The following is a 132069-nucleotide window of genomic DNA, read 5'->3' on the forward strand; positions in this document are numbered from 1 at the left end:
AGCAGGGGAGAGGGGATCTGGCTGGGGGGGGAGCAGAGCAGAGGGGGAGGGGATCTGGCTGAGGGGGGAGCAGAGCAGAGGGGAGGGGATCTGGCTGAGGGGGGAGCAGAGCAGGGGGGGAGGGGATCTGGCTGAGGGGGAGCAGAGCAGAGGGGAGGGGATCTGGCTGAGGGGGGAGCAGGGGAAAGGGGGAGGGGATCTGGCTGAGGGGGGAGCAGGGGAGAGGGGGAGGGGATCTGGCTGGGGGGGAGCAGAGCAGAGGGGAAGGGGATTTGGCTGAGGGGGGAGCAGAGCAGGGGGAGGGGATTTGGCTGAGGGGGGAGCAGAGCAGAGGGGGAGGGGATCTAACTGAGGGGAGCACAGCAGAGGGGGAGGGGATCTGGCTGGGGGGGAGCAGAGCAGAGGGGGAGGGGATCTGGCTGAGGGGGGAGCAGGGGAAAGGGGGAGGGGATCTGGCTGAGGGGGGAGCAGCGCAGTGGGGGAGGGGATCTGGCTGAGGGGGAGCAGAGAAGGGGGGAGGGGATCTGGCTGGGAGGGGAGCAGAGCAGAGGGGGAGGGGATCTGGCTGGGGGGGGAGCAGAGCAGGGGAGAGGGGATCTGGCTGGGGGGGGAGCAGAGCAGAGGGGGAGGGGATCTGGCTGGGGGGGAGCAGAGCAGGGGGGAGGGGATCCGGCTGGGGGGGAGCAGGGGAGCGGGGGAGGGGATCTGGTGGGGGAGGAGCAGAGCAGAGGGAGAGGGGATCTGGTGGGGGGGAGCAGAGCAGGGGGGAGGGAATCTGGCTGGGGGGGAGCAGGGGAGAGGGGGAGGGGATCTGGTGGGGGGGAGCAGAGCAGGGGGGAGGGGATCTGGCTGGGGGGGAGCAGGGGAGAGGGGGAGGGGATCTGGCTGGGGGGGAGCAGAGCAGGGGGGAGGGGATCTGGCTGAGGGGGGAGCAGAGCAGGGGGGAGGGGATCTGGCTGAGGGGGGAGCAGGGGAGCGGGGGAGGGGATCTGGTGGGGGGGAGCAGAGCAGAGGGGGAGGGGATCCGGCTGGGAGGCAGAGGACCGGCTCGGGGGAAGGGGATTACCATGACAGGGATGGACCCTGGCTGGGGGCCCCCTCTGTGCTGACCTTCCCCCTCCCCCCCACCCAGCCCCATGGAGCGCCGCCGCCAGCTGATCTCCAACACCCTGAAGGCCAAGAAGCGGCGCCTGCAGCCGGGACCCGACCCTGGGGATGCGGGAGAGCCGGAGAGACAGGGTAACCGGGGCGGGGGCGGGGCCCCAGGACTCCTGGGTTCTCTCCTGCCTCTGGGAGGGGAGTGGGGGCTGGGGGGTCAGAGCAGGAGGGGCTGGGAGCCAGGACTCCTGGGTTCTCTCCCGGCTCTGGGAGGGGAGTGGGGGCTGGTGGTTAGAGCAGTGTGGGGCTGGGCCCCAGGACGGCTGGGTTCTCTCCCGGGTGACCCTGTGCTGTTGGTCGGCAGAGGGCCCTGGGACGGTGGAGTCGGCTCTCCGGTATCTCGCCTCCCTCTTCCCTCGTCAGCTGTTTGAGGATGCGCTGCCCCCCCTCGTCCTGAAGCACCAGCTCTACAGCCTGGTGAGGGATCGCACAGCTGTGGACAGGCAGCTGGTAAGAGCTTCCCCCCACACCCCGGTTTCCAGCCCCCCCCCCCCCCCCCGGTCAGACTCAGGGGTTGCTCCAGCTTGGGATCTCCTTCCCCAGGCTGCCCCCCATGCCAGGTTTGGTCAGAGAAACCCCCTTGGGAGAGTCACGCGATGTTCTGGGACTACCTCTGAGCCTGTTTTCCCTGCCAGCCTGGGACTCCAGAACCCTGCCTTGCTGAGCCCGACACGCCAGCCTGCTGCAGACCAGACCCAGGTCTGGGCCATGTCCCACAAAGCTGCAGACTTAACTGAAACAGCTTCAGAAGTGCTCCTGTCTCGAGCACCCAGCGGGGTGCAAACCCCAAATCAATCCATTTTACCCTGTATAAAGCGTATACAGGCTAAACCGTAAACTGTCCTTCCTCTGGAACGCTGACGGAGAGAGATGCACAGCTGTTGTCTCCCCCTGGAATTAATACTTACTCTGAGTTAATTAATAAGTAAAAAGTGATTTTATGAAATACAAGAAGTAGGATTTCAGTGGTTCCAGGTAATAGCAGCCAGAACAAAGTAAATTACCAAGTGAAATAAAATAAAACAAGCAAGTCTGAGCCTAATACAGTAGGAAACTACAGGCAGGTAAATCTGACCCCCTGAAATGCTCCAATCAGCTTCTTTCACAGACTAGACACCTACCTAGTCTGGGCTCATCCTTTCCCCTGGGACAGCCCTTGTTCCAGCTCGGGGTAACCGCAGCCCCCTTTGTCCTGCCCCCCCTTTTTATAGCTTCGGCCCAAGGCGGGAACCTTTGTCTCCGGGCCCCACCCCTCTGTCTAAGTGCCAAGCCCCAGGTGCAAGATGGATTCCAGAACCAGGTGACATGGTCCCATGTCCTGGGAGACCCCAGGCCTTCATTCCTCCTGGCCTGACTCACAGGAGGGTCTGCGAGTAAACAGCCATCTACAGTTAATTGTCCTCGTTAATGGGAGCCATCAAGATTCCAAACCACCATTAATGGCCCCCACTTTGCATAACTACAATAGGCCCTCAGAGTTATCGCTCATATTCCTAGTGTCAGATACAAGACTGATCCATGCATACAAATGGGGTGAACACTCGCAGCAGAACGTAACCTTTGCACAGATGTTACATGGCAGATCTAGCATAAAACATATCCCAGTTACGTCATATTCGCACTCCTCAGCATCTCTGTATAAAGCAACACCCCCCCCATTAACCTTCTCCCCCCACAGTGCCGGCTGAAGGACGAGGGGCTGATCCGGCTCTTCCAGCTTGGATTCGACTCAGACGTCTTTGGGGTGGTGTTCACCCAGGACTACACAGCCAAGGTGCATCTCTGACCCCCCAGTAGGGCTGCCGAGGCCCCCGGCAGTGGGAGGAGGGTTCCCGCGGTCCCGGGGGGGGCTGGCTGGTGGTGACAGGCCCCCATCTCTGCCCAGGTGCTGCAGGCCGTGGCGGGGAAGGAGCACGCCGGGATGGTGCGCAGGTTCCTGGAGACGGCGTTCGCCTCCTGTCCTGAACTCAGCTACGACAACGGCCGCATGCTGAGGGACTTCGGCTTCCGGGACCCGGACATCACGTGTGTGGCCGGGAGCGCGGGGGAGGCAGGGGCCACGCAGGCTTCCTGGGCCCCGTGGCAGCCACGTTTCCCTTCCCCTCCTCAGCCCTGTGCCCGCTTGGTGCTCTGTGCAGCTGCTCCCCACCCGAGGGGCCGCATCTCCGTGCCAGGGGAGGGGTTCCCACATCCCATCCCAGGGAAGCAGAGCCCGAAGCCAAGCGAGGGGTCCCTGGGTAACCAGCCCCTTGCCCCACCCCAGAGGGGCCGGACGAGGAGTCTCTGGAGCAAAGGACACTGAGGTGACGGGGTCTCTTCTCCTGTCCCCCGTCCCAGGCAGCTGGTAAATGCCGGAGTCCTGACCGTCCGTGATGCTGGCAGCTGGTGGCTAGCCGTGCCTGGAGCTGGGCGCTTCGTTAAATGCTTCATCAAAGGTTTGTGTGGGACCCACCAGCCCCCGCCCTGGGGCCGGGTCAGAGCCAGCGCCCCCTAGAGGGAGAAGGCTGACTGAGTCTGCTCTCTCCCTGGCCCAGGGCGTAAGGCCGTGCTGGGGATGATCCAGAAGGCCAAGTACAAGGAGATTTTGCTGTCGGATCTTCAGAGCCGCCGGGCTCCCACCGCTGTGAAACTGGGGCTCCCCTACCACATCCATGACCTCATCGGGGCCCAGCTGGTTGACTGGTATGTACCCCCCCAAACCAGGGAGAGAACCCAGGAGTCCTGGCTCCTACCACTAGGCCCCATTCCACTCCCAGAGCTGGGGAGAGAATCCAGGAGTCCTGGCACCCAGCCCCCCCAGCTCTCACCCACCAGCTGCCACTCCCCTCCCAGAACCAGGGAGAGAACCCTCCTCTTTCCCCCCCCAAGCTGGGAGGGAACTCAGGAGTCCTGACTCCCAGAACTCCCTGCTCTAACCCATAGCCCCCCCTCCCCTCCCAGAACCAGGGAGAGAACCAACCCCCCACCCCCAGCTCTGACACACACACACACCAGAGCTGGGAGAGAACCCAGGAGTCCTGCCCCGTCCCATTGTCCCATGGAGGGAGCTAAGCTAACAGCCTCTCTCTGATTCTCCCAGCATCCCCAGCACTTCCGGGACCCTGCTGCGATTGGCCGACTCCTGACCCCACGACCCGAGGAGCCATCCGGGATCTGTGCCAAGCACTGACTGAGGCTGGGGGGCAGAGGGGGCTCACCGTGGCTCCCTGCTGTGGGGACTGGGGTTTCCCATCATGCAGTGGGGCTCAGCCCCTGCGGAGTGACGGGGGATCTAGGGGAATAATTTATTTTGTGGATCAATGTTTGCACATGAGAGGGGTGGGGTGGTGAAGGATCGGGGCCCAGCCCTGTGGGAGCTGGGGGGAGACAGCGAGTTTTGAGCTGCGGCTCAGCGGCAGGGCCGTGGAGGGCAATAAATGGGCGTTTCTCTGCTCCCTGGCCTCCTGGGGTCCCTGTTTCCCCACGGCGCAGCCCTGCCTGTCCTGGGCTGGGCGGGGGCCAGAAATCAATGGTTTGTGAAGGGGGGAGCCAGGGCCAGGTGGGGAGTACGGTGCCCACTAGTCTTGGGGTAGGGAATTGCAGCAGCAGAGACCCCTAAATGGAATCAACCCACTCCCCTCCCAGAGGCAGGGAGAGAACCCAGGAGTCCTCGCTCCAAGCTCCCCCTGCTCTAACCACTGGCCCCCACTCCCCTCCCAGAGCCAGGAGAGAACCCAGGAGTCCTGCCTCCCCCTCCGCTCTAACCACCAGCCCCCACTCCCCTCCCAGAGCCCGGGAGAGAACCCAGGCGTCCTGGCTCCCACCAGCCCTCACTCCCCTCCCAGAGCTGGGAGAGAACCCAGGAGTCCTGGCTCCCACCAGCCCCCACTCCCCTCCCAGAGCCGGGAGAGAACCCAGGAGTCCGGACTAACTACTACACCTCATGCCCACATTCCCTATCACCCCATGGGCGTCTCCAGGTTGTTTTTCTACCTGTTGTTTTAGCTCCAGGGCCCTGAGTCAGCTGGGCTGGGGCCGCTGAAATCCACCCTCTGCTCCAGTTAGTAGGAGAACATCTGCCCCTGTCCCGCCCACAGCTGGAAGAGAACCCTGGCGTCCTGGTACCCAGCCCCCCCTGCTCTAACCACCAGCCTCCACTCTCCTCCCAGAGCCAGGAGAGAACCCAGGAGTCCTGGCTCCCAGCCCCCCCCTGCTCTAACGCACCAGCCTCCACTCTCCTCCCAGAGCCAGGAGAGAACCCAGGAGTCCTGGCTCCCCGCCCCCACTCTCCTCCCAGAGCTGGGAGAGAACCCAGGAGTCCTGGCTCCCAGCCCTCACTCCCCTCCCAGAGCTGGGAGAGAATCCAGGAGTCCGGACTGTCTGGTCTAACTACTACACCTCATGCCCACATTCCTTGTCACCCCATGGGCGTCTCCAGGTTGTTTTTCTACCTGTTGTTTTAGCTCCAGGGCCCTGAGTCAGCTGGACTGGGGCCGGTGAAATCCACCCTCTGCTCCAGTTAGTAGAACATCTGCCCCTGTCCCGCCCACAGCTGGAAGGGAACCCTGGCGTCCTGGTACCCAGCCCCCCCTGCTCTAACCACCAGCCCCCACTCCTCTCCCAGAGCCAGGGAGAGAACCCAGGAGTCCTGGCTCCCAGCCCCCGCCCTGCTCTAACCCACCAGCCCCCACTCCCCTCTCAGAGCTGGGGAGAGAGCCCAGGAGTCCTGGCTCCCAGCCCCCCCTGCTCTAACCCACCAGCCCACACTCCCCTCCCAGAGCCAGGGAGAGAACCCAGGAGTCCTGGCTCCCAGCCCCCCCTGCTCTAACCACCACCCCCACTCCCCTCCCAGCGCAGGGCACTTGTATGGGGTCGCTGTCCCTTTAAGGGAGGGGAGATGGGCGGGGCCAAGAGGTCAGTCACATGACTGTATCCAGGGTGGTTTCCCCCCCACACCTAATCACGGGCGAGGCTTTGAGTGATGTGACCGCGGGCGCTACATTGTAACCAGCGGCGGGTTAAAGGGGCCGCGACCCAGAGTCCATGGGGCGCCCGCGGGCCCTGCCCCTGGCGGAGCTGCTGCTGCTGGGGCTGTGCGGGGCCTGGGCCTGGACGGGACCCCCGGAGCAGGTCCGTGCTGCCCCCCCCGATCCCCCCTCTGCCCCCCTGGCTCCCCCCAGATCCCCCCCGGGATCGGCCCTCCTGGGTCCCCCTGTTCTCCCCACCGGGGTCCGGGCCTCCAGCCCGCCTCTGCCCCCCCGGGATCGGCCCCCCTCTGCCCTCCTGGGTCCCCCCGTTCTACCCACCCGGGTCCGGGCCCCCAGTCCTCCTCTGCTCCCCCGGGATCGGCCCCCCCAGATCCCCTCCCCCGGGATCGGCCCCCCTCTGCCCTCCTGGGTCCACTCGTTCTACCCACCCGGGTCCGGGCCCCCAGTCCTCCTCTGCCCCCCCGGGATCGGCCCCTGCAGCCTCCCTGGGTCCCGACCGCCAGGTCGCGTCCCAGGATTGGGTCCCCCCCGGATCCCCCTACCTGAGTCCCAACCCCCTGGAATCGCCCTCCCCCATGCCACCAACAGGGGCCGGACCCCCAGCCCCACTCTGCCCCCCCGGGATCGGCCCCCCCAGATTCCCCCACCCGGGTCCTGACCCCCAGCCCCACTCTGCCCCCTGGGTCCCCCCATTCTCCCCACCCGGGTCCTGAACCCCAGCTACCTGTACGGCCCCTCTGGTCCTCCAGAGATCGGCCCCTGCGGCGCCCCCCCATCCTCCTACCCGGGTCCTGACCCCCAGCCCCCCGTATGGCCCCTCTGCTGCCCCCGGATCTGCCCCCCAGCACCTGGGCACAGCCCCCCCACCTGGGTAGGACCCCCTGGGACCTTGTTACCCCCCACACAGGTACAGCCCCTCGGTACCCCTGCCCCCCCTCCAAGGGCCTCGGTACCCTCCACCCAGGTCCAGCCCGTGTGCCCCACCACGTAGGTTCTTCCCCTCCCAGGTACCTGCCCCCGCCCCCGCGTACTGCCACCAGGTGCCACCCGCCTGACCCCCCCCAGCCGGGTCCAGCCCCCAGCTCCCCCCACCCCGGTATCAGGTGACCAGACAGCGAGTGTGAAACATCGTGGGGCGGGGGGGGAGTAATAGGAGCCGATATAAGAAAAACCCCAGAAATCGGGACATCTGGTCCCCCCGGCGGGGTGGGGGGTCATCTGTGTCAGTGAAAACAGCCAGGCGGCCGGGGGCACCTTCCAGACGATTTGCCCACGAACGCTGGTGCCCAGATCAATTCTTAGTCTCCACCGAGCCACAGGGATCCTCGTCCCAGCCCCCCCCAGGCCCCCCCCGACCCCCCACTCCCACCCCGTCTTTGGGGGCAGGAAGCTGAGTCTTCCCCATTCCCTGTAATGGGGGTCTCGCTTCTGCCAGGGAGAGCCCCCTGCTGCCCCCACAGCCCAGCCCCCCAGCACAGCACTGGGGCAATGGGGAGCCCTGACTGCCCGGGCAGAGCCCCCTCCTGCCCCCCACCCCCTGCTGCCCAGCCCCTAGCGCCGCCCTGGGGCAATGGGGAGCCCTGACTCCCCGGGGACAGCGCCCTCTGCTGCCCCCCCCACCCCCTGCAGCCCAGCCCCTAGCGCCGCCTTGGGGCAATGGGGAGCCCTGACTGTCCGGGCAGAGCCCCCTGCTGCCCCCCCCTGCAGCCCAGCCCCTAGCGCCGCCCTGGGGCAATGGGGAGCCCTGACTGTCCGGGCAGAGCCCCCTGCTGCCCCCCGCCCCACCCCCCGAGCCCCCTGCTGCCCCCCGCCCCACCTCCTGCAGCCCCTAGCGCCGCCCTGGGGCAATGGGGAGCCCTGACTGCCCGGGCAGAGCCCCCTGCTGCCCCCCCCCCCCGCTCCCTGCAGCCCAGCCCCTAGCGCCGCCCTGGGGCAATGGGGAGCCCTGACTGTCCGGGCAGAGCCCCCTGCTGCCCCCCGCCCCACCCCCCGAGCCCCCTGCTGCCCCCCGCCCCACCTCCTGCAGCCCCTAGCGCCGCCCTGGGGCAATGGGGAGCCCTGACTGCCCGGGCAGAGCCCCCTGCTGCCCCCCCCCCGCTCCCTGCAGCCCAGCCCCTAGCGCCGCCCTGGGGCAATGGGGAGCCCTTAACCCTTTGGCCCCTGGTATCTTTGGGCAGGTCACTCCCCTGATCACCCTGGAGCAGCTGCTGTGGGTGAGCGGGCGAGAGATGGGGGAGGTGGATACGTACAGGGTCCCCCTCATCGCGGCGACGCCCCGCGGCTCCCTCCTGGCCTTCGCTGAAGCCCGGAAATTCTCCCCCTCGGACTCAGGGGCCAAATTCATCGCCCTGCGGCGCTCCACTGACCGAGGTGTGTGGGGAGAGCGCGCGGGGCTGCGGGTCAGGAGTGAGGGGCACTGGCAGGGCTGGGGGCTGCGGGTCGGGAGTGAGGGGCACCGGCAGGGCGGGGGGGCTGTGGGTCGGGAGTGAGGGGCACCGGCAGGGCTGGGGGCTGCGGGTCGGGAGTGAGGGGCACCGGCAGGGAAGGGGGGCTGTGGGTCGGGAGTGAGGGGCACCGGCAGGGCTGGGGGCTGCGGGTCGGGAGTGAGGGGCAGCGGGGGGGAAGGGGCTGTGGGTCGGGAGTGAGGGGCACCGGCAGGGCTGGGGGCTGCGGGTCGGGAGTGAGGGGCACTGGCAGAGCGAGGGGGCTGTGGGTCGGGAGTGAGGGGCACCGGCAGAGCAAGGGGCTGCGGGTCGAGAGTGAGTGGCACCAGCAAGGCTGGGGGGGCTGCAGGTCGGGAGTGAGGGGCGCCGGCAGAGCGGGGGGGCTGCAGGTCGGGAGTGAGGGGCGCCGGCAGAGCGGGGGGGCTGCAGGTCGGGAGTGAGGGGCACCGGCAGAGCGGGGGGGCTGTGGGTCGGGAGTGAGGGGCACCGGCAGAGCACGGGGCTGCGGGTCGAGAGTGAGGGGCACCGGCAGGGCTGGGGGCTGCAGGTCGGGAGTGAGGGGCACCAGCAGAGCGGGGGAGCGGTGGGTTGGGAGTGAGGGGCACCGGCAGAGCGGGGGGGCTGCAGGTCAGGAGTGAGGGGCACCAGCAGAGTGGGGGAGCTGTGGGTCGGGAGTGAGGGGCACCGGCAGAGCACGGGGCTGCGGGTCGAGAGTGAGGGGCACCAGCAAGGCTGGTGGGGCTGCAGGTCGGGAGTGAGGGGCACCGGCAGAGCGGGGGGGCTGCGGGTCGGGAGTGAGGGGCACCAGCAAGGCTGGGGGGGCTGCAGGTCGGGAGTGAGGGGCACCGACAGAGCGGGGGAGCTGTGGGTCAGGAGTGAAGGGCACCAGCAGGGCTGGGGGCTGCGGGTCGGGAGTGAGGGGCACCAGCAGAGCATGGGGCTGCGGGTCGAGAGTGAAGGGCACCGGCAGGGCTGGGGGCTGCAGGTCGGGAGTGAGGGGCACCAGCAGAGCACGGGGCTGCGGGTCGGGAGTGAGTGGCACCAGCAAGGCTGGGGGCTGCAGGTCGGGAGTGAGGAGCACCGCTGGCAGGGCTGGGGGGGCTGCGGGTCGGGAGTGAGGGGCACCGGCAGAGCGGGGGGGCTGCGGGTCGGGAGTGAGGGGCACCAGCAAGGCTGGGGGGGCTGCAGGTCGGGAGTGAGGGGCACCGACAGAGCGGGGGAGCTGTGGGTCGGGAGTGAGGGGCACCGGCAGAGCACGGGGCTGCGGGTCGAGAGTGAGGGGCACCAGCAAGGCTGGTGGGGCTGCGGGTCGAGAGTGAGGGGCACCGGCAGAGCACGGGGCTGCGGGTCGGGAGTGAGTGGCACCAGCAAGGCTGGGGGCTGCAGGTCGGGAGTGAGGAGCACCGCTGGCAGGGCTGGGGGGGCTGCGGGTCGGGAGTGAGGGGACCGGCAGAGCGGGGGGGCTGCGGGTCGGGAGTGAGGGGCACCAGCAAGGCTGGGGGCTGCAGGTCGGGAGTGAGGAGCACCGCTGGCAGGGCTGGGGGGGCTGCGGGTCGGGAGTGAGGGGCACCGGCAGAGCGGGGGGGCTGCGGGTCGGGAGTGAGGGGCACCAGCAAGGCTGGGGGGGCTGCAGGTCGGGAGTGAGGGGCACCGACAGAGCGGGGGAGCTGTGGGTCAGGAGTGAGGGGCACCAGCAGAGCACGGGGCTGCGGGTCGAGAGTGAGGGGCACCGTCAGGGCTGGGGGCTGCAGGTCGGGAGTGAGGGGCACCAGCAGAGCACGGGGCTGCGGGTCGGGAGTGAGGGGCACCGGCAGAGCACGGGGCTGTGGGTCGGGAGTGAGTGGCACCAGCAAGGCTGGGGGCTGCGGGTCGGGAGTGAGGGGCACCAGCAGAGCACGGGGCTGCGGGTCGGGAGTGAGTGGCACCAGCAGAGCACGGGGCTGCGGGTCGAGAGTGAGGGGCACCGTCAGGGCTGGGGGCTGCAGGTCGGGAGTGAGGGGCACCGTCAGGGCTGAGGGCTGCAGGTCGGGAGTGAGGGGCACCGCTGGCAGGGCTGGGGGGGCTGCGGGTCGGGAGTGAGGGGCACCAGCAGAGCACGGGGCTGCGGGTCGGGAGTGAGTGGCACCAGCAAGGCTGGGGGCTGCGGGTCGGGAGTGAGGAGCACCGCTGGCAGGGCTGGGGGGGCTGCGGGTCGGGAGTGAGGGGCACCAGCAGAGCCGTCTCTCTCGCCCAGGCGCGACGTGGTCCCCCAGCTCGTTCATCGTGAACGACGGGTCGCGGGTGGACGGGCTGAACCTGGGGGCCGTGGTCGTGGACCGGGCGAACGGCTCCGTGTTCCTGTTCTACGCGCTCTGCATCCACCAGCCGCAGCCCTGTGTCTCCAGCACGATGCTCATTCGCAGCCGGGACGACGGCCTGTCCTGGAGCCGCCCCCGCAACCTCTCCCAGGAGATCAGCCTGGACAGGTTTGCCCCGGGGCCCGGGCTCGGCATCCAGGTGGGCACTCGGGGAGCTGCCCCAATTCTGTCATGGTGTTCCACTTGGCCGTGTCCCCGCCCAGAGCCAGTCGCATCTCCCCGCTGGTGTTATCCGGGCTGGTGATCTGCTCGGTCACTCTAGTCCTCGTCTCTGGGAGCCAGCCTGACCCTGCTCTGCTGTGAGAAGCCCCCTCCCGGGCTGGGCACGCACAGCCTGTGCCATGGAAGCTGCTCCTTGGCTTGTGCAACCAAATGACCCTAGCCAGTGTCTCCGGTCCCAGACACAACCTGGGAACCTCCGTCTTGCAGTGCCCAGTTAGCTGAGTCTGTCAGTTTAACGGAGAAGTGGATAAGCCCCAGGCTTGTTCTCCAAGCGAGGCCTGCCACGCCCAGCGCGCGGCTGCAGGTAGAACAGACATTTAACAACGCTAATGGCAGGTTAAGTGATTAGAAGTCACAGCGCACGTCCAGTCTGAGCGGAGCTGAGCACTTCCGGGGCCCTCACAAACGTGGCTGCTTCTCGCCCCAGGCTGGCAGGTCCCTTGTCAGCCCGGCTCCCCCCTTCGAGCAGGGCCTCAGGCGCTTGGTGGGGGCGGCTGCAGATGGAGGTGGAAGAGCCAGCAAATGTCTCCCCCTTTTATCCTGTTCCTTCCTCCCTCCTGGCTTTGCCCCCCCCCCGGGGTCAGGTGAGCGTTACCCCATCGCAGCCCCTGTCATAACCTTAGTCCCAGATTTGGACCTTAGCGTCCAAAATATGGGGGTTAGCATGAAAACCTCCAAGCTTAGTTACCAGCTTGGACCTGGTACTTGCTGCCACCACCCAAAAAATTAGAGTGTTTTGGGGCACTCTGGTCCCCCTGAAAAACCTTCCCTGGGGACCCCAAGACCCAAATCCCTTGAGTCTCAAAACAGAGGGAAATAATCCTTTTTTCCCTTCCCCCCTCCAGGTGCTCCTGGAGAGATACACAGACACAAGCTCTGTGAATCCAAACAGAGTGACTCCCCCTCTCTGTTCCCAATCCTGGAAACCAAAAGCACTTTCCTATTCCCCCAGAGGGAATGCAAAATCAGGCTAGCAAATCCAACACACAGATCTCCCCTGATTTCTTCCTCCCACCAATTCCCTGGTGAGTACAGACTCAATTTCCCTGAAGTAAAGAAAAACTCCAACCGGTCTTAAAAGAAAGCTTTATATAAAAAGAAAGAAAAATACATACAAATGGTCTCTCTGTATTAAGATGATACAATACAGGGTCAATTGCTTAAAAGAATATTGAATAAACAGCCTTATTCAAAAAGAATACAAATCAAAGCACTCCAGCACTTATTCATGCAAATACCAAAGAAAAGAAACCATATAACTTACTATCTGATCTCTTTGTCCTTACACTTAGAAACAGAAGACTAGAAAGTAGAAAGTACTTCTCCAAAGCTCAGAGAAAGCAGGCAGGCAGACAAAAGACTCAGACACTAACTTCCCTCCACCCAAAGTTGAAAAAATCCGGTTCTCTGATTGGTCCTCTGGTCAGGTGCTTCAGGTGAAAGAGACATTAACCCTTAGCTATCTGTTTATGACACGCCCCCCAAATTGCAGACAGTGGGGAAGCTCACTGGCGGCGATTTCCTTCTAGAACTTTAAAATAAACAGATTAATACAACACATACACCGTTACATATACCCCTAAGTATATAACTAACAGACTTCTACATTTTAAGAACACTTTTTAACTACTGAATTCTGGGAAACTCTCACGGGAGAGTGCATCAGCTACTTTGTTAGAAGCTCCTGTGATGTGTTGAATTTCAAAATCAAAATCTTGGAGAGCTAAACTCCAACGAAGAAGTTTCTTGTTCCCCTTGGCAGTATGAAGCCACTTTAGTGCAGCATGGTCAGTTTGTAGTTAGAACCGCCGTCCCCAAACATATGGGCGTAGCTTTTCCAGGGCGTACACAATGGCATAGCATTCCTTTTCACTGACTGACCAGTGACTTTCCCTCTCAGACAGTTTCTTGCTGAGAAACACGACAGGATGGAAGTTGTGATCTGTTGCTTCCTGCATGAGCACTGCTCCTATACCACGCTCAGATGCATCTGTGGTTACTAGGAATGGCTTGTCAAAGTCCGGGGCCCTGAGCACAGGGTCAGACATGAGCATTGCCTTAAGCTGGGTAAAGGCCTTTTGACACTCATCAGTCCACTTAACTGCATTTGGCTGGGTCTTTTTGGTCAGGTCGGTCAGTGGGGCAGCGATTTGGCTGTAGTGTGGTACAAATCGCCTGTAGTATCCGGCCAAGCCTAAGAAGGATTGGACCTGCTTCTTGGACCGTGGGACAGGCCACTTTTGGATAGCATCCACCTTGGCCTGTAGGGGGTTTATGGTTCCTCGACCCACCTGGTGCCCCAGGTAAGTCACTCTGTTTTGGCCTATTTGACACTTTTTGGCCTTAACAGTTAGTCCTGCCTGCCTGATGCGCTCAAAGACCTTTTCCAGGTGTAGTAGGTGTTCGGGCCAGGAGTCTGAAAAAATGGCCACATCATCGAGATAGGCAACTGCAAATTCTCCCAGTCCAGCTAGTAGACCATCTACCAGCCTCTGGAAGGTGGCGGGTGCATTTCGAAGGCCGAAAGGAAGGACATTGAATTCATACACCCCCGCATGGGTGACGAATGCTGACCTCTCCTTGGCAGGTTCATCTAGCGGTACTTGCCAGTACCCCTTGGTTAAGTCTATTGTAGAGATGAACTGGGCACGTCCCAACTTCTCCAATAGCTCATCGGTACGTGGCATTGGATGGTTGTCCGGACGAGTTACAGCATTTAGCTTACGGTAGTCCACGCAAAAGCGTATTTCCCCATCTGGTTTGGGTACCAGAACCACTGGAGATGCCCATGCACTGGTAGATGAGCGGATTATACCCATCTGTAGCATGTTCTGGATCTCCCGTTCTATAGCAGCTTGGGCATGAGGAGACACCCGGTAGGGTGGGGTTCTGATTGGGTGAGCATTACCTGTATCAATGGAGTGGTATGCCCGTTCAGTCCGTCCTGGGGTGGCTGAGAACAATGGGGCGAAGCTAGTGCACAGCTCCTTGATTTGTTGCCGCTGCAGACATTCCAGGGTGGTTGAGAGGTTCACCTCTTCCACGCCACCGTCTTTTTTTCCGTCGTAGTAGACACCGTCAGGCCACTCAGCATCATCTCCCTGGACTGTAAACTGACAAACCTGTAAGTCTCTGGAATAAAAAGGCTTGAGAGAATTAACATGGTACACTTTAGGCTTTAGTGAGGAATTGGGAAATGCTATGAGGTAGTTTACAGTTCCCAGGCGCTCTTGGACCGTGAATGGCCCTTCCCATGATGCTTCCATCTTATGGGCCTGTTGCGCCTTCAAGACCATAACCTGGTCTCCTACCTTGAAGGAACGTTCTCTGGCATGTCTGTCATACCAGGCCTTTTGCTCTTCTTGAGCATCCTTTAGGTTCTCTCTAGCAAGGGCTAAAGAGTGTCGGAGGGTGCTTTGTAGGTTGCTTACAAAGTCCAGAATGTTAGTTCCTGGAGAAGGCGTAAACCCCTCCCATTGCTGCTTCACCAACTGTAATGGCCCCTTAACCTCGTGACCATACACAAGTTCAAATGGTGAAAACCCTAAACTGGGATGTGGTACAGCCCTGTAGGCAAACAGCAACTGCTGCAACACTAGGTCCCAATTATTGGAGAATTCGTTGATGAATTTTCGTATCATGGCCCCCAAAGTTCCATTGAACCTTTCCACCAGGCCATTGGTTTGATGGTGGTACGGGGTGGCAACCAAGTGATTCACCCCATGAGTTTCCCACAGTTTTTCCATGGTCCCTGCCAGGAAATTAGACCCTGAATCTGTAAGGATGTCAGAGGGCCAACCTACCCTGGCAAAGATGTCTGTTAGGGCCAGGCACACAGTGTTAGCCCTGGTGTTGCCTAGAGCGACTGCTTCTGGCCATCGGGTAGCAAAGTCCACTAAAGTCAGTACGTACTGCTTTCCTCTGGGCGTCTTTTTTGGGAAAGGGCCCAGAATATCCACAGCTACTCGCTGAAATGGGACCTCAATTATGGGGAGTGGCTGGAGAGGGGCCTTGACCTGGTCTTGAGGCTTTCCCACTCTTTGGCATACCTCACAAGACCGGACATACTTGGCAACGTCCTTGCCCATCCCCTCCCAGTGGAAGGACATCCCCAACCGGTCCTTGGTTCTGTTCACCCCAGCATGGCCACTGGGATGATCATGGGCTAAGCTTAAGAGCTTCCCCCGGTACTTAGTTGGAACCACCAACTGTTTTTGCGGCTGCCATTCTTCCCGGTGTCCACCAGAAAGAATTTCCTTGTATAAAAGTCCTTGGTCTATAACAAACCGGGATCGATTAGAAGAGCTGAGAGGCGGTGGGGTGCTCCGTGCCGCCGCCCAAGCTTTCTGAAGGCTGTCATCTGCTTCCTGCTCAGTCTGGAACTGTTCCCTTGAGGCTGGGGTCACCAGTTCTTCCTCAGACTGTGGACTTGGTCCCTCTGGAAGCGATGTAGGTGATGCGTTTGTTTTCGTTGCTGGTGAACCGCTCTCCGCTGGTGCACCTGAGGGTATTTCAGGCTCTGGCTGAGCCTTTTGGGTATGGCTGTCTTTGGCTTCTGCCAGTTCTGGCTCGCTGGCGCCCACTGGCGTTGAGTTTGAAGATGGGGTTGCAATCGCTGGTGCTGGTTGCTGTTCCAGTTCCGGGCCTGGGACTGGAGGTGCTGTGGCTGTTTCAGTGGTTGGCATGGAATCTGGATCCACTACCTCTGTCTGGGTCTCTGGTAACACAGACGGGGCCTCTGTGGACGGCTCAGGAACAGGAATGGGTCTGGAAGCTTGCCTGATTTGGCTACGTGTAACCATTCCCACTCTCTTGGCCCGCCTCACCTGGTTGGCCAAGTCTTCCCCCAGTAGCATGGGGATAGGATAATTGTCATAGACTGCAAAAGTCCACATTCCTGACCAGCCTTTGTACTGGACAGGCAGTTGAGCTGTAGGCAAGTCTACAGCTTGTGACATGAAGGGGTAAATTGTAACTTTGGCCTTTGGGTTGATGAATTTGGGGTCAACGAAGGATTGGTGGATAGCTGACACTTGTGCCCCCGTGTCTCTCCACGCAGTAACCTTCTTTCCGCCCACTCTCAAATTTTCCCTTCGCTCCAAGGGTATTTGAGAGGCATCCGGGCCTGGGGATCTTTGGTGTGATGGTGGTGTAATGAATTGCACTCGCATGGTGTTCTTGGGACAGTTGGCCTTGATATGTCCCAGTTCATTACACTTAAAGCATCTTCCATCTGATGGGTCACTGGGCCGAGGTGAGTTACTGGAGACTGGTGAGGTGGAAGGGTAGGGTGTCTGTGGCTTTACTTGGGTGGTATGTGGGGTCTTTGGCTGTCCTCGGTTGTAGGGTTTATGGTCTGTGTGCCCCCTGGGGTAATCGTTCCCCTTGACAGTAGCTTTCTTGCTTTCTGCCAGTTCCATCCATTTGGCTCCAATCTCCCCCGCCTCAGCGAGATCTTTGGGTTTTCCATCTTGTATGTACCGTGTGATGTCTTCAGGAACACCATCCAAGAACTGCTCCATTTGTATGAGGAGGTGCAGTTCTTCCAAGGTTTGAATGTTGTTTCCTGTTATCCAGGCCTCATAGTTTTTTGCAATGTAGTAGGCGTGTTTGGGAAATGACACCTCTGGTTTCCACTTTTGGGTTCTGAAGTGCCGACGGTCATGATCTGGGGTTATCCCCATTCGGTATCTGGCCTTGGTTTGAAAAAGTTTATAGTCATTCATTTGCTGCTTAGGCATTTCAGCTGCCACCTCTGCTAAAGGTCCACTGAGCTGTGACCTCAATTCTACCATGTACTGGTCTTCGGGGATGTTGTACCCAAGACAGGCTCTTTCAAAATTTTCCAAGAAGGCCTCGGTGTCATCCCCTGCCTTGTAGGTGGGAAATTTCCTGTGCTGTGGAGCAATAATTGGCGCCGGGTTGTTAGGGTTGGCTGGCACAGGCAGCCCAGCTTTTGCCAACTCCAGTTCATGTTTTCTCTGTTTTTCCTTCTCTTCATTCTCTTTTTGTTGTTTTTCCATTTCTCGGCGGTGGTCCGCCTCTTTGGCTGCCTGTTCTCTTTGGTAGGCTGCCTCTCTTTCTCTCTCTCTTATTTCCATCTCTGTTTGTTTTATTTCCAGTTGTCGCCTGTGTTCAGCTTCTTTGAATTGCTCTTCGGCCTCAATTTTTGCCTTAGAAGTCATGATTCCTGTTTTCTTGTGTTGGGGTGCCCTCCGGTGTTTATCTTCTGAACTGCAGGTTCTCTGTTGCCTCCTGAAGTCTGCCTAGCAACAGTGCCTTTAGCTAATCTTCAATGTTAAGTAAACCTGAAAAACCACTTTTTTTGCATTTATATAGTGCTGGTAATGACTCTCAATGGGAGTGCTATTGTGTGACAAAAGACTCGTAATAGCACCTTAATGGCTTCTTGCTTAACATGCAAGCCACAAACTGCCAGAGAGAGCAGAAAAAAAAATTCTCTCTGGTTCCCTTTTAAAACCAAACTGTTTCTCTCTGCTAAAAAGCCCTTAGCAGAGAAGAGAAAAATATAATATTCCTACTGGCTTCTGGATTCTGTCTAAATCCCACCCCTCCCACCATGTCATAACCTTAGTCCCAGATTTGGACCTTAGCGTCCAAAATATGGGGGTTAGCATGAAAACCTCCAAGCTTAGTTACCAGCTTGGACCTGGTACTTGCTGCCACCACCCAAAAAATTAGAGTGTTTTGGGGCACTCTGGTCCCCCTGAAAAACCTTCCCTGGGGACCCCAAGACCCAAATCCCTTGAATCTCAAAACAGAGGGAAATAATCCTTTTTCCCTTCCCCCCTCCAGGTGCTCCTGGAGAGATACACAGACACAAGCTCTGTGAATCCAAACAGAGTGACTCCCCCTCTCTGTTCCCAATCCTGGAAACAAAAAGTACTTTCCTATTCCCCCAGAGGGAATGCAAAATCAGGCTAGCAAATCCAACACACAGATCTCCCCTGATTTCTTCCTCCCACCAATTCCCTGGTGAGTACAGACTCAATTTCCCTGAAGTAAAGAAAAACTCCAACAGGTCTTAAAAGGAAGCTTTATATAAAAAGAAAGAAAAATACATACAAATGGTCTCTCTGTATTAAGATGATACAATACAGGGTCAATTGCTTAAAAGAATATTGAATAAACAGCCTTATTCAAAAAGAATACAAATCAAAGCACTCCAGCACTTATATTCATGCAAATACCAAAGAAAAGAAACCATAGAACTTACTATCTGATCTCTTTGTCCTTACACTTAGAAACAGAAGACTAGAAAGTAGAAACTACTTCTCCAAAGCTCAGAGAAAGCAGGCAGACAGACAAAAGACTCAGACACAAAATTCCCTCCACCCAAAGTTGAAAAAATCCGGTTCTCTGATTGGTCCTCTGGTCAGGTGCTTCAGGTGAAAGAGACATTAACCCTTAGCTATCTGTTTATGACAGCCCCAAACTGCCCAAGGGAAGGGGGGGTGACTCTCACTCCAGAGCCCACCAGATCCTTTGCTGCTGCCTAGGCCAGTGCCCCTTGTTCCTGAGCTGGGCTGGGTCTGTCCCATCCACGCCCTGATGAGGTGTGAACTGCCCCTCTGCTCCTGGAGAGTTTTGCCTGGGCTTGTTTTAAGCCACAAGGAGCCGTTCTCAGCCTCATAAGGATATACCTGAAATTACAGCCCGTCACACCCGTGACCAGTGTCGGGGGCCAGGTTAGTCTGGAGCCACAGAAACGAGGAGCCCGGGGGCACCTTAGGGACTAAGGCTCATTTGGGCAGAAGCTTCCGTGGGTAAAACCCACTTCTCCAGCGGCCTGGAGTGAAGTCCCAGCTGCAGGCGTCGTGCTGCCCTGCCAGTGGGGAGCAGGTGCCGGCACGGCCCCTTCGATTGGGGGGGGGGTGTGCCCCCCTCCCAATGCAGGTGAGGAGGGGTCAGTTCCCGATGAGCCAGCCGCTCCCAGGCCCTGTCCGAGCCCAGATTAAGGGGTCATTACAGGCCTGTCCGGGAACTGACCCCTCCTCACCTGCATTGGGAGGGGGGGCACATCCCCCCCCGATCGAAGGGGCCCTGCAGCACGACCCGTGCAGCTGGGACTTCACTCCAGGCCGCTGGGGAAGTGGGTTTTACCCACGAAAGCTTCTGCCCAAATGAACCTGTTAGTCCTTGGGTGCCCCGGGCCCCTGTTCTTAGCGTCGCAACGACGGTAACAGCCGAGCTCAGCACCACGCGCCTTTCGGAGACACTCCACCTGACAACCTTTGCGTTGGGTCCCACACAATCATTTTATAAAGATGAACGTGGGGTGCAGGGTGTTCCCCCGAGGTACAGAGCGTCACAAGGGGTCCCTGGGTAATCTGCCCGACCCCAGAGCCAGCCGCATGTCAGCGCAGCGGAGGTGTCCCTGGATAACCAGCCCCCCATGCCCCACCCCAGAGTGGCCGCATCTTGGCTGATGGATGGTGACTCAACCCCCTCTCTCCTGACCCGGCCTCAGAAACACTACGAGCCCCGCACGGGGCGACTGATTGTCTGTGGCCACAGGACGCTGGACGTGGACGGGATTTACTGCCTGCTCAGCGATGACCATGGCGAGAACTGGCGCCTGGGGGGGACCCTGCGGGGGATCCCCTACGGGCATTCCAAGTTAGCCCACGACTTCAACCCCGACGAGTGCCAGGTGAGCAGGATGGGACCCAGGCATCCAGGACAGGACCCCCCCAGCTCTCAGTGCCCAGACAGAGAGGATGGGACCCAGGCATCCGGGACAGGACCCCCCCAGCTCCCAGTGCCCAGACAGGGAGGGGATGGGACCCAGGTGTCCAGGACAGGACCCCCTCCCGAGTGCCCAAATGGGGAGGGGATGAAACCCCCTCCTCAGACAGGGAGGGGATGGGACACTGCATCTGGGACAGGCCCCCCCCCCGGTGCCCAGATGGGGAGGGTATGGGACCCCTCCTCAGACAGGGAGGGGATGGGACCCAGGCATTCGGGACAGGACCCCCCCCTCAGTGCCCAGATGGGGAGGGGATGGGACCCAGGCGTCCAGGAGAGGCCCCCTCCTCAGACAGGGAGGGGATGGGACCCTGCATCCGGGACGGGCCCCCTCCTTAGGGAGAGGATGGGACCCAGGCATCTGGGATGGGCTCCCTCCTCAGACAGGGAGGGGATGGGACCCAGGCGTCCATGGCGAGGGGGTGGCAGGGCGGAAGGGACCCAGGCGTCCGGGTTAACGCCCCTCCCCCTCCCCAGCCCTACGAGCTGCCGGACGGGTTGCTGGTGATCAACGCCCGGAACCAGAACTTCTACCACTGCCCCTGCCGCATCCTGGCCCGGAGCTGGGACGCCGGCGAGACCCTCCCCCCCGAGGCCGTGACCTTTGACCCCACCCTGGTGGACCCTGCGGTGGCGGCCGGAGCTGTGGTCACCAGGGGCCTGGTCTTCTTCAGCAACCCGGCCAACGACACCCACCGTGCGTGGGGGGGGCAGCGCTGGGGGGTTGTGGGGAGACCCAGCTGGGGGGGAGGGGGCAGAGCTGTGGGGGGGCTGCAGGGGGTTCGCTGTAGGGGGCAGATGGGGCATGTGGGGGGTGCAGGACGAGGGAGGGCAGGGGCCTGTCCCTGGGGGGTGGGGGCTCCGTGTGTGTCACCCCTTTTTCTTCCCCCTCCCAGGCATGAACCTGACCCTGCGCTGGAGTTCGGCCAAGGACCCCTCCTGGTGGCAGCGCCCCCTGCAGGTCTGGGCAGGACCCAGCGGCTACTCCTCCCTGGACGTCCTGGAGCCCCCCGGGGAGCCCCCCACCCTCTACCTCATCTACGAGAAGGGGCGGAGCCAGTCCATCGAGAGCATCTCATTGGTCAAGATCAGCCTCTCCGGGAGCCTCTGACCCCCAGAGCCCCGGGGGCGCTGGAGGGGGAGGGAATCGGCCCCTAACCCTGGAATCAAAGGGGAAGGAACTGCACTACCGGAGCAATAAAGGAAACGAAACTTGGCCGCCGGCCTGAAATCATTTACAAGTGGGCTGCGGGTCGGGAGTGAGGGGCACCCGCAGGGCTGGGCTGGCAGGGGCTGCGGGTCGGGAGTGAGGGGCACCCACAGGGCTGGGCTGGCAGGGGCTGCGGGTCGGGAGTGAGGGGCACCCACAGGGCTGGGCTGGCAGGGGCTGCGGGTCGGGAGTGACGGGCACCGGCAGGGCTGGGCTGGCAGGGGCTGCGGGTCGGGAGTGAGGGGCACCCGCAGGGCTGGGCTGGCAGGGGCTGCGGGTCGGGAGTGAGGGACACCGGCAGGGCTGGGCTGGAAGGGGCTGCGGGTCGGGAGTGAGGGGCACCGGCAGGGCTAGGGGGGGCAGGGGCTGCGGGTCGGGAGTGAGGGGCACCCGCAGGGCTGGGCTGGCAGGGGCTGCGGGTCGGGAGTGAGGGGCACCGGCAGGGCTGGGCTGGCAGGGGCTGCGGGTCGGGAGTGAGGGGCACCGGCAGGGCTGGGCTGGCAGGGGCTGCGGGTCGGGAGTGAGGGGCACCGGCAGGGCTGGGCTGGCAGGGGCTGCGGGTCGGGAGTGAGGGGCACCGGCAGGGCTAGGGGGGGCAGGGGCTGCGGGTCGGGAGTGAGAAGCCCTGGGGGGGGGACACGGGGGGCCGGCAGAGGCTGGGGGGGATGGGGGGGCGCTGGCACAGGGGGGGCGCTACGACCCCGCCCCCCAGCGCAGGGCCCGGCCATGGCGAGCCAGTTGTAGGGGATCCAGCAGCTGCTGCAGGCGGAGAAGCGGGCGGCCGAGAAGGTGGCAGAAGCCCGAAAACGTGAGAGGGGCCGCGGGGGGTGGGTCTGTGGGGTGCAGGGGGAGGGGATGGGATGGGGGCTGGGGAGGGGATGGGGCTGTGGGGTGCAGGGGGAGGGATCGAGGCTGTGGGGTGCAGGGGGAGGGGATGGGATGGGGTGATGGGGTGTGGAGGGGGAGGGGAGGAATGGGGGCTGGGGAGGGGATGGGGCTGTGGGGTGCAGGGGGAGGGGAAGAATGGGGGTTGTAGGGGGCTGTGATGGGAGGGATCGAGGCTGTGGGGTGCAGGGGGAGGGGATGGGATGGGGTGATGGGGTTTGGAGGGGGAGGGGAGGAATGGGGCTGGGAGGGCTGGGGAGGGGATGGGGCTGTGGGGTGCGGTGGGAGGGATCGAGGCTGTGGGGTGCGGGGGGAGAGGAGGGGATGGGGTGTTCGGGGCTGGAGGGGAGAGGAGGAATGAGGGCTGTGGGGGAGGGCTGGGGAGGGGATGGAGCTGTGGGGTGCAGGGGGAGGGGAGGGGATGGGGTTCTGGGGGGAGGGGAAGAATGGGGTTGTAGGGGGCTGTGATGGGAGGGATGGAGGCTGTGGGGTGCAGGGGGAGGGGAGGGGATGGGGTGTGGAGGGGGAGGGGAGGAATGGGGGCTGGGAGGGCTGGGGAGGGGATGGGGCTGTGGGGTGCGGTGGGAGGGATCGAGGCTGTGGGGTGCAAGGGGAGGGGAGGGGATGGAGTGTTCAGGGCTGGAGGGGAGAGGAGGAATGAGGGCTGGGGAGGGGATGGGGCTGTGGGGTGCAGGGGGAGGGGAGGGGATGGGGTGTGGAGGGGGAGGGGAGGAATGGGGGCTGGGAGGGGATGGGGCTGCGGGGTGTGGTGGGAGGGATCGAGGCTGTGGGGTGCAGGGGGAGGGGATGGGATGGGGTGTTCGGGGCTGGGGAGGAGAGGAGGAATGAGGGGTGTGGGGGGGAGGGATGAGGAGGGGAGGGGATGGGGCTGTGGGGTGCGGTGGGAAGGATCGAGGCTGTGGGGTGCAGGGGGAGGGGATGGGATGGGATGATGAGGTCTGGAGGGGGAGGGAAGGGATTTTGGGGGGGTTCCCCCCAGAATCCTCCAGGGGCTTGGAGCCATCGGGGAAGGGTCCCCCAGTACTGAGGGGGCCTGGGAGCCTGGTGGGGTGGGGGTGGAGAGCCCGGACTCCTGGGTTCTCTCCCGGCTCCGGAAGGATGGGAGGGCCGGCAGCCCGGACTCCTGGGTTCTCTCCCGGCTCCGGGAGGACGGGGGGGCGGCAGCCCGGACTCCTGGGTTCTCTCCCAACTCCGGGAGGACGGGGGGGGGAGCAGCCCGGACTCCTGGGTTCTCTCCCAACTCCGGGAGGACGGGTGGGGGCGGCAGCCCGGACTCCTGGGTTCTCTCCCGGCTCCGGGAGGACGGGTGGGGGCGGCAGCCCGGACTCCTGGGTTCTCTCCCGGCTCCGGGAGGACGGGAGGGGGAGCAGCCCGGACTCCTGGGTTCTCTCCCAACTCCGGGAGGACGGGGGGGGGAGCAGCCCGGACTCCTGGGTTCTCTCCCAACTCCGGGAGGACGGGTGGGGGCGGCAGCCCGGACTCCTGGGTTCTCTCCCGGCTCCGGGAGGACGGGTGGGGGCGGCAGCCCGGACTCCTGGGTTCTCTCTCAACTCCGGGAGGACGGGGAGGGGGAGCAGCCCGGACTCCTGGGTTCTCTCCCGGCTCCGGGAGGACGGGGGGGGGAGCAGCCCAGACTCCTGGGTTCTCTCCCGGCTCCGGGAGGACGGGGGGGGCGGCAGCCCGGACTCCTGGGTTCTCTCCCGGCTCCGGGAGGACGGGGGGGCGGCAGCCCGGACTCCTGGGTTCTCTCCCGGCTCCGAGAGGACGGGGGGGGGCGGCAGCCCGGACTCCTGGGTTCTCTCCCGGCTCCGGGAGGACGGTGGGGGGATCAGCCCGGACTCCTGGGTTCTCTCCCGGCTCCGGGAGGACGGGGGGGCGGCAGCCCGGACTCCTGGGTTCTCTGTCTCCCCAGGGAAGGCCCGGCGGCTCAGGCAGGCGAAGGAGGAGGCGCAGGCGGAGATCGAGGGGTACTGGCTGGAGCGGGAGCGGGATTTCCAGCAGAAGCAGCAGGCGGTGAGGGGGAGGTGTGGAGAAGTGGGGTGGGGGAGGGGTTATCTGTTGGGGGGCAGGTTTGGGGGCAGGATCAGGGCTGGCGTTGGGGGGATCGGAGTCATGGGAGGAGAGGTTGGGGGGGCAGTGGGGTGGTTGGAGGGCAGGGGATTCGAGGGCTGGAAGGGGCAGGGGATATTGGGAGCCCCGTCCCGGTCTCCCCCCCCCCGTCTCCCACAGGCGCTGGGCTCACGGGGTAGGTTGGGGGGCTGGAGGGGGCAGAGTCAGTGAGGGAGGTTGGGGAGCTGGAGGGAGGCAAGGGTAGTGGGGGAGGTTGGGGGGCTAGGAGGGGTCGGGGCTGGAGGGGGCAGGGGATATTGGGGGGCTGGAGTGGGGCAGGGGTAGTGGGGGAGGTTGGGGGGCTAGAAGGGGTCGGGGCTGGAGGGGGCAGGGGATATTGGAGGGCTGGAGTGGGGCAGGGGTAGTGGGGGAGGTTGGGGGGCTAGAAGGGGTCGGGGCTGGAGGGGCAGGGGATATTGGGGGGCCCCGCCCCAGTCTCACCCCCGTCTCCCGCAGGCGCTGGGCTCCCAGGGGCAATGGGGGAGGTTGGGGGGCTGGAGGGGGGCAGGGGTAGTGGGGGAGGTTGGGGGGCTAGAAGGGGTCGGGGCTGGAGGGGGCAGGGGATATTGGGGGGTTGGAGTGGGGCAGGGGTAGTGGGGGAGGTTGGGGGGCTAGAAGGGGTCGGGGCTGGAGGGGCAGCAGATATTGGGGGGCCCCGCCCCGGTCTCACCCCCGTCTCCGCAGGCGCTGGGCTCCCGGGAGCAGTGGGGGAGGTTGGGGGGCTGGAGGAGGTCGGGGCTGGAGGGGGGCAGGGGATATTGGGGGGCCCTGCCCCGGTCTCACTCGCGTCTCCCACAGGTGCTGGGCTCCCGGGGGCAATGGGGGAGGTTGGGGGGCTGGAGGGGGGCAGGGATGGTGGGGGAGGTTGGGGGGGCTAGAAGGGGTCGGGGCTGGAGGGGGCAGGGGATATTGGGGGGCTGGAGTGGGGCAGGGATAGTGGGGGAGTTTGGGGGGCTAGAAGAGGTCGGGGCTGGAGGGGCAGCAGATATTGGGGGGCCCCGCCCCGGTCTCACCCCCGTCTCCCGCAGGCGCTGGGCTCCCGGGAGCAGTGGGGGAGGTTGGGGGGCTGGAGGCGGCAGGGGCAGTGGGGGAGGTTGGGGGGCTGGAGCGGGGCAGGGGATATTGGGGGGCCCTGCCTCGGTCTCACCCCCGTCTCCCACAGGCGCTGGGCTCCCGGGGGCAGTGGGGCAGGTTGGGGGGCTGGAGGCGGCAGGGGCAGTGGGGGAGGTTGGGGGGCTGGAGGGGGGCAGGGGATATTGGGGGGCCCTGCCCCGGTCTCACTCGCGTCTCCCACAGGTGCTGGGCTCCCGGGGGCAATGGGGGAGGTTGGGGGGCTGGAGGGGGGCAGGGATAGTGGGGGAGGTTGGGGGGGCTAGAAGGGGTCGGGGCTGGAGGGGGCAGGGGATATTGGGGGGCTGGAGTGGGGCAGGGATAGTGGGGGAGATTGGGGGGCTAGAAGAGGTCGGGGCTGGAGGGGCAGCAGATATTGGGGGGCCCCGCCCCGGTCTCACCCCCGTCTCCCGCAGGCGCTGGGCTCCCGGGAGCAGTGGGGGAGGTTGGGGGGCTGGAGCGGGGCAGGGGATATTGGGGGGCCCTGCCTCGGTCTCACCCCCGTCTCTCACAGGTGCTGGGCTCCTGGGGGCAGTGGGGCAGGTTGGGGGGCTGGAGGTGGCAGGGGCAGTGGTGGAGGTTGGGGGGCTGGAGGGGGGCAGGGGATATTGGGAGGCCCTGCCCCGGTCTCACCCCCATCTCCCACAGGTGCTGGGCTCCCGGGGGCAGGGGCAGTGGGGGAGGTTGGGGGGCTGGAGCGGGGCAGGGGATATTGGGGGGCCCCCACCCCGGTCTCACCCCTGTCTCCCACAGGCACTGGGCTCCCGGGGGCAGTGGGGGAGGTTGGGGGGCTGGAGGGGGCAGGGGATATTGGGGGGCCCCGCCCCGGTCTCACCCCTGTCTCCCGCAGGCGCTGGGCTCCTGGGGGCAGTGGGGGAGGTTGGGGGACTGGAGGGGGCAGGGGCAGTGGGGTAGGTTGGGAGGCTGGAGCGGGGCAGGGGATATTGGGGGGCCCCCACCCCAGTCTCACCCCTGTCTCCCGCAGGTGCTGGGCTCCCGGGGGCAGTGGGGGAGGTTGGGGGGCTGGAGGGGGGCAGGGGATATTGGGGGGCCCCCACCCCAGTCTCACCTCCGTCTCCCGCAGGCGCTGGGCTCCCGGGGGCCTTGGGGTGGTTGGGGGGCTGGAGGGGGCAGGGGCAGTGGGGGAGGTTGGGGGGCTGGAGGGGGGCAGGGGATATTGGGGGGCCTCCACCCCAGTCTCACCTCCGTCTCCCGCAGGCGCTGGGCTCCCGGGGGCATTGGGGTGGTTGGGGGGCTGGAGGGGGCAGGGGCAGTGGGGGAGGTTGGGGGGCTGGAGGGGGGCAGGGGATATTGGGGGGCCCCACCCCGGTCTCACCCCTGTCTCCCGCAGGCGCTGGGCTCCCGGGGGCAGTGGGGGAGGTAGGGGGGCAGGGGATATTGGGGGGCCCCCACCCCAGTCTCACCCCTGTCTCCCGCAGGCGCTGGGCTCCCGGGGGCAGTGGGGGAGGTTGGGGGGCAGGGGATATTGGGGGGCCCCCACCCCGGTCTCACCCCTGTCTCCCGCAGGCGCTGGGCTCCCGGGGGCAGTGGGGGAGGTTGGGGGGCTGGAGGGGGGCAGGGCATATTGGGGGGCCCCGCCCCGGTCTCACCCCCATCTCCCGCAGGCGCTGGGCTCCCGGGGCCACGTGTGCGCGGAGGTGGAGTCGCAGACGCGCCGGCGGGTCCAGGCCATGCAGGGGGGCCAGGCCCAGGCCAAGGAGCGGGTCCTGCGCCAGCTGCTGGGCCTGGTGTGCGCCCCGCACCCCCAGCTGCACCCCAACTACGGCCCTGGCCCCTAGGGGGTGTCCCTGGCTCCACCCCCTGCTCCCCAGCTCCGCCCCCAGCCCTGCCCCCTGACTGCTGGCTCCACCCCCTGGCTCTCAGCTCTGCCTCACACCCCCAGCTGCACCCCAACTACAGCCTGGAGGCCTAGGGCAGCCCTGGCTCCGCTCCTGGCTCCGCCTCCTGTCCCCAGCTGCACCCCAACTATCATCTGGCCACCTAACGGGTGCCCCCTCCTCCATCTGCCCCCCAGCTCCATCTCCTGTTCCCAGCTCCCTGCCCCCCCATGAGCTCTTGTGGGTGTGCCCTGATCCCTAGGGGTCTGATTGGCCCCTGAACCTCCAAACCGCCCCCTCCAGCAGTATGCCCAGCCCCCTCCCACTAGCTGTGCCCCTGTACCCCAACCCCACACGTCTCGTGCACTGACTGTGCCTGTGAAATGTGGTGAATAAACAGTGACCAGTGGCGAGAGCCTCGTTATTTCACAGCGGGGGGTGGGGGCGGGGCAGGACGCCTGGGTTCTATCCCAGCTCCGGGAGGGACATGGGGTCTATAGCATTAGAGCAACTGGCTCTGGGGTGGGGCACAGGGGTCTGGTTATATGGGGACCCCTCACCCGGCGCTGAGCTGCGGCTGGCTCTAGGGTGGGGTGCGAGGGCTGGATATATGGGGAGCACCGGGTCCAGGGGTGCAGCCATGGGTTGTGTCCTTCCCTGGCACAATGTTTGTAGCTGCTTTGCCCCTGTGCCCCTCTCCACACGGCTGGTGCCCAACCTGACACCCAGGTTCTGCTCCGTGCCCGCCAGCTGGGGCAGTGCGGGCAAAGCCCCATCCAACCATTGCAGGAATACAGCCCCCTGATTCTGTGGCCCCCGGCTCAAACCCCAGCCCTGGTATTTCACCAGGACCGATCGTGTTTGCACGACTGTCCGTACGACTGCCCCCTCGCACTGGGCAGGCTTTGGGGGGCTCCAAGCCAGGCCTCTCTCTCACCAACACACAAACTGCTCCCAGCTCCTCGGCACGACCGGGGCCTTTCTCCATCACCGTCTCTGAGAGACCCCCAGGAATTCGGGGGGACACTGCAAGGAGCAGCTCCAGCATGCAGCGGGTAATAGATACTGGCTCAAAATGTCCCCACAAACGGGGACGCCCCACCCAGCCAGGGGTGTCCAGTGGGTCCCGCAAGGATCTGTTCTTGGCCCTCTGCTCGTTCATATTTTTCTCAATGACTTGGTAGAAAACACAAAACGGTGACGGATAAAACAGGCCGACGACACAACCCCGGGATAGCGGAACCAGCGGAGAGGCAGGGCCTGGATCCCGAGGGTCCGGTGGGGCGCAGGGTCACTGTGCCGGAGCCAACAGTCTGCGTGTCAATCCGGCACCGGGTGAACGTCTCCGCGGAGGAGCAGCGCGTGGCGGCCGTAGGGCCAGGCTGGGGGCCGCAGGGCCGCCGACCCCGACTGCGGGCGATGGTGGGGAATCAGCCGGGGCAGCGCTGGGGCGAGGGGCGAACGCTGTCCTGGGACATGGCTGGGGGGGTCTCGGGTAGGAGCCGGAAGGGGATTTTCCCCTGGCTGGAGCCTGGCTTCCCTTCCAGTGCCTGAGATTCGAGGGGGACATGGGGCACTCGAGGAGGAGCCCCCAGGATGATGAAAGGGTTAGAAATCGGCCTCCATGCAAGACCCTGCAGGAGCTCGGTCCATGAGCTGAGCACGGCCAGCGAGGGGGGGACGTGTCCCCGGCTGGAGGCGCCGACCAGGGGAACCAAACATGCCCCCTCCCGGGGTCCTCAGGCCGGCAGGGGATTGAACCCCAGCCTGGCCGGGAGCCAGAGCTGGGCAGAGCCAGCCTGGGAAAAAGGCATCAGCTTGTTCCGGGACGATTTCCCTGGGCCTGGGGAGGCTCCTGCCCTGGACAGGGTCCCATCCCGCCGGGCCGGCTTTCAGAGGGGTTTGCGGCGGCTCAGCCAGGGCTCCGGCCAGGGTCCCATCCCGCCGGGCCGGCTTTCAGAGGGGTTTGTGGCCATAAACAGATAGCTAAGGGTTAATGTCTCTTTCACCTGAAGCACCTGACCAGAGGACCAATCAGGAAACCGGATTTTTTCAACTTTGGGTGGAGGGAATTTTGTGTCTGAGTCTTTTGTCTGTCTGCCTGCTTTCTCTGAGCTTTGGAAAAGTAGTTTCTACTTTCTAGTCTTCTGTTTCTAAGTGTAAGGACAAAGAGATCAGATAGTAAGTTCTATGGTTTCTTTTCTTTGGTATTTGCATGAATATAAGTGCTGGAGTGCTTTGATTTGTATTCTTTTTGAATAAGGCTGTTTATTCAATATTCTTTTAAGCAATCGACCCTGTATTTTATCACCTGAATACAGAGAGACCATTTGTATGTATTTTTCTTTCTTTTTATATAAAGCTTTCTTTTAAGACCTGTTGGAGTTTTTTCTTTACTTCAGGGAAATTGAGTCTGTACTCACCAGGGAATTGGTGGGAGGAAGAAATCAGGGGGCGATCTGTGTGTTGGATTTGCTAGCCTGATTTTGCATTCCCTCTGGGGGAATAGGAAAGTGCTTTTGGTTTCCAGGACTGGGAACAGAGAGGGGGAGTCACTCTGTGTAGTTTCACAGAGCTTGTGTCTGTGTATCTCTCCAGGAGCACCTGGAGGGGGGAAGGGAAAAAGGATTATTTCCCTTTGTTGTGAGACTCAAGGGATTTGGGTCTTGGGGTCCCCAGGGAAGGTTTTTCAGAGGGACCAGAGTGCCCCAAAACACTCTAATTTTTTGGGTGGTGGCAGCAAGTACCGGGTCCAAGCTGGTAACTAAGCTTGGAGGTTTTCATGCTAACCCCCATATTTTGGACGCTAAGGTCCAAATCTGGGACTAAGGTTATGACATGGTGTAGCAGCGGTGGGATATAGACAGAATCCAGAAGCCAGTAGGAATATTATATTTTTCTTTTCTCTGCTAAGGGCTTTTTAGCAGAGAGAAACAGTTTGGTTTTAAAAGGGAACCAGAGAGAATTTTTTTTTCTGCTCTCTCTGGCAGTTTGTGGCTTGCATGTTAAGCAAGAAGCCATTATCAGACTGTTAAGGGTCTTTTGTCACACAATAGCACTCCCATTGAGAGTCATTACCAGCACTATATGCATGCAAATAAAGTGGTTTTTCTGGTTTCCTTTCATTGAACATTAGCTAGAGAGAGAAAGGGAAAGAAGCATTGTTGCTAGGCAGACTTCAGGAGGCAACAGAGAACCTGCAGTTCGGAAGATAAACACCGGAGGGCACCCAACACAAGAAAACAGGAACCATGACTTCTAAGGCAAAAATTGAGGCCGAAGAACAAATCAAAGAAGCTGAACACCGGCGAGAGATGGAAAAACACAAACAGGAACTGGAAATAAAACAAAAAGAGATGGAGATGAAAGAAAGAGAAGAACAAATCAAACAGGCAGCACACAAAAGAAAACTAGAAGAAGAAGAGTTCGCCCACCGAAGGAAACAAGAAGAAGAGTTCGCCCACCGCCGAGAAATGGAAAAACAACAAAAAGAAAATGAAGAGAAGGAAAAACAGAGAAAACATGAACTGGACTTGGCGAAAGCTGGGCTACATGTGCCAGCCAACCCTAACAACCCGGCGCCAATTATTGCTCCACAGCACAGGAAATTTCCCACCTACAAGGCAGGTGATGACACCGAGGCCTTCTTGGAAAATTTTGAAAGAGCCTGTCTTGGGTACAACATCCCCGAAGACCAGTACATGGTAGAATTAAGGTCACAGCTCAGTGGACCTTTAGCAGAGGTGGCAGCTGAAATGCCTAAGCAGCAAATAAATGACTATAAACTTTTTCAAACCAAGGCCAGATACAGGATGGGGATAACCCCAGATCATGCCCGTCGGCGCTTCAGAACCCAAAAGTGGAAACCAGAGGTGTCATTTCCCAAACACGCCTACTACATTGCAAAAAACTATAAGGCCTGGATAACAGGAAACAACATTCAAACCTTGGAAGAACTGCACCTCCTCATACAAATGGAGCAGTTCTTGGATGGAGTTCCTGAAGACATCACGCGGTACATACAAGATGAAAAACCCAAAGATCTCGCTGAGGCGGGGGAGATTGAAGCCAAATGGATGGAACTGGCAGAAAGCAAGAAAGCTACTGTCAAGGGGAACGATTACCCCAGGGGGCACACAGACCATAAACCCTACAACCGAGGACAGCCAAAGACCCCACATACCACCCAAGTAAAGCCACAGATACCCTACCCTTCCACCTCACCAGTCTCCAGTAACTCACCTCGGCCCAGTGACCCATCAGATGGAAGATGCTTTAAGTGTAATGAACTGGGACATATCAAGGCCAACTGTCCAAAGAACACCATGCGAGTGCAATTCATTACACCACCATCACACCAAAGATCCCCAGGCCCGGATGCCTCTCAAATACCCTTGGAGCGAAGGGAAAATTTGAGAGTGGGCGGAAAGAAGGTTACTGCGTGGAGAGACACGGGGGCACAAGTGTCAGCTATCCACCAATCCTTCGTTGACCCCAAATTCATCAACCCAAAGGCCAAAGTTACAATTTACCCCTTCATGTCACAAGCTGTAGACTTGCCTACAGCTCAACTGCCTGTCCAGTACAAAGGCTGGTCAGGAATGTGGACTTTTGCAGTCTATGACAATTATCCTATCCCCATGCTACTGGGGGAAGACTTGGCCAACCAGGTGAGGCGGGCCAAGAGAGTGGGAATGGTTACACGTAGCCAAACCAGGCAAGCTTCCAGACCCATTCCTGTTCCTGAGCCGTCCACAGAGGCCCCGTCTGTGTTACCAGAGACCCAGACAGAGGTAGTGGACCCGGATTCCATGCCTACCACTGAAACAGCCACAGCATCTCCAGTCCCAGGCCCGGAACTGGAACAACAACCAGCACCAGCAAGTGCAACCCCATCTTCAAACTCAACGCCAGTGGGCGCCAGCGAGCCACAACTGGCAGAAGCAACAGACAGCCATACCCAAAAGGCTCAGCCAGAGCCTGAAATACCCTCAGGTGCACCAGCGGAGAGCGGTTCACCAGCAACGGAAACAACCCCATCACCTACATTGCTTCCAGAGGGACCAAGCCCAAGTCCGCAGTCTGAGGAAGAACTGGTGACCCCAGCCTCAAGGGAACAGTTCCAGACTGAGCAGGAAGCAGATGACAGCCTTCAGAAAGCTTGGGCGGCGGCACAGAGCACCCCACCGCCTCTCAGCTCTTCTAATCGATCCCGGTTTGTTATAGACCAAGGACTTTTATACAAGGAAATTCTTTCTGGTGGACACCGGGAAGAATGGCAGCCGCAAAAACAGTTGGTGGTTCCAACTAAGTACTGGGGGAAGCTCTTAAGCTTAGCCCATGATCATCTCAGTGGCCATGCTGGGGTGAACAGAACCAAGGACCGGTTGGGGAAGTCCTTCCACTGGGAGGTGATGGGCAAGGATGTTGCCAAGTATGTCCGGTCTTGTGAGGTATGCCGAAGAGTGGGAAAGCCTCTAGACCAGGTCAAGGCCCCTCTCCAGCCACTCCCCATAATTGAGGTCCCATTTCAGCGAGTAGCTGTGGATATTCTGGGCCCTTTCCCAAAAAAGACGCCCAGAGGAAAGCAGTACGTACTGACTTTAGTGGACTTTGCTACCCGATGGCCAGAAGCAGTAGCTCTAGGCAACACCAGGGCTAACACTGGTTGGCCAAGTCTTCCCCCAGTAGCATGGGGATAGGATAATTGTCATAGACTGCAAAAGTCCACATTCCTGACCAGCCTTTGTACTGGACAGGCAGTTGAGCTGTAGGCAAGTCTACAGCTTGTGACATGAAGGGGTAAATTGTAACTTTGGCCTTTGGGTTGATGAATTTGGGGTCAACGAAGGATTGGTGGATAGCTGACACTTGTGCCCCCGTGTCTCTCCACGCAGTAACCTTCTTTCCGCCCACTCTCAAATTTTCCCTTCGCTCCAAGGGGTACTGGCAAGTACCGCTAGATGAACCTGCCAAGGAGAGGTCAGCGTTCGTCACCCATGTGGGGGTGTATGAATTCAATGTCCTTCCTTTCGGCCTTTGAAATGCACCCGCCACCTTCCAGAGGCTGGTAGATGGTCTACTAGCTGGACTGGGAGAATTTGCAGTTGCCTACCTCGATGATGTGGCCATTTTTTCAGACTCCTGGCCCGAACACCTACTACACCTGGAAAAGGTCTTTGAGCGCATCAGGCAGGCAGGACTAACGGTTAAGGCCAAAAAGTGTCAAATAGGCCAAAACAGAGTGACTTACCTGGGGCACCAGGTGGGTCGAGGAACCGTAAACCCCCTACAGGCCAAGGTGGATGCTATCCAAAAGTGGCCTGTCCCACGGTCCAAGAAGCAGGTCCAATCCTTCTTAGGCTTGGCCGGATACTACAGGCGATTTGTACCACACTACAGCCAAATCGCTGCCCCACTGACCGACCTGACCAAAAAGACCCAGCCAAATGCAGTTAAGTGGACTGATCAGTGTCAAAAGGCCTTTACCCAGCTTAAGGCGATGCTCATGTCTGACCCTGTGCTCAGGGCCCCAGACTTTGACAAGCCATTCCTAGTAACCACAGATGCATCTGAGCGTGGTATAGGAGCAGTGCTCATGCAGGAAGCAACAGATCACAACTTCCATCCTGTCGTGTTTCTCAGTAAGAAACTGTCTGGGAGGGAAAGTCACTGGTCAGTCAGTGAAAAGGAATGCTATGCCATTGTGTACGCCCTGGAAAAGCTACGCCCATATGTTTGGGGACGGCGGTTCCAACTACAAACTGACCATGCTGCACTAAAGTGGCTTCATACTGCCAAGGGGAACAACAAGAAACTTCTTCGTTGGAGTTTAGCTCTCCAAGATTTTGATTTTGAAATTCAACACATCACAGGAGCTTCTAACAAAATTGCTGATGCTCTCTCCCGTTAAAGTTTCCCAGAATCCAGTAGTTAAAAAGTGTTCTTAAAATGTAGAAGTCTGTTAGTTATATACTTAGTAGTATATGTAAAGGTGCATGTGTTGTAGTAATCTGTTTATTTTAAAGTTCTAGAAGTAAATCGCCGCCAGTGAGCTTCCCCACTGTCTGCAATTTGGTGGCCTTGTCATAAACAGATAGCTAAGGGTTAATGTCTCTTTCACCTGAAGCACCTGACCAGAGGACCAATCAGGAAACCGGATTTTTTCAACTTTGGGTGGAGGGAATTTTGTGTCTGAGTCTTTTGTCTGTCTGCCTGCTTTCTCTGAGCTTTGGAGAAGTAGTTTCTACTTTCTAGTCTTCTGTTTCTAAGTGTAAGGACAAAGAGATCAGATAGTAAGATCTATGGTTTCTTTTCTTTGGTATTTGCATGAATATAAGTGCTGGAGTGCTTTGATTTGTATTCTTTTTGAATAAGGCTGTTTATTCAATATTCTTTTAAGCAATCGACCCTGTATTTTATCACCTGAATACAGAGAGACCATTTGTATGTATTTTTCTTTCTTTTTATATAAAGCTTTCTTTTAAGACCTGTTGGAGTTTTTTCTTTACTTCAGGGAAATTGAGTCTGTACTCACCAGGGAATTGGTGGGAGGAAGAAATCAGGGGGCGATCTGTGTGTTGGATTTGCTAGCCTGATTTTGCATTCCCTCTGGGGGAATAGGAAAGTGCTTTTGGTTTCCAGGATTGGGAACGGAGAGGGGGAGTCACTCTGTGTAGTTTCACAGAGCTTGTGTCTGTGTATCTCTCCAGGAGCACCTGGAGGGGGGAAGGGAAAAAGGATTATTTCCCTTTGTTGTGAGACTCAAGGGATTTGGGTCTTGGGGTCCCCAGGGAAGGTTTTTCAGAGGGACCAGAGTGCCCCAAAACACTCTAATTTTTTGGGTGGTGGCAGCAAGTACCAGGTCCAAGCTGGTAACTAAGCTTGGAGGTTTTCATGCTAACCCCCATATTTTGGACGCTGAGGTCCAAATCTGGGACTAAGGTTATGACAGGCTCAGCCGGGGCTCCGGCCAGGGTCCCATCCTGCCGGGCCGGCTTTCAGAGGGGTGTGCGGCGGCTCAGCCGGGGCTCCGGCCAGGGTCCCATCCCGCCGGGCCAGCTTTCGGAGGGGTGTGCGGCGGCTCAGCCGGTGCTCCGGCCAGGGTCCCCCGGCTTTCAGAGGGGTTTGTGGCGGCTCAGCCAGGGCTCCGGCCAGGGTCCCATCCCGCTGGGCCGGCTTTCGGAGGGGTTTGTGGCGGCTCAGCCAGGTTCTGGGCAGGGTCCCATCCCGCTGGGCCGGCTTTCGGAGGGGTTTGTGGCGGCTCAGCCAGGCTCTGGCCTGCGTTAGCTGGGAGCTCGGACTAGCTGGGCCCAGGGGTCCCATCTGGCCTTGGGACGCAGAAATCCGGCCTGGGCAATGGCAGCCCCAAAGCCCAGGCCTGGAGCCTGTTGCTAAGACTAAGCAGAGGGGAAGTGGGACGTCGTGGCCCGAGGCGGCGCAGGGCTGGGCTGGGCTGACAGATCACACGATTAATGCACTGGGGACTGAAACGGGGCCAGGACTCCTGGGTTCTCTCCCCAGCTCCAGGAAGGAGCCACCGCGGGATGTGGTGCTGGGTCATGGCCAGAGTGACACGTGGCATCACAGGCACGTGGACACCTGGTGCCGTGAACCCAGGACAAGGGCCCAGAGTCAAAGCGAAGGGTGAAGAGAGAGACCACATTTCCCTAACCGGAAGTGGGACACCAGGCAAGAGAGGGTCAGTGCTCCGGGTAGAAGGAGCTAGGGCGGTTTCATACATTGTATAGATGCGTTCACATATTCCACAGTTTCATATGTTATACTTCAAACCCAGCCGCTTCGGGCCTTGTTCCTCCTCCTGCCGTTCCTCAGGGCAAGAAGGGGCTCGGCATCAGGTGCATTTCTCGGACGATCTATTTTTCAGCAGGTTTTCTTGTTTTTCAGCAATTATCCTAGAACGCCAGACAGTCCAGCGCAAAGCTGACTCAACGCACGAGACAGCCTGCACGGTGGAGACCTTCTGACAGGATTTCTCAGGAGACCGCACCTCACTCCTCATTGGAAAGACACGTTCGACGGGTGCCGTGGTCCCAGGCAGACCCAGCACAAATCCCACAGCCTTGGCTTGATCTGCGTATCTGGCTGTGACGGGTGTTCTCTGCTGGTTCCAGTCCGAAAGACAGCCGGAGACCATGGAATTTGAACCAAAGAGACGATTCTCATCCAACGTATTCAAGGTGGCGATTCCAGCAAGGCTGTCTCACTCTAAGTAGGCCTGGCAGGTGGTTAAAAATTGCCGACTACGTCACAAAACTCCTTTCCTTTCATTTGCCCGCGTTCACCAAGAGCGCACAGTAGTCTCTCCACTTCCGGCGGGAAAGCCTCTCCAAGAAGTTAACAGGCAGGGAACGTATTTGCAGCGCAACGTCTGTCACCGACAAACCGTTTTTCTCTATCGTCTCCGTTGCGTTTCGGAAAGTGGCAGTGTGTTGGCTGGCAAAGAGAAGGCACAGCTGAGGGGCAGGATCGTCAAAGAGGTTTTGTAGCAGCATCGGGCATTTATCTTGAGAAAGAAAATCCGCTTGAAGCCTGTGTCCAAAGGAGGACAGTCGGCTGCAGTTTGAGGCAGTCATGCACAATGTGTGCACCACACCCGATACTGAAGATCTCTTCCTAAATTGGCCTGGAGCTTTCGCCATCAATTGTTTTTCCCACAATGCCTGGCACCCCCAAAGTTAGTATTGGTGTTGCCTGCAGAAATTCTCAAATTCTCAGCAGGTGAAAATGTGGTACCAGAACAGGGAACAGTTTTTGGCCCTGTTTAATTGATGCATCCACACTAAGCGTAACAAAGGACCACTGGGCCGACTCACGCAGCACCTCTTCAGTGGAGAAAGGGGCTAGGACGCTGCAAATGCTGCCTTGGATTTTGCGCGAGCAGCTGAAACCATAGGTTGCCAGTTTTGTTATTATTTGTGATGTCCAGTCAGTGGAACAGAAACTGTCCGTGTGGGACTGAGGGGTAAGCAAACACCCCCTCGCTGCCAAAAACTAGTTCCACTTCTGTTCCTTGTCTCAGAAAAAATCCTGACGCTTGGAGATGAACACGTTTATCAGCGTCTCTGTGTTTCCTGCTCTGGAGGTGGATTTCAGCCGCCGTGAGCAATGGAGAAACGTGCTCCGCACGTCTCGCATACCCCTTGGCTGTCAGCCAGTGCTGAAGGGCCTTTTGAAAACCTTTCACTGCTTGTGGAGGTCTTTGTTAAAATGACACAGGCCTTTCGGAGACATTTTTCTAGCCAGAAATGACCACAGGCCAACTACTGCTTCTTCCAGGGACACAACAGAACCAAAGCAACACCGGGCAGCAACCCCAGGTGATGATGGAGGGTAGCTGCTTGCTGGGGGGGCCTAGCCCTGAAGACAGCGCCCGCTGCAGCGCAGACGTCAGGGCAGCGGGTGAACACTGGCTCAGCCGAGCATCGAAACACAATGCTCGGCCTGTACAGCGGGCTCAGGGGGACTTTCGGCTTCCACACAATGTGCAATAAACCCCTCTTCCAAGGCAGGCAAATGCTGGAGCTGGGACGAGACCAGAACATGCTGCTTTCAGCCTGCAGCTCGCCTAACCAGCAACCAGCAGTGTTCATGAATCAGATCACAACCACCGACCTGCGGGCCGACGCTCACAAGCCATTTACCCAGGTGCCCGTCGCTCCTACCGTCTCCTTGCTGTTCTTGTGTGGAGCTGATAGGAAAATGAAGGCAACGCTTCGACAGCCTCCCGCTCCAGTTCCTCGCAGCCTTCCATGCTGAGCTGGGCAGTAAGGATGGGTCAGACTCTGAGGCAGTGCAGGTGCCAGGGTGGTAATACTATGGCAGCCTGACGTCTCCGCTCAGCCTTGTAGCCGGAGAGCAGGGCCGGCTGCCTGGGGCAGGGGGACAGCTCTGAAGGCAGTGCTGCTCGCGCAAGTCAGGGACCCATGCCCAGTTTTGGCGAAAAAGTTGGGACAGCCGGATCAGAGCTGGAAAAGGGGACTATGGTCCCCCTAACTACAGGGAACCTGGCATCACAGGGGTGTGGCCAGAGGGGACGTGGCATCACAGGGGCATGGCTGGGGGAATGTGGCATCACGGGGGTGTGGTGAGAGGGGATGTGGCATCACAGGGGCGTGGCGAGAGGGGATGTGGCATCACAGGGGCGTGGCTGGGGGAACGTGGCATCACGGGGTGCGGCTGGGGGAACGTGGCATCACAGGGGTGTGGCCGAGGGGACGTGGCATCACAGGGGCGTGGTGAGAGAGGGGAGCGTGGCTTCAAGGAGGCGTGGCCAGAGGGGAGCGTGATATCACCGGGGTATGGCCAGAGGGGATGTGGCATCACACAGGGTGGCCAGAGGGAAGTGTGGCCTCAAGGGGGGTGTGGCCAGAGGGGGACATGTCATCGTGGGGAGTATGGCCAGAGGGGAGTGTGGCATCATGGGGGTGTGTCAGAGGGGACGTGGTATCACATGGGGGTGGCCAGAGGGGACGTGGCATCACACGAGGGTGGCCAGAGGGGACGTGGCATCATGGAGGGCTGCCCCTGGCACCAGTGACATCAGCCCAGGACAAGGCCTCAGAGGCTAAGTGAAGCCTGAACCAAACTACTCCCAGCCCCTCCCCTCAGGGCCACCAATGCCTGAAGGACCCCGTGGGAAAAACAATCCCCCGCCCCGTCCTGCTGCGGGGAGATGTGCCCCCCTCAGTCGCCTGATCAAAAACATGAACCCGCGAAGCAGCCGCGAATCCGGTGCGCTCGGGTCCATCCCAGTCGGGATTAAAAAATGCTGCAAATGGCCCCATTTGTGTGTATGTGCGTTTTTTTCCAATCAGGCGCCGCGTAGGGCAGCCCCATCCGGCGCTGGCGCGGGGTCCTGGCCGCAGCGCGCTCCGCTCCCCGCATCCCGGAAGTGAAGGCGCCGCTCACTTCTGGCTGCGGCCGCCGCTCGGAGGAGACTTGGGCGCCCCTCCCCCCGCAGGAGGTAAGCCCTCGGCGAGAATCGGTCGCGCATCGCCGCCATCTTGGGCCATCCGCCCCCCGGCGGGGCCGATACCCCTTCTCCGGGCGATTCTCCCTCCGATGGGCCCGGTCTCGGGGGCCATTTCCCGCGCCCGACCCCGATAATCGGCCTGGAAGGGGCCCCGGGGGGGATGGACGGATTCCCCATTGTGCGTCTGTATAGCCAGGAATCCAAGATGGCGTCGACCCTGCTCTCTTCCGCCCCCGGCCCGCTCCGTCATCCGCGAACATCGGCCCCGTCCTGCCCCTGCGCCGCCGGGGGCCCGGCCGGGTGGGGAGGGGGGACGCCCCCGCCGCCCCCCAGAGGGATATTGGGGGGGGGCCGTGAAATAAACACATAAAAATATGGCGCTTAAGACGCCCCCCCCCGGCTACAGGGGGAGCCTGTGGCGGGCCGCGGGGAAGGGGGTGCAGCTCCCTCCAGCACGTGGGGGAGGGGCGGGGTGGGGTGTGTAAGGGAGGGGGCGGGGGGTTGGGGGGCAGTTAATTGGGGGCGGTGCCCAAAGGCTGGGCAGGTGTATGGAGGGCAGGGGGCGTGGACGCAGCCCCCCCCCTTGCGGACAGCCCCATTTCCTCGTGGCTGGCAAGGGAGGCCGGGGGCCCCTCCATATTTCCGGGCCCCCCGGGCAGCTGAGGCAGCTCCCCCCAGTCCTTGGCATGGGGGGGTGGAGTTGGGGGTGCACCTGCCCGGGGCTGCTGTTTGCTTTGTACTGCGCGTGGGGAGGGATTGGGGACACAGACACCCGTTGTGTGTCGGGGGGGTAGGAGCGCACCCCCATGTTCTAATCCCCCCAAGCTGGAGAAAGAACCCAGGCGTCCTGGCTTTCACTGTGTGTGGGGGGGACAATAGAGAGACTGGGCCCCCCAGCATCGCAGGCTGTAGCTAGAGGGCGAGTGGGGTCCAGTTTGCTGGACAGCGGTGGGGTTTGGGGGCTATGGGGGCTATGGCTGCACCCCAGGGATTGCTTGTCGCACAGGGACGTGCCCTCAACGTGGGGCTTCTGGGGCATGGCTGCACCCCATTATCTGCTGGGGGGTTCGGCTCCCGCCTCCCCCTAGCCACGGCTTGCATTGGAGGTGAACGCTGGCACCCACGACTGGGTGGGATCTAGGGGGGCGACTGCGCCTCATTATAGTGGGGGTCTGGATTCTACAGAGCTGTGCACTGGGGGAAATGGGGTGTGTGAAAACAGCCCCCCAGGTGCTGGGAGAGGGGTGGCAGGACCCCAAAACACTTCTCTGTAGCCTGCTCACCCCAGGGCAGGGTGGGTGCGTGGGGTACACACGCGCGGCTCCCCAGGGCGGGGTGGGTGCGTGGGGTACACATGCGCGGCTCCCCAGGGCGGGGTGGGTGCGTGGGGTACACACGCGCGGCTCCCCAGGGCGGGGTGGGCGCGTGGGGTACACGCGCGGCTCCCCAGGGCGGGGTGGGCTCATGTGGATGTGGGGGGGGGCAGGGACACCCCCCGAGTTAGTCATGGGGTGGCTGGGAGTCGATTGCCCCCCCCCCCCGCACAGCTCCTCAGGGGTTAGGAAATGGGGGGTATCTTGTGTGCTCCACATGTCTGCAGAGCCAAGGCTGCTGGACGAAGGGGGGGATTTGGGGTCTCAGCACCAGTGGGGGATTTGTGAGTGACCCAACTTGGACCCCATACTGGGGGGGGCTATTGAGGGGGACATGGAGATGTTAGGAGCTGGATAGAGGATTCCCCTAACTGGGACTGGCTGGCTCCGAGTGGGGAATGGGGGGCAGGGGCGGCCGGCTCAGACTGGGCAATGGGGGGCAGGGGGTGGCTGGCTCGGAGTGGGCAATGGGGGGTGGCTGGCGCCGCCTGACCCCACCACCCCCCCAGTCTCAGCAGGCCCCTCCGGCGCCGCCATGGCGGAGAACGACGTGGATAACGAGCTGCTGGATTATGAGGATGACGAGGTGGAGAACCAGGCGGCCGGCGACGGGGTGGACGTGCCCCCCAAGAAGGACGTCAAGGGGTCCTACGTCTCCATCCACAGCTCCGGCTTCCGGGACTTTCTGCTGAAACCCGAACTCCTCCGGGCCATCGTCGACTGCGGCTTCGAGCACCCCTCGGAAGGTCAGCCGGACGCCTGGGTCCCACCCGGGGGAGGGGCCAGGGTGCCTGGGGTCTCTCCTGGCCCTGGGGGGGGGGGGGAATGGGGGCTGGTGGGTTAGAGCGGGGGGGGGGGGGCTGGGAGCCAGGACTCCTGGGTTCTCTCCCCAGCTCTGGGAGGGGAGTGGGGCCTGGTGGTTAGAACAGGGGGGCTGGGAACCAGGACTCTTGGGTTCTCTCTCAGTTCCCGGAGGGAAGTAGGGCCTGGTGGTCAGAGTAGGGGGGGCTGGGAGCCCGGACTTCTGGGTTCTCTCTCAGCTCTGGGAGGAGAGTGGGTCTGGAGGTCAGAGCAGGGGGGCTGGGAGGGGAGCGGGGCCCGGTGGTCGGAGCAGGGGGGGCTGAGCCCCGGCTGACCCTGCCCCCCCTCCCCCCCACAGTGCAGCACGAGTGCATCCCGCAGGCCATCCTGGGCATGGACGTGCTGTGCCAGGCCAAGTCGGGCATGGGCAAGACGGCCGTGTTCGTGCTGGCCACGCTGCAGCAGCTGGAGCCCGTCACGGGGCAGGTGAGGGGGCGGGGCCTGGGAACGGCCGGGGGGGGCGGGACCCCTAGGAACGGCCTGGGGAGGTTGGGAGAGCCCGGTTGGGGGAGCGGGACCCCCGGGAATGGCCTGGGCAGGTTGGGAGAGCCCATTTGGGGGGTTGGGGGGGCGGGACCCCCAGGAATGGCCTGGGCAGGTTGGGAGAGCCCGGTTGGGGGAGCGGGACCCCCGGGAATGGCCTGGGGAGGTTGGGAGAGCCCGGTTGGGGGAGCGGGACCCCCGGGAATGGCCTGGGCAGGTTGGGAGAGCCCATTTGGGGGGGTTGGGGGGGCGGGACCCCCAGGAATGGCCTGGGCAGGTTGGGAGAGCCCATTTGGGGGGTTGGGGGGGCGGGACCCCTGGGAACGGCCTGGGCAGGTTGGGAGAGCTCAGCTGGTGGTGGGATGCCCTGGGAATGGTCTGGGGACATTGGCAGAGCCCGTTGGGGGATGGGACCCTCGGGAACGGCCTGGGGAGGTTGGGAGAGCCCGGTTGGGGGGCAGGACCCCCTGGAAGGGCCTGGGGAGGTTGGGAGAGCCCATTTGGGGGGCGGGACCCCCTGGAAGGGCCTGGGGAGGTTGGGAGAGCCCATTTGGGGGGCGGGACCCCCTGGAAGGGCCTGGGGAGGTTGGGAGAGCCCATTTGCGGTGGCGGGACCCCCTGGAAGGGCCTGGGGAGGTTGGGAGAGCCCATTTGCGGTGGCGGGACCCCCGGGAATGGCCTGGGGAGGTTGGGAGAGCCCGGTTGGGGGAGCGGGACCCCCGGGAATGGCCTGGGCAGGTTGGGAGAGCCCATTTGGGGGGGCGGGACCCCTGGGAACGGCCTGGGCAGGTTGGGAGAGCTCAGCTGGTGGTGGGATGCCCTGGGAATGGTCTGGGGACATTGGCAGAGGCCGTTGGGGGATGGGACCCCCGGGAACGGCCTGGGGAGGTTGGGAGAGCCCGGTTGGGGGGCAGGACCCCCTGGAAGGGCCTGGGGAGGTTGAGAGAGCCCATTTGGGGGGCGGGACCCCCTGGAAGGGCCTGGGGAGGTTGGGAGAGCCCGGTTGGGGGGCGGGACCCCCTGGAAGGGCCTGGGGAGGTTGGGAAAGCCCATTTGGGGGGTTGGGGGGCGGAACCCTCTGGAAGGGTCTGGGGAGGTTGGGAGAGCCCATTTGGGGGGTTGGGGGGCGGAACCCTCTGGAAGGGCCTGGGGAGGTTGGGAGAGCCCATTTGGGGGGTTGGGGGGCGGAACCCTCTGGAAGGGCCTGGGGAGGTTGGGAGAGCCCATTTGGGGGGCAGGGACAGTTGGTGACTGACTGGTGGGGGAGTTGGGGAGAGACCAATTGGTGACTGATGGGGGGAGTTGGAAGGGACCATTGCGGGGGGGGGCGCGTGGAAGGGCTGGTTGGAACTTGCCTGGGGTGGCCAAGGGGCAGCAGGTGAGGTGGGGCAGGGCTTGGGGGGGCCTCTGCACTAACGCCCCTGTCCCCCAGGTGTCGGTGCTGGTGATGTGCCACACGCGGGAGCTGGCGTTCCAGATCAGCAAGGAGTACGAGCGCTTCTCCAAGTATATGCCCAGCGTCAAGGTGAGGGCTGAGGCGCCGGGGGACAGCCAGGCTGGGGGACTCGGGGGGCAGGGAGCCAGGCTGGGGGACTCGGGGGGCAGCCAGTGGGGGGCTCGGGGCAGGGAGCCAGCCTGGGGCGCAGGGGGTAGCCAGCAGGGGGCTTGGGGCAGGGAGCCAGGCGGGGGTGCTGGGGGCAGCTAGCGGAGGGCTCACCCTGCCCTTTCCTCAGGTGGCGGTGTTTTTCGGGGGCCTGTCCATCAAGAAGGATGAGGAGGTGCTGAAGAAGAATTGCCCCCACATCGTGGTGGGGACGCCGGGCCGGATTCTGGCCCTGGCGCGCAACAAGAGCCTCAACCTCAAACACATCAAGCACTTCATCCTGGACGAGTGCGACAAGATGCTGGAGCAGCTCGGTGAGCGGGGGGGCTGCTGGGGGGGCAGGGATGCGCGCCTGGGCCCCAGTGAGCGTGGGGGGGGGGCACCACAGGTACATGGGGGGCCCTATAGAGTAGAAGGGGCAGGTTATCCTGGGGGCAATTGGCCGCCCTGGGCTCACCCTGTTCCTGACCTGCCCAGCTAGGGGCTGAGGGGCACGTTTTGGGGGGGTGGAGGATGTCCCAGCCACCCCGTTCCTGACCCCGCCCTGCCCAGCTGGGGGCTGTGGGGCAGGTTTCCCAGGGCTGGGGGGTGTCCGAGCACCCCGTTGCTGACCCCGTCTCCTCCTCCCCCTAGATATGCGCCGGGACGTCCAGGAGATCTTCCGCATGACCCCGCATGAAAAGCAGGTCATGATGTTTAGCGCCACCCTGAGCAAGGAAATCCGCCCCGTCTGCCGCAAATTCATGCAAGACGTAATTACCCCCTTCTACCTTCTTAGCCCCCCCGGCGCCCCGCGGCGCCCGGACCGGCCCCTAGCACAGGCCCCCAGAGCTTCCGGAAGATCACTCGGGTTACGCTAGCCTCGGCACCCCCGGCGCGGAACGCAGGGCGCCCCCTCTTCCCGCCCTCCCCCCCGCCCCCCCTTCCTGCCCGGCACCGCGGCCTCCGGATCAGCTGGCCCCATACACCCAGGCAAGTGAGTGCTCCGCCTACCACGCACAGTGCCAGAGACCCCCCACCCCCGTCCCAGCCCCCCCGGCGCTCTGGAGACCGGCGGCGCCCCCCTGTGGCGAAGAGCAGCGTGGAGAGCGGAGACGGCCCCGGCGGCGGCTCGCAGAGACTCGGCGGCGCCAGGATCCGGCTTATCCTTTTTCGGAACCGGACTCGGGGGGTTTGGGGCTCACGGGGGGCCAGTGGGGTGCGGGAGGCAAGGGGTTAATCGGAACCCTTCCTCCCCTAGATGGCCCAGGGGGGCTTCACCCAGGGCATGCTGGGAGCTACGACAAGGGGAGGGCATTTTCCCAGGCTTGGGGTTTGCCCAGGAAGACAGGTGAATGCTGGGAAATTTCCCAGTGCATGCTGGGAGCTGTGTCAAGGGGAGATGCCTAGAATGCTTGCCTCATGGCTGGAAGCCCAGTGCATGCTGGGGAATCTCACCTGGCACCAGAGAAGGCAGGCAACCTAGGTGGCTCCAGCCCCTTCCTTGCCTTCTATTTCCCAGCATGCTCTGGGCGTTGGCAGCTTGGCGTCTGACCTTGCCCTCCTTGTGGGCTGGCTGGGGTGGGGAGGGGGAGGAATTATGTCTTGGGGGGCTGTTCCCCACGATCCCCCGCAGGGGGTGATCAGGCCTGTGGCACTGGTTGGGGGGTTGTGGAGAGTAGTGGGGTGCTTTCCCCATGGACCCCCACGCACTGCCTGTGGGGGTGGTGCACCCTGACCTGGGCAGAGCAACCTAGGGTGAATGGGGCTCCCTAGAGTGCTCAGCCCTGGAGAATGAGAGGATGGGACCCCGGCGTCCAGCAGGACCTGACAGGCCCCACGGCTCGCAGCGCTGGGGGCTCGGGCTGGGACCCAGGCGTCTGGGAAGGACCTGATGGGCCCCATGGCTCGCAGCGCTGGGGGCTCGGGCTGGGACCCAGGTGTCCAGCCAGGACCCGACAGGCCCCACGGCTGGGGCTGGGACACAGGTGTCTGGCCAGGACCCGAAGGGCCCCACGGCTCGCAGCGCTGGGGGCTCGGGCTGGGACCCAGGAGTCCAGCCAGGACCCGACAGGCCGCACGGCTCGCAGCGCTGGGGGCTCGGGCTGGGACCCAGGTGTCCAGATAGGACCCGACAGGCCCCACGGCTCGCAGCCCTGGGGGCTCGGGCTGGGACCCAGGTGTCCAGCCAGGACCCGACAGGCCCCACGGCTCGCAGCCCTGGGGGCTCGGGCTGGGACCCAGGTGTCCAGCCAGGACCCGACAGGCCGCACGGCTCGCAGCGCTGGGGGCTCGGGCTGGGACCCAGGAGTCCAGGCTGTCAGCATCGGCCATGGGAGCGGGGCGGATGGCTGGGTGTTCCCCGGGGGGCCCTGGGAGGGATGTTGGGGTCTCTCCCCCAGCGCGGGCGGGGGGTTCACCCTGCTCTGCCCCCCCAGCCCATGGAGATCTTCGTGGACGACGAGACGAAGCTGACGCTGCACGGCCTGCAGCAATACTACGTCAAGCTGAAGGACAACGAGAAGAACCGCAAGCTCTTCGACCTGCTCGACGTGCTGGAGTTCAACCAGGTAGCGCCCGCGGACCCAGGCGTCCGGGCAGGGGACCCAGGCGTCCGGGCAGTGCTGTCCCTCGCTCACCCCTCCCTCCCCCGCAGGTGGTGATCTTCGTCAAGTCAGTGCAGCGCTGCATCGCACTGGCCCAGCTGCTGGTGGAGCAGAACTTCCCGGCCATCGCCATCCACCGGGGCATGCCCCAGGAGGAGAGGTGAGGGGCGCCAGGATCCCCCAAACTCCCCGCCTGGGCCGTCTCTCTCAGTGCCTGGCTAGTGACCCCCCCCAGCGGCGTGGTGCAACTCCGTTCCTTGCCTGCAGACCAGGCAGGTTTTGGGTTGTGACTCTGAACCCCCGGCCGGGCGCTGGTACCTCCTCCCTTGGCTGGCGTCTGGGCACTGCCCGTGCCGGCTGTGCAGCCCGTTCCCGTAGCGTGCGCGTGGCATTAGCAATGTGCTCGTTAGAAGAGGGACTTCAGCTGCTCGTTACCGGCCCCCGGGACTGCGTGGGGCCCACTTCATGTGCAAGGTCACAATGACAAACGAGGAATATGGGGGTTAGTGTTGCAGTGGGGGGGCTTTGCCAATGGGGGGCAGGGCCGCCGGGGGGCTTGGTTTGGGGGCAGACAGTGACTCCAGACACAACCCCCCTCCGCCCCCCCAGGCTGTCCCGCTACCAGCAGTTCAAGGATTTCCAGCGCCGGATCCTGGTGGCCACCAACCTCTTCGGGCGGGGGATGGACATCGAGCGGGTCAACATCGCCTTCAACTACGACATGCCCGAGGACTCCGACACCTACCTGCACCGGGTGAGCCGGGCCCCGGACCCCATCCTGCGGCGGGGCTGGGGGGTCAGAGCAGGGGGGTTGGGAGCCAGGACGCCTGGGTTCTGTCCCCGGCTCTGGGAGGGGAGTGGGGGCTGGTGGTTAGAGCAGGGGGCCAGGAGCCTGGGTTCTCTCCTCAGCTCTGGGAGGGGAGTGGGGGCTGGTGGTTAGAGCAGGGGGCCAGGAGCCTGGGTTCTGTCCCCGGTGCTGGGAGGGGAGTGGGGGCTGGTGGTGAGAGCAGGGGCTGGGAGCCAGGACTCCTGGGTTCTCTCCCGGCTCTGGGAGGGGAGTGGGGGCTGGTGGTTAGAGCAGGGGGGGCTGGGAGCCAGGACTCCTGGGTTCTCTCCCGGCTCTGGGAGGGGAGGGGGGCTGGGTGGCGCGATATCCCCCCAGCAGCGCAAAGCTCTGACCCCCTCCATCCCCGTAGGTGGCGCGCGCCGGGCGGTTCGGCACCAAGGGCCTGGCCATCACCTTCGTGTCGGACGAGAACGACGCCAAGATCCTGAACGACGTGCAGGATCGCTTCGAGGTGAACATCAGCGAGCTGCCCGATGAGATCGACATCTCCTCCTACAGTGAGTGCCGGGGGGCCAGGACCCCTACGGGGAGGGGCTTGCGCACGCATCCCTGGGGAGGAGACGTGGACAACTGGTGGGGTGGTGGGGAGACCAGTGGGGGGAGCCCAGGGAGGAATCTAGGGCTGGGGGTGCAAAGACCGAGAGCTCTTCCAGGGATTTCCCTGTGGAGCCAAGGGGGAGCAGGACAGGGCGTAGGGGGCTCCCTGGGGGCACAGCCGTTAACCTCCCTCTCCTCTCCCTCCCACAGTCGAGCAGACCCGATAAGGGGCGTCCTCGACACTCCTCGTCCCGCGTCATCCTTCTTTTGGTGGTTTTAAGCCCTCTCCCCCACCCCCCGTTTCATTTCCACGCGACCCCGAGAGCCGACGAGGATGGAGAAGACGGCCCAGGCCCTGGCCCTGCCCTGAGGACTGCAGCCCTCCAGACTTCGGAGGGACGGGACAGGGGCGGGAGAACCATTGGAAGAGCGGACTGGAGCGGTGGGGGGCATAGCAGGGTTCCCCCCTGTCCTGCCCTGCTGTGGGAGAAGGATCCCACCTCACCCCCCAGCTGTGAGGCGTAGCCCACCCTGCCACCAATGGGCCCTGGCCTTCGTTGGCGCAAATGGAAGGATCCCAGCGCTGCCACCAGCAGTCCCGGGATCCACCACCGAGGAGCCCTGATCCCAGCTGGGCCCTAACCGAGGGAGATCCCAGCCTGCCACCAGCGACCCCTGGGCTGGGCCCCCTCACCTGGCGCCAGCGCCGACCCGACCCCATCCCCTTCCCCGTCCTGCAAGAATTTGAACATGAGCGAGCCCTTGGCTCCGGCCAGGCTGCTGCGGCCCCTCCCCCGCTCCCTGCCACTCATGGCAAGTTTGTGTTTTTATAGGAAAAGAGAAAATCCTGAAAAAAAAGGGCCCCCCCCCCGATGTCCTTTCTTTTATACCAAGCTTGGAGCCGGTTTTACCAGCGTCGGGCGGGTTTGTGCGTTTCCCCATTTTTCGTTGTCTGCCTGGAGCATCCAGGGCCCTGCCGGGCTGGGCTGGGCCAGTGGGTGCTGGGGGGCAGCGCTCGTGGGCGGCTTTGGGAACCTCGCCCTGAGGATGGATTAAAAGACTTGTCAGAACCCAGAAGCTGCTGCTGCTTTGTGGGGAGGGGCTGTCCCCGACTTGGCCCCCTGGGAGGAAGCCCTCAGCGTGATGACCCTTCGCGGGGGTCCGCTCGCTCTCCAGGGCTAGGCCCCGCTGCCCCCCAGGACCGCCCCTCTGAGCCTCCTGCCGCCTGGCTCTGCCGTGGGCCCCTTGGGGGCCCCCCCGGGAGTGACACCCCCCGATCTCCAGGGTCTCAGGCCTAGTGACCCTTAGCGCAAGTCCCCAGACCCCTCTCCCCTCCGCCCATTGTTGGCTGTTCCTGGGTCCCCAATCTCCAGGCTGTCAGGGGAGGTCACACCTGGTCCTCTGCAGCAACAACCTCCTCCCCCCATTGTTACACAGGGAAACTGAGGTGCACACAGTACTCAGCAAACACAAAATCGCCTGGTTTGTCCCACCTGGCTCCCAGCCCCACCTGTTCTAGCACTAACCCCCTTTCCCCCCCCCCCTCTAGCCAGGGGTGACCCCCAGGCGTGTGAGAGAAGATTACAGGGGTTCCTGGCCTGCCCAGTGTTCTGGGCTCAGAATGGCCTTGGGGTTCTAGGAGGAGCTATGGGGGGGGCATGGGGGGGCTCCATTTCCCTGGGTTGCTTGGGCTGGGCTGCTTCCTCGCTGGTCAACTGGAGTTTTCCCTCTGCCCCCTGGAGCAGAGCCTCCCCCCCCCAGCAAGGAGCCTCCCCCAAGCCCCCCAGTGGAGCAGCCTCCTGCCCCAAACCCCAGAGGCCCCACGGGAGTGAACTAGCCCAGTGGCTCTCGACCTTCCAGGGTCCCGGTCAGGAGCCTGCTGGGTCCGGTGTCCCCCCGAGCGTCACCACACTGAAAATCCTCCTGCTTCCACCGTTGGCCACGAACACACAGCCGGGCCCTGGCCCCGGCCCTGAACTGTTCCTTCCCGGTGCCCTTACCCCCGGCTGGGGACCAGTCCTGGGCTGGGCCGGTGCTTTGTACCGATGCGGCTGGCGCTCCTGGCCCTGGCTGAGTCGCCGGAGCCCCCCGGGGCGGGAACCCCCAGGAACCGCGGGGACTCTGCCCGAGTCTGGCAGCCAGTAGAGCGGCCGCAGCTGTCGGACGCCCCCAGGGTGGAGCTCCGCTCTGCCAGTGTCGTTCTCGGGCGGCTGCGGGCGTTTTCCTGCTGCCCCGGCTCTGCAGGGCGCTGGTCCAGAGTCCCCCAGCGACCACAGACCCTGCTGAGGTACGAAGGCAGCAGCCAGCTGTACTGTCAGAGAAACAGGCTGCAGCTCCCCGGCGTGGGAGTCCCAGGTGCTGTGAGCCCCCTGGCACTGGACTCGGCTCAGTCAGGGGCGGGACTTTCCACTGCCCCCTAGGCCAGCCCCACACGGGTACAAACACGTTACACAGCACTCCTGGTGTATTGCAGTACAGCCCCTCTGCACAGCACAGTGCAGCCCTTCGACGCAACGCAGTGCAACCCCTCTGCACAGCGCAGTGCAGCCCCTCCACGCAGCGCAGTGCAACCCCTCGACGCAGCCCGGTACAGGCCCTGAACACAGCGCAGTGCAGCCCCTTGACGCAGCGCAGTGTAGCCCCTCTGCACAGCACGATGCAGCCCCTCGACGCAGCGCAGTGAAGCCCCTCTGCACAGCGCAGTGCAGTTTGTACAGCACAGCGCAGCCCCTTGACGCAGCGCAGGGCAACCCCTCTGCACAGCACGGTACAGGCCCTGAACACAGCGCAGTGCAACCCGTCTGCACAGCACGGTACAGGCCCTGAACGCAGCGCAGTGCAGCCCCTCTGCACAGCGCAGTGCAACCCCTCTGTGCAGCCCCTCGACGCAGCGCAGTGCAGCCCCTCTGCACAGCGCAGTGCAACCCCTCAACAGAGCACGGTGCAGCCCCTCGACGCAGTGCAGCCCCTCTGCACAGTGAGGTGCTGCCTCACCTCATACATGTTGGTTCGAAGAAAACAGCCCTGTCCATCCCATTCCCCTTTGGCCCTGCCAGGGGCTGGGGCAGCCTGTTTCCCGGTCCCCGTGTGGCATGTACGAGTAGCGGTTGTTCTGATACCTGGTGCCCAGCACCTTTTCGGTACGTCCCTGGCTGCAGCCTCAGCCCTCTCCTTGCCAGTGGCTGCAGGCAGGGCCTGCCTCTGGCTCAGCTTCACTTCACGTCGTTAGCAGTGGCCTGACCATTCCTTCAGCTCCAGCCCCCTCATCCTTTTTGCTGCCCTCTGCTGGACTCTTTCCAATTTTTCCACATCCTTTCTGTACTGGGGTGCCCAAAACTGGATGCAGTATCCAGATGGGGCCTCCCCAATGCCAAATAGAGGGGAATGATCACATCCCTCCATCTGCTGGCAATGCCCCTACTTATACAGCCCAAAATGCCATTAGCCTTCTTGGCAACAAGGGCACACTGTTGACTCATATCCAGCTTCTCGCCCACTGTAACCCCCAGGTCCTTTTCTGCAGAACTGCTGCCGAGCCGCTCGGTCCCCAGCCTGTAGCCGTGCCTGGGATTCTTCCGACCTAAGGGCAGGCTGCATGTGGCCCACAATGGTAAATGGGTCGACATCCCGGCCCTAGGGGGCTGGGAACTGAGTCCCAGCTGAGGGGCTTCACGACGGGACCAGGCTTCAATTTCCTGCCCAGCTGCCTGTAACTGCTGGCGGGAAAAACCTCCTGGACATGGAGGGCAGGGGGTTCGGAGAAGTGACCGAGCTGGGCGAGGGGACTCCTCGTCTGGGATGGGTTTGTGGGGCTGGGAGCCCTGCAGCTGGGAACATGTCAGATCAGGTGGGGCAGAGCCCCGGGGCGTGGGCCGGAGGGAAGGATCCTGCCTTGGGATTGCAGGGGGTGGGTGAGATGGGCCTGTCAGGGGATTTTCGTATGTCTGGTTTCTATGGAACAAAGAACTGTCAGAGGGGCACTGCCAGGGCTGCGGGAGAGTTTGGGGGCCAAGACAGGGATGGAGGGGGAGGGCAGCTGTGGGTCGGGAGTCAGGGGCACCGCCATTGGGGGGACCCCAGGGTGGGCTACACTCTCTAATATGGGGGGGTTCCCCCGGCTCCTGGTGCAGCAGAAATCCCAACCTTGTTACCCCACTGCCTGGTCGTTACCCCAGCACCTCTGGCACTGCCGGGGACACACACAACCTGGGCTTTGTTGGGGGCTCCCAGCGCCCCCCCCCCCGGGCTCTCTCAGCTCTGTATGGCCCCTGAGAATCACCCCCACCCGTGACGGCCCTTCCTGGGGCGGCTGCTGAGTCTCAGGGGTCAGATCCCTGGGCTGCCCCTCTGAGCCTCCAGCAGCCTGGCTCTGCTGGGAACCCCCAAGGAGCCCCCTCACTCTGGCCCCGCTGGAGTCCCCCCAGAGGGAGCCCCCCAATCCCCAGCCTGCAGCGCCTCTCCACCAGCATCACACTGGAGGGCTAGTCAGTGTCACCCAGCGCAGGTGGGTCTCAGCCCGGCCAGGGGGGCTCTGGCTGCTCTTTGTCCCCTGCCAGCTGAGCCCCCATGTCCCCTCCCCCAACAGCCCCTCCTCTGCCCTTTGTCCTTGGTCCCAGGACACTGCCCCCCCCTTCTTTGTTCCCCCCTGGCTGGACCTGAGCTGCATGGGGGGGCCCCACCTCCCAGCCGCTGTCTGGGGTCCCGGCTGCTGGGCGAGGTCACCCCTGGTCCCCAGCACCAACAACCCCACCCCCATGTCGTTCCACATGCAGCGCACGGGGAAACTGAGGCACGTGCACCATGTTGCTGCAAAACACCCCAAATCCCCCACTTGCAGAGCGGGGCCCGGGGCTGCCCTCGGCCCTTCTCCCAGGATCTGTGGGGTGAGGGCCAGCAGCGAGGGGGGGCAGCAGGGGAGACCTGGCAGCTGCCCCCCCCCAGTTGCAGTTCTGGGTGTGCCCCCTTTCCCCTGGGGAGGGCAAGGGCCGGGCTGGAGGACGGGGGCAAAGGCCAGGAAGCCCCCTGCTGCTTGCTCCCCATCCCCCCCATTAGAAACAGCCCCGCCCCCGTGGGTCCGCCATGTTTGTTAAGGGCACCGCCCCCGCGGTGCTGCGGCCGCCATGTTGGGTGTGGGCAGAGGGGTCCTGGCAGTACCGCCCGGACCGGGGAGCTTGTTACGGGCGGGTCGCGCGGACCCCCCGCGACCCCCCCCAGGGCCGGTGTTTATTGTAGGGCCGCCGGGCCCGCGATCAGGCAGCGCCGGGGCAGCCCCGGCCCGGGCAGGACCCGCTATAAATAGCCCCGCAGCGAGCGCACGTGTCTCTCTGCGCGCCGGGCCGGGCCGGGACAGAGCCATGGGGGGAGGGGCCGGACGCCTGGGTTCCCGGGGGGTGTCTCACTCCCGCCTCGCAGCCCCGGCCTGGGTGAGCGGCTGCCCGGAGTGGGGTAGATCCCCGGCTCGGGGGGGGGGGGAGTGGGGGCTGGGAGCCAGAGCGGGGGGAGGGGCTGGGAGCCAGGACTCCTGGGTTCTCTCCCCGGCTCTGGGGGGGGGGGGGGAGTGGGGGCTGGTGGGTTAGAGCAGGGGGGCTAAGAGCCAGGACTCCTGGGTTCTCTCCCCAGCTCTGGGAGGGGAGTGGGGGTTGGGGGGCTGGGAGCCAGGACTCCTGGGTTCTCTCCCTGGCTCTGGGAGGGGAGTGGGGGCTGGGAGTCCAGACTCCTGGGTTCTCTCCTGGCTCTGGGAGGCTGGTGCGTTAGAGCAGGGGGGGCTGGGAACCAGGACGCCAGGGTTCTCTTCCAGCTGTGGGCGGGACAGGGGCAGATGTTCTCCTACTAACTGGAGCAGAGGGTGGATTTCACCGGCCCCAGCCCAGCTGACTCAGGGCCCTGGAGCTAAAACAACAGGTAGAAAAACAACCTGGAGACGCCCATGGGGTGATAGGGAATGTGGGCATGAGGTGTAGTAGTTAGACCAGATAGTCCGGACTCCTGGGTTCTCTCCCGGCTCTGGGAAGGGAGTGGGGGCTGGTGGGAGCCAGGACGCCTGGGTTCTCTCCCAGCTCTGGGAGGGGAGTGGGGGTTGGGGGGCTGGGAGCCAGGACTCCTGGGTTCTCGCCCTGGCAGGGTATAAATGCCATGTTGGTGATTTGCAGGCGGCCGTGATGTGCGGCGCTGGAGCTGAGGATTGTGGGGCATCTGGGTAAGTCCCGGCCCCCAGCCCCTCACTCCTGGTTCTGTTGGGCCCCCCCTCCCCTGGCCCCTTCCCGGGGGCCGTTGCAATGATGAAAACACTAGACTAGAGTCTCCGACTCCCCAGTGACGATATTCGCAGCGCCCTGAGCAATGGCCCAGCCCCGGGCTCCCCCTCCGCTCCCGGCCCGCGGCCCCGGGCTCCCCCTTCGCTCCCGGCCCACAGTCCCCTCTCAGGACTTTAACTCTCTCCTCTATTCCCCCACAGCTGGATTTTTGCCCCATGTTTATCTCTGACCTGAGCCCAGCATGGTGAGACCCCCGGGGTCTCTGGACAGAGAGCCAATGGCCAGAACAGTGCAGAGGTAGGGTGAGGAGTGGGAAACCAGAGATGGGGGGTAGTGGGGGCTCTCCCTGGCAGGCAGTGTCGGTAGCACTGCTGGGAATAGAGGGACTGGGCTGGGGGGCCCCGATCTGGGGAGCAGGGGGTGACGACTTGTTCCTCGACAGGAGCTCCCACCTCAAGGTTGGGATTCACATGAAATAACACAACTTATACTGACCCTGCTTCCTTGGGGATCGGGTGGGGAGGGGAGGGGATACAGGTAATGTGGGGTGGCCAGAACCCATCTGTCCTCAGCTAATGCGGGTGGGGGCACCCAGGGCCTGGCTGGATGGATCTGACCCCGTGGTCTCCAGATTGGGTCAGAGTTGCTAATGACAACCTAGCCTGCTCCAGCAACCTGTGGGGTTGTAGTGGGTTAGGAATGGGTGGGGTGGGGTGTCTGGGAGCCAGGATTCCTGGGTTCTCTCCCTGGCTCTGGGAGGGGAGTGGGGGCTGGGGCGTCAGAGCAGGGGGGACTGGGAGCCAGGACTCCTGGGTTCTCCCCCTGGCTCTGGGAGGGGAGGGGGTTTAGTGGTTACAGTGGGGGAAGGGGGACTGGGAGCCAGGACTCCTGGGTTTTTTCTTCTGCAGTGGGACATAACTCACCTGTTTGATTTGCAGGCTCTGTGACACTCGGCCTCAGCCCAGGAGCCTCCCAGCTATTTGGGTAAGTCTTTGTCCTGGGCCGCTGCTCCTGGCTGGGTTGGGGTCCCCCTCAGTCTCATTCCCCAGGGGGGGCCGTTGCAATGATGAATCCACTAGACTAGAGTCTCTGACCCCAGTGACGATATTCGCAGCGCCCTGAGCAACGGCTCCCACCAGGCCTTCTGGGACCCCGACCCACTAGCTCTGCCAGCCCAGTCCTGCCCCCCAGCTCTGCCAGTGCCCCTGGCTCCCCATCTGTAGTCCCCTGCTAGCCCAGCTCAGCTGGTGCCTCTCATTCCCAACCCGCAGGCCCAGTTCCAGAATCGTGGCAGATCTCAGTGTCGCCCCCATCCTATGCTGGCCTGACTTCACTGGGGTTCATGAAGCCTGAATCATGGCTTAGGGGGTCCTGCCCATTGTCCTGAGGGAACTGAAAAGCCTCTGGATAAAATGTTGATTTTAATCAACTTTTCTGTTTGTACTTTGGCAAGTTTTGAAGGTGTCGGGTGGCTGCGGGCGTTGGTTACGGAGAGGAGGATCCAGGGCCCTGCTCGGCGGGAAACTGAAATGAGAAGTGGGGGGAGCGCCCAGCCCCCGCCTGCAGCGCTGTTCAGGGTAGACAGGAGCCGGCCCCACCAGTGTCCCGGGGGCGGGGGGAGCCTGGGAGCATCGCACACCGAACTGGGCTGGTGCCTCAATAAACAGCTGTGCCATAAAGTGCGTCTTTCTGCCCTGGGGGGGGAGAGGGCTGGTTCCCCGTGTTGCTGCCAGAGTGCCCGAGGGGGGCAACAGGGGCGTCTGTTGCCCGCTGTGCCCTACCCCCCTGAACACAGCAGGGGGGAGAAGCCAGCAGAGTTCAGCTGAGATCCCGAAGCGGCGCAAGGAGACTGGCCCGGCTCAGCCCACGCGCCCCCTGGACGCAGGGTCCCTGCTGATACCCACGTTTGTGCTGCAGTATCTTCCAGGAGCTGAAGCACGTCCCCCCCCCCCTCCCCGAACGGTCAGGTTACAAGCGTTCAACATGGTGGGGGGGGCTTGGTTCGCTCAGGCCTAGGGCAGGGGGGCTTTACCGACATTCAGGGTCCCCCCCAGTTACCTCGAGTTGTGCCCAGTGACACCAACACCAGGGGCCGAGATGCTGCTGGGGCGGGGGTGGGGTGGATTGGCGGGGGGTCCCTCCCTGGGAAGGGCTCTGGGGGGGGGTTGGGGGGGGAGGAGGGGTCCCTCCCTGGGGGGGGTAATTTGGTGCTGCCCCTGAGATGGGGGGGGTCACATGCTGCCCCCCCATCAGTGAGGGGCGCTAGGAACTTGGCGTGTCCTGGGGCACGTCACTTCCTGTCCGGTGGGTCGATTTCCGGTCTGAAACGGTCACTTCCGGTCTCAGGAGGTGGTTTCCGCGAGGCGGCGCAGTCCCCAACTACTTCCGGTGCAGCCGCACTACGCCCTGGGGTGATATACGTGGGGGGCGGGGCGCGCTCATTGCCTTCGCAACACTAACGGCTGCTCGCCGACTGAGCATGCGCCATCGCCTGAGGGCCCCGTTCCTCCTCTCCCCCTCCCGTTCGGGAATGGGGCTGCCCGTGGCGAACGCCTGAGCCGATCCTGCAGTGCGGGGCTTGCGCTATTGGCAGGGGGTTCCCGCTCTCCCAGAGCTCGCCCGGCCCATCCCGCGTGGATCGATGTGTCTGGTACTTCTGAGCCGGCGGGCGACGGAGTGACTGGCTCCTTCTGGTCATAATCTGAGCAGGCACTTGGCAGGACACCTATATGAGTACGAAGGACCTTTCTGGGGCGTTCCACTGTCGCACATGCGTATTGAAGGTAGTGGGCGCCATGTTTGCTAAGGGCACTTTAAATAATATGAGAGAAGCCAGAGTGCGCAGCCATCTTGGAGATGGGCCGCGGATATACCTGTTCCCACCCGCGTACCGCCATATTTTTTTAGGGCTAAATCTGCTGGCTCTTATGGGCTGAAGCTCTGTCGGCGGCCATTTTGGATGTGGTCACTGGGGAGCTTTTCTCCCTTATACCTAATGGCGCAGCCTTCCCCCTCCGCCATCTTTGTTGGGGGCAAAGAGCCTGGCTGCCTGTTATTGCAAGCGGGTCTCTTAAGGACCCAGGGCTGCCCACACTTCTTTAGTTCTTGTAGGGACTGCCCTGTCCCGCCGCCTGGGGGAGAACCCAGGAGTCCTGGCCCCCAGCCCCACCTGCTCTGACCTCCCCAGCCCCCACTCCCCTCCCAGAGCTGGGAGAGAACCCAGGAGTCCTGGCCCCCAGCCCCACCTGCTCTAACCCACCAGCCCCCACTCCCCTCCCAGAGCTGGGAGAGAACCCAGGAGTCCTGGCCCCCAGCCCCACCTGCTCTAACCCACCAGCCCCCACTCCCCTCCTAGAGCTGGGAGAGAACCCAGGAGTCCGGGCTCCCAGCCCCACCTGCTCTGACCTCCCCAGCCCCCACTCCCCTCCCAGAGCCGGGAGAGAACCCAGGAGTCCAGGCTCCCAGCCCCCCTGCTCTAACCACCAGCCCCCACTCCCCTCCCAGAGCCGGGGGAGAACCCAGGAGTCCTGGCCCCCAGCCCCCCCTGCTCTAACCACCAGCCCCCACTCCCCTCCCAGAGCCGGGGAGAACCCAGGAGTCCTGGCCCCCAGCCCCCCCTGCTGTAACCACCAGCCCCCACTGCCCTCCTAGAGCCAGGGAGAGAACCCAGGAGTCCTGGCTCCCAGCCCCCCCCTGCTCTAACCACCAGCCCCCACTCCCCTCCCAGAGCTGGGGGAGAACCCAGGAGTCCGGGCTCCCAGCCCCGCCCAGCGGTGGAAAGAACCCAGGAGTCCGGGCTCCCCAGAGGCCCCACCCCCCGCCCAATCCCGACCAGCTGCTGGGTTCCCCGTCTGGGGCCGGGCGCGGAGCCTCTCCCCTGCCTGCCACGCTCCCGCCGCCGCTCGGAGCCCGGGAGCCGCTCAAGGCCGGACGGGAGCAGCCCTGGAGCGAGATCCCCGGGGACCCCCCGCCCCGGCAGGTCGGAGAGCGCTCAAAGGGGGCGCGGGGGGCTGTGTGTTGGGGGGGGCAGGATTGGGGGGCGCCACTTCCCCCACCCGGAGAGTCGGGGTGAAATTCCCCCGCTCTGCTGCTTTGCGGGAGCAGCGGGGCTTGGGGTGCCCGCGCCAGCGATAGTCGGGGGGTGTGTTTCGGGGTGTACCCCCCTCCGCCGGAACAAGCCGTGGGGAGGGGGCGTGGAAACCAATCCGTCGGCCTTTCAGGGAGGGTTTGATTTTGGGGGAGGGGTGGGAACCTCTGCTGCCCTCCCTGACAATGGGGGGCTGAAATTGACCAGCTGGGGTTTTGGGGGTGCTTCCCCTGCCAGAACCCATGAGACTGTGGGGTATAGTAGCTGGCATTTCAGGGTGAGCCTGATATCTCAGGGGTGTATCCCCCCACCACCATGAGTGACTCTATGGGGTGAAATCAGCCAGCTGGTATTTCGGGGAGCAGTGCTTTTGGGGTGCATACTGCCACCAGCACAGAGAAATAGAGACTGAAGTTATTGGGATTTTTCTGTCAGAGGATTAATATTTTGGGATGCAAAGCTCCTTTAGATGTGGCAACCGGTGCACCTGACCAGTGAGGATTGCTAGGTTTTGGGGTACAGTGTTTGGGAGGGGACCTCACCAGCCCTGACAATATAGGGGTGAAATTAACCAGCTGGGGTGTGTTGTAAGGGGATGAGATTATTCTGGCCCTGAGCACAGAAATGTCAAGGAGTGAAGGATTTTTACCATTCAGAGGTGGGGTAAACATGTCGGGGTGCATGAACTGCTGTGATCTGCACTTAACGAGAATGTGCCTGTTTCAGGGGTGCAGTATTTGGGGGTGTCATTTCTGCTGCCAGGAGAATTGGTGTGGGGCAAAGGAGAAGTATTTGGGGGTGTCTTGGTCCTGCTGTGATTGGATCCTAATGTGGGTTTGTCTGTTTCAGGGGGACTCCTGATACTGGGGTGACCCAGCATTGAGGATGGTAGCCTGAAACAAACCAGCTGGTATATCTTTCCTGTGATTTTGGGGGTTCCTGCCCCAGAGAGTCAAGGGAATGACATTGGTGAAGCTTGGTATTTTTCCAAGGGTCAGTGTTTCGTGGGGGGCGGACAATTCTTGCCGGCAGAAGAGACATGTTGGGGTGGATTGAACCGGCCGGTGTGTGTGTTTTGGGGGGCAGCATTTTGGGGTGAATTAGCACCATTTCTAGGGGATACAACTCAGGCGCTGAAATTAACAAGGAGCCATATTTTTGGGAGTGTCCGAGCTCTGCCCCCAGCTCAGAGAATTCGGGGGTGAAATCAACAAGGATTTGTCTCTGTCAGAGGAAAGGATATTTTGAGGTTCTGTTAGCCCTGGCGCCTGTGGATAGAATTGGACCTCGACAACACACATCCCGACTGGCTGAAGGACCAGTATTTTGAGGTGAAGGACCCCAGGCCCAGCAGAGACGACTGAGGGAGATTCGGATCTTTGGGTGACAGCAGCTGCCAGAGGGACTGAAGTTAACCCAGATGCGGAGGAAATTCGTGGCTATTGTGGGGTGAAGGGTCCCTGATACCGCAAAATCGAGGAGCTGGCGTCTGGTTCTGGGGAGCAGCACGGGACCCTGAACTAACCAGGTGTTTGTGGAAGGCAGCTTTAGAGGGGAAAACGCCCCAGAGAGAGTTTCGGGGAGACCGGTGCGTTGGAGAGGGGAGCTGGCTGGTCTCCCAAGGTCTGGCCCCCCTCACTGCTCCCTTCACCCCCCCACACTCCAGTGCTGATTTTATTTGGGGTGCTGGATTTTCACCGGTTTCCCCCATGTCCCTAAACAGAGCCAAGGCCTGGCTGACAAAACTGCGCTGGTGGGGGCCCGAGGCTGGAAAAGAGGGCAGGCCGGCGGAGGCCCCCCGGAAATCCCAGCAATGGGGCGCCCAGCGCCTCCTGGCTCTGATAGGATGGGGACGCGCCAAGGATCCGGGCCCCGCCCCAGGAGAGAGCCTCTTCTCTAGGGTCTCCCAGGTCCCTCAGTATCTGTCCCCCCACCAGCCGCCAGCCGACATCCCGGAGCATTTCCAGATCTGTTTCAACTTCTCCCGGCACCTCTTTGACCTCTGCGTGGTGACTCTGCTCTGTGCCTGCTCCCCGGCTTTCCGGCTGCTCCTGGATATTTTGGGGTTCAGGGGGCCCCTGAAAGTCTGGCTCCACGGGCTGGCCACTTTCCTTGTCACTACCTACGGGATGTACCTGGCCCTGTGGCTGGTCCAGAAATACCTGCTGCAGTTTGCCTGCCTCTACGGCTTCCTGCAGACGCTGGTGCTGTGCGTGAGCATCCGGGCCGCCGAGGAGGAGGGGCAGAGCGGGGAGGATCCGGGGGGTGTGGACCCCGACGGTGGGGCAGAGGCAGAGAGGACGGAGTGACAGCCCCACCCCTCCGCCTCGCACCTCAGCAATAAACCTCAGAGTCACCAGCGCCTGGGTGTGCGTGCGAGGACCAAGCACCGCCCACCTTCCACGCGGAGACACGAGACCCCACCCCTGGCACTATAGGGGTGAGGGCACCAAGACTTAGCCCTGCCCCCCTTGGGTACAGAGACACGAGACTCCACCCCCAGGCACTTGTGCGATGGGGTGGAGGACTGGCTGGCTCAGGAGTTTGGGGGTGTGTGCGGGGGATCAGAACCACTACAGGGAAGGAACCAATCAGAACCACTGGGATCCAGCCAAGCTGCGAGTGGATCTGCGGGGGGAGGGGGAAGCGGATCGGAACCGCTCTGGGTCAGGGAGGGCGAAGGGATTTGGGACCACAGGGAAGGGAGAAATGGGGGGTGGGCAGGATCCAGGGGGTCAGAACCAAGGGAGTGGATCTAGCTGAGCCATGGGAGGAGGGATTCTGTATTGGGGGGTGAGGGGGGAGATCCAGGAGTGGGGAGCAATGGGGGGGTCTCTTTTTAGCAATAACCCCCTTCCTTGGCGGCGGATGCCAGGGGAGGGGACTCCTGGGGAGGGTCTGACAAGGGAGATGTAGGGTGAGAGGGAGAGAACATGACGGAGGGAGAGGGGAGGTCTAGACCTCACCCCCCGCATCCGGGCTCCCAGTTGGGATGATCCCATGTTCCCGCTCTAGAACAATCTAGAATGTGATTTGGGTCTCCCACCTCAGGTGTGGTGGGGATGGACCCTGTCGCTCTCTTATACACCAACCTCCCTCCAGCTATCGCTTCCAATCTTGCTGCTGATCTAGAGTGAACAACCTCACCGTGGTGACGTTATCTAGAACTGACCACCGCAGCCAGCCTTCAGGGCGTGGGCCACTGTCTTTAAGAAACACTAAATCTCATCCCCACACCAGAGTGATCTAGAACAACCCAGACAGGAAATGCAAGGCATGATCCAAAACCTTGGTGACCGATCTAGAAACAAGAGGTGTCGGTGATAGTCTAGAACATGCCACCAACCCCACCATCCCTATGTGCTACTGGGACAGGCCATCACCCAATCTAGACCCTGCTGTTATAATCTAGAACCTCTCCTGAGGGAGGCCTGCTGGTCTGCAGGCTAGAGCCAGTCCCTCTGGGAAGCCTCTGGCATCTGACCTAGAACAGACCTCTGGTCTCCACCTCTTTGCCATCAGCCATCACACAAGCTCTAGAATAAGGACCCTATTTAGACACAATCTAGAGCAACCCCAAGTGCCCGCTTTGCCACACAGTCCAGAGCGAGCCTGCTATCTCTGTGGGACACTCTGTCCCTTTGCAATGATTCTCACCAGCACCCCCGTCGCTCTGCAATCTAGAACGAACCCTCCGGCTCCTGGATGGGATCTAGAAGGTCCCCTCCCCTTGCCTTATGTTCTAGCCCATGCGCTCGCTCCTGAGATATCATCTATCGCAGCCCCCAGTACCTCCCTCTTGATCTACACTGTTCCAGGGACCCCAAGTGATCTAGAACATGCTCTGGGACACAGTCCAGAAGCCCACCCCCCTTTGTGCTACAATCTAGCGCACACTAGGCCCTGCCCAGAAACACCCTAGAATGAGCCTCAGGCTCTAGAGTCTGTGGGAAGCTCCCTTCTCCCATGTGTGATCTAGAACAACTTTCCCAGCATCCCTGCTCTTCCACCGGATTCTAGAACAACCCCCCCTTAACCCACCCAGCATAGGGACAATCTAGCATGACCCACCCTGCACCCAACCCAGACCGGTTTCCTGCTGTCTTTTCTCTTCAGCGTGGTGCTAGACAATCATTCCTTGCAGTCTCCTGATCATCCTGATCTAGAACCTGTCTGATCTAGAACACAGTTGAAAGAAGATTTGAGTTGAGAAAAGTCTTTGTACTTGATCCTGCTCCGTTTGCCTGCCCGGACTCCTCCTCCAGCTCTGCTGGTGCCCCTCAATCCAGGCCTGCATCCCCCCAGCTCTGCCCCAAATCCAGTCTGGGAGGTCTAGATCAGCCTCTATGGTGTGGGGTGGGGGCATTGGAGTCGGGGTTTGCTGCACTGTCTCCTGGGCAGGAGGGTCAGACCTGACGTTGCTCTGCTCTGGAGCAGTGCGAGGGCAGAAATCTGTGACCTTTAGCTGTGGATTAATCCAGACCAGCGCTCGGGAGCCGATTCCAGAGTCCGGCTTCTGCGCTGGATTTTAAACCTGTGTTTTATTTAAATAAAATGGAAAATTTGACAGACAACGAGCGGCCGGCCCGGACTGGTTTTCTTACGTGGCCCAACTGTCCCCCTGCCCCCCATCGCACCAGACCCTGCACAGACCCTTCGACCTGGAGGGGGGACCCCCCTGACTGAGCTGAGGGCCCCATCGCACCAGGCACTGCCCAGACAGACAGGGAGAGACTGTCCCTGCCCTGGGGCGTTCGAAGCCCCGCCAAAGTCTGAATCATTCAATCAATGGGGAAACTGAGGCCCAAAAGGAGATGAGAATTTCCCAGCGTCACACGGGAAAGACGTTTCCTTTAAGTAAGGCTCAAGTAACTCCAGGCTGTGCAGTAGAATATACCAGCCTGCCCCTGCCCCCACCCCAGCTGGTGCCCCTCACTCCCAACGCACAGCCCCTGCTAACCCAGCCCTGGGCTCCCCACAGCTCTGCTGGTGCCCCTCACTCCTGACCCGCAGCTCCCCGCTGGCCCAGCCCTGCTGGTGCCCCTCACTCCCAACCAACAGCCCCTGCCAGCCCAGCCCTGCCGGTGCCCCTCACTCCTGACCCGCAGCCCCCCGCTAGCCCAGCCCTCCCCCCCAGCTCTGCTGGTGTCCCTCACTCCCGACCTGCAGCCCCCTGCCAGCCCAGCCCTGCCCCCCCAGCTCTGCCGATGCCCCTCACTCCCGACCTGCAGCCCCTGCCAGCCCAGCCCTGCCCCCCCAGCTCTGCCGATGCCCCTCACTCCCGACCTGCAGCCCCTGCCAGCCTGGCCCTGCCCACCCCAGCCCTGCTGGTGCCCCTCACTCCTGACCCGCAGCCCCCCACTAGCCCAGCCCTGCTCCCACACCACTGGCCAGGCCCCATGTGCCTGCGAGTCGAAACCAGTGCTTAGGGACACATTGTCACAGATGCGGCAGGATTGGGATTTATTTGCCAGGCTCTGCGGAAATGGAGTTTTTTCCTCCAGGCGAATGAGGGGTTAGTCTTCGGGGGGGGCGTTTCCTCAGAGGGGCCAGTCGCAGCAGCCTGGGGGGCTGGCAGAGGGGAGGAGAGAGAAATGGAGAAAGGCCTGAGATGGAATACCGACTGAGCCTTCAAACGAAACCCGGGCCCTACAGAGCCCCCCTGAGTTGGTGGGGGGAGACCCAGGAGATCTGCCCCCCCAGCCTCAATCCCAGCCACACCCCCCACCCCACGGAATGGGGAGCTTGGTCTCTGGAGGCCTGGCCGGGGAGAGGGGGTGGAAAATCCGGCTGAGACCTGGCTCACTCCAGCCAGGTCAGGAGATGCGGGGCCCCTGGGGCAGGGGGGGGGTGTCCTGGGGCTGGGCTCACCTGGCAGTGGGTCAGTCAGGAATCCTGAAGCTGGCAGGTGTCTGGGGGGGCGGCAGAAGAGGGAGAGGGTTATGGGGTGCGTGTCAGGGGGAATTACCCCATGGGGTAGGGACGGGGGGGAATTTCTGCGTGGGGTTGTGCATTAGTGAGCATTTTGGTGACCCCAGTAACCTACCCTGAATCCTCTTCCATGCCCCCCAAATCTACCCATCCTCCCAACACCTGCCTAACTGCCTCCTGAACCCCCAAACCTCCCTCACCCCCCCACCTTTCTTCTCAGTGCCCCTCAAACCCCTCCCTGCAAATCTACCACCCCCAATCTCCTCTCTCTCCCAACCCACCACCTTCCCACCAGACTAATCCCACTGGCCGATGGGGTGAGGGGACCCCCTAAAGGCCTCTCCATCCGGGTGCTACCTTGGCTGCGGGGGATAAGCAGGAATTCTTCCATGTCCAGGCAGTAGGCTTGGCTCCGGAAATCCTCAATGCAGTCGTCGGCCAGATGGGGGGTGCGGGCTGGGGGGGAGGGAGGACAGGGAGTGACACCCCAGGAGTCCTGGCACCAAGCACCCCGCCCCCCGTCCAAGGACCCAGTCCCCTCCCAGAACCAGGATAGATCCCAGGAGTCTGGGCTCTCAGCCCCTCTGCTGTCACCACCAGACCCCACTCCCCTCCTGGAGCCAGGGAGAGAACCCAGGCGTCCGGGCCACCACTCACAATACAATAGGATCCTTCGATAGTCTCGGTCAGTTTCCTGGACAATGATGGTGTCTGGACACTTGCTGGAGAACAGCTCAGTCCTCATTCCCGGCCGCCCTGTGATGGGCGAGACAGAACCAGGAGCTCAGGGCTGCGGGTCAAGAGTGAGGGGCACCAGCAGAGCTGGGGGGGGTCGAGAGTGCGGGGTACCAGCGGAGCTGGGGTGGGCAGGGCTGGGCTAGCAGGGGCTGCGGGTCGGGAGTGAGGGGCACTAGCAGAGCTGGGGAGCCCAGGGCTGGGCTGGCAGTGTCTGTGGGTCGGGAGTGAGGGGCACCGGTAGGGCTGGAGGGTGGGGGCAGGGCTGGGCTAGCAGGGGCTGCGGGTTGGGAGTGAGGGGCACCACTCACCTTCTGTGGCCAGGTCAGTGCTCCCTTCGTTAAGCAGATAAATCCATGATCTGGGCACGCAGTCCCCTGATTTCCTGGGGGAGGGAGGCGGGGTCAGCTGGAGGGGCCTTTGGGGAGCTGGGTGGAGGGGGGGTGGCTGGCCAGTGGAGGGAGGGTCACAGCACAGAGGGGCCAGGCGAACGTCCAATCCGACATGCTCCAGCCCCGCCCCCAGCCCAGCCACTGGCCATCCCCAGAGGGGCTCGAGCCCCCACCATGGCCAGGAACCGATTTGGGGCGAGCTGCCTGGCTCATCCTGCTGAGACCCACCCAACGGGGGTCGTGGCCCATTGGAGCTGGGGGCCCGTTCCTTCCCCACCCCACTCCCAGCATCTGCGTGACCCGGGGGGAGCGGGGACCAGCCACCAGGACGACGCGCAGAGACCCCCACCCTGGGGCCTTTCGAGGGAGAGGAGTAAAATCATCCCCAGAGCCGGGGGGGGATCCCTTCCTGACCCTGCCGGTAAGACCCTGAAGCCTGAGTGTTGGGCTCGTCCAATGGGCCGAGTCCTTCTGCACCCTCACTGCCGGGTGCGCCCTGGATCCAGGGGGCTGGAGGGAGGTAGGGGGGCCCCACTCACAGGCGGAGGGCAGCGCGGAGCTGTAGGCGCTGGGGCTGGGGGCCCTGCCCCATGTGGAAGACGGAGCCGTCAGTGCCCGCGAAGATCTCCAGGGCAGCAGGGGTGGCTGCTGCGGCGGCAATGAAGTGCCAGGTGCCCAGGTACTGCCGGGGGAACTGTGGGGGGTCAGGGTGATGCAGAGACCCCCCTGCCGCCCCCACCCCACAGACACCCAAGTATCGGCGAGGGAACCCCGCACCCTTCCCTGCCGCCCAGGGGTCCCCAGGCCTACCTCTGGGCAGGCTCATCCCCCAACCCTACATGAACCCCCCTTCTCCTGTGTCCCCCCACAACCTTCAGTGCCCCAGCCTTGGGGATCCCCAGACCCCCTGATCCCAGGGACGGACTCTCCCCAGACCCACCCCCCAGACCCGGCTACCTGGTCCCGGTCCAGCCCGCTGGCTGGCAGCGGGGCAGGGGGGGTGCATGGGCTCAGGGCCCCGATCAGGGCCCCATACAGGTACAGCAGGTAGGACCAGGTGCGCTGCAGCATGGCCGGTGGGGGCTGGGTTCGGGGCTTTCTGCCGGCCCTTGTCCCTGTGGCTGGCTCACCTTTGCCCCCTCCACCCCCCGGCCCACGTTAATCATTAGCTTGCTTGAGTCCAGAGTCCCGTGCATGGGAGCGACCCAACGCCTACTGAGGCAGGGGGGCACAATTGTAAACAGTGCAGCGAGGGAGGGGCTCTGGGAGACTCCAGGAGATCCCACAACAACAGGGTGTGTGTGGGGGGGATGGAGCTTACAGGAGACCCTACAGTAATAAACCAGTGCCTGTAGCTGGGTGTTTGCAAGGGACCCCCTCCCCCAATAACTCTGAACCCAGGAGACCCTACAATCCCAAGAGGAGGGCGGGCGGCTGATGCTGACGAGGGACCCTACGATAACAAACCCATGTGGACAGAAACCCCTCTGAGAACAGGGCTGGCGCCCATAGGGTTGTGGGGGGAGCCCTACAAGAACACGATCAGTTGGGAGCCACCCACGCGAGCGAAGGGTGAGAAACCCCCGAGCTCGGCTGCCAGGGCCATTTCGGCCGGAGTTTGGGAGAAACTTTCTAGCTCTCAGGGGCGTTCAGTGCTTGGGTCGGGGCGGGGGGGGTGTTGTGGGATCCCCGTCCCGGGAGGTTTAAGAGCAGGTTGGACAAACCCCCCCTCAGGCCGGGCCTGGGCTGACCTGGTCCTGTCTCAGTGCGGTGCCCGCCCGGCGTGGCTCTGGTTTGGCAGTAACAGGGTGGGCACCCTTAGTGTCTTGGGGAAAATGCTGCAATAATATCAACGTGCCCAGGGCCCCTCGTGTTTTGAGGAGACCCTACAATAACACAATGAGGGGGAGGCGTGTTCACCATTTTAGGGAGGCCGTACAGTAACATAAACAAACCTGGGGCCTGTAGTGTTTTGAGGAGACCCTACAATAACACAAAGAGGAGTGGGCGTCCCCACTGCTTTTGGGAGACCCTACAATAACAAACTGGCATTTTCTGCTTAGCCAAACTCATTGCCCATAACAAAGATGGCGGATGAGAGGGTTATTAAAGTGCAACGTGGCCCCCAATCAGGACTGAGACCATGTCCCTCAACAAATATGGTGGCAAGTCAGGTGTCCTAAGTATGTGCCCATAACCAATATGGCCGCCGCTTTGGCTTCGGCTCCTTGGAGCGCCAAGGTGTTGCCCTCAAAAGATCTGTCGGGCCGGGGAGTTCGCGTCATCATTTCCACGCCAATCTCCAAGATGGCCGCCGCGCTGCCTTCACCGTTTACACAGCCGCATGGGCCCGCCCAGAAGAAAGATGGTGGACAAAGACCTTAGTACGCAGGCGCTGGCGAGCGAGGCCCCTCGAGCCGGGTATAGGAGCCCAAAAGGTGCCTGGACAAAATCTTCGCGATTGGAGGCGAACAAGCAGCACCGCCGCCGCAGAGCGAACAGACCCGGCGGCTCGGAACCGAGGAGCGATCAAAGAATGAGCGGCGGGGGCGGAGGACGGCGAGTAGGGCGGTTTCACGGTGTATTTAATCAGGCGCCGGCCAAGACCGCCCCGAGGCGAAGGACCCGCTGTGCGAGGGCGGGGCGCGCACAGCTCTCGCGCATGCGCAGTCGGGCGCAGCAGCGGCGACAGGCGGCAGGAGGGAGTCGCTCCAGGGAGGCGCCGGGTCCCGCGGCCGCTTCGCCCCGTTCCGAGCCCGCAGCGTCTCCCCGGCCGGGCCCGGGCGCGTCTCCCCCCCGCGGCCGCCGGACCCCGCGGGGACCGGAAGTGGGGCCCCGGGGCTCGGGCTCCACCGGAAGTTCCCGCCTGCGAGGCCGGGGGGCGGGGCCAGCAGGACTTGGCGCCCCTCCCCCTCCCCCTCCCCCGCGAGAGGGGCCCTTGGAGCGGGGTGAGCGTCACGGGTCACGTGGGGGGGGGCCCGTGCGCGTGTCCCCCCCCGCGAGGAGAATCTCGGGTGGGGGAGGGGCCGTGTGCAGCGCCCTGCGGGGGGGTCGCGTTCAGGGCACCCAGGGGTGCAGGGTGGGGGAGGGGAGGGGGGTTACGTTCAGGGCACCCAGGGGTGCGGGGGGGGAGGGGAGGGGGGTTACGTTCAGGGCACCCAGGGGTGCGGGGGGGGAGGGGAGGGGGGTTACGTTCAGGGCACCCAGGGGTGCGGGGGGGGGAGGGGAGGGGGGTTACGTTCAGGGCACCCAGGGGTGCGGGGGGGGGAGGGGAGGGGGGTTACGTTCAGGGCACCCAGGGGTGCGGGGGGGGAGGGGAGGGGGGTTACGTTCAGGGCACCCAGGGGTGCGGGGGGGGGAGGGGAGGGGGGTTACGTTCAGGGCACCCAGGGGTGCGGGGGGGGGGGAGGGGACGGGAGGGGGGTTACGTTCAGGGCACCCAGGGGTGCGGGGGGGGAGGGGACGGGGGTTACGTTCAGGGCACCCAGGGGTGCGGGAGGGGAGGGGAGGGGGGTTACGTTCAGGGCACCCAGGGGTGCGGGAGGGGAGGGGAGGGGGGTTACGTTCAGGGCACCCAGGGGTGCGGGGGGGGGAGGGGAGGGGGGTTACGTTCAGGGCACCCAGGGGTGCGGGGGGGGAGGGGAGGGGGGTTACGTTCAGGGCACCCAGGGGTGCGGGGGGGGAGGGGAGGGGGGTTACGTTCAGGGCACCCAGGGGTGCGGGGGGGGAGGGGAGGGGGGTTACGTTCAGGGCACCCAGGGGTGCGGGGGGGGAGGGGAGGGGGGGTTACGTTCAGGGCACCCAGGGGTGCGGGGGGGGAGGGGAGGGGGGGTTACGTTCAGGGCACCCAGGGGTGCAGGGTGGGGGAGGGGAGGGGAGGGGGGGTTACGTTCAGGGCACCCAGGGGTGCAGGGTGGGGGAGGGGAGGGGAGGGGGGGTTAAGTTCATTGCACCCAGGGGTGCAGGGTGGGGAGGGGAAGGGGGGTTACGTTCAGGGCACCCAGGGGTGCAGGGTGGGGGAGGGGGAGTTACGTTCAGGGCACCCAGGGGTGCAGGGTGGGGGAGGGGAGGGGGAGTTACGTTCAGGGCACCCAGGGGTACAGGGTGGGGGAGGGGAGGGGGAGTTACGTTCAGGGCACCCAGGGGTACAGGGTGGGGGAGGGGAGGGGGAGTTACGTTCAGGGCACCCAGGGGTGCAGGGTGGGGGAGGGGAGGGGGGTTACGTTCAGGGCACCCAGGGGTGCGGGTGGGGGAGGGGAGGGGGAGTTACGTTCAGGGCACCCAGGGGTGCGGGGGGGGAGGGGAGGGGGGTTACGTTCAGGGCACCCAGGGGTGTGGGAGGGGAGGGGAGGGGGGGTTACGTTCAGGGCACCCAGGGGTGCAGGGTGGGGGAGGGGAGGGGAGGGGGGGTTACGTTCAGGGCACCCAGGGGTGCAGGGTGGGGGAGGGGAAGGGGGGTTACGTTCAGGGCACCCAGGGGTGCAGGGTGGGGAGGGGAAGGGGGGTTACGTTCAGGGCACCCAGGGGTGCAGGGTGGGGGAGGAGAGGGGAGGGGGGGTTACGTTCAGGGCACCCAGGGGTGCAGGGTGGGGGAGGGGGAGTTACGTTCAGGGCACCCAGGGGTGCAGGGTGGGGGAGGGGAGGGGGAGTTACGTTCAGGGCACCCAGGGGTACAGGGTGGGGGAGGGGAGGGGGAGTTACGTTCAGGGCACCCAGGGGTGCAGGGTGGGGGAGGGGAGGGGGGTTACGTTCAGGGCACCCAGGGGTGCAGGGTGGGGGAGGGGAGGGGGAGTTACGTTCAGGGCACCCAGGGGTGCGGGGGGGGAGGGGAGGGGGGTTACGTTCAGGGCACCCAGGGGTGCGGGAGGGGAGGGGGGTTACGTTCAGGGCACCCAGGGGTGCGGGAGGGGAGGGGAGGGGGGGTTACGTTCAGGGCACCCAGGGGTGCAGGGTGGGGGAGGGGAGGGGAGGGGGGGTTACGTTCAGGGCACCCAGGGGTGCAGGGTGGGGAGGGGAAGGGGGGTTACGTTCAGGGCACCCAGGGGTGCAGGGAGGGGAAGGGGGGTTACGTTCAGGGCACCCAGGGGTGCAGGGTGGGGGAGGAGAGGGGAGGGGGGGTTACGTTCAGGGCACCCAGGGGTGCAGGGTGGGGGAGGGGGAGTTACGTTCAGGGCACCCAGGGGTGCAGGGTGGGGGAGGGGAGGGGGAGTTACGTTCAGGGCACCCAGGGGTGCAGGGTGGGGGAGGGGAGGGGGGTTACGTTCAGGGCACCCAGGGGTGCAGGGTGGGGGAGGGGAGGGGGAGTTACGTTCAGGGCACCCAGGGCTGCGGGGGGGGGAGGGGAGGGGGGTTACGTTCAGGGCACCCAGGGGTGCGGGGGGGGGAGGGGAGGGGGGTTACGTTCAGGGCACCCAGGGGTGCAGGGTGGGGGAGGGGAGGGGGGGTTACGTTCAGGGCACCCAGCAGTGGCTGATCTGGAGGGAACGAGGGACCCGGTCGCGTAACCCGCTGTCCCGTGGCAGGAGCCGGCACCATGGCGGAGGCGGAGAACCTCGAAGTGATGGTGAAGACGCTCGACTCGCAGACCAGGACCTTCACCGTGGAAGCGGAGGTGAGAGGTTGGGAGGCTGCTGGGTGCGGCTCGATCCCGGGCCGGCTCCGTCCGGCTAAAGGGATGTTCTGCACCGGCCCCATTTGGCTGTTTGGCAGCTCCTGCTCCCACCCCAGAGCCAGCCGCAGCTCAGCCCCGGGTGGGGGGTCCCTGACTGGCTAGCCCCTGCACCCCACCCCACAGGGGCTGCATGCACGGGGTGGCGAGCCCAGTGTGTGAGCCGAGACGAGGTGATGGGTGCAGGTTTGACCCCACTGGTTCTTGCCCCTTTCCCCTGTAGGTGACGGTGAAGGAGTTCAAAGAGCACATTGCGGGCTCAGTAAATATCCCCGCGGAGAAACAGCGTCTGATCTACCAGGGGCGAGTCCTGCAGGACGACAAGAAGCTTAAAGAATATAGTGAGTGTGGGGGGCTGCGGGTCGGGAGTGAGGGGCACTGGCAGCGCTGGGGGGGCTGGGCTGGGCTGGCAGGGGCTGCGGGTCAGGAGTGAGGGGCACTGGCAGAGCTGCGGGGGGGGCAGGGACTGTGGGTTGGGAGTGAGGGGCACTGGCAGAGCTGGGGGGGCAGGGCTGGGCTGGGCTGGCCTGGCAGAGGCTATGGGTCAGGAGTGAGGGGCACTGGCAGAGCTGGAGGGGGGCAGGACTGGGCTGGCAGGGGTTGCGGTTCGGGAGTGAGGGGCACCAGCAGAGCTGGGAGGACTGGGGGGATGGAGTCCAGAGGTTTGAGGTTCTGGTTTCACCCCCCTTTTGTCTCTTTTTTCCAAGATGTTGGGGGCAAAGTGATCCACTTGGTGGAACGTGCCCCTCCCCAGGCTCAGTCGCCCTCCTCTGGGGGTCCCTCTGGAGCCAGCTCGGCCTCAGCCCCCCACAATGGCATCGGGGGCCGGGGAGCCGGTGCCACCGTCCACGACCGTAACGCCAACAGCTACGTCATGGTCGGGACCTTCAATTTACCAGTCAGCATTATGGACCCGCAGCCGCCCTCACAGGTGAGTTCCTGCCTGGGGCTCCGTGCGGGTGGGGGTGGGGCTCTCTCCTGCCGGCAGCGCTAGCCCCAGTGCGTTGCTGGGGGTTGGCTCCTGGAAGAGGCAGGTTCTCACTCTCCTCTGGCAGTTTGCTTTGGTTTATTCTCTGTGTGGTTCTCTGATGGGTATGAGATCTTTTAGCCGGTGTGTGTCACCAAGAGTGATGGACGGGTGGGAACACAGGACTCCTGGGTTCTCTCCCAGGCTCTGGGAGGGGAGTGGGGGCTGGTGGGTTAGAGCAGGGGGGGCTGGGAGCCAAGACTCCTGGGTTCTCTCCCAGCTCTGGGAGGGGAGTGGGGGCTGGTGGTTAGAGCAGGGGGGCTGGGAGCCAGGACTCCTGGGTTTCATCCCGGCTGGGGGAGGGCAGAAGGGGTCCGGTCTCTATCCACCTCCCCCTTGTGCTGAGTGTCTGTGGCCCCTCCCCCCTTTCTCTGTTTTTATTTATTTTTTCTCTCTTTTCCTGTTTTTCCGCCTTTTTTGTTTCCTTTGGTTTTCTCCGTCTCTCCCTCCTTCGCTCCTGTCTCCTCCCTCCTCCCCCTAAGATCGACGGATCCTCTGTGGATGTTCATATTAATATGGAACAGGCGCCCATACAGGTACTGGAGGGGGGTGGGCATTGGGGTCTCGGGTGAAAGGTCAGCGGGGGTTGGGGGCGGGGGGGATTCTGGGAAGGGTTAGAGAATTGGCAGAGCACAGGGCTGGATCTGGGTCTGAACCAGTGAAATTCCCTCCCGGAAATCGTCTTTGGGGGCTAAAGGGGACAGAAAACAGCTGAGTGGGCCTATAGGCTGATTCTGGGGTTACTCATCGAGGGGTGGGGCAGGCAGGGCCCATGGATCTCATCCAGGAGGCGGGAGTCCCAGGCTGGTCGGGCCTGGGGGGTGTCCTGGGGGCTCTGGGTCCTGTTCTGGATTGACCCTTGGTCTGGGGGCCCCGTCGTGGCTGGGCCCAGGTGTGTGTATGTGTGTGTCCTGTGGTGGCTGGGCCTGTGTGTGTGTGTGTGTGTGTGTGTGTGTGTGTGTGTCCCGTGGTGGCTGGGCCTGTGTGTGTGTGTGTGTGTGTGTGTGTGTGTCCCGTGGTGGCTGGGCCTGTGTGTGTGTGTGTGTGTGTGTGTGTGTGTCCCGTGGTGGCTGGGCCTGTGTGTGTGTGTGTGTGTGTGTGTGTGTGTGTGTCCCGTGGTGGCTGGGCCTGTGTGTGTGTGTGTGTGTGTGTGTGTGTGTCCCTGGCTGGCCGGGCCCCAGGATCTGGTCCGGGTTAGTACCAGGCTGTCCCCTTGGGAGCTCCACTCCCAGGCCCAGCCCTGACCTAGCCCTGCCCTGTCGTTCCAGAGTGAGCCCCGCGTCCGCCTGTTGATGGCACAGCACATGCTCCGAGACGTGCAGGGCATCCTGGGCCGGCTGGAGGTGAGTGCCGTGGGGCTGAGGCCCGGCGGGGGGGAGGGGGTGGGAGTGCCGTGGGGCTGAGCCCCGACTCATGGGGGGGAGGGGGCGGGAGTGCCGTGGGGCTGAGGCTCCACTCGCGGGGGGGGAGGGGAGTCCCAGGCTCTGAGCCCAGTGTGTGTGTGTGTCTCACTCTAGGGTCGCACCAATGGGCAGCCACAGCCCACGCCAGAGAATGCCCCCTTGGCCCCTGACGAGTCGCCGCCCTCCACCAGTCCCGGCCAGCGGGAGCCAATGGAGGCAGCTGATTCGGAGCCCCCAGCCGCGCCCGGCGAGGAGAACCCCCAGCCTGGGCCGGAGCCTCCCCCAGCTGCCGAAGGGGCCCCCAAGTGAGGACAGGGCTGAGCGGGTGGGGTGGGGAGCGGGGCCCTGGCGCCCACTGAGCCCTCTCTCCGGTCTCCCTGCAGCCACCCGGCGCCGGCCGAGTACGTGGAGGTGCTGCTGGAGCTGCGCAGGGTGGAGGAGCAGCTGCAGCCCTTCCTGCAGCGATACCAGGAGATCCTGGCCACGGCCAGCACCACTGACTACAACAACAATGTAAGGGCTAGTTAACCCCCCCTCCCCCCCCGGCCCTGGGCAGTGAGAATGGGATCTGCCAGGCCCACCCCTGTCCCAGGGAGAATGGGATGTTCTGAACACCCCCCTCCCTGAGATTGGGATGGTCCAGGTCTCCCCCTGTCCCCTCAGAATGGGATGTTTGGAACATTCCCTCCAAAGCTGTGAGATTGGGATGGTCCAAATCTCTTCTCTGCCCCCCACCCCTGTCCTGGTGATAATGGGATGGTCCAAATTCTGCCCTCCCCCCCAATTTATGAAAGGGTGGCAGGATCCAAATCCCCACTCCCCACAAGTCAGTTCTAACCCTTGGGTTTGGTCCAGGCTCCTGCCCCAGCTGTCAGGCCTTTGATTAGCTAGAAGCCGAGCAGCTCAGAGCATGATGGTTTGCACCATGCAAGGGGGTGGTGATTATTTTGGCTCTGAGATGGGTGATACCATGAAGAGGAGGATGGGGACCCTGAGCTGGGCTGTACCATGGATGGGATGGCAGAGGGTGGGGAGGTGGGCGATACCATGGGCGGCACTGTGGGGGCTGACCGTGCCCCCTGTGTTGGCAGACGGAGGGGCGCGAGGAAGACCAGCGCATCATCAACCTGGTGGGGGAGTCCATGCGCCTACTGGGGAACACGTTCGTGGCCCTGTCTGACCTGCGCTGCAACCTGTCCTGCAGCGCCCCCCGCCACCTCCACGTGGTCCGGCCCATGTCTCACTACGCTGCCCCCATGGTGCTGCAACAGGCTGCCATCCCCATACAGGTGAGCTGGGGTGCGGGACCCAGGCGTCCGGGATGGCGCCTGCCCCGGGGGGCCTCGCGGGACCTAGGCGTCCGGGACGCTGCCCGCCCCCGAGGGGCCTCGGAGCTCTTAGGGAGGGAGGATGGACCCAGGTTTCTGGACTAACACCACCTAGGGGCTCTCGGGGAGTCAGGTGTCTGGGATGATACCCCTAGAGGAGCTCCGGGGTGGACCCAGGAATCCAGGATGACACCCCCTAGAGGGGCTCACAGCCCCTGTGGAGGGGGATGGACTCAGGGCCCAGGATGACATGTCTTGGTAGGGTCACAGCCCCAGGGAGGGAGGGGATGGACCCAGGCATCCGGGATGGGCCCCCTAACTTCTCATCTGTCCACAGATCAATGTTGGGACCACAGTGACCATGACGGGGAACGGTGCACGCCCCTCCCAGCCTGGCTCCGAGGGACCTGCCCCCACCCAGCCCTCCCCCCCGGTCCTGGCTGGAGCCTCCAGCCCCGGGGAGCCAGGCCGGAGCCCGGAGAGCCAGCTGGGGCCTGGGGCGGCCCCAACTCAGACCCAAGGCTCCCAGACCAGCCACCCCCGGGTCATCCGCATCTCCCACCAGACCGTCGAGCCCGTCGTTATGATGCACATGAACATACAGGGTGAGTGGGAGACCCCCGAGGGGCGGGGAATGGGGCAGGGGCACTGGCTGGCTTGGGAGGGTGGAAAATGGGGCAGGGGCCCTGTCCCCCCTGGAGGGCACTGGCTGGTTCGGAGGGCAGGAATGGGGCGCAGGGGCCCTGTCCCCCCTTGAGGGCACTGGCTGACTCGGGGGGGAAAGAGGGGGTTGGGGCAGGGACCGTTCCACTCCAGGACTCCTGGGTTTGATCCTGGTTCCGTGCTGGGTCAATCATCTTGTTTCTTATCCTCAGATTCTGGGTCTCAGGCACCAGGGGGCGGCTCTGGGGGCACCGTTTCCATGGGCACTGCTGGATCAGCCGGGCATGGCCCGGGCATAGGTGAGATGTGCCCAGCCTTAGAGCCCAGGGCTGGGCTAGCAGGGGCTGTGGGTCGGGAGTGAGGGGCTCTGGTGGGGCGGGGCTGGGGGCTGGGGGGCAGGGCTGGACAGGGGGACGGGGGGCAGGGCTGGAGCTGTTGCGGCAGCTTCCCAGCAGGAGGCGCTGCGCTGATGCTGCCTGGTGACTCAGCTGTCCCCCTCCCCCCAGCAGGAGGCGCTGCGCACGTTCCCCTGCCCAGCCTGCCCCCGGAGCTGATGCAGGCAGTGGCTCACCAGATCACCCAGCAGGCCATGGCGGCCGCGGCTTCAGCCGCCACAGGTGGGTGTGGCCAATGGGGGGCAGTGGGGGGCCGCTCTGCCCATGAGGTGGCTGCGTTCCCACCCCGGCGGCTCGTTGTAACCCGGTTCCTTCCTGTGCCGCAGGCCAGCAGGTTCCTGGCTTCCAGTCAGCCCCAACTCGCGTGGTGATCGCCCGGCCCTCGGCCCCGTCCGCCCGGCCCACCCACCCGGGGGCCCCCCAGGCACCAGGACCCGTGGTGAGAGCCCAGCGAATGGGGCATGGAGCCTGTCCCCACTACAGGGACTGGTTGGCTTGGGGCAGGGACTGGCTGGTTCAGGGGGGCGGGGAATGGGGCAGGGGCTTGTTCCCTCTAGGGGGTGCCAGCTCCCAGCCGGCCCCAGGGCAGGGACTGGCTGGCGGAGAGTGGGGCAGAGTCTCTTCCCTGCTAAGGGGCACTGGCTCAGAGAGAACTTCTGTCTCCCCCCCCAGACCCCTGGCATAGGGGGCAATGCCTCCCTGGCACAGATGATCAGTGGGCTCCTTGGACAGCTGCTGATGCAGCCGGTTCTCGTGGGTAAGTCTCTGCCCCACATGTCTCCTGTGGGGTGGAGTGGGGGGCAGGAAACTGGGGCCGGGGGGGGGTCTTTTCTCACCCGTTGTCTTGCACCATAGGGGTTTGGAGGGCCTTTGGCGGTGTGAGGTGCTGGGGTCATGGGTGGGGCAGCGTGTGTGCGGGGGCGTTATTTCGGGGGATTAAGAGAGGATTATGGGAGGGGACGGTGGAGTGGGTAGGGAGAGATTGAGGGGTTAGGCAGGGGGCATTATGGGAAGGTTTGGGGTGAATGGGGATGACTGGGCAGGGTTGGGGGGCAAGGGGCATCATGGGAAGGTTTGGGGTGAATGGGGATGACTGGGCAGGGTTGGGGGGCAGGGCCTTCTATGCTAATTTTGCTCCTCCCAGCTCAGGGCAGCGGTTCATCTTCGGTGTCATCTTCCTCCTCCTCCACTACCACCACCACCTCGTCGGCCTCCTTCCCAGCCCCGGCCTCCCCGCCCACGGCCTCGGCCAGCGCCGCCACCACCAACACTGCCACCACGGCGGCGGGGGGCAGCTCTGCCGGGGCGCCAGGGGGCCCCGTGCCCTCTGCCTCCTCCTCGGCCCAGCCGCCCCCGCCCACTGACGATCTCCACTTCTCCCAGCTCCTGGGCAACCTGCTGGGGGCGACAGGCCCGGGTGTGGCTGGCGTGGGCTCCCCCACCATCACCGTGGCCATGCCCGGCATGCCTGGCATGCCTGCCTTCCTGCAGGGCATGACAGACTTCCTGCAGGTGAGCACTGCCCACCCCATGGCATTCTGGGTAAGGCCAGACTTCCCCCTATGTCCTTGACTGGACAGCCTGCCCAAGCCGTCCTTGACTACTGTGTCTTTCTGTTGTCCAGGCCACGCAGATGGGGGCCGCCCCCCCACAAGTGCCAGAACAGGCTCCACCCCCTGCCCCTCCCCCTCCTCCGCAGCCAGAGGCACCTCCAGCCCCTGCCCTGCCCCTGATGTCTGAGCGGGTGTCAGGCAGCGAGCGGGGGCGGGGCCGCCCCCCTGGGGGCCCCGAGGCCCTGACCCCCGAGTTCTTCATCAGCGTGGTGCAAGGAGTGCTGTCGTCCATGATGGGCTCGCTGAACGCCCAGCAGGGCAGCACCGAGAGCATCGCCAGCTTCATCCAGCGCCTCAGCGGTACCAGCAACCTCTTTGAGCCGGGCACCGAGGGCGCCATCGGTGAGCCACGCCCCCTCTGGGCGGCCGGGCCCCGCCCCTTCCGGCAGCCACGCCCCCTCTGGGCAGCTGACCCCTGTCTGTTCCCACAGCCACGCCCCCTCTGGGCGGCCGGGCCCCGCCCCTTCCGGCAGCCGCGCCCCCTCTGGGCGGCTGGGCCCCGCCCCTTTCAGCAGCCACGCCCCCTCTGGGCAGCTGACCCCTGTCTGTTCCCACAGCTCCGCCCCCTCTGGGTGGCAGGGCCCCGCCCCTTCCGGCAGCCACGCCCCCTCTGGGCGGCCGGGCCCCGCCCCTTCCGGCAGCCACGCCCCCTCTGGGCAGCTGACCCCTGTCTGTTCCCACAGCCGCGCCCCCTCTGGGCGGCCGGGCCCCGCCCCTTCCGGCAGCCGCGCCCCCTCTGGGCGGCCGGGCCCCGCCCCTTCCGGCAGCCGCGCCCCCTCTGGGCGGCCGGGCCCCGCCCCTTCCGGCAGCCGCGCCCCCTCTGGGCGGCCGGGCCCCGCCCCTTCCGGCAGCCGCGCCCCCTCTGGGCGGCCGGGCCCCGCCCCTTCCGGCAGCCACGCCCCCTCTGGGCGGCCGGGCCCCGCCCCTTCCGGCAGCCACGCCCCCTCTGGGCGGCCGGGCCCCGCCCCTTCCTGGGGGCCGTGCCCCTTCTGGCCAGTCCCCCACCATCCTGTCAGGCCACATTCCTCTTGGCTTCCCTCGCCCCCTCCTGCCTGGCCCCCCTGCCAGGCCCGGCCCCCCGGGGGTGTCCCGCTGCCCCATTGCCCCCGTCTGTTCCCAGGCTTCTTCGGGGACCTGCTCTCGCTGATCTGCCAGAACTTCTCCATGGTGGACGTGGTGATGCTGCTCCACGGGCAGTTCCAGCCGCTGCAGCGCGTCCAGCCCCAGCTGCGCCACTTCTTCCACCAGGAGTACCTGGGGGGGCGGGAGCCCTCGGACCACAACGTGCGGGTGAGGGGCCCCCCGAATCCCCAACCCCTGCTCGCTGCTTCCACCAGGAGTACCTGGGGGGGCGGGAGCCCTCGGACCACAACGTGCGGGTGAGGGGGCCCCTGAATCCCCCGCTCGCTGCTTCCACCAGGAGTACCTGGGGGGGGCGGGAGTCCTCGGACCACAACGTGCGGGTGAGGGGGCCCCCCAACCCCTGCTGAGCCCCCCAAACATCCATGAGCCCCTCGACCTCTGCTCCTTTTGGCCCCCACTCCTGACCCCCAGCCTGGCTGTCCCCCTTTCTCCCCTTCTAAACTGTGTTTGCTCCCCCAGGTGGCCACCCACAGCCTGATCACTGGCCTGCAGGAATACATCCGCGAGAGCTTTGTGAGTGTCCCCCCCTGGGCTGGGGGGGCCCGTTCTCCCCTCACCCCCCCGGCTGTGGCGGCGCCCCACCCTCACCGGCTGCGGGGTGCGGGGGAGGGCTGTTCTCCCTTCACCCCCCACTGGCTGCGGGCAGAGGGGGGCCCTGCCCTCCCCTCACCCCACCCCCCAGCTGCGGGGGGCCCTACTCTTACCAGCTGCAGGCTGGGGCTGTTCTCCCTTTGCCCCGCACTGGCTGGGGGGGGGGGTCTGCTCTCCCCTCACCCCACTCTCACTGGCTACAGGCTGGGGCTGTTCTCCCTTTGCCCCCCATTGGTTGGGGGGGCCCTGCTCTCCCCTCACCCCACCCCCCAGCTGCGGGGGGCCCCACTCTCACCGGCTGCAGGCGGGGGCTGTTCTCCCTTCACCCCTCCCCACCCCGGGCTGCAGGGGCCCCACTCTCCCCACTCCCAGTGGCTGTGTGCTGGGGGGAAGCTCCACTCTCCCCCATTCCGTTCAGAGGTGGCCTGAGGACAATGGGGGGCAGACGGAACAGCCCCTCCAGTAATGGTGTGTGAGGGGCTTCCCGGGGGTGGGGGCTCCCCAATGTCTCATTGCTGCTCCCCCCGCCCCCCAGGCCTCGGTGCGGGTGCAGGATGGGGTCGACATCACCCGGACCAATCTGGAGTTCCTGCAGGAGCATTTCAGCCGCATCGCCACCCACATCCTGCGCTGCGCCGGTGAGGGGGGCGGGTGCTGAGTGTGGGGGCTCACGGGGGGCCAGGGAGGGTGTCGCAGGGGAGGTTCCTGGGGCTGGGGGGGGGTGTCGCAGGGGGACGTCCCTGGGGCTGGGAAGGGGGTTTCTGGGGGGGGGTGTCGCAGGGGAGGTTCCTGGGGCTGGGAAGGGGGTTTCTGGGGGGGGGGTGTCGCAGGGGAGGTTCCTGGGGCTGGGAAGGGGGTTTCTGGGGGGAGGCTGGGGGGGTGTCGCGAGGGAGGTCCATGAGGCTGGGGGAGGTTCTGGGAGGGTGTCCTGGGGAGGTCCCTGGGGCTGGGAAGGGGGTTTCTGGGTGGGGGGGGGTGTCGCAGGGGGACGTCCCTGGGGCTGGGAAGCGGGTTTCTGGGGGGGGTGTCGCAGGGGGCTGTCCCTGGGGCTGGGGGGGTGTCGCATGGGGGGTTTGTTGGGGGTTCTGGGAGGTTCCAGGCCTGGCTCTAATGCCCCCCCTGCCCCCAGACCCCACCTTCGGGTGCCGGCTGCTGGAGCTGTGTAACCAGGGCCTGTTCGAGTGCCTGGCGCTGAACCTGTACTGCCTGCGGGGGGAGCGGGGCGCCCTGACCGCCGTCATCAACGACCGCATCGTGAGTGCCCCCGGCCCCCCCAGGGCCCCTGCCAGGGCCCCGGCCAGGCTCGTGTAGCTGCACTGGCACGGGGGTGCTGATGGGGAAGGGGGGGATGTGTGGGGTTGTGCTGGCCAGCAGGGGCGGTGGCAGTGCTGTCTGGCTTGGGGGTGCACGTGGTACTGGCTGGCGGGGTGTTCTGGGGGGTGACGCTGACCCCCCTGTCCCGCAGCGGCGGCTCTCGGCGGACGTGAACCCCTTACTGGTGAGCTGGCTGACGGGGGGAGTTGGGGGGGCGGTGCCGGCTGTGGGGGGGCTCTGGGGGGTGACGCTGACCCCCCTGTCCCGCAGCGGCGGCTCTCGGCGGACGTGAACCCCTCCCTGGTGAGCTGGCTGACGGGGGGAGTTGGGGGGCGGTGCCGGCTGGGGGGGCTCTGGGAGGTGACGCTGACCCCCCTGTCCCGCTGCGGCGGCTCTCGGCGGACGTGAACCCCTCCCTGGTGAGCTGGCTGACGGGGGGAGTTGGGGGGGCGGTGCCGGCTGTGGGGGGGCTCTGGGGGGTGACGCTGACCCCCCTGTCCCGCAGCGGCGGCTCTCGGCGGACGTGAACCCCTCGCTGGTGAGCTGGCTGACGGGGGGAGTTGGGGGGCGGTGCCGGCTGGGGGGGGCTCTGGGGGGTGACGCTGACCCCCCTGTCCCGCTGCGGCGGCTCTCGGCGGACGTGAACCCCTCGCTGGTGAGCTGGCTGACGGGGGGAGTTGGGGGGCGGTGCCGGCTGGGGGGGGCTCTGGGGGGTGACGCTGACCCCCCTGTCCCGCTGCGGCGGCTCTCGGCGGACATGAACCCCTCCCTGGTGAGCTGGCTGACGGGGGGAGTTGGGGGGGCGGTGCCGGCTGTGGGGGGGCTCTGGGGGGTGACGCTGACCCCCCTGTCCCGCTGCGGCAGCTCTCGGCGGACATGAACCCCTCCCTGGTGAGCTGGCTGACGGGGGGAGTTGGGGGGGCGGTGCCGGCTGTGGGGGGGCTCTGGGGGGTGACGCTGACCCCCCTGTCCCGCAGCGGCGGCTCTCGGCGGACGTGAACCCCTCCCTGGTGAGCTGGCTGACGGGGGGAGTTGGGGGGCGGTGCCGGCTGGGGGGGCTCTGGGGGGTGACGCTGACCCCCCTGTCCCGCAGCGGCGGCTCTCGGCGGACGTGAACCCCTCCCTGGTGAGCTGGCTGACGGGGGGAGTTGGGGGGTGGTGCCGGCTGGGGGGGGCTCTGGGGGGTGACGCTGACCCCCCTGTCCCGCAGCGGCGGCTCTCGGCGGACGTGAACCCCTCCCTGGTGAGCTGGCTGACGGGGGGGAGTTGGGGGGCGGTGCCGGCTGGGGGGGGCTCTGGGGGGTGACGCTGACCCCCCTGTCCCGCAGCGGCGGCTCTCGGCGGACGTGAACCCCTCGCTGGTGAGCTGGCTGCTGGGGGGAGTTGGGGGCGGTGCCGGCTGGGGGGGGCTCTGGGAGGTGACGCTGACCCCCCTGTCCCGCAGCGGCGGCTCTCGGCGGACGTGAACCCCTCCCTGGTGAGCTGGCTGACGGGGGGAGTTGGGGGGCGGTGCTGGCTGGGGGGGGCTCTGGGGGGTGACGCTGACCCCCCTGTCCCGCAGCGGCGGCTCTCGGCGGACGTGAACCCCTCCCTGGTGAGCTGGCTGACGGCCATGATGGGGCTGCGGCTGCAGGTGGTCCTGGAGCACATGCCTGTCACCGAGGAGCAGGTGCTGCCGTACGTGCGCCGCGTGGGCGAGGCCCCCCAGGTAAGGACGGGCCGGGGGTGCAGGGGGTGCAGGGCAGCCCCCCCGTGTCCCCTCTGACCCTCCCCCTCTCTGCAGCCAGCGCCAGACGAACCCATGGAGGTGCAGGCGGCCGAGCAGCCCCCCGAAGCCGCGCAGGTACCGGGTGCGGGGGTCCCTGCTGTGAGGTGGGGGGCGGCTGTTAAGGGTGGGGGGCCCTTGCTGTTCGGGGGGGCTGTGGGGGGTCCCTGCTGCTGGGGTGGAGGGAGGCTGTCGGGGGGGCTGTCGAGGGGGCCCCACCATCTCTAACCCCCCTGGTTACAGCGAGACAGCGCGGCCTCGCCGGCCCCGGCTACCACGGCGGAGGAGGCCCTGGCGCAGTGCCCGGAGCCGGAGCCGGGGGAGCTGCCGGGGGAGCCTGCGCCTGATGCCGAGCCCTGGGCAGCGGCCGTGCCCCCGGTGAGTGCCAGGCCTGGGGGGGGGGGGGCTGGCAGGGGGCACCCGCGTCCCCCCGTGACTGACTCCCCCTGTGCCCCCAGGAGTGGGTGCCCATCATCCGGGAGGACATCCAGACCCAGCGCCGCGGGAAGCAGCAGCCACCGCTGAGCGACGCCTACCTGACGGGCATGCCGGCCAAGCGCCGCAAGGTGAGCCCCCCCCCAGTGCCCCCCAACCGCTGAGCGCCAGGTGAGCCCCCCCCCCCAGTGCCCCCCAACCGCTGAGCGACGCCCCCCTGACGGGCATGCCGGCCAAGCGCCGCAAGGTGAGCCCCCCCCCCCAGTGTCCCCCAACCGCTGAGCGACGCCCCCCTGACGGGCATGCCGGCCAAGCGCCGCAAGGTGAGCCCCCCCCCCAGTGCCCCCCAACCGCTGAGCGACGCCTACCTGACGGGCATGCCGGCCAAGCGCCGCAAGGTGAGCCCCCCCCCAGTGCCCCCCAACCGCTGAGCGACGCCCCCGACGGGCATGCCGGCCAAGCGCCGCAAGGTGAGCCCCCCCCCCAGTGCCCCCCAACCGCTGAGCGACACCCCCCTGACGGGCATGCCGGCCAAGCGCCGCAAGGTGAGCCCCCCCCAGTGCCCCCCAACCGCTGAGCGACGCCCCCCTGACGGGCATGCCGGCCAAGCGCCGCAAGGTGAGCCCCCCCCCCCAGTGCCCCCCAACCGCTGAGCGACGCCCCCCTGACGGGCATGCCGGCCAAGCGCCGCAAGGTGAGCCCCCCCCCCAGTGCCCCCCAACCGCTGAGCGACGCCCCCCTGACGGGCATGCCGGCCAAGCGCCGCAAGGTGAGGCCCCCCCCCCAGTGCCCCCCAACCGCTGAGCGACGCCCCCCTGACGGGCATGCCGGCCAAGCGCCGCAAGGTGAGCCCCCCCCCTGTGCCCCCCAACCGCTGAGCGACACCCCCCTGACGGGCAGGCCGTCCCCCCCCCAGTGCCCCCCAACCGCTGAGCGACACCCCCGACGGGCAGGCCGGCCAAGCGCCGCAAGGTGAGCCCCCCCCCCAGTGCCTGCCCCCCAATCACACCCCCCGCTGAGCCCCTCGGCTGCTGAGTGATGCCCCCCGACGGGCATGCCGGCCAAGCGCCGCAAGGTGAGCCCCCCCCCCCAGTGCCCCCCAACCGCTGAGCGACGCCCCCCTGACGGGCATGCCGGCCAAGCGCCGCAAGGTGAGCCCCCCCCAGTGCCCCCCAACCGCTGAGCGACGCCCCCCTGACGGGCATGCCGGCCAAGCGCCGCAAGGTGAGCCCCCCCCCAGTGCCCCCCAACCGCTGAGCGACGCCCCCCTGACGGGCATGCCGGCCAAGCGCCGCAAGGTGAGCCCCCCCCAGTGCCCCCCAACCGCTGAGCGACACCCCCCTGACGGGCAGGCCGTCCCCCCCCCCCAGTGCCCCCCCAACCGCTGAGCGACACCCCCCTGACGGGCAGGCCGGCCAAGCGCCGCAAGGTGAGCCCCCCCCCAGTGCCTGCCCCCCAATCACACCCCCCGCTGAGCCCCTCGGCTGCTGAGTGATGCCCCCCGACGGGCATGCCGGCCAAGCGCCGCAAGGTGAGGGCCCCCCCCAGTGCCCCCCAACCGCTGAGCGACAACCCGACGGGCATGCCGGCCAAGCGCCGCAAGGTGAGCCCCCCCCAGTGCCCCCCAACCGCTGAGCGACAACCCGACGGGCATGCCGGCCAAGCGCCGCAAGGTGAGCCCCCCCCCAGTGCCCCCCAACCGCTGAGCGACGCCCCCCTGACGGGCATGCCGGCCAAGCGCCGCAAGGTGAGCCCCCGCCCCCCAACCGCACCCCCCACCGAGCCCCTCGGCCGCTGAGCGATGCCTACCTGACGGGCATGCTGGCCAAGCGCCGCAAGGTGAGCCCCCCCCTCAGTGCCCCCCAACCGCACCCCCCACCGAGCCCCTCGGCCGCTGAGCGATGCCTACCTGACGGGCATGCTGGCCAAGCGCCGCAAGGTGAGCCCCCCCCTCAGTGCCCCCCAACCGCACCCCCCACCGAGCCCCTCGGCCGCTGAGCGATGCCTACCTGACGGGCATGCTGGCCAAGCGCCGCAAGGTGAGCCCCCCCCGCCGAGCCCCTCAGCCGCTGAGTGACGCCTCCCTAGCGCCGCAAGGTGAGCCCCCTGCCTACCCCCCCCCCAACCGCACTCTCCCTCTGCTGTGCCCCAGACCATGCGGGGCGATGGCCCCCAGCTGCTGCTCTCCGAGGCCGTCAGCCGAGCTGCCAAGGCCACCGGCGCCAAGCCCCTGGGCGGCAGCGAGAGCCTGAGCCGGGAGCTGGCCGAGCCGGCGCTGCAGGAGGGCTACCGGCAGCAGGTGAGCCCCCCGCGCTGCCCCCAAGTGCTATTTGGCACCCAGCAATGTCCCCTGTGGGTCGCCCCGCCCACTGCCCTATTTGGCATCCAACACCCCCTTATGGGTCTGTGGCAGCAGCTGGGCCCCCAAAGCTCTCTGGGGTGGGGCTCCCCATGGGTCTGCGCTCACCCCTCCCCCCTCTCTTCCAGCTCTGCGCCGACCTCCAGAAGCGGCTGCAGGAGGATCCCAGCTTCAGCCCCCAGCGGTTCCCCAACGCCGCCCGCGCCTTCGGGGACGAGGCCTAGGGGGGGCCCGTGCCCCCCACCCCCTATTTATCCCCTGCCTCGCCCTGGGGCACCAATAAAGCCACTTGGTGTTGGGCTGTGGGTCCTGTCTGTGCTCGGGGCCTTGCCCCACTCACTGTGGCTGCGGGGGGGGGGGTCGGGTCAATCAGCCATTACCCCCCAGCGAGGGGAAAAGACAGACTCTCCCCTGGCACCCAAGGCCTGGTGGGGGTCACTGCTCCAGCCAAAGGGGAGGTGCTGCCTTGGGGCTGCCCCAGAACAGACCCCGTGCTACCTGCCCCCCCCCCCCCCGCCCCAACCCAGTGATCAGACCTGAGCTCTGCCACCAGCCGATCAACCCCCGATGGATTGATCTCCCCCCCTCCCCCCCCAGGAGTGAGCGGGTCACCCAGCAGCATTTCTGCCCCCGCAAGGCACTGTTAACCCAGGGGACTCCTCGCCGCAGCCAGGCTGGGCCACTCAGGAACTGCCAGCCCTAGTGTAGACCCAGCCCTGCTGCCCTGGCCCCCAGCCAAGGGCTGCACAGCCCAACCCCCCCACACACACCAGGGCCCCCCCTTTTGTGTTTTAACCTTTTATTCATTTTTTTAAAGTTTTTCAGTTTATTTTGTAACAAACCTGCTGCCCCCCCAGCTGGGGGAGGGGAGAGAGGCCCCTGCCCTACACATATTTACACGCAGCTGGGCAGGGGACCCCACATTAATTCATGTGAATCAAAAACAAACCCAACTCCAGTTACATTCAGTGGGGCAGCTCCACGGTGACCCCCCCATCCCAGAAATTAACAGGGGGAAGGGGTCAGCCCCTCCCCACTCATTGAGAGGGAGGGGGGGAACAGGGGCCACCCCCTGGCCTGGTCTGGTGGCAGGCCAGGCTAGCGCTGATGGGTGAGGCCAGGATCCTGCTTGTCACTCTGGCTGGGGGGCCGGCGGGTGGGGGGCCCCTCACGGCCTAGGGGGTGGCGCTCCCAGGGCCTGGGGGTCCAGCAGAGAACGTCCGATGGGGAGACCTGGGGGGAGGGAAAGTCAGACACATGGGGTGCAACTTAACCCCCCTACATGCAGATCAAGCCTGAAGCCCCATTCCTTGTGCTGAGGCCACAGGGGGCCAGTGCCCCCCCAGCATAGAGGGCGCTAGATTGGGGGCTGCGCCCCCCTGAGGGGAGGGGCCCAGATTGGGGCAGCACCCACCAGCAGGGAAGGGCCCCCTCGCAGGGAGAGGCTGTGGGGCCAGATCGAGGCAGCACCTCCCAGCGGGAAAGGGCCCAGGGGCTGGATCGGGGCAGTGTCCCCCTGAGGGGAGAGGCCGTGGGGACGGATCGGGGCAGCACCCCCCAGCAGGAAAGGGCCCAGGGGCTGGATCAGGGCAGTGTCCCCCTGAGGGGAAAGGCCATGGGGACGGATCGGGGCAGCACCCCCCAGCGGGAAAGGGCCCAGGGGCTGGATCAGGGCAGTGTCCCCCTGAGGGGAGAGGCCGTGGGGACGGATCGGGGCAGCACCCCCCAGCGGGAAAGGGCCCAGGGGCTGGATCGGGGCAGTGTCCCGCTGAGGCCATGGGGACGGATCGGGGCAGCACCCCCCAGCGGGAAAGGGCCCAGGGGCTGGATCAGGGGAGAGGCCGTGGGGCCGGATCGGGGCAGCACCCCCCAGCAGGAAAGGGCCCAGGGGCTGGATCAGGGGAGAGGCCGTGGGGCCGGATCGGGGCAGCGTCCCCCAGCGGGAAAGGGCCCAGGGGCTGGATCGGGGCAGTGTCCCCCTGAGGGGAGAGGCCGTGGGGACGGATCGGGGCAGCACCCCCCAGTGGGAAAGGGCCCAGGGGCTGGATCGGGGCAGTGTCCCCCTGAGGGGAGAGGCCATGGGGACAGATCGGGGCAGCACCCCCCAGCGGGAAAGGGCCCAGGGGCTGGATCAGGGGAGAGGCCGTGGGGCCGGATCGGGGCAGCACCCCCCAGCGGGAAAGGGCCCAGGGGCTGGATCAGGGGAGAGGCCGTGGGGACGGATCGGGGCAGCGCCCCCCAGCGGGAAAGGGCCCAGGGGCTGGATCAGGGGAGAGGCCGTGGGGCCGGATCGGGGCAGCACCCCCCCCATGGGGAGGGGCCCCAGGCTCACCGGTGGGCCCCCATCCGGGCGCTGGCTGCGGCTGCCCCCTGCGTAGCTGGATCCTGGGGCCCGGAGGCGGGAGCTGAAGGGGCCAACGCAGGCTCTGTGGGGGGAGGGGAGAGGAGAGTAGGTGAGGGGGCCACGGGGGGAGGGGGACCCCTGGGGTTCAGCCTCCCCCCCCACTCACCTGCCCACTGATGGGGCTCGACCCCCCAGACTGCTCAGCTTCCGGTACTCGGGGAAGGGCTTCAGCTCCATGGGGTGCAGCTGTGGGGAGAGGGGAGCAGGGGTCAGCCAGGGCCCCGCCCGCCCCCCACCTCCCCCCCCCCGGGCCAGCCCCCCTTACCTCCGTGCGCCCCATGCCATGGGGGAAGGCGCGGACGGGCGAGGGGACCAGGCGCCCGGCCAGCTGCCCCGGGGGCCGCAGGGCTGGGGTGACGGGCACCAGGGGCAGTGGTGGGGGGGCGGCTGGCGCCCCCTGCTGCAGGGCGCTGAAGTTCACCACCGGGGGCAGCTGTGACTCCACCACAGGCAGCAGCATCTGCAAGGGGAGAGGGGTCAGCGCATGGGGCGGGGCTGGGGGCGGAGCCAGCGAGCTGGGGGCGGGGCTCACCTGCTGGGCGGGGCCTGGGGTCTGCAGGAAGTTGCTCTGATTGGCCTGCGCCAGGGAGCCTGGGTAGAAATCCGAGGGGGGGTTCAGCTCCTGCCGCACCTGGAGGGGAGGAACTGGTGATCAGGGGGCGGAGCCAGGCGCAGGGAGCCCCGCCCCCTCCCCTCCCCTCCCCCACCACGTACCTGGAGCAGGGGCTGCTCGGGGCCCAGCTGGCCGGCACAGAAGGGGGGGCTGTAGAGGAAGGGGGGGGCCGCCTGGTAGAGCAGCCCCGTGGCCGGCAGCTTGGCCAGCTCGGCCGCCTGCAGGGCCGAGAACTCCACATACTGGCCCTTGAGGGCCACCCCCGAGAGCAGGGCCGAGCCGGGCAGGACGGGGGCCGCCGGGGAGCTGGGGGCCGGGCCAGGCTGCAGGTACAAGTGCTGGGATCTGCGGAGACAGACGGGGTCACGGAGACGCGGAGGGCTCTGGGGAGGGGGGTACCCAGGGACCCCTCCCCCAGCGCTGACCTGAGACAGGCCAGGGGGGCTGGGAATATGGGGACCCCTCCCCTGCCAGGGGGCTGGCTCTGGGGCTGGGAATACGGGGACCCCTCGCCCAACAGGGAGCTGGCTCTGGGGCTGGGAATACGGGGACCCCTCGCCCAACAGGGAGCTGGCTCTGGGGCTGGGAATACGGGGACCCCTCGCCCAACAGGGGGCTGGGAATACGGGGACTCCTCGCCCAACAGGGAGCTGGCTCTGGGGCTGGGAATACGGGGACCCCTCGCCCAACAGGGAGCTGGGAATACGGGGACCCCTCCCCTGCCAGGGGGCTGGCTCTGGGGCTGGGAATACGGGGACCCCTCGCCCAACAGGGGGCTGGGAATACGGGGACTCCTCGCCCAACAGGGAGCTGGCTCTGGGGCTGGGAATACGGGGACCCCTCGCCCAACAGGGGGCTGGGAATACGGGGACCCCTCGCCCAACAGGGGGCTGGGAATACGGGGACTCCTCGCCCAACAGGGAGCTGGCTCTGGGGCTGGGAATACGGGGACCCCTCGCCCAACAGGGGGCTGGGAATACGGGGACTCCTCGCCCAACAGGGAGCTGGCTCTGGGGCTGGGAATACGGGGACCCCTCGCCCAACAGGGGGCTGGGAATACGGGGACCCCTCGCCCAACAGGCAGCTGGCTCTGGGGCTGGGAATACGGGGACCCCTCGCCCAACAGGGGGCTGGGAATACGGGGACTCCTCGCCCAACAGGGAGCTGGCTCTGGGGCTGGGAATACGGGGACCCCTCGCCCAACAGGGGGCTGGGAATACGGGGACTCCTCGCCCAACAGGGAGCTGGCTCTGGGGCTGGGAATACGGGGACCCCTCGCCCAACAGGGGGCTGGGAATACGGGGACTCCTCGCCCAACAGGGAGCTGGCTCTGGGGCTGGGAATACGGGGACCCCTCGCCCAACAGGGGGCTGGGAATACGGGGACCCCTCGCCCAACAGGCAGCTGGCTCTGGGGCGGGGCAGGGAATACGGGGACCCCCCCCCGCCAGGCAGCTGGCTCGGGGGACCCCCGCTCCCCCTTACCTGTACAGATGCAGCGAAGGGGTCCCCGGGCGGAAGCTGCTGCTGCTGCCATTGAGCTGGGACTCCACGGGGGGGCTGGGTACCTGCTGGGGGGGCAGAGGGCACGGGTCAGACAGAGGGCCAGCCCCCCCCGCCCAGCCCCCCTGCCCCGCCCCGGCCAGACGGAGGGTACCTGGGCCACGCCGGGCTGGCTGCCGAAGAAGAGCTCGGGGTAGGGCCGCTGGCTCGGCCCCCTCTCACCTGCAGGGGGAAGCAGTGAGCAGTGAGACCCCAGGCCGGCCCCACGGCCCCCCAGCGCCCCATGCGGCCCACCCCTACCTGAGAACGCCAAGGGCTCCGCCGGGGGGCAGGCCGGCCCCAGGGCTCTGGGCTGGGGGGCCGGGTGCAGCTCCCACTCCCGGGACGCGCCTGCCAGCTGGGGAGAGAAGAACAGCAGGTGAAAGCCACGCTCGGCTGGGGGGAGACGAGACGAGACCCAGGGGTCCTGGGACGCCCCCTCCCCCTTCCCTACTGGGACAGGACCCAGGAGTCCTGGGACTCCCCATCCCCCAATCCTGGCCCCCTCCCCCAGCCGGGACAGGACCCAGGATGCCCCCTCCCCCTCTGGATGGGACCTAGGAATCCTGGGACACACCCTCCCCCCACCCCTTCCCAGAGCCAGGCTGGAACCCAGGAGTCCTAGGACTCCCCCTCCCACACCTGGGACAGGACCCAGGAGTCCTGGGATGCTGCTTCCCCCAACTCACCCCCTCCGTGAGGCCCGGGGCCGGGGGCTCCTTGCCAGCTTTGCTGCCCTCGCTCACAAGCAGCCCCAGGTCAGTGTCCTGCGGGGACGGGAGCCAGGTGAATGGAACCCAGGCGTCCTGGCCCCCAGCCCCTCACCCAGACCAGGGGAGAACCCAGGCGTCCTGGCCCCTGGCCCCCAGCCACCCACCCAGACCCAAGGGAGACCCCAGGTGTCCTGGCCCCCAGCCCGTCACCCAGACCCAAGGGAGAACCCAGGCGTCCTGGCCCCCAGCCCCTCACCCAGACCAGGAGAGAACCCAGGCGTCCTGGTCCCTGGCCCCCAGCCACCCACCCAGACCCAAGGGAGACCCCAGGTGTCCTGGCCCCTGGCCCCCAGCCACCCACCCAGACCCAAGGGAGACCCCAGGTGTCCTGGCCCCCAGCCCCTCACCCAGACCAGGAGAGAACCCAGGCGTCCTGGTCCCTGGTCCCTGGCCCCCAGCCACCCACCCAGACCCAAGGGAGACCCCAGGTGTCCTGGCCCCCAGCCCCTCACCCAGACCAGGAGAGAACCCAGGCGTCCTGGTCCCTGGCCCCCAGCCACCCACCCAGACCCAAGGGAGACCCCAGGTGTCCTGGCCCCCAGCCCGTCACCCAGACCCAAGGGAAAACCCAGGCGTCCTGGCCCCCAGCCCCTCACCCAGACCAGGAGAGAACCCAGGCGTCCTGGTCCCTGGCCCCCAGCCACCCACCCAGACCCAAGGGAGACCCCAGGTGTCCTGGCCCCCAGCCCCTCACCCAGACCCAAGGGAGAACCCAGGCGTCCTGGCCCCCAGCCCCTCACCCAGACCAGGGGAGAACCCAGGCGTCCTGGTCCCTGGCCCCCAGCCACCCACCCAGACCCAAGGGAGACCCCAGGTGTCCTGGCCCCCAGCCCGTCACCCAGACCCAAGGGAGAACCCAGGCGTCCTGGCCCCCAGCCCCTCACCCAGACCAGGAGAGAACCCAGGCGTCCTGGTCCCTGGCCCCCAGCCACCCACCCAGACCCAAGGGAGACCCCAGGTGTCCTGGCCCCCAGCCCGTCACCCAGACCCAAGGGAGAACCCAGGCGTCCTGGCCCCCAGCCCCTCACCCAGACCAGGAGAGAACCCAGGCGTCCTGGTCCCTGGCCCCCAGCCACCCACCCAGACCCAAGGGAGACCCCAGGTGTCCTGGCCCCCAGCCCGTCACCCAGACCCAAGGGAGAACCCAGGCGTCCTGGCCCCCAGCCCCTCACCCAGACCAGGAGAGAACCCAGGCGTCCTGGTCCCTGGCCCCCAGCCACCCACCCAGACCCAAGGGAGACCCCAGGTGTCCTGGCCCCCAGCCCGTCACCCAGACCCAAGGGAGAACCCAGGCGTCCTGGCCCCCAGCCCCTCACCCAGACCAGGAGAGAACCCAGGCGTCCTGGTCCCTGGCCCCCAGCCCCTCACCCAGACCAGGAGAGAACCCAGGTGTCCTGGCCCCCAGCCCCTCACCCAGACCCAAGGGAGACCCCATGTGTCCTGGCCCCCAGCCCCTCACCCAGACCAGGAGAGAACCCAGGCGTCCTGGTCCCTGGCCCCCAGCCACCCACCCAGACCCAAGGGAGACCCCAGGTGTCCTGGCCCCCAGCCCGTCACCCAGACCCAAGGGAGAACCCAGGCGTCCTGGCCCCCAGCCCCTCACCCAGACCAGGAGAGAACCCAGGCGTCCTGGTCCCTGGCCCCCAGCCACCCACTCAGAACCAAGGGAGACCCCAGGTGTCCTGGCCCCCAGCCCCTCACCCAGACCAGGAGAGAACCCAGGCGTCCTGGCCCCCACCCTGGATGAAGACCCGGCCTCCGGGGTGCTGCTCACCTTGTCGCTGGCCCCAAACTGGATGGGGGGGCCGGAGCTGGGGGTTGCTGACTCCGGACTGGGCTTGGGGCCCCCCCCGCTCTCCCTGACCATCTCGGCTCGCTGGGAGCGCTCAGTCCCAATGGGGCCTGGGCCGGGGGCGGTCCGGGAGGGAGCTGGGGGGCTGCCAGCCTGCTGGGGTGGGAAGAGGTAAGTCATGGCCCCCATGCCCGCCCCCCTCCCATTCCAAGTCCCCAACCCAGCTGTTCCCCCCCCAGCCAATCAGCGCCCGCCATCCCCACATCTGAGCCGTTCCGACCCCCCCCAGCCATCCCCACCCCCCAGCAGATCGTCCCCAGCCCCCCTCCAACCTTCCTGTCCTTGTGAGGGCTGGTGTCTTTGGGCGCCGGCCTCCTGCCCTGCTCCTGGGGCGTGGCCCCCTCGCCTCCGGTGGCCACTGGCTCGGCACCCCGCATGCCCCCCACGCCAGGCTCGGGGGTCGCCTTCAGCCCACCATCGGGGGAGCTGCGCTGGCTGCAGCTGGCGGACGAGACCTGGGAGTCGCTGCTGAGATCCACCCCGCTGTCCGACTGGCTCATCTGGGGGGGTGGGGGGGGTTAGGGGGCAGCCCTGACTGTCAGGGGAGAGCCCCCTGCTGCCCCCTGCCCCCTAGCGCCGCCCTGGGGCAATGGGGAGCTCTGACTGCCCGGGGACAGCGCCCCCTGCTGCCCCCACCCCTGCAGCCCAAGCCCTAGCACTGCCCTGGGGCAATGGGGATCCCTGCCTGTCCGGGGACAGCGCCCCCCGCTGCCCCCCTCGCTCCCTGCAGCCCAGCCCCTAGCGCCGCCCTGGGGCAATGGGGAGCCCTGACTGCCCGGGGACAGCGCCCCCTGCTGCCCCCCTCGCTCCCTGCAGCCCAGCCCCTAGCGCTGCCCTGGGGCAATGGGGAGCCCTGACTACCCGGGGACAGCGCCCCCTGCTGCCCCACCGCCTGCAACCCAGCCCCTAGCGCCGCCCTGGGGCAATGGGGAGCCCTGACTGCCCGGGGACAGCGCCCCCTGCTGCCCCCCCCCCCCTGCAGCCCAGCCCCTAGCGCTGCCCTGGGGCAATGGGGAGCCCTGACTGCCCGGGGACAGCGCCCCCTGCTGCCCCCCTCGCTCCCTGCAGCCCAGCCCCTAGCGCTGCCCTGGGGCAATGGGGAGCCCTGACTGCCCGGGGACAGCGCCCCCTGCTGCCCCCCTCGCTCCCTGCAGCCCAGCCCCTAGCGCTGCCCTGGGGCAATGGGGAGCCCTGACTGCCCGCGCAGAGCCCCCTGCTGCCCCTGCCCCTCACCTCTGTGCTAACGACGTCTTCAAAGGCATTTAACGGGTCGATCCAGGGCTCCACAGATCTGGGCCGGTAGCTTTTCCTGGGGACACCTGGGGGGGGGCAGAGCTCAGTTGAGGGGATCTGTCAGCAGCCACCCAAACTGCCTCCTGCCCCCTGAAGCACGACTGGGTACTGCCCCCAGCTCCTTACTGGATTGCAGCCGGCTCCAGATGTGGGGCGCCAGCCCCTCGGAGGAGCTGCTTCTGCCGCGCTGGGCCAGGTGGGCTCCCGGAGGGTCCTGCTTGGGGCCATGGAAGCCGGGGCTGTGGGAATAGCCCAGGGAGTCCTGCGGGGGACGAAGGGTGTTAATGCTGCGGGGCGGCTGCGCTTGGGGGAGGGGGAGGGCCCCCCCTTCCCTCTGTCCCCTCTCACCTCCTGCTTGTGGGGCCGGTCGCGGCGCCGGGGGAGGAAGTCGTTAACCCCGGGGACGTCGCCCAGGGCTCTGGCGCCCGACTGAAGCAGCTGGGGCTTGGCCAGGAACGGAGCTTCTGAAACCAAGAGGTGGGGTCAGTGCGTTCCTGCCCTCTGGGGGGCACCGGATCCCCCCGGCCCCAGGGCAGGGACTGGCTGGCTCAGGGGGTGGGGAATGGGGCAGGGGCCTGTACCCTCTGGGGGGCACCGGCTCCCCCCGGCCCCAGGGCAGGGACTGGCTGGCTCAGGGGGGCGGGGAATGGGGCAGGGGCCTGTCCCCTCTGAGGGGCACCGGCTCCCCCCGGCCCCAGGGCAGGGACTGGCTGGCTCAGGGGGGCAGAGAATGGGGCCCAGGGTCTACCCCCTGTAGGGCAGAGGGTCCCCCCCGGCCCCAGGGCAGGGACTGGCTGGCTCAGGGGGGCGGGGAATGGGGCTGGCTGGCCTGGAGGGGATGTGGGGGAATAGGGCCTGAGGTCTATGCCCTCTAGGGGCGCCAGCTCAGGGGGGCAGGGAATGGGGCCCAGGGTCTACCCCCTGTAGGGCAGAGGCTCCCACCTTCTGACACTCAAGATCAGTTGTTGAGTTTAAGGGCAAGGAAGGATCTACCCCGCCCCATCCCTGACACCCCGCCCCTCCACACACCCCCTCTGTCTGTCACTCTCTCCAGGCTGGGGGAGGCGCTTGGGGGGGTGTGCAGGCTCTGGGAGGGGGCTCCGGGCTGGGGCAGGGGGTTGAGGGGCAGAAGGGGACATGGGGTGCAGGCTCTGGGAGAGGGGACGAGGGGTGCAGGAAGGGACATGGGGTGCAGGCTCTGGGAGAGGGGCTCAGGGGTGCAGGAGGGGACATGGGGTGCAGCCTGCAGGAGGGGACATGGGGTGCAGGCTCTGGGAGAGGGGCTGAGGGGTGCAGGAAGGGACATGGGGTGCAGGCTCTGGGAGAGGGGCTGAGGGGTGCAGGAAGGGACATGGGGTGCAGGCTCTGGGAGAGGGGCTGAGGGGTGCAGGAAGGGACATGGGGTGCTGGCTCTGGGAGAGGGGCTGAGGGGTGCAGGAGGGGACATGGGGTGCTGGCTCTGGGAGAAGGGCTGAGGGGTGCAGGAGAGGACATGGGGTGCAGGCTCTGGGAGAGGGGCTGAGGGGTGCAGGAGGGGACATGGGGTGCTGGCTCTGGGAGAGGGGCTGAGGGGTGCAGGAGGGGACATGGGGTGCTGGCTCTGGGAGTGGGGCTGAGGGGTGCTGGCTCTGGGAGAGGGGACGAGGGGTGCAGGAGGGGACATGGGGTGCTGGCTCTGGGAGAGGGGCTGAGGGGTGCAGGAGGGGACATGGGGTGCTGGCTCTGGGAGTGGGGCTGAGGGGTGCTGGCTCTGGGAGAGGGGCTGAGGGGTGCAGGAGGGGACATGGGGTGCAGGCTCTGGGAGAGGGGCTGAGGGGTGCAGGAGGGGACGAGGGGTGCAGGAGGGGACATGGGGTGCAGGCTCTGGGAGAGGGGCTGAGGGGTGCAGGAGGGGACATGGGGTGCTGGCTCTGGGAGTGGGGCTGAGGGGTGCTGGCTCTGGGAGAGGGGCTGAGGGGTGCAGGAGGGGACATGGGGTGCTGGCTCTGGGAGAGGGGCTGAGGGGTGCTGGCTCTGGGAGAGGGGCTGAGGGGTGCAGGAGGGGACATGGGGTGCAGGCTCTGGGAGAGGGGCTGAGGGGTGCAGGAGGGGACATGGGGTGCTGGCTCTGGGAGAGGGGACGAGGGGTGCAGGAGGGGACATGGGGTGCTGGCTCTGGGAGTGGGGCTGAGGGGTGCAGGAGGGGACATGGGGTGCTGGCTCTGGGAGTGGGGCTGAGGGGTGCTGGCTCTGGGAGAGGGGCTGAGGGGTGCAGGAGGGGACATGGGGTGCTGGTTCTGGGAGAGGGGACGAGGGGTGCAGGAGGGGACATGGGGTGCTGGCTCTGGGAGAGGGGCTGAGGGGTGCAGGAGGGGACATGGGGTGCAGCCTGCAGGAGGGGACATGGGGTGCAGGCTCTGGGAGAGGGGCTGAGGGGTGCAGGAAGGGACATGGGGTGCAGGCTCTGGGAGAGGGGCTGAGGAGTGCAGGAAGGGACATGGGGTGCAGGCTCTGGGAGAGGGGCTGAGGGGTGCAGGAAGGGACATGGGGTGCAGGCTCTGGGAGAGGGGCTGAGGGGTGCAGGAGGGGACATGGGGTGCTGGCTCTGGGAGAAGGGCTGAGGGGTGCAGGAGGGGACATGGGGTGCTGGCTCTAGGAGAAGGGCTGAGGGGTGCAGGAGGGGACATGGGGTGCAGGCTCTGGGAGAGGGGCTGAGGGGTGCAGGAGGGGACATGGGGTGCTGGCTCTGGGAGAAGGGCTGAGGGGTGCAGGAGAGGACATGGGGTGCAGGCTCTGGGAGAGGGGCTGAGGGGTGCAGGAGAGGACATGGGGTGCAGGCTCTGGGAGAGGGGCTGAGGGGTGCAGGAGGGGACATGGGGTGCAGCCTGCAGGAGGGGACATGGGGTGCTGGCTCTGGGAGAGGGGCTGAGGGGTGCAGGAGGGGACATGGGGTGCTGGCCCTGGGAGAGGGGCTGAGGGGTGCAGGAGGGGACATGGGGTGCTGGCTCTGGGAGTGGGGCTGAGGGGTGCTGGCTCTGGGAGAGGGGACGAGGGGTGCAGGAGGGGACATGGGGTGCAGGCTCTGGGAGAGGGGCTGAGGGGTGCAGGAGGGGACATGGGGTGCAGCCTGCAGGAGGGGACATGGGGTGCTGGCTCTGGGAGAGGGGCTGAGGGGTGCAGGAGGGGACATGGGGTGCTGGCCCTGGGAGAGGGGCTGAGGGGTGCAGGAGGGGACATGGGGTGCTGGCTCTGGGAGTGGGGCTGAGGGGTGCTGGCTCTGGGAGAGGGGACGAGGGGTGCAGGAGGGGACATGGGGTGCAGGCTCTGGGAGAGGGGCTGAGGGGTGCAGGCTCTGGGAGAGGGGCTGAGGGGTGCAGGAGGGGACATGGGGTGCAGGCTCTGGGAGAGGGGCTGAGGGGTGCAGGAGGGGACATGGGGTGCAGGCTCTGGGAGAGGGGCTGAGGGGTGCAGGAGGGGACATGGGGTGCAGGCTCTGGGAGAGGGGCTGAGGGGTGCAGGAGGGGACATGGGGTGCTGGCTCTGGGAGAGGGGCTGAGGGGTGCTGGCTCTGGGAGAGGGGACGAGGGGTACAGGAGGGGACATGGGGTGCTGGCTCTGGGAGAGGGAACGAGAGGTGCAGGAGGGGACATGGGGTGCTGGCTCTGGGAGTGGGGCTGAGGGGTGCAGGCTCTGGGAGAGGGGCTGAGGGGTGCAGGAGGGGACATGGGGTGCAGGCTCTAGGAGAGGGAACGAGGGGTGCAGGAGGGGACATGGGGTGCTGGCTCTGGGAGAGGGGACGAGGGGTGCAGGAGGGGACATGGGGTGCTGGCTCTGGGAGAGGGGACGAGGGGTGCAGGAGGGGACATGGGGTGCAGGCTCTAGGAGAGGGAACGAGGGGTGCAGGAGGGGACATGGGGTGCAGGCTCTGGAAGAGGGGACGAGGGGTGCAGGAGGGGACATGGGGTGCTGGCTCTGGGAGAGGGGCTGAGGGGTGCAGGAGGGGACATGGGGTGCAGGCTCTGGGAGAGGGGCTGAGGGGTGCAGGAGGGGACATGGGGTGCTGGCTCTGGGAGAGGGGCTGAGGGGTGCAGGAGGGGACATGGGGTGCAGCCTGCAGGAGGGGGCTCTGGCTACACCACCCTGCTGTAGGGGCGCCAGGGCCGGCGTGTGGGCTCTCACCTCGGCTGTAGCCGCCCGGGTGGGCGGGGAAGGGAGCTGGCGGCGTGGGGTTCGAGGCCGGGGCGGCGCCGGGGGGCGGCTGCTTGGCACGGGCACCGTGGCGGCTGCTGAGCTCAGCCAGGGCCTGCTGGATGCCGGCCGGGTCGCTGGGCACCACGTGGTCCAGCCGGTAGACGGCGCTGGTGGTGGGCCCGGGTGGCAGGCTCAGGCCTGGGGGGCGCTCCTCCGCCGGACGGCTGGGGGGGGAGAGCGAGTTAGGGAGGGGCGGCTGGGTGCTCCCCAGGCCTGCCCACCTGCAGCGCCCCCGAAATGTGTCTGTGCCCCTTGGCCCTGCCCACCTGAGTCCCCTCCTCCCCCGTAACAGTCCATTATCGTTAACGAACCCCCGCAGCTCATCAGTCCCCATTAGTGCCTCCCCCCCCAGGGCCTGCAGGCCACTGTCAGCTCTGCCCCCAGTCCCCTCTCCCCTGGACCCACCATCCACCCCACGTGCCCCCCGCTGTCCCTGTGTCCGCCCCCATTGTGTCCCCCTCCCTCTCGGCCCCCACACCTGCGGTTCCTGGGCGAGGGCCAGGTCCTCTTGTCCCCGCGGCCGCTGCCGGGCCCCCCACGGCCCCCAGCCTTGCCCCCACTGCCGGGCCCAGGGTTGGGGCGCCGGTTCTGCCGGTCCATGCCGGGCCGCTGGCTGGAGAAGCTGCGCTTGGACATCTCCTTGCGCTGGGCGAGGGTCAGGTCGGTGCCGGCCCCCCTGCCCCCCAGGGACGGGGCACCACCCCCCTTCAGGAAGGCTTGGGGCAGCAGGCCCCCCGGCTCCTTGTCGCCCGGCCCGCCGCCCCGGCGCTCGGTGAAGTCGCTGCTCTCCGAGGCCGTCTCCCACTCCTCGTTGGCCTGGTCCGAGTTCTGGTTGGACAGGTCGGGGGACTTGGCGCCGGCCACACGCCGGGAGACTGTCTCCTCGGCTGGGGCGGGGGGCGGTGGGTACGCTGGGGCCCCCGGCCCGCCCCGCTGCTCCCCATTCAGCCGGGCCGCATTGTCCCGCTCCTGCTTCAGCCGCCGAAACCGGGGCGGCTTGTCCTGCTGCTGTGAGCGGCCGTGGCGCCGCCGGCGGGGGGGCCGCTCGAAGCTGCGATCCACTGCACCATTGGGGGGCGGCCCCTGCTGCTTGGGGGCAGCCTGGAACCCGGCCAGGTCCTCCGGCGGCGGAAGAGTGGGTCCTGGCGCTTTCTCCTTGCCGGGCGAATCCGGCGCGACCTCTGGCTCCTGCTTCTCTGGCTTCTTCCCCGGCGGGGGCTTGGCCGGGGGGCTCCAGGTGCTGGCTGGGGGGCGCCCCCCACCACGGCCACGGCGCGAGGGCACGCCGCGGGGGGTGAAGATGCGGCCGCCACGGGCGCCCGGCTCTGAGAGGCGGGGCGGGATCTTGTCAGCGAAGCGGGCCAGGGCGCCTGGGCCCCGGTGCCGCTCCCCCTTGGTGGACTGGGGGGCCAGCGGGGGCGGGGCTGCCTCCTTGTCCGAGTGGGCCACGTCGCTGGCGCTCTCGTGGGTCTCGCTGCCCGTCTCCGAGCCGCGCTGGCGCCGGCGCTTGGGTATCTCCTCGTACTCGGAGCCTTCGCTGCGCGTCTCGCTGGCATTGCGGGGTCGAGCGCCGCCCCCTGCTCCCAGGGGCCCTGGCCCCTCCTCCAGGCGGTAGAATGGCTCCCGGTAGCTGCGGAACTCCCTGCTGCGGCCCCGGCCCCCGCCTCCCCGGCCGCGCCCGCTGTAGGCGCCCCGGAAGCCGCGCCCCCGGGCGAAGTACTCCCCCCGCCCCCGGGCACGCCCGCGCCCCATGTAGCCGCCGCCCCCGCGGTCGTAGGGACACTCCCGGCGGCGGCGGGTGGGCGACAGCGCCCCCTGCAGCTCCTTGGGCAGCCCTGCCATGCTGCCGTTCACCAGCACCTTGGCTTTGGCCTCCTTGCCTGGCTTGGGGGGCTCCTTGGGGCCGGGCTGTGGGTCTGGCTTGGCGCCCGCTGGCTCAGTGCCCTCTTTGGCTTTGGGGCGCAGCTCCTCAGCTTCCTCCTTGGGGGGCGCGGGTTTCTTGATGGGCCCGGCTCTGCGCGGGGGCTTCTCTCCACCTGGCAGCTCGTCTGCTCGCCGGCTGCTGCCCGGCCTGGGGCCCCAGCGTGTCTCCGTCTTGGCCTCGCGCCGTGGCGGCCGGTGGAAGTCGTGTGGCTGGCGCAAGGGGCGCTCGGCCCGGCGTGGCGCCTCCTCCTTGGGGGGCAGGGCCGGCTCCTCTTTGGGGGGCAGGGCTGGCTCCTCCTTGGGGGGTTTCTTGGGCGCCACCAGGGGCTCCTTGGGCTCCTCGGCGTTGGGGGGCTTCTCGTCCAGCTGGCGCTGCGGGGGCTGGGCCAGGGGCTCGGGGCGCCCGTTCCTGGCCAGCTCCCCTGGAGCGTTGGGAGGTAGGGCAAGGCCGGTTGGCCAGGGCCCCCCTGGGCGGGGCTCATCCCCTGGGAAGCGGTGCAGGGGGGCCGGGGCGCCGTTCTCGGCGAAGGCTGGGTAGCTGCCTACGTAGGGCTGGGGGGTGGCGGCCTCCCGCAGGCGGACGGGGGGCGTCTCGCTCCTGGGGGGAGAGAAGGGGGCGTCATGCCTCAGCCCAACAGCTGGGCCCTCCACTGCCTGGTCCCCTATGTCCCCTTCCCCACGCCTGACCCCATCAATGTCCTCTGCTTGGCCCCACAGCTCCCCAAACCCCTACTGCCCCCCACACCCCTGGCTGCCAGCCCTCTTTCCTCCCCACTCACCGCAGGCCCTTCTCCTCCTCATCTGGCTGCCGGAGGGGTGAGGCCAGGGGCCGGGGGTCGGTGGCAGGGGCGGCGAAGACGTCTCCCCCCCAGGCCAGCTTGGGGTCCATGGGCGGGGTGCCCCGCTCCCGCAGGATCTGGGGGTGGCGCTCGAACTGCTCCGAGCTAGAGCCCCCGCTGTCGGAGCGCTCGCGGGGCAACAGGCCTGGAGGGGGGGCAGAGAGCACATGTCAGAGGGCCAGCACCCCCCAGGCCCCCTGGCTTAGACTAGCCCTACCCATGACCCAGGCAGCAGTCACATGATCCAGGAGTAGGGGGAACTGAGTCATGTGACAGGCCAGAGCAGAGGAGGGGTGGAACCCAAACCACTGCAGCTGGCTGAGTCACATGACTCAGACCAGGGAGCATGTGACCAGGTGTGGCCAGGCCAACAGGTGTGTGAGCCCAGGAAGGGGCCTGGGGAGGCGTCTGGTCCGGGCCCTGCACACCGTGTTCTCCAGACCGTCCCCGCAGGGCTCCGGCCAACCCCCCACGACGCGACTCGGCAAGTTATTCCAGCGCGAACCACCCGGCTGCCTCGTGTCCAGCCTGAACCTGAGTTAAGCCCATTGCTCCTTGGCCTGGCCTCAGCGGGGACCTCCCTTCTCCTCCTAACGACCGTGCAGGCGCCCGAAAACTGTGATCTCGGCCCCTCGGGCGCCTCCTCTCCAGACTAAACCAACCCAGTTCTTCCCACCTGCCCTCGCGGCTCAGGGCTTCTGGACCTTTCCGCCTCTTCGTCGCTCCTCCCTGGACCTTCTCCAGTCTGTCCCCATCTCTCCTGAACCGCGGTGCCCAGAACTGGACCCAACCCTCCAGCCGAGGCCGGAGCAGAGCAGCAGAATCACTGCTCGTGTCTGGCTCAGGACCCTCCTGCTAACACAGCCCAGAAGGACGGTCGCTTTTTTGGTTACACCGTTGGCTCATATTTAGCTTGTGATCCACCCGGACCCCCAGCCCCCTGTCCGCAGTGCCCCTTCCGGGGGGTCACTGCCCATTGTGTGTGCAATGGATTGTTCCTTCCGACGTGGAGCACTTTGCATTTCTCCTGACTGAATTTCATCCTGGTTACTTCAGACCATTTCTCCAGTTTGTCCAGCTCAGTTTGAATTTGAACCCTACCCTCCAAAGCACTCGCCACCCCCCCAGCTTGGTATCGTCCACACACTTTATCAGTGGACTGTCTGTGCCATGAGCTAAATCACCGAGGAAGATATTGAAGAGAACCGGACCCAGAACCGATCCCTGCGGGACCCCACTCGTTATGTCCTTCCACCCAACAGGGAACCGCTGAGAGCTGCTCTCTGGGAGCGGTTTTCCAGCCAGTTCCACACCCACTTTTAGCAGCTCCAGCCAGGCTGTATTTCCCTAGTTTGTTTAGGAAAAGGTCACGTGAGACAGTAGCAAAAGCTTTGCTAAAGCCCAGATACACAACGTCTATGCTTCCCCCTCCGCACAAGGCTTGTGACCCCGTCAAAGGCGGCTCTCAGGCTGCTCTGACGCACTTTGTTCTGCACAAACCCAGGCTGCTGTCACTGGCCCCTCGGCAGCTCCTGGGGGTTTGCAGATCGATTGCGGAATGATTTGCTCCATTATCTTTCCGGGTACAGCAGTGAAGCTGACAGGGCAGGGGCGGTTTGTCCTTATTTCCCTTTTGAGAGCTGGGCACTAGATTTGCCCTTTTCCAGCCGTCTGGAATCTCTCCCGTCTCCCAGGACTTCAGAGAGACTCGGGAACGGCGCCGAGATCCCCTAGGCCGATTTCATCAGGCCCTGGGGATTTGAAGGCCTCTAACTCATTTCTGGCTTGTTCTAGACATGGCCAAGGCCGGGGTGTAGCCCAGCTAGTGGGTCGCCCCCTGGGTCACATGACCCAGGCGTGGGCGGGGCTTACCGGAGGGGTGCACCCCAGGCGGGTAGAAGTCCATGGGCGGCCGCCCCTGCATCATGCGTGGGTCCATGTAGGGCGGGATCACCATCCAGCGGGGGTCGAAGTTCATCTGGGGCATGGGCGGGGGGCGCCCCATAGAGCCCGGGTACATGGCCTTGGGCGGGGCCTGCTGCTGGGGGGGCGGGGCCTGCTGCTGCCCCGCCCCCTGTGCAGGGTGGATACCAGGCGCGGGGCCCAGGCCCCCCAGGGAGGCTGCTGCCACCTGCTGCTGGGGGGAGGTGGGCACCGGGGGGGGCCCGTGCTGCTGCTGCCACTGCTGCTGCTGCTTCAGCAACTGTTCCTGGGGCACACAGAGGGGTTAGGGACCCCCCATGCCACCCCGCACCCCATAGCGAGCCCCCCAATGTCTGCCCCATGCCGGGCTGCAGCCCCCCAGCGAGCCCCCTCATGGTTCCCCCCATGCCGGGCTGCAGCCCCCCCAGCGAGCCCCCCAATGGTTCCCCCCATGCCGGGATGCAGCCCCCCAGCGAGCCCCCCAATGTCTCCCCCCATGCAAGGCTGCAGTCCCACCCAGTGAGTCCCCCAATGACTCCCCCATGCCGGGCTGCAGCCCCCCCAGCGAGCCCCCCAATGGTTCCCCCCATGCCGGGATGCAGCCCCCCAGCGAGCCCCCCAATGTCTCCCCCATGCAAGGCTGCAGTCCCACCCAGTGAGTCCCCCAATGACTCCCCCATGCCGGGCTGCAGTCCCACCCAGTGAGTCCCCCAATGGTTCCCCCCATGCTGGGCTGCACCCTCCCCAGCAAGCCCCCCAATGTCTCCCCCATGCCGGGCTGCAGTCCCACCCAGTGAGTCCCCTAATGGTTCCCCTCATGCTGGGCTGCACCCTCCCCCAGCGAGGCCCCCCCAGTCCCTCTCCTCCAGCACAGCGCCCCCTAGCGAGCCCCCAGCTGTTACCTGCTGCTGCCGCTGGAACCGGGGCGGCAGAGACTTCTGGTACTTGGAGTAGCCCAGCGTTTGGGCTGGGGGCGGCTGGCGCGGCGGCACCACAGTCTCGCCCTTGGGCTCTGTCTTGGGCATGGCGGGGGCTGCAGGGGGGGCCGGGACGACCACTGGCTCCTCCAGGACCTCGGGCACCTCCTTGGGGGCAGGCACCACAGGGGACTCGGCTAGGGGAGAGCAGGGGGGGTCAGGCACTGGGCACAACACGGGAGCGGAGAGGCCTCACCTGGCAGCCACTGCTGAGACGCGGCCCCTCTGGGGTGGGGCAGGTTACCTGGGGCCCCCAGGGCACAACCCCTCTGGGGCAGGGCAGGGGGCTGGATACCTGGGCCCCCGGGGCAGAGGTCAGGTTACCCGGGGCCCCCAGGGCACAGCCCCTCTGGGGCAGGGCAGGGGGCTGGATACCTGGGCCCCCGGGGCAGAGGTCAGGTTACCCGGGGCCCCCAGGGCACAGCCCCTCTGGGGCAGGGCAGGGGGCTGGATACCTGGGCCCCCGGGGCAGAGGTCAGGTTACCTGGGGCCCCCAGGGCACAGCCCCTCTGGGGCAGGGCAGGGGGCTGGATACCTGGGCCCCCGGGGCAGAGGTCAGGTTACCTGGGGCCCCCAAGGCACAGCCCCTCTGGGGCAGGGCAGGGGGCTGGATACCTGGCCCGGCGTCGAAGCTGCCGCTGGTGCTGCTGCTGCTGCTGCGGGGTCTGCTGGCCGGGGCCGGGGCCGGCTCCTCCTGGTCTCTCTTCTCCTCCGGGGCGGCAGGGGCCGGGGTGGGGGGCGGCGGCGGGGGGGCGGGCGCTTCCTTGGGGGGCTCGGCTTTGAGGCGCTTGTCAGGGGCCCCGAACTTCTCGTCCAGGCGTTTGAGCTTCTCGGCGCAGGCGGCCCGGCGCTCCTCCTGCATGCGGCGCTCTTCCTCTGCCCGCCGCCGGCGCGCCCGCTCCACCGCCGCCGAGATCTCCGAGGAGGACTGCTTCCGCCGCTGGCGCCACGCCTCGTCCTCGTCCTCCGGCGCCGGGGGGGAGAGGGCAGGGGGTGGGCACCTCCGACCGCCTCTCACAGCCTGATCCCCGCCCCCCGCCCAGGCCTTTCCTCTGTGCACCCCCCAAAATCCCACTCCATCCTCCCCAGGGCTCACGCCCCACTGCCCTCAGATCCTTCCCGGAACCCCCCCAAAGCCAACCCTCCAACCCCCAGCATGCCGTGTGCCCGACCTCCCCCCGACACTCACGGGGAAGTCGTTGGGCTGCCCCCAGTTGCCCCGGTTGGGGGGTGGGGGTGGCAGGGGGCGAGGTGCGGGGGCGGCAGGTGGTTCCTTGGCCTCCTCCGAGGGGCGGGAGCCCTCAGCCCAGGCCGCCTTGACAGAGGGCAGCTCCTCCTTGGGGCTGCCGGCCTTCTTGCCCTCGGGGCCCGGCCCCTCGCTGTCCTGGCTGGGGGGCAGAGGTCAGAGATCAGCAACAAACGCAGCGAGCTGGGACCATGGCTCTGATCGGGGTGCATGGGGCTGGGGCAAGCCCGTGGGTCTGATGTGGGACTGACCCAGGGGAGGGGAACGGGTCAGCGGGTCTGAGCTGGGGGACTGGCTGGGCCAGGGGGCTCATCCAGGGTTGTGGGGCTGGGCAAGCTGGTGGGTCTGATGCAGGGGACTGAGTTGGAGTTGGAGGGGGCAGGGATGTGGGGCAGGGCCCTGGATGGGGCGAAGGATGGGCCGGCGTCCTGAGGTCCCTCTTACTGTTTCTCGGCCCCTTCCTCGTCAGACTCTTTGCCGTCCTCTTCATCACTGAATTTCAGCTTCTCGGTGTAATCCACCTCCTCGTGCGCGCCTGGCCGGACGGAGAGAGCCGGCATCAGAGCCTGCCCCACAGCTGGACGCGGGGGAGCCCCCAGGGCTGCGTGTCGAGGCTGGGGGGCCCCCAAGGTGGAAGGGAGCTCCCCCCTCCCCACCCCCGGATCCCCAGTGGGGGACGCTACCTGCCCAGCCTTCATCGTTCTCCTGGTCGAGCTCGTCGAACTCCTTCAGGTCGTCCTGCCGGAGCACGGGCGGGCGGCTCACCGGCTCTGCCGCCCGCTGGGGGGGCTGCGAGGGGCGGGGCCCAGCCAGCCGCGGGAACCTGGGGGGAGGGAGAACCATGGAGGGGCTAGGGACAGAACCCAGGAGTCCGGGCTCCCAGCCCCTCTGACCTGCTCTAACCCACCAGCCCCTACTGCGTCCTCCCCTGAGCCATGCCGAGAACCCAGGAGTCCTGGCAACTGGCTGCAACCACTAGACCTCACTCACCCCCCGAACTGGGAAGAGAACCCAGGCGTCCTGACAGCACCCCCCCCCCAACTCACCTCTGTGCGTCCGGGGTGGGGTAGCGGTAAGCTCCCTGCGGTCCATACGGAGGAGGGAACGGGAGGTATGGGGGGTACATCTGTGGGGAGACGGGCTGTTAGGGGGCCCCCCAATGCTGAGGGGGACGAGTTCAGCCCCCGCCCATCCCGCATAACCCTTGATCTGCTAAGCCACCTTCAGTCACGGAGACGGATCACTCCCTGCGGAGGGGTCTGCCCCGCAACTCTTCCCTCTCCGTCCCCTCCCCACGGAGCAAATCACCCCCTCCGCTCTCCCCTCGCCCTCTGTCCCTCCCCTCCCCATAGAGCAAACCCCACCCTGGCCCCTGGGACACTCACGAACGGTGGCATCATGCCCCGGTAGGGAGGGAAGTGGGGCGGGGCGGAGGGCTGCATGCCCACCCCGGCCCGCCCGTCGGGGGCTCCGGGGTGCTGCTCGGGCACCTCCCCGTCAGTGCCCCGCCCGCCTCCATCCCGCCAGCTCGTCGCATCTGTAAAGGAAAGGGGGAAGCGGTAAGGCAACGCGCAGCTGTGGGGTCAGCTATCCGGGGACATCCGGCCCCTCCAGGGTGGGGCGCGGGGGCTGGTTCTCCGGGGACCCCCGGCCCAGCACAGAGATGCAGCCCCTCTGGGGCGAAGCGCAGGGGCTGGTTCTCCGGGGATCCCTGGCCCAGCACAGAGATGCAGCCCCTCTGGGGCGAAGCGCAGGGGCTGGTTCTCCGGGGAACCCCAGCCCAGAAAAGAGATGCAGCCCCTCTGGGGTGGGGCGCGGGGGCTGGTTATCCGAGGACCCCCGGCCCAGCACATAGATGCAGCCCCTCTGGGGTCAGGCGCGGGGGCTGTTTATCCGAGGACCCCCGGCCCAGCACATAGATGCAGCCCCTCTGGGGCGAAGCGTGGGGGCTGGTTCTCCGGGGATCCCCAGCCCAGCACAGATATGCAGCCCCTCTAGGGTGAAGCCGGGGGCTAGTTCTCCGGGGATCCCCGGCCCAGCACAGAGATGCAGCCCCTCTGGGGCGAAGCGCGGGGGCTAGTTCTCCGGGGATCCCCGGCCCAGCACAGAGATGCAGCCCCTCTAGGGTGAAGCCGGGGGCTGCTTCTCTGGGGATCCCTGGCCCAGCACAGAGATGCAGCCCCTCTGGGGCGAAGCGTGGGGGCTGGTTCTCTAGGGATCCCTGGCCCAGCACAGATATGCAGCCCCTCCGGGGCGAAGCGTGGGGGCTGGTTCTCTGGGGATCCTTGGCCCAGCACAGAGATGCAGCCCCTCTGGGGCGAAGCGCGGGGGCTAGTTCTCCGGGGATCCCCGGCCCAGCACAGAGATGCAGCCCCTCTGGGGCGAAGCGTGGGGGCTGCTTCTCTGGGGATCCCTGGCCCAGCACAGAGATGCAGCCCCTCTGGGGCGAAGCGTGGGGGCTGGTTCTCTAGGGATCCCTGGCCCAGCACAGATATGCAGCCCCTCTGGGGCGAAGCGTGGGGGCTGGTTCTCTGGGGATCCCTGGCCCAGCATAGATATGCAGCCCCTCTAGGGTGAAGCCGGGGGCTGGTTCTCTGGGGATCCCTGGCCCAGCACAGAGATGCAGCCCCTCTGGGGCGAAGCGTGGGGGCTGGTTCTCTGGGGATCCCTGGCCCAGCACAGATATGCAGCCCCTCCGGGGCGAAGCGTGGGGGCTGGTTCTCTGGGGATCCTTGGCCCAGCATAGATATGCAGCCCCTCCGGGGCGAAGCGTGGGGGCTGGTTCTCTGGGGATCCCTGGCCCAGCACAGAGATGCAGCCCCTCTGGGGCGAAGCGTGGGGGCTGGTTCTCTGGGGATCCCTGGCCCAGCATAGATATGCAGCCCCTCTAGGGTGAAGCCGGGGGCTGGTTCTCCGGGGATCCCCGGCCCAGCACAGAGATGCAGCCCCTCTGGGGTGCGGCACAGAAACAGGGAAGCAGCTGAACAGAACAAGACCGTGGCCCGCAGAGAAGGGGTCTGCCCAGTCTGGTTGCCCTGGGTGGGGGGCAGGGGGACACACCCCCTGCCAAGATTTGGCTGACACAGCCGGGTTCGAGGCTGACTTAGGGGGCCCAGCACTTTGGGGTCTCTGATGACACAGAAGGTCCCGGGGCCGCCCTGCCTGGGCGGGGCTCACTCTGGGGGCGGAGGTTTGGTCCGGGCCCATATGACGCATCGGCAGTGTCCTTTTCTTTGCCAGCTTTGTCCTGGTCTCCAGCCGCCTGCAGGGTCGGAAATTCCTCGCGAGAGAATCGCGACGGTAGGTTTGATCCCTTTCCACCTGCGGAGAGAGGGAGCTGTCTAGCCCACCTCTATGACCCTGGAGGACCGTGGAACAGAAAGAACTGTCCCCTCTGTGACCCCGGAGGACTAATTATCGTCCAGCTCTATGACTCTTCAGGACCAAAGGGGTGAGAATGCTGCTCCTGTGACCCGGTGAACCCATCATCCTCCACCTCTCTGCAGCTAGAAGCAAGAGGCTGACGTGCCAACTCGCCAACCCGAGGGCCAATGTGTGCATTTCTATGACCCTGGAGGACCAAGGACCAGAGGAATTTCCACCTCTATGATCCTGGAGGACCAAGCCAGGGAACTGTCTGACAGAATGAGCCTGGGGCCCACCTAGCCTGTCTCTGAGCAGTCAGGGCCAGCTGCTCCAGAAGACCGTGCCAAACACCAGCCCGTGGGTAGTGCCCAATGGGGGTGGGCAGGTCCTTCCTGATCACTGGCTCAGGACCTGGACACTTGGTGGTTGGGGTTCGAGCCCTCATGTCTCATCCCCTCTAACTGAGCCTGAGAGCTCCCATCAGCCATTGAAGTGTCTGAGCCTGCTAGGTTCTTTGACTCCATGACTTCAAGTGGCAGAGAGTTCCACAAGTTAACATTAGAGCATCCCCCTAAGAAGCCCCAGCTCCCTGCAGCTTAGTGCCCCTGAGCTCCACTCTGGGGGATCAGTACACGGACTCACCATCTCCTTGCGCTCCATGGGTAACGCTGGCCTGTGCCCAAGACTTTACCCCGCTTGCTACTGTAGGGGGATTCTGACAGAACAAAGGAGGGGGAGGGGTTAGGTTGACTCTGGGGACTGCAGCCCTCTCACCAGCCTCTCAAAATCCACCCCCAGCCCCACATTCCCAGCTGCCCATTGAACAGCTCCCACTGGCTGATTCACTCTCAGATCCTGCCGCCAAGGCTGGGAAGCTCCTTCGGCAGACAGAGGTTACAGGCCGCAGCACCAACCTCCACCAGTGGTGGCCCTGTGGCCCTAGGAAATGCCAGCAGGGTCTGTGTGTCAGTGACATGGACGCAGGCTGGTTGCAAGAGAGAGAAATCCTGAGTTCTCTCCCTGGCTTTGGGAGGGGAGTGGGGTCTAGTGGTTAGAGCAGGGGGTGCTGGGAGCCAGGACTCTCCTTGTTCTCCATCCTGGACAATGTTCGCGGAGTTCCCCTAAAGGCATCCCCAGGATCCTGATCTCTGTCAAGGGACACACCCCTTCCCGTCCAAGCATCTTCACCTCGGGTGCTGTTGGGGGTCGTTTCGGTGGGTTTGAGGCAGATGTCTGCGAAGCCGGCGGCGACGGCGATTCCGGCGGCTGAGCTGTCGAGGCATCGGTACTGAGACGAGGGAATGAGCGAGGCAGGGAGAGAGAGAGAGAGACTTCAGACCTGGGGCCTGATGGGAGCCAGCATCCCCTACAGGGGAAAGGCCCTGTCCCCCGGGCCAGGCCCGCCCCACTCCGAGGGGGGACGGCTCCTCACCTCTTTGGGTCTGACTGTTCCTGCTTGCTTGCCCATCCTGTCCCGTCTTTCGGTACTAGTGAGACATTGGGGTCATTGCCTTTGTTCTCCGCTTTTAAGCTTGGCAGGTTCGCAGGGGGTGGCATACGCCGGGCAATGGCAACTTTCCCGAGACTTTGCAAGCCATGGCGAGGGGCTACTGGAGGGAGGGAGAGAGAGGGGGAGGGGGGGTTAGGGCCTGTTCTGAGCCCCAGCCCGCCTCTCTACGCAGCAGCGCCCCCCTCCCGGACCCCGGCGCCCGCCTCCCCGCGCCGTGGGCGCCCCCCCTCCCGGACCCCGGCGCCCGCCTCCCCGCACCGTGGGCGCCCCCCCTCCCGGACCTCGGCGCCCGCCTCCCCGCGCCGCGGCACCCCCCCTCCCGGACCTCGGCGCCCTCCTCCCCGAGCCACGGCGCCCCCTCGTGCCTGTACCTGTGGGTTTCTGAATCTCTAAGGACTTGCCCTTGTACGTATCAAACAGGTTGAGCGACGAATACTTTTTTCCATCCTTCCCCTTTGCTGTTTGCCCCAAACGATCTGACATCGCGCTGGAAGGTCATTGAGTACGTTGGTTCCTCCTGGCTCCTCGCGAAACGTGCCTCTGTCTGCAGGAAGGGCAGAGGTGAGAACCCAGGAGTCCTGGCTCCCAGCCCCAACCCCTCTAAGCCAGGTGTTTCACAGGGAATTGGTTTGAAGCTCTGTGTTTATGTTAGGTCCCACACAAACCACCTCACCCACTTCCTACGAGATACCATTTAAAAAAAAGAAAACGACAGAGAGAGCGGACGACTAAGTGACCCCTGGGTTTTTATGAGAGCGGCTGAGTCCTGCACAGTTTTTATTTTAAATCCAGGAACGTGAGGGTTTGTTGTAACAATACATCAGCCAATCCAGCATCTCTGGGAAAGGCTTTGCTGGAATTTCACCAGTGACAGGGGCTGGTTTGCTTTGGATTTCAAACTTTCCCCTTGCAACATAAACAACAGGGGGGTGAAGGAGATCTGGCTCTGAATGTGGCCCCTACTCCTCAAGGCCGCACAACAGGAACCAGGAATGAGGGGGATTTCTGGAGTCCCAAACAAGCAAGAGAAGATGAAACTGATGGGGTTATTTGCATAATGTGGCCCTGAGGCAGCTGGTGTTTCCCTTCCGGGTCAGACCCGGGGCAGGGAAGGGAAGCGTTTCTAACCCCTGGGGTTAGTTCCACTCCATCCTCAGTGCCTGCGCCTGTCCCTTTAAAGGCAGGACGTCCTTGACTCACCCTCTGAGCCTGAGCTCACCACAGCTGAGACGCCTGGGATCGCAGGGTCTTCCTGACAGCTGTGGTGCAGCTCAGCACTAGGGTCTCGGGTCCTGTGAGGACACAGGATGGGGCTGCCTTGGATTTCGGGAGCGGCAGCTCACCCCAGGTGCCTGGCAATGGGAAAACACAGCCTAAAGCTGCCTGGAGTCAGCCATATGAAACCTCAGCCCCCCAGCTCTAAGCCACCAGCCCACACTCCCCTCCCAGAGCCGGGGAGAGAACCCAGGAGTTCTGGCTCCCAGTCCCCCAGCTCTAAGCCACCAGCCCCCACTCCCCTTCCAGAGCCCGGGAGAGAACCCAGGAGTCCTGGCTCCCAGCTCCCACTGCTCTGACCCACCAGCCCCCATTCCCCTCCCACAGCCGGGGAGAGAACCCAGGAATCCTGGCTCCCAGTTCCCCAGCTCTAAGCCACCAGCCCCCACTCCCCTCCCAGAGCCGGGGAGAGAACCCAGGAGTCCTGACTCAAAGCCCCCCTGCTCTGACCCACCAACCCCCAATCCGCTCCCAGCCCCCTTGCTGTAAAGCAGGACCGCTCTCTCACCGAGGGGTCTGCAGCACTGTCCAACCGGAAGCTAAATCTGTGCGCTCGCTCTCTGAAATCACCGCACCCGACTTCCCCATACTTCCTGGCTGAGCCAACACCCCCAGCCCGGAGCTGGAAGACAGAGCCGGGCAGAAAGCTGTATCTGGGAGGAAATCTCCAGAGCCCAGCCAGGCTGCAGCGCTCCCTTGGGAGGGCCTGGGAAAGGGGGCCGGTGGGAAAAGAACCAGGGATGTTCTCCCCTCCTCCCCCAGTGCAGACTGATTTAGGGGGAGGTTTGGTGAGGACAGAATCCATGGTGCAGAGAAAGCGGATTTGGAAAATCACCGGCCACAGGGTGGCTATTTTCAGGGAAAGAATAATGGAACGGCCGACAGAATTACACACCTTGCCGTTTGTGATTTCCAACCTGCCAGGGGAACAGGTGAGATTCCCTAGCTTGGATGCCAGGAAATCTCAGACCAGATGATCTAATGGTTCCTTAAAACCCATGATTCCAATGCCCCAAACCCACAGATGATAATTTTACAGCCACACCCCAAGGAGGTCCTCCTGATATTGATGGATGGCTGAGCTCATTTTCACAGATCAAGGCCAGAAAAGATAACTCTCATCCTCTAGTCTGCCCCCTGTACAACAGGCCACTCTCCGCCCTGAATTAATTCCTGGTTGGATTTGCAGAAGGTGGGGAAGCAAGGAGGAGGACAGGAACGTGTGACAGAAAGTAAAAGCAGAAACAATCCACCTTGAGACCCATCTGTAAAACAGCCTAGGAATAAGGAGGGGGTAAATAAATCCCTACAAAGAACAATTGTCCAATCTGCACAGAGTAAGTAACAAATTATATTGCTAGCAAAAAACATCCTGCCAACAGAGAGGTGTATCCAAAGCACCTAGAATTATCGCTAACAACATTACTATTAACAACGGAAGGACACAAACAAATCCACATGAAAACCAGGCAACCCTCTTACAATCTACCCAGAATCATCAACTGCTGGTAAACGAGGAGGGATGGAAGGAATCAAGGAAAATCATCTGGTCAAGAACAGGAGGGGGAAAAAATCCAGAATCTTAATAAATACAAGGATTGTGAACCAGTGCAGCCAAGTGTAAATAGCCCACGCAGCGCAAAGACACTGGTATGAGCCTCTGTGTTACTAATGGCTACCAGCGTTAGTGAATTTCTCCGGTGGGTTATATACGGTGCTCTGCACTCGTAAACACCATCCTGCATTTTTTTTCCAGAAAGGCAGCCGTGTAGCCTAGCACATAACGTGCTGGACGGGGACTCAGGACACCTGCCTTGAACTAGCTCCATCCCGGCCTCTTGAGTGACCTCAGGGGAAGTCACTTGCCCCATGATTCAGTTTCCCCATCTGTAAAGTCAGGAGAGGGATATTGACCGTTCTTAGTAAAGCACTTTGAGAGCTACCCATCGAAAGCGCTAGGTAAAAGCTAAGGTTCGTTATCACAGAATCCTAGAAAATCAAGGTTGGAAGGGACCTCAGGAAGGATCTAGTCCCACCCCCTGCTCAAAGCAGGACCAATCCCTAGACAATCGCGGGATGGGACCCAAACCTTAACAACAGCTTTTCTTGTCTCAAGAGCAGTACCTGTATTTGCAAACACTTTAATTCAAAATGATTTCTTATTGCGTATGTGGATTGTTCACACCTCTCTACGATAGCAAGACATCCAGAGCCACAAAGATTGTTAAGATTTAAAGGGGAAACAATCCAGTCATGGAGTAAACACTTAACGAAAACACTGTTAACGATACCATGCATGCCTCTTCTCGGCTGGCAGTACCTTGTGTTAACGTCACACCAAATATGGCTAAGAAATACACGATATTGTTAAGAAATATTGCTAAAAAAGAAAGAGAATAGGGGTTATTCTTAGGAAAAAAGGTTAAAATACACCCAGAATAAATATCCTGTTAAATATCGTTAAACAGAACGTTAGCAATATAGACGCACAATATACATTGTTAACCAACGAACTGGGGATACAACCACCCCAGAACGACAGAAACGTAGATCTGGAAGAGAGAAACTAGCCCATCCAGGCAGGATTAAGCGTACTTGGTACGTAACACCACAGTGAAATATAAATATTGTTAGATAAACAGGACGATCACATCATAAAGTGAGGAGTAACCAAGACAATATTAATAAGAGGTCCAATTCACAGCTGTGTCCACTAGATCCAGAAAAACACAAAACATTAACATGATTTATATATAATTAAAGGGTGAATGATACAGCATGGGATTAACACGTATCATGCAAGTGCCCATCTTTGAAATCCTGTGTTAAGATTGTAACGCCATGACAATTATCTCCCACAAATGGCTGCAAGTCACTTCGAGATCAAGGGTCAAAACACCTTTTTGGGGGGGTTGGAGGGGAACCCTTATTTTACAGGCATTTGATTGGCAGATGGAAGGAAGCGGTTGGAGGAAGCAGAGAGGTTGGATTTCTTTAAGCACCAATCCCTCTACATCTGAAGTATCCAGGAGCAGGGCAGCATCCACTAGAACTCACTGGGAAAGTGACAATCGACGTTGTATTTTAATCTTGATTTGGGACCAGGCAAACCCTCACTATTCGGGTGTCCAGTTCTTTGCACCTATTTTGCTCATTCAAATTATGGATTTTCTCTTTAAAGGGCCCATTCCAGTCACATGTAACATCGGCTGCCTCTCGAACAGCGTATGGCGCTTTAGAATAAGTGTAATTTGGGGGCCTCTCTAAGAGAGATGATGCGTGTTAATATTCGTGGATTGTTTATCCAGTTATTAAAGGGAAGGTTTAACGATCTCTCCTGGCCTTACTTACAAGTAAATCAGAATTCTTCCTCTGGTCTCTTTGCGGCGACGGTATACATTTACTTCCCTACCACAAAACAGAAATTTGGCTACATTACAGATGCTCCATCATGAGCACTGAAGGGAGATGAAAATAAAGATTCCCCATGGTATAACTGTAGCGTCACCCCCACAAAAAGGGGATCTAGTCACAACTCAGCAAAACGTACTGGTGTCACTGGGTAACAATAAGAGCCCCTTATCCTGAACATCACTGCAGATGGAATTAATAAATCATTCGGATTTGGCATAGCCAGGGTGGTCCCTGATCTCAATACACAAATACAGATTTAGCGGGATGTTACTTCGTTATAATGTCCGTTCATTTAGAATGGTTTATTCATTTAGCATTGTCTTTGGTAGGGTGCCACCCGTGTACTCCTGGGGAGGTCTCTTACAACCTTTACGATGATTGAATTCATGAATGTTTTTGCATCATAAATTCCAGGGCATAAGAGACCCCCAGCCTTAATCTGAGTGTCGCCATGATACACACAGATATGGATTGACTATTAAATTCATTATTAGATGTCAAAGACACCTCACCAATGTCGACATTGCCCGGACCACGCAAATCAGAAGACCCCACCCATAAGTTTAGCTGCCTCCTTTCCCCCCCATTCCTAATTGTCTTGTAACCCTAAGAATGCTGCTAAATCAACCTTGATTCTTCGGTTCTGTCCCAGCCCTCCAGATTTTCATGTGAAAGACAACATAAAAAATGGTGATAATTTGCACCGACTGTGCACACCCACATTTTAACGAAAATAAAAGAGCAAGGGATACCAACTCCTCTTTCCCCCCTTCGCTCCCCCATCTTTTAAATCGCCACATAATAGTCAGTAATTTCAATTCAATCTGTATTAGTAGTCCTACACTATACACAGCACGGTATGCAGTCTTTATTATATTCGCTTGTTTTTATTTAAATGGTCAACTTCACATCCCCAAAATGTAATGGCTTTCTGCAGCTAAATGGATATTTATTAATAATTCACACAGATCTCTCTTATTTTACTTCTTTCCTAGTTTAAAATAAAAAATCAAGACCGAATCCCCTCCACACCCCAAACTGCACTTTCAACATAATTAAAAAAAGATCAAATAATGACTGAATATAAATAATGTAGCTGCTGAAGCCTGAGTTGGCATTATAAAGGGGTGGGGTAGTATTTCGATTTCACCTCGTATATACCTGCCCAAATTCAATGATATTAGCCTTAAACATTTTTTATGAGAAAAGGATAATTACGGGGTAAGAAAGAAATAAAATAAGAATTCAGCCCCCAAAACCAACACAAACCCGCTGATTCCCACCCTAATCAGACTGATTATGAATCTGTGATTGCTGCCTTCGACTGGTAGGTGTAGGGCGGTGCTGAAATATAGAGTAGAGTTCAAATTGACCACCCCAAAACGGCAGCACCCCACCATCCCAAATAAACACCCAGATGGATTTTTTGGGAGGTTATTGGGGCTTATTTCTGTGGGGGGCGATACATAGACCTTCGTTCATCCCGTCACCACACCCAAATGTGAATCACCCCAATATCATTTTAAAGGAGGGACTGACGGGTTTGCTGGGGTAAAGCTACACACCACCAATGAAATACACCCCCAAATCTCCACACCAACATGATAGCCTTTAAATTGCCAATGGTTTTTTTTTTGGGTGGTATCAAACTATTGGCTTATTCATCCCCTATTCTACGATAAGCACCCCATATTTTCTCCTTCCATTGAATATTAGGAAAAACTCCCCCCGCTTCACAATCACCTTCCCCTGCCCAGATTTCAGCAACACCCCAATTTCCAGCAGTCTGAAAATGTGGGATTGGATTTTTTTCCCCCCAGTGATTTAAAAATATGAGGGTGCTGCTGAGAAAGCAGGGGGTTCATTTAGATTCACCCCTCTGCTGTGTCCTAAACCAACACCCCAGAATGAGGAAAGTTGTCTAGTACAACCAACCCCCATTTTATTTTATTTTATTTTTATAAACAGCGGTTTAAGATTTCTCAGGTGTGGTTGAAAAGAAAAGGAGGGTTACACGAGATCAACAGGCATGCACCCCAAATTTCAGTATCATCTCACTGGCGTAGATGGGGTTTTTCAGATAAATTCATGGTGCCACTTTAAATAACAGGAGGGAAAGAGAACTCAAATGGCACCCCTGTTCTGCCACCGGCATGAACCCCACATTTCAATGACAGATTATTATTTCCATGAGAATTTCTTTGTAACCCCCACAAAACTGGGCTGGGTTTTTGGCAGTGACTTAAATACTTTAGGGTGCTATAGAAAGAATGCAAAGGGATTTAATTAGCCCTGATTGACCCCCCCCAAATTTCAACAATACCCCAATACATGAAACAATTCCACCCCAGAAATACAGATGAGGTTTACACAGTGGCTTTGATTTTTTTTTAGGGTACCACTGGAAAACCAAAGCAGCGGGTTCACTTAGACACAGCCCTGTGCTGGCATCAACGTGCACCCCAAAATCCAGTCACCCCACCAGTGGCATCAAAAGCCCCCCCAAAATGAGGGTTGAGGTGTTCCGTGGGGTTGATTTCTTTTTCCAGGGAACTGAAGAAAGAACAATGAGACTCACCCCTTGCCCAAGCATCACCACGGACCCCAGATTCCTGTGGCACCCCAAGACCGCTCCCCAAAACGTGCCGGGACCCCACAAAGAGCAAGCAGGGTTTTTCTAGTAGGCTGAATCTTGGGGGCAAAACTGACAGCCCTGGGGGGGAGGGGGTGACAGCAGCCTTCCCCCCGTGTCTCCCCACCTGCCCAGCCCCCCCATACCCCGCACCCCATTACCCCCCACCCCCCTTTAAAACTGGGGGGTAGTTGCAGTGGCTTTGACGTTCTGGGGCCAAATGGGGGTGCAAGGGGGATCCAGCCCCCCACGGCGACCCTCAAGGAGCCCACACCCCCTGGGGGACGAGTTTTGGGGAATTCGGGGGGGCTACTCCCCCCCCAACAGTCACTTTAACCCCCCCCAATGCACAGCCTCAGAGAGGAGGGTTCATGACCCAGACGCCCCCCAGTGGGACAAATGCCCCCTGGAGGTGGTAGGGGAAGCGATTTGGGAGGGGATGGGGGGGTTCAGGGGGGAGGATGGGGGCCCCCGAGGGGCGGATGGATGTGGATGAAGGGGGGGGTAGGGAGAAGGAGAGGGTTGGAAACAAGATGGCGGAGGCCTGAGCCGTCTCCCCCTCGCCCCTCTTCCAGGGACGGAGAGCCGAGCCCAGCGGGACGGAACCAGGTCGATACCCACCTCTTCGGCTCGGGCTCGGTCCGCTCTATCCGGATACGGGCTTCCCGCAAGCGGATGGGGGCGCCAGGCGGAGGATGGATGCGGATTACGGCGGGTCCCCCCTCCCGTTTTGTTTTTTTTTCCCAGGGCCCGATGTGGGAGCCTCAGCGTCTCGAAACCGACTAAACGGCCATCCGGGTCCCAGGCCCCAGCGGCGAAGGGGAGGCCACGCCCCCACGCTGCGTAAGGGCGGGGCTAGGGGCTGGGAGGGGCGGAGACAGGTCAATAAGGAGGGGGCGTGTCTTCCCAGGACCAGAAAAATTTGCCTAATTTATGCAGAAGCGGTGGGGATTCTTGCAGGATGGAATAAGTGCCTTTAGAAGGTATCAAGTCTCAGAGGGTAGCCGTGTTAGTCTGGATCTGTAAAGGCAGCAAAGAATCCTGTGGCACCTTATAGACTAACAGACGTTTTGGAGCATGAACTTTCGTGGGTGAATACCCACTTCTTCAGATGCATGTGGTGGAAATTTCCAGGGGCAGGTATATATATGCTAGCAAGCAAGCTAGAGATAACGAGGTCAGTTCAATCAGGGAGGATGAGGCCCTCTTCTAGCAGCTGAGGTGTGAAAACCAGGAGAGGAGAAACTGTTTCTGTAGTTGGCAAGCCATTCACAGTCTTTGTTCAATCCTGAGCTGATGGTGTCAAATTTGCAGATGAACTGAAGCTCAGCAGTTTCTCTTTGAAGTCTGGTCCTGAAGTTTTTTTGCTGCAGGATGGCCACCTTAAGGTCTGCAATAATGTGGCCAGGGAGGTTGAAGTGCTCTCCTACAGGTTTTTGTATATTGCCATTCCTAATGTCTGATTTGTGTCCATTTATCCTTTTCCGTAGAGACTGTCCAGTTTGGCCGATGTACATAGCAGAGGGGCATTGCTGGCATATGATGGCGTATATTACATTGATGGATGTGCAGGTGAATGAACCAGTGATGATGTGGCTGATCTGGTTAGGTCCTGTGATGGTGTCGCTGGTGTAGATATGTGGGCAGAGTTGGCATCGAGGTTTGTTGCATGGATTGGTTCCTGAGCTAGAGTTATTATGGTGTGGTGTGCAATTACTGGTGAGAATATGTTTCAGGTTGGCAGGTTGTCTGTGGGCAAGGACTGGCCTGCCACCCAAGGCCTGTGAAAGTGTGGGATCATTGTCCAGGATGGGTTGTAGATCCTTGATGATGCGTTGGAGGGGTTTTAGCTGGGGGCTGTATGTGATGGCCAGTGGAGTCCTGTTGGTTTCTTTCTTGGGTTTGTCTTGCAGTAGGAGGCTTCTGGGTACACGTCTGGCTTTGTTGATCTGTTTCCTTATTTCCTCGTGCGGGTATTGTAGTTTTGAGAAGGCTTGGTGGAGATTTTGTAGGTGTTGGTCTCTGTCTGAGGGGTTAGAGCAGATGCGGTTGTACCTCAGTGCTTGGCTGTAGACAATGGATCGTGTGATGTGTCTGGGATGGAAGCTGTCTAGCACTCCCAGGAGCCTGGACTGATTAACACCAACTTCTCAGAGAGCTTCCTCTGGTGTTAATCAGTCCAGGCTCCTGGGAGTGCTAGAGAGCTTCCATCCCGGACACATCACACGATCCATTGTCTACAGCCAAGCACTGAGGTACAACCGCATCTGCTCTAACCCCTCAGACAGAGACCTCATTATCTCTAGCTTGCTTGCTAGCATATATGTACCTGCCCCTGGAAATTTCCACCACATGCATCTGAAGAAGTGGGTATTCACCCACGAAAGCTCATGCTCCAAAATGTCTGTTAGTCTATAAGGTGCCACAGGATTCTTTGCTGCCTTTAGAAGGTAGTTTGTGGTTTGCATAATTTATGCAAAAGGGAGGAGCTTTTGGAAGGGGTGACGTTTCAGACGCGTTATGTTTTGCATAATTTATGCAAAAGAGGAGAGGTTTGTGGTCCAGCAGAAGTCTTGTCAGTTTGTCTCTCATTTGCATAGTGCCTGCGAAGGAAAGGAGGTTTCTGGTATCAAATTAAACTCTTTTTTATTTGCATAATTTATGCACTAGGAGAGTGGTTATTGATAAAATAAAACAAGGAGGGCCTAAGGGCTTCTGTTCATTTGCCTAACTTGTACAAGGCAGCCCAGGCTAGTGGTGTAATATAGTTAACCAGGGTTATTTAGTGGTTATGTTTATTTACATAACGAGCAAACCACACTAAAACTGGCTTATTCGGAGGGTCTGTTAATTTGCATAAACTGCACTGTAATGAACTAGGGGCATAGGGAGCTCTTTGCTCATTAAAATAATATATGCAAAAGATAAGAGGCTTCTGGGCTAATACCTGGAGATCCTTCTAATTTGCATACATCCTGGCTTGTGATGTAATGCCTCTGAGGAATCCTGTGGCACCTTATAGACTAACAGGCGTTTTGGAGCATGAGCTTTCGTGGGTGAATACCCACTTCATCCGACGCCTGTTAGTCTATAAGGTGCCACAGGACTCTTTGCTGCTTTTACAGATCCAAACTAACAGGGCTACCCCTCTGATACTTGCCACTGAGGTTATTTAATAGCCTTATCTGCATAAGGGGCGTGGCTTCTGGTATAATAGAATCAGTGGATTTGAACATTTTATTGGAAAGGTGGAGGGGGACCGGCTGAAATAGGATGCGTGTAGGGGAGGGCCTGTAGTTAACATGGGTTTTGAAAACTCAAAGGGGGCCATTAAAAGTTTTTTTCTATCTGCATAATTTATGTAACAATTGGGGCAGTGTCCTAAAGCAAATTATGTAAATATGGGAATCTTTGTTTGCATAATTTATGCAAATATGCATCTTTCAGAGAGGGGTGATATCATTTGCATAATTTATTCCCAAGAGGAGGGTCTCCTGGAAAAGGAAGAGGTTTATTAGGGCAAACTTCATTAAACGGGGTGGGGGATGGAGAATCCAGGGAGGGGAAGGCTGAGCAGGGTTTATGTGTTGTAGATCCAGGCAGGCAGGACAGGACTGCAGCTGCCTGTACTAATCCTGACCAGGCCATAGACACCTGCCCTGCCATCATGAAATGTCCCACTGGGAGACCACCTCGCACGCACATAGTACAATGGGATATTCCAACCCCCTCCAATAATGATAAAGGACCATTCCACCATGACACTCCCCCTTGTTATTATAATGGGATGTTCCAATCCCACCTGCTATAATGGACCATTCCACATGGAGGAGCACCTCCCTATTACAATAAGAAGTTCCAACCACATTTACTTACAAATATAATGGACCATTCCACTGGGAGACTCCCCCCTCCATATAATAATGGGATGTTCCAAGTCCACCAGCTCTAATAGACATTTCCTCTCAGTGGCACCCTCTCCGGGTTGCTATAATGGGCTATTCCACCAGGAGACACCCCCCTCCCCATTAAATGGACTGTGCCATTCTCCCTCATCTGCTGGAGTGGGGTCATGCCATCAGGAACTAGCCCACCTTCCCAGAGATAATGAACCTTTTTACCCCAACCCCCTGCTATAACTCCCTTTCACCAGGAGACACCCCCCCTCCAAAATGGAATGTTCCACCTCTAATGGGTCATCCCAACACCCCCATCCCTGCTATAATGGAACATTCCAATACCCCTATAATCCACGACACCCCCATCCTCCCATGGAACGTTCCATAGCCCTGTTCTGATTGAATGGTCGAGTTAGTGGTGCGTAGGAGGGAGAACAGCGCGATACAGACACTGGGGTTCGAGGCGGCAGGCGTTAGCAAGCTCAGGGAGCTGGCAGGTCAGATCCCACGGGAAGCAAGTCTAAGGGGAAAACAACTGACGACAGGTGGCAGTTCTGCAAAGAGACGTTATTAAGGACACAAGAGCAAACTACCCACCGCGTAGGAAAGACGGAAGTCTGGCAAGAGACCCCCCTGGCTTACCCAGGAGATCTTCAGTGATCTGAAACTCAGAAAAGAGTCCTTCAGAAAGTGGAAACTCGGTCAAATTACAAAGGAGGCATATAAACAACTAACACAAGTCTGTAGGGACAAAAATAGAAAGGCCAAGGCACAAAACAAGATCAAACTAGCTGGAGACATCAAGGGTAACAAGAAAATATTCTACAAATATATTAGAAGCAAGAGGAGGACCAAGGACAGGGCAAGCCCGTTACTCAATGAAGGGGGAAAGACAATAACAGAAAATGTGGAAATGGCAGAGGTGCCTAATGTCATCTTTGTTTCAGTTTTCACCAAGAAGGTTGGTGGCGACTGGACGTCTAACGTAGGGAATGCCAGTGAAAATGGGGTAGGATTAGAGGCTAAAATAGGGAAAGAACAAGTCAAAAATTACTTAGACAAGTTAGATGCCTTCAAATCACCAGGGCCTGATGAAATGCATCCTAGAATACTCAAGGAACTGGCTGAGGAGCCATTAGCGATTATCTTTGAAAAGTCCTGGAAGATGGGAGAGATTCCAGAAGACTGGAAAAGAGCAAATCTAGTGCCCAGCTGTAAAAAGGGAAATAAAGACAAACCGGGGAATTTCAGACCAGTCAGCTTAACTTCTGTACCCAGAAAGATAATGGAGCAAATCATTAAGCAATTGATTTGCATATATCTAGAAGATAATGAGGTGATAAGTAACTGTCAGCATGGGTTTGTCAAGAACAAAGCGTGTCAGACCAGCCTAAGAGCCACCTTTGACAGGGTCACAAGCCTTATGGATAGGGGGAAGCGGTAGACGTGGTATATCTGGACTTTAGTAAGGCTTTTGATAGTGTCTCATGTGACCTTCTCCTAAATAAACTTGGGAAATATAACCTAGATGGAGCTACTATAAGGTGCAAAACCGGTTGGAAAATCGTTCCCAGAGAGCAGCTCTCAGCGGTTCCCAGTCAGGTTGGAAGGACATAACGAGTGGGGTCCCACAGGGATCAGTTCTGGGTCCGGTTCTCTTCAATATCTTCATCAATGATTTAGATAAGCCTCACCTGGAGGATTGTGTCCAGTTCTGGGTGCCACATTTCAGGAAGGATGTGGGCAAATTGGTGAAAGTCCAGAGAAGAGCAACAAAACTGATGATACTCAACAAAACTGAGCTGTGAGGGAAGATTGAAAGAACTGGGTTTGTTTAGTCTGGAGAAGAGGCGACTGAGAGGGGACGTGATCACAGTTGTCAAGTACATAAAAGGCTGTTACAAGGAGAAGGGAGAAAAATTGTTCTCGTTAACCTCTGAGGAAGGGACCAGAAGAAATGGGCTTAAATTGCAGCAAGGGAGGTTTAGGTTGGACTTTAGGAAAAACTTCCCAGCTGTCAGGGTGGTTAATGCTGGAACAAATTGCCGAGGGAGGTTGTGGAATCTCCAACATTGGGGACTTTTAACAGCAGGTTGGAGAAGCCCCTGTCAGGGATGCTCTAGATCAGGGTCGGGCAAACTTTTTAGCCCGAGGGACACATCTGGGTGGGGAAATTGCACGCAGGGCCATGAATGTAGGGCAGGACCAGGGGGTTGAGGTGCAGGGTATAGGAGAGGTGCGGAATGCAGGAGAAGGCTCAGGGCTGGGGGCTGGGGTGCAGGAGGGGTGTGGCAGGGGGCTCAGGACAGGGGGTTGGGGTGCAGGAGGGGTTTGGGGTGCAGGAGGGGTGTGGCTGGGGGCTCAGGGCTGGGGGTTGGGGTGCAGGGGGTGTGGCAGGGGGCTCAGGACAGGGGTTGGGGTGCAGAAGGAGTGTGGCAGGGGGCTCAGGACAGGGGGTCGGGGTGCAGGAGGGGTGTGGCAGGGGGCTCAGGACAGGGGGTCGGGGTGCAGGAGGGGTGTGGCGGGGGGCTCAGGACAGGGGGCTGGGGTGCAGGAGGGGGTGTGGCAGGGGGCTCAGGACAGGGGTTGGGGTGCAGGGGGTGTGGCAGGGGACTCAGGGCAGGGGGTCGGGGTGCAGGAGGGGTGTGTCAGGGGACTCAGGGCAGGGGGTCGGGGTGCAGGAGGGGTGTGGCAGGGGGCTCAGGGCAGGGGGTCGGGGTGCAGGAGGGGTGTGGCAGGGGGCTCAGGGCAGGGGGCTGGGGTGCAGGAGGGGTGTGGCAGGGGGCTCAGGGCAGGGGGTCGGGGTGCAGGAGGGGTGTGGCAGGGGGCTCAGGGCAGGGGGCTGGGGTGCAGGAGGGGTGTGGCGGGGGGCTCAGAGCAGGGATTGGGGTGCAGGAGGGGTGTGGCGGGGGGCTCAGGACGGGGGGCTGGGGTGCAGGAGGGGTGTGGCAGGGGGGCTCAGGACAGGGGGCTGGGGTGCAGGAGGGGTGTGGCAGGGGGCTCAGGACAGGGTTTGAGGTGCAGGGGGTGTGGCAGGGGGCTCAGGACAGGGTTTGAGGTGCAGGGGGTGTGGCAGGGGGCTCAGGACAGGATTTGAGGTGCAGGGGGTGTGGCAGGGGGCTCAGGACAGGGTTTGGGGTGCAGGAGGGGTTTCGGATGCAGGAGGGGTGTGGCAGGAGAAGGCTCAGGGCAGGGTTGCGGGGTGCAGAAGGGGTGTGGCGGGGGGCTCAGGTCAGGGGGCTGGGGTGCAGGAGGGGTGTGGCGGGGGGCTCAGGGCAGGGATTGGGGTGCAGAAGGGGTGTGGCAGGGGACTCAGGGCTGGGGGTTGGGGTGCAGAAGGGGTGTGGCAGGGGGCTCAGGGCAGGGGGCTGGGGTGCAGGAGGGGTGTGGCAGGGGGCTCAGGGCAGGGGGCTGGGGTGCAGGAGGGGTGTGGCGGGGGGCTCAGGGCAGGGATTGGGGTGCAGGAGGGGTGTGGCAGGGGGGCTCAGGACAGGGGGCTGGGGTGCAGGAGGGGTGTGGCGGGGGACTCAGGGCTGGGGGTTGGGGTGCAGGAGGGGTGTGGCAGGGGGCTCAGGACAGGGTTTGAGGTGCAGGGGGTGTGGCAGGGGGCTCAGGACAGGGTTTGAGGTGCAGGGGGTGTGGCAGGGGGCTCAGGACAGGGTTTGGGGTGCAGGAGGGGTTTCGGATGCAGGAGGGGTGTGGCAGGAGAAGGCTCAGGGCAGGGTTGCGGGGTGCAGAAGGGGTGTGGCGGGGGGCTCAGGACAGGGGGCTGGGGTGCAGGAGGGGTGTGGCGGGGGACTCAGGGCTGGGGGTTGGGGTGCAGGAGGGGTGTGGCAGGGGGCTCAGGACAGGGGTTGGGGTGCAGGAGGGGTTTCGGATGCAGGAGGGGTGTGGCAGGGGACTCAGGGCTGGGGGTTGGGGTGCAGGAGGGGTGTGGAAGGGGGCTCAGGGCTGGGGGTTGAGGTGCAGGGGGTGTGGCAGGGGGCTCAGGACAGGGTTTGGGGTGCAGGGGGTGTGGCAGGGGGCTCAGGACAGGGGTTGGGGTGCAGGAGGGGTTTCGGATGCAGGAGGGGTGTGGCAGGGGACTCAGGGCTGGGGGTTGGGGTGCAGGAGGGGTGTGGAAGGGGGCTCAGGGCTGGGGGTTGAGGTGCAGGAGGGGTGTGGCAGGGGGCTCAGGACAGGGTTTGGGGTGCAGGGGGTGTGGCAGGGGGCTCAGGACAGGGTTTGAGGTGCAGGGGGTGTGGCAGGGGGCTCAGGACAGGTTTTGAGGTGCAGGGGGTGTGGCAGGGGGCTCAGGACAGGGTTTGGGGTGCAGGGGGTGTGGCAGGGGGCTCAGGACAGGGTTTGAGGTGCAGGGGGTGTGGCAGGGGACTCAGGGCTGGGGGTTGGGGTGCAGGAGGGGGTGTGGCAGGGGACTCAGGGCAGGGGGTTGGGGTGCAGGAGGGGGTGTGGCGGGGGACTCAGGGCTGGGGGTTGGGGTGCAGGAGGGGTGTGGAAGGGGGCTCAGGGCTGGGGGTTGAGGTGCAGGAGGGGTGTGGCAGGGGGCTCAGGACAGGGTTTGGGGTGCAGGGGGTGTGGCAGGGGGCTCAGGACAGGGTTTGAGGTGCAGGGGGTGTGGCAGGGAGCTCAGGACAGGGTTTGGGGTGCAGGAGGGGTTTCGGATGCAGGAGGGGTGTGGCAGGAGAAGGCTCAGGGCAGGGTTGCGGGGTGCAGGAGGGGTTCGGGGTGCAGGCTCCCTGCCTGCCCGGGCCCCGCGCATCCCCGAAGGTGGTCAGCATGTCTGGCAGTGGCCCCTGGGGGTGGGGTGGGGTGGGTGGCAGCTCCGCTGTGCGCTGCCCTCGCCTGTGGGTACCACCCCCAAAGCTCCCATTGGCCACAGGTCCCCGTTCCCGACCAATGGGAGCTGCGGCGGGTGGTGCCCGCAGGCGAGGGCAGCGCACGGAGCCCTTGTGGGACGATTCTGTAATGGACCTTTCTATCAGGAGACACCTCCCTCCTTTCTATAATGGCACATTCCATCCCACCCACCCCCAGGCTATAATGGGCCATTCCACTGGAAGACAGCCCCACTTCCCCTCTATAATGGGACATTCCCACCTCCGCTGCTAATGGATCCTCCCCCCGGGGCAGAAAAGCCCAACCCACCCACTCCCTGCCCAATCAGAGACCTCTTTCTCCGTCGCTCCTGCCTGAAGGCTCCTGATTGGCTGGGGATGACATCACATGCTCCTCCCATGATTAGTGACCCCCCCCCCATAGAAACCACCAGGCATTAGCAGGGTCATTAAGACGCATTTATTGACTGTGCTGCATGTATGGGTCACCCCCGTGACCTCTGACCTTTCACCCCTCACGCCGACCCCATGAGTGCCAAGGGGCTCTCGACCTTTAACCTCTCCCACCTTGGCTGGCCCAGAATCCTTTGTGGGTTTGGCGTGAGTCTGGCATGGGGGGAGAGTCAATCCCAGAATCCTTTGCAGACTTAGCATATGTCATGCGGGGAGGGTGTGTGACAAGGTCTGTCAATCCCAGAATCCTTTGCAGGGTTGGCGGGAGTCATGGGGGAGGTGTGATAAGGTCTGACAATCCCAGAATCCCAGTGGGTCCAGCAAAATTGCACCCCCCCAGCCTGGGGCCTGCCCCCCACTCCTCCCAACCCTGCCCCCCAGCCTGGGGGCTGCCCCCCAGCCCCCCCGCAGACGTTGTTAGTGGCTTGGTTTCCAGCAGTGCCATGAACCACGGGAACCTCAGAGCAGGGGGGGAGAAGCTCCCTGCCCGGGGCCCCCCCACAGCCCCCTGGAGAGAGGGCTCCGGGGGCAGCTAGGGGAGGTCAGCTATGGCCCTCTTGGCGGGGGGGCCGGCCGGCTTCTCCTCCTTCTCCTTGGCTTTGTCTTCATACATCAGGATCCTGCAGGGGGGACGGAGACGGGGTTAACGACAGGGGGACCCAGGTGCTGCGGGTCAGGAGTGAGGGGCGCTGGCCAGGTGGGGGATACAGGGGCTGCGGATCGGGAATGAGGGGCGCCGTCCGGTGTTGGGATAAAGGGAGGATGGGGGCTGCAGGTCAGGAGTGTGGGGTGCTGGCCAGGCGGGCTATACAGGGTGTCCCAGGGGCTGTGGGTCGGGGGTGAGGGGGGCCGGCCGGGCGAGGGGGCTGGGGGGACAGGGCTGCGGGTCGGGAGTGAGGGGCACCGGCCGGACTGGGGAGATGGGGGGATGGGGCTGTGGGTCGGGAGTGAGGGGCGCCGGCCTGGTGGGAGGGATGGGGGGACGGGGCTGCGGGTCGGGAGTGAGGGGCGCCGGCCGGACTCGGGGGATGGGGGGACGGGGCTGCGGGTCGGGAGTGAGGGGCGCCGGCCGGACTCGGGGGATGGGGGGACGGGGCTGCGGGTCGGGAGTGAGGGGCGCCGGCCGGACTCGGGGGATGGGGGGACGGGGCTGCGGGTCGGGAGTGAGGGTCGCCAGCCGGGCAGGGGGCATGGGGGGACGGGGCTGCGGGTCGGGAGTGAGGGGCACCGGCCGGGCTGGGGGGCTGGGGGGACGGGGCTGCGGGTCGGGAGTGAGGGGCGCCGGCCTGGTGGGAGGGATGGGGAGACGGGGCTGTGGGTCGGGAGTGAGGGGCGCCGGCCGGACTCGGGGAATGGGGGGACGGGTCTGCGGATCGGGAGTGAGGGGCGCCGGCCGGGCTGGGGGGACGGGGGGATGGGGCTGCGGGTCGGGAGTGAGGGGCGCCGGCCGGGCGGGGGGGATGGGGGGACGGGGCTGCGGGTCGGGAGTGAGGGGCGCCGGCCGGACTCGGGGGATGGGGGGACGGGGCTGCGGGTCGGGAGTGAGGGGCGCCGGCCAGGCGGGGGGGATGGGGGGACGGGGCTGCGGGTCGGGAGTGAGGTGCACCAGCCGGGCTGGGGGGATGGGGGGACGGGGCTGCGGGTCAGGAGTGAGGGGTGCCGGCCGGACTCGGGGGATGGGGGGATGGGGCTGTGGGTCGGGAGTGAGGGGCGCCGGCCTGGTGGGAGGGATGGGGGACGGGGCTGCGGGTCGGGAGTGAGGGGCGCCGGCCGGACTCGGGGGATGGGGGGACGGGGCTGCGGGTTGGGAGTGAGGGTCGCCAGCCGGGCAGGGGGCATGGGGGGACGGGGCTGCGGGTCGGGAGTGAGGGGCGCCGGCCGGGCTGGGGGGATGGGGGGACGGGGCTGCGGGTCGGGAGTGAGGGGCGCCGGCCTGGTGGGAGGGATGGGGAGACGGGGCTGTGGGTCGGGAGTGAGGGGCGCCGGCCGGACTCGGGGAATGGGGGGACGGGGCTGCGGGTCGGGAGTGAGGGGTGCCGGCCGGGCAGGAGGGATGGGGGGACGGGGCTGCGGGTCGGGAGTGAGGGGTGCCGGCCGGGCAGGAGGGATGGGGGGACGGGGCTGCGGGTCGGGAGTAAGGGGCGCCGGCCGGACTCGGGGGATGGGGGGACGGGGCTGCGGGTCGGGAGTGAGGGGCGCCGGCCGGACTCGGGGAATGGGGGGACGGGGCTGCGGGTCGGGAGTGAGGGTCGCCAGCCGGGCAGGGTGGAGCGGGGGACGGGGCTGCAGGTCGGGAGTGAGGGGCGCCGGCCGGACTCGGGGGATGGGGGGACGGGGCTGCGGGTCGGGAGTGAGGGGCGCCGGCCGGACAGGGTGGAGCTGGGGACGAGGCTGCGGGTCGGGAGTGAGGGGCGCCGGCCAGGCGGGGGGGGATGGGGGGACGGGGCTGCGGGTCGGGAGTGAGGGGCGCTGGCCGGACTCGGGGGATGGGGGGACGGGGCTGCGGGTCAGGAGTGAGGAGCGCCGGCCGGGCAGGAGGGATGGGGGGACGGGGCTGCGGGTCGGGAGTGAGGGGCGCCGGCCTGGTGGGAGGGATGGGGAGACGGGGCTGCGGGTCGGGAGTGAGGGGCGCCGGCCGGACTCGGGGGATGGGGGGACGGGGCTGCGGGTCGGGAGTGAGGGGCGCCGGCCGGGCGGGAGGGATGGGAAGACGGGGCTGTGGGTCGGGAGTGAGGGGCGCCGGCCGGGCTGGGGGGCTGGGGGGACGGGGCTGCGGGTCGGGAGTGAGGGGCGCCGGCCGGGCGGGGGGGATGGGGGGACGGGGCTGCGGGTCGGGAGTGAGGGGCGCCGGCCGGACTCGGGGGATGGGGGGACGGGGCTGCGGGTCGGGAGTGAGGGGCGCCGGCCGGGCGGGAGGGATGGGAAGACGGGGCTGTGGGTCGGGAGTGAGGGGCGCCGGCCGGGCTGGGGGGCTGGGGGGACGGGGCTGCGGGTCGGGAGTGAGGGGCGCCGGCCGGGCGGGGGGGATGGGGGGACGGGGCTGCGGGTCGGGAGTGAGGGGCGCCGGCCGGGCGGGGGGGATGGGGGGACGGGGCTGCGGGTCGGGAGTGAGGGGCGCCGGCCTGGTGGGAGGGATGGGGAGACGGGGATGCTGGTCGGGAGTGAAGGGCGCCGGCTGGACTCGGGGGATGGGAGGACGGGGCTGCGGGTCGGGAGTGAGGGGCACCGGCCGGACTCGGGGGATGGGGGGACGGGGCTGCGGGTCGGGAGTGAGGGGCACCGGCCGGACTCGGGGGATGGGGGGACGGGGCTGCGGGTCGGGAGTGAGGGGCGCCGGCCGGACTCGGGGGATGGGGGGACGGGGCTGCGGGTCGGGAGTGAGGGGCGCCGGCTGGACTCGGGGACTGGGGGGATGGGGCTGCGGGTCGGGAGTGAGGGGCGCCGGCCGGACTCGGGGGATGGGGGGACGGGGCTGCGGGTCGGGAGTGAGGGGCACCGGCCTGGTGGGAGGGATGGGGAGACGGGGCTGCGGGTCAGGAGTGAGGGGCGCCGGCCGGACTCGGGGGATGGGGGGACGGGGCTGCGGGTCGGGAGTGAGGGGCGCCGGCCTGGTGGGAGGGATGGGGAGACGGGGCTGCGGGTCGGGAGTGAGGGGCGCCGGCCTGGTGGGAGGGATGGGGAGACGGGGCTGCGGGACGGGAGTAAGGGGCGCCGGCCGGACTCGGGGGATAGGGGGACGGGGCTGCGGGTCGGGAGTGAGGGGCACCGGCCTGGTGGGAGGGATGGGGAGACGGGGCTGCGGGACGGGAGTAAGGGGCGCCGGCCGGACTCGGGGGATGGGGGGACGGGGCTGCGGGTCGGGAGTGAGGGGCGCCGGCCTGGTGGGAGGGATGGGGAGACGGGGCTGCGGGTCGGGAGTGAGGGGCGCCGGCCTGGTGGGAGGGATGGGGAGACGGGGCTGCGGGACGGGAGTGAGGGGCGCCGGCCGGACTCGGGGGATGGGGAGACGGGGCTGTGGGTCGGGAGTGAGGGGCGCCGGCCGGACTCGGGGGATGGGGGGACGGGGCTGCGGGTCGGGAGTGAGGGGCGCTCACAGTTTGAAGATGGCCGAGCGCTTGCCCAGCATCATACGGACGAAGTCCCGGTAGCCGATGGTCTCGCCCAGGCCGCCCGTCACCTCCATGATCATTTTCTTCAGCTCCAAGTGGGTCTTGGCCGCCCCCAGCTTCTCCAGCATCCGCTTCAGAGCCATGATGTCTGGGGGAAGCAGAGGTCGGGGGGCCAGCGGGGACACGCCCACGCTCGCACACACACGTGCTCGCACATGCCCACATTTGCACACGTACACGTTTGCACACACGTGCTCGCACACGTTCACGTGCACACGCTCACACAGACACGCTCGCAGATGTTCGTACACACAGGCTCACACACATCCACATTCGCACACATGCACATTCGCACACACGTGCTCGCACACACACGTGCTCGCCCACGGGAACTCACCAATGTCCCCTTCCCCGTTGAGGTCGAACTCCATGTATTTCTCTGCAGGACGGATGGATGGACAGGAGGATTAGACAGAGGCACTCGGGGCCCCTGCTCCCCCCCACTCTCAGGGGCATTGCCCCATCACCAGCCCCCTGGTACCCACTGCCCCCCACCCCCAGGGGGCCTGGGACCCCTGGTCTCCCCCTCAGCCCTCAGGCGACTTGGGCCCCACCCCAAATGAGCCCCCTCCAGCTCCGCCCCTTGGGCGTCACTCACTCTTGAAGGCCTCCAGCTTCTCTGGCAGGTCTTCGTCTGTGCTGTATTTGGGGTCATCCAGAAATTCCTGGGGGCAGAGAGAGGGGCTGGGCTGGGGGTGGAGCTGGGTGGGGGAGGGAGCTGGGTTGGGGGCTGGGTTGGGGGTGGAGCTGGGTGGGAACAGGGGGCTGGGTTTGGGGGAGAGAGAGGGCGGTGGGTTGGGGGTGGAGGTGGGTAGGGAGAGGGGGCTGGGTTGGGGGCAGAGAGAGGGGGCTGGGTTTGGGGGCAGAGAGAGGGGGGTGGGTAGGGGGTGGAGCTGGGTGGGGAGAGGGGGCTGGGTTGGGGGTGGAGCTGGGTAGGGAGAGGGGGCTGGATTGGGGGCGGATCTGGGTTGGGAGAGGGGGCTGGACTGGGGGTGGAGCTGGGGGGCAGTGGCCTGGGGGGGTCAGAGGACTTCAGTGGGTGATATCAGTGCCCTGCCCATTACATCACCACTTTCTGCAGGTGACCTCACAGCCCTGACATCACAGCAGTCTGAGTGTGACATAACAGGAATCCGTGTGTGACATCAGAGCCCACTGACATCACCCCTGGTTTATGACATCACACCCCTGTCACCTCATAATGACTTGTGCATGATGTCACAAGAAGGCCGGGTAGGTGACCTCACAGCCTTATGACATCACAGCCCCGCGTATGACAACATAGGGTGCCGGGCGTGACATCATCACACACCAAGGTGACATCATGACTTGGGGGCGCGACCTCCAAGCCTCTGGTGTGAGGGGCTGCCTGGCTCAGGACATGACATCACAGGTCCCAGTGACATCACAGCCCATGGTGAGTGACACCGGAGCCTCGTAACATCCCCGCCCCCCCGTGACATCACTGCCCTCCCCATGGTGACATCACAAGCCGGCTGTGACACCATGACAACGGGTAGCTCCGCCCCTGGGTATGGCAAGCTGTGGGGTGATCCAAGGTCTGACACACATGGGCTGGGGGGGCCTGTGGGGCCCGTTCCCTTCCCCCCATCCCTGGGGCCCCCACAGACCCATGGGGGGGGCATCTACCTTATTGAGAGAGTCCAGAACCTCCTCCTGCTGGGCCTTCAGCACCCCGAAGGCCTTGCCCCCTGGCGTGGGGGGAACAAAGGGTTAATGGTGCCCCTCACTCCCGACCCGCAGCCCCCGCTAGCCCAGCACTGCTCCCCGCAGCTCTGCCGGTGCCCCTCACTCCCAACCTGCAGCCCCTGCCAGCCCAGCCCTGCCCCTCCCCAGCTCTGCCGGTGCCCCTCACTCCCGACCTGCAGCCCCCTGGGTCCCCCCAGCTCTGCCGGTGCCCCTCACTCCCAACCCGCAGCCCCCTGGGTCCCCCCAGCTCTGCCGGTGCCCCTCACTCCCAACCCGCAGCCCCCTGGGTCCCCCCAGCTCTGCCGGTGCCCCTCACTCCCAACCTGCAGCCCCTGCCAGCCCAGCCCTGCCCCTCCCCAGCTCTGCCGGTGCCCCTCACTCCCGACCTGCAGCCCCCTGGGTCCCCCCAGCTCTGCCGGTGCCCCTCACTCCCAACCCGCAGCCCCCTGGGTCCCCCCAGCTCTGCCGGTGCCCCTCACTCCCAACCCGCAGCCCCCTGGGTCCCCCCAGCTCTGCTGGTGCCCCTCACTCCCGACCCGCAGCCCCCGCTAGCCCAGCACTGCTCCCCCCAGCCCTGCCGGTGCCCCTCACTCCCAACCCGCAGCCCCCTGGGTCCTCCCAGCTCTGCCGGTGCCCCTCACTCCCAACCCGCAGCCCCCTGGGTCCCCCCAGCTCTGCTGGTGCCCCTCACTCCCGACCCGCAGCCCCCGCTAGC

General features: G+C 64.1%; 9 protein-coding genes and 3 long non-coding RNA genes across 36 annotated transcripts in view; 8 read left to right on the forward strand and 4 right to left on the reverse strand.

The window, feature by feature from the left end:
* The window catches only part of STK19 (serine/threonine kinase 19), a 6178-nt gene extending 1588 nt beyond the window's left edge, over positions 1 to 4590 (forward strand). Inside the window, exons 2-8 of the mRNA XM_050919661.1 lie at positions 1133 to 1239; positions 1463 to 1608; positions 2837 to 2932; positions 3044 to 3183; positions 3496 to 3593; positions 3693 to 3840; positions 4238 to 4590. Coding sequence (XP_050775618.1) covers positions 1137 to 1239; positions 1463 to 1608; positions 2837 to 2932; positions 3044 to 3183; positions 3496 to 3593; positions 3693 to 3840; positions 4238 to 4283 — 777 coding nt within the window. The 5' untranslated portion in view covers positions 1133 to 1136 and the 3' untranslated portion in view covers positions 4284 to 4590. The remainder of the gene's footprint in view (positions 1 to 1132; positions 1240 to 1462; positions 1609 to 2836; positions 2933 to 3043; positions 3184 to 3495; positions 3594 to 3692; positions 3841 to 4237) is intronic.
* Positions 4591 to 6075: 1485 nt separating this feature from the next.
* On the forward strand, positions 6076 to 21134 carry NEU1 (neuraminidase 1). Its single transcript, XM_050919636.1, has 6 exons — positions 6076 to 6267; positions 8303 to 8495; positions 10803 to 11065; positions 19640 to 19822; positions 20395 to 20614; positions 20814 to 21134. Exons 1-6 carry the CDS (start codon positions 6181 to 6183, stop codon positions 21026 to 21028), a joined length of 1161 nt encoding a protein of 386 aa, XP_050775593.1. The 5' UTR covers positions 6076 to 6180; the 3' UTR covers positions 21029 to 21134.
* A 719-nt stretch (positions 21135 to 21853) lies between these two features.
* On the forward strand, positions 21854 to 27482 carry ATP6V1G2 (ATPase H+ transporting V1 subunit G2). Its single transcript, XM_050919686.1, is given in 3 exon segments — positions 21854 to 21935; positions 23946 to 24046; positions 26878 to 27482. Coding segments are annotated over 3 exon segments (357 nt in total). The 3' UTR covers positions 27052 to 27482.
* Positions 27483 to 38967: 11485 nt separating this feature from the next.
* On the forward strand, positions 38968 to 47703 carry DDX39B (DExD-box helicase 39B). 2 transcript variants are annotated; one of them, XM_050919645.1, is made up of 11 exons: positions 38968 to 39076; positions 40968 to 41204; positions 41618 to 41745; positions 43235 to 43327; positions 43536 to 43719; positions 44039 to 44157; positions 45823 to 45954; positions 46041 to 46150; positions 46600 to 46744; positions 47187 to 47334; positions 47585 to 47703. In XM_050919645.1, exons 2-11 carry the CDS (start codon positions 40994 to 40996, stop codon positions 47599 to 47601), a joined length of 1287 nt encoding a protein of 428 aa, XP_050775602.1. In that variant the 5' UTR covers positions 38968 to 39076; positions 40968 to 40993; the 3' UTR covers positions 47602 to 47703. The 2 variants fall into 2 exon arrangements, with proteins under 2 accessions (XP_050775602.1, XP_050775601.1); XM_050919644.1 differs by lacking the exon at positions 38968 to 39076 and having other exon boundaries at positions 41106 to 41204; positions 41623 to 41745.
* Positions 47704 to 52679: 4976 nt separating this feature from the next.
* LOC127032422 (uncharacterized) lies at positions 52680 to 55307 on the forward strand. Its single transcript, XR_007768791.1, has 5 exons — positions 52680 to 52797; positions 53524 to 53570; positions 53829 to 53930; positions 54567 to 54612; positions 55082 to 55307. It is a non-coding gene; the product is annotated as an uncharacterized LOC127032422 (long non-coding RNA).
* Positions 55308 to 57872: 2565 nt separating this feature from the next.
* On the forward strand, positions 57873 to 62292 carry C12H6orf47 (chromosome 12 C6orf47 homolog). The gene has a single exon (XM_050919677.1). The coding sequence runs from the start codon at positions 59425 to 59427 to the stop codon at positions 60022 to 60024; it is 600 nt and encodes a 199-aa protein (XP_050775634.1). The 5' UTR covers positions 57873 to 59424; the 3' UTR covers positions 60025 to 62292.
* Positions 62293 to 63161: 869 nt separating this feature from the next.
* On the reverse strand, positions 63162 to 67551 carry APOM (apolipoprotein M). The gene is made up of 7 exons (XM_050919679.1): positions 65731 to 67551; positions 65313 to 65467; positions 64693 to 64766; positions 64304 to 64402; positions 64004 to 64102; positions 63587 to 63627; positions 63162 to 63286 (listed from the first exon to the last, which is right to left on the reverse strand). Exons 1-6 carry the CDS (start codon positions 65842 to 65844, stop codon positions 63602 to 63604), a joined length of 567 nt encoding a protein of 188 aa, XP_050775636.1. The 5' UTR covers positions 65845 to 67551; the 3' UTR covers positions 63162 to 63286; positions 63587 to 63601.
* Positions 67552 to 67588: 37 nt separating this feature from the next.
* On the forward strand, positions 67589 to 84776 carry BAG6 (BAG cochaperone 6). 21 transcript variants are annotated; one of them, XM_050919574.1, is made up of 30 exons: positions 67589 to 67721; positions 70296 to 70384; positions 70665 to 70782; positions 71149 to 71372; positions 71951 to 72004; positions 72737 to 72811; positions 72986 to 73176; positions 73255 to 73384; positions 73963 to 74160; positions 74537 to 74804; positions 75075 to 75161; positions 75369 to 75479; positions 75584 to 75696; positions 75930 to 76014; positions 76402 to 76769; positions 76882 to 77212; positions 77991 to 78160; positions 78473 to 78526; positions 79140 to 79242; positions 79734 to 79858; positions 81480 to 81626; positions 81702 to 81761; positions 81927 to 82061; positions 82142 to 82249; positions 82442 to 82516; positions 82813 to 82887; positions 83194 to 83283; positions 83871 to 83957; positions 84271 to 84417; positions 84606 to 84776. In XM_050919574.1, the coding sequence occupies exons 2-30, from the start codon at positions 70307 to 70309 to the stop codon at positions 84699 to 84701; spliced, it is 3903 nt and encodes a 1300-aa protein (XP_050775531.1). In that variant the 5' UTR covers positions 67589 to 67721; positions 70296 to 70306; the 3' UTR covers positions 84702 to 84776. The 21 variants fall into 21 exon arrangements, 19 of the variants coding, with proteins under 19 accessions (XP_050775531.1, XP_050775532.1, XP_050775533.1 ...); XM_050919575.1 differs by lacking the exon at positions 67589 to 67721 and having other exon boundaries at positions 70212 to 70384; positions 75372 to 75479; XM_050919576.1 differs by lacking the exons at positions 67589 to 67721; positions 83871 to 83957 and having other exon boundaries at positions 70212 to 70384; positions 83194 to 83269.
* Positions 84777 to 85283: 507 nt separating this feature from the next.
* Positions 85284 to 117116, reverse strand: PRRC2A (proline rich coiled-coil 2A). The gene is made up of 32 exons (XM_050919689.1): positions 116910 to 117116; positions 109339 to 109511; positions 108890 to 109067; positions 108646 to 108745; positions 108100 to 108172; positions 107269 to 107412; positions 105477 to 105628; positions 105138 to 105217; positions 104775 to 104914; positions 104536 to 104626; positions 104035 to 104233; positions 103461 to 103866; positions 102771 to 102982; positions 101818 to 102154; positions 99886 to 100090; positions 97662 to 99704; positions 97112 to 97347; positions 93302 to 93417; positions 93080 to 93215; positions 92894 to 92979; positions 91933 to 92160; positions 91583 to 91756; positions 89725 to 89802; positions 89297 to 89393; positions 89151 to 89218; positions 88979 to 89064; positions 87596 to 87839; positions 87414 to 87512; positions 87147 to 87341; positions 86988 to 87067; positions 86810 to 86903; positions 85284 to 85710 (listed from the first exon to the last, which is right to left on the reverse strand). The coding sequence occupies exons 2-32, from the start codon at positions 109448 to 109450 to the stop codon at positions 85576 to 85578; spliced, it is 6624 nt and encodes a 2207-aa protein (XP_050775646.1). The 5' UTR covers positions 109451 to 109511; positions 116910 to 117116; the 3' UTR covers positions 85284 to 85575.
* Positions 87943 to 88632, reverse strand: LOC127032429 (uncharacterized). 2 transcript variants are annotated; one of them, XR_007768813.1, is made up of 3 exons: positions 88539 to 88632; positions 88265 to 88310; positions 87943 to 88150 (listed from the first exon to the last, which is right to left on the reverse strand). It is a non-coding gene; the product is annotated as an uncharacterized LOC127032429 (long non-coding RNA). The 2 variants fall into 2 exon arrangements; XR_007768814.1 differs by lacking the exon at positions 88265 to 88310 and adding an exon at positions 88459 to 88504 and having other exon boundaries at positions 88539 to 88629.
* LOC127032431 (uncharacterized) lies at positions 91101 to 91319 on the forward strand. Of its 2 annotated transcripts, none has more exons than XR_007768817.1 (2): positions 91101 to 91197; positions 91237 to 91319. It is a non-coding gene; the product is annotated as an uncharacterized LOC127032431 (long non-coding RNA). The 2 variants fall into 2 exon arrangements; XR_007768818.1 differs by having other exon boundaries at positions 91289 to 91319.
* An 8343-nt stretch (positions 117117 to 125459) lies between the features above and the next one.
* AIF1 (allograft inflammatory factor 1) overlaps positions 125460 to 132069 on the reverse strand; it is a 7568-nt gene continuing 958 nt past the window's right edge. Inside the window, exons 2-6 of one of the 2 annotated variants that reach the window (XM_050919681.1) lie at positions 131295 to 131356; positions 130243 to 130309; positions 129982 to 130023; positions 129570 to 129732; positions 125460 to 126095 (exon numbers count right to left, since the gene is read on the reverse strand). In XM_050919681.1, coding sequence (XP_050775638.1) covers positions 126008 to 126095; positions 129570 to 129732; positions 129982 to 130023; positions 130243 to 130309; positions 131295 to 131356 — 422 coding nt within the window. In that variant the 3' untranslated portion in view covers positions 125460 to 126007. The remainder of the gene's footprint in view (positions 126096 to 129569; positions 129733 to 129981; positions 130024 to 130242; positions 130310 to 131294; positions 131357 to 132069) is intronic. The other variant, XM_050919682.1, reaches the window with a different exon arrangement.

This window comes from Gopherus flavomarginatus, chromosome 12 (assembly GCF_025201925.1).
Source record: "Gopherus flavomarginatus isolate rGopFla2 chromosome 12, rGopFla2.mat.asm, whole genome shotgun sequence".
In the NCBI taxonomy this organism is placed as follows: Eukaryota; Metazoa; Chordata; order Testudines; family Testudinidae; genus Gopherus; species Gopherus flavomarginatus.

What these genes read in the sequence shown, in the direction of transcription:
- NEU1 (XM_050919636.1), top strand. Translation starts at nt 6,181, where the DNA reads ATGGGGCGCCCGCGGGCCCTGCCCCTGGCGGAGCTGCTGCTGCTGGGG. An exon ending in GGACGGGACCCCCGGAGCAG is followed by an intron (nt 6,268 to 8,302) that starts GTCCGTGCTGCC and finishes ATCTTTGGGCAG; the next exon opens with GTCACTCCCCTGATCACCCT. An exon ending in GGCCCGGGCTCGGCATCCAG is followed by an intron (nt 11,066 to 19,639) that starts GTGGGCACTCGG and finishes ACCCGGCCTCAG; the next exon opens with AAACACTACGAGCCCCGCAC.
- DDX39B (XM_050919645.1), top strand. Translation starts at nt 40,994, where the DNA reads ATGGCGGAGAACGACGTGGATAACGAGCTGCTGGATTATGAGGATGAC. An exon ending in CTTCGAGCACCCCTCGGAAG is followed by an intron (nt 41,205 to 41,617) that starts GTCAGCCGGACG and finishes TCCCCCCCACAG; the next exon opens with TGCAGCACGAGTGCATCCCG. An exon ending in TGGAGCCCGTCACGGGGCAG is followed by an intron (nt 41,746 to 43,234) that starts GTGAGGGGGCGG and finishes CCTGTCCCCCAG; the next exon opens with GTGTCGGTGCTGGTGATGTG.
- C12H6orf47 (XM_050919677.1), top strand. Translation starts at nt 59,425, where the DNA reads ATGTCCCTAAACAGAGCCAAGGCCTGGCTGACAAAACTGCGCTGGTGG.
- APOM (XM_050919679.1), bottom strand. Translation starts at nt 65,844, where the DNA reads ATGCTGCAGCGCACCTGGTCCTACCTGCTGTACCTGTATGGGGCCCTG. An exon ending in CTCCGCGCTGCCCTCCGCCT is followed by an intron (nt 64,767 to 65,312) that starts GTGAGTGGGGCC and finishes TCCCTCCCCCAG; the next exon opens with GAAATCAGGGGACTGCGTGC. An exon ending in CACTGACCTGGCCACAGAAG is followed by an intron (nt 64,403 to 64,692) that starts GTGAGTGGTGCC and finishes CGCCCATCACAG; the next exon opens with GGCGGCCGGGAATGAGGACT.
- BAG6 (XM_050919574.1), top strand. Translation starts at nt 70,307, where the DNA reads ATGGCGGAGGCGGAGAACCTCGAAGTGATGGTGAAGACGCTCGACTCG. An exon ending in CCACTGACTACAACAACAAT is followed by an intron (nt 73,385 to 73,962) that starts GTAAGGGCTAGT and finishes CTGTGTTGGCAG; the next exon opens with ACGGAGGGGCGCGAGGAAGA. An exon ending in CCACATCCTGCGCTGCGCCG is followed by an intron (nt 79,243 to 79,733) that starts GTGAGGGGGGCG and finishes CCCTGCCCCCAG; the next exon opens with ACCCCACCTTCGGGTGCCGG.
- PRRC2A (XM_050919689.1), bottom strand. Translation starts at nt 109,450, where the DNA reads ATGTCAGATCGTTTGGGGCAAACAGCAAAGGGGAAGGATGGAAAAAAG. An exon ending in CCCGGGCGGCTACAGCCGAG is followed by an intron (nt 93,418 to 97,111) that starts GTGAGAGCCCAC and finishes TCTTGGTTTCAG; the next exon opens with AAGCTCCGTTCCTGGCCAAG. An exon ending in AAGACGTCGTTAGCACAGAG is followed by an intron (nt 92,161 to 92,893) that starts GTGAGGGGCAGG and finishes CCACCCCCCCAG; the next exon opens with ATGAGCCAGTCGGACAGCGG.